The sequence below is a fragment of the Juglans microcarpa x Juglans regia genome, chromosome 8D (assembly GCF_004785595.1).
Source record: "Juglans microcarpa x Juglans regia isolate MS1-56 chromosome 8D, Jm3101_v1.0, whole genome shotgun sequence".
In the NCBI taxonomy this organism is placed as follows: domain Eukaryota; kingdom Viridiplantae; phylum Streptophyta; class Magnoliopsida; order Fagales; family Juglandaceae; genus Juglans; species Juglans microcarpa x Juglans regia.
Window position 1 is genome coordinate 32,037,460 of NC_054608.1, and position 118,810 is coordinate 32,156,269.

Below are 118,810 nucleotides of genomic sequence, written 5' to 3' on the forward strand. Positions count from 1 at the left end.
ATAAACATAAATCGAATAATGATATAAATATAATAATTGTATTCCCTTATAAATTAATGTTAGGATGCCTTCTAAAATCTCGTTTGTTTTTATAGATAAGATAGAATAAATTGAGATTAAAATTAAAATTTAAATAAAATATTGTTAGAATATATTTTTTAATTTTATTTTTGTTTTGAGATTTAAAAAAGTTAAATTGTTTATTTTATTTTATGTAAAAATTTAAGAAAATTATAATAATTAGAGGAGTTGTGAAAACAAATAAAGCGTAAAAGTGTCTAGTGTATTTTGATTTTTTTTATTCAAATTTTCTTAATGTCAAAAAAAATATACACAAATTTACTAGTAATAACTTTGTTATACATTTTAAAAAAATATATTATGGATATTAAGAATATAATACAAATAATCAAATCTACATCTTCTTATTGGTTTAAACTTTTAGAAAAAGTAATGAATTCACATGACATAGAGTAGAGGTCTTAAGTTCAAGCCCTAAATCTACAATTAACACAATTTAATTAGATATTTCATGTATTGGACCTCCGCATTGAAAATGAGTCTGACCCATATGTGAAGGAGAGTGATAAGAATATAATATAAATAATCAAATTTATTTTCTTTTCATCAATTTAAACTTTTGGAACAAGTGGTGATTTCATAAATGATACTTTTAGGAGCACATTTAGAAGACATCCAAGCATTTTCCTTTAAAAAGAATGATAAAAATAATGATAAAGCGCTAAGTATGGGTAGATATATTTCAATTGACAAATAAGAAAATTTTGACCAGAGATAATACAGTTCGGAAGAGAGAGGATGATGTATTGCTGCACGAGTATGAAGTTCAAAAAAAGAAGATAAAATAAGAGGGTAGAGAATATGTCTGGACGAATTTTATTGTGTTTGTATTGAGTTTTATCTATTGTAATAGTTTCTAGTTGGTTCGGATTAAATATAGGAAACATGTAAATAGCTGGTCAATATGGACTCTAGATAAATGGCTCTTTCGAACGGTAATTGTAATGATATATTCTCTATGGTTTTTGTTTGGATTGTTTATGGTTTTTCCTCTACTACATACGTTGATGTCTTCCTATTAAGTAGATGCTTGAATAAGCAGTAAATGGAATTTAGTGGAAACAAAGTAAAAGAAAAAAAAAATTGATTTCCTTTAAATGGAATGGAAGGTATCCGCCCTCGTCTGCTTCTAGTCCATACATTAGCTCTGCTTACTCTTTTGTTTTCTTTTTCCTGCTTATTTATTTGCTCATAACTAGATTTCTCTTCTAATATCTGATACAAATAATCAGATGCAATATGGGAATCATGATGCGATTTTCACATGTTCAATCACCTATGGTATTGAAGAATGTTGGGGCAATGGTAATCATCTAAGGCTTGTTTGGATGGGAGAAGTGTTTAATATTATTTCGGTCTATTTTTTATTATTATTCACTATTATTTAATATTTTATCATTACTTTTCATTACTATTCACAAAATATCTGAGAATACCTCACTATTCAAAAACAACTTTCATCTCATTATTACAAATTTTTGAAATTTTCACATAAAATATAATAAACAATTTAATTTTTTTAAATCTAAAATAATAATAATATTTTAACAATATTTTATTTAACTTTTAATTTTTAATCTCAATTTATCTCATCGTAACTCAACCCAATGTTCAAACGGCATCTATGATGACCGGTTTGACCCAAATGAAACTGCCTGCATATCAAACGAAGTGAGTTCCCTTCTTCCATAAAATTCAATGCACCAAACTTGGTGAAGTAGGATTTTTCTAGAGCAATCGGTTTCATATTGAGAGAGAAATATAATGCGATAGAGGCCATGGGTCCAAACATTTTGAAATAAGCTATAACTTATAACAAGCAAATGCTTATTGGCAACTTTTCCAGATACTAACAAGTAGGCCTATGCCGTGAACACCGACCCGACCCGATCCGAAAATACGGGTTTAACTCTTGATTGGATTTGACCCGTACAATCCACTTATAAAATATGCAGATGAAACCCTAGCCCCCCTCCCAAACTCCGTTTTAACCATTCTCCAAGGATCAAGAATTACTTTAGGATAGTGAAAGCTACTGTCGAAGGTATTATCCACAAGATTTCATGGAGCTAGCTTTAACTTCTTTAAAGCTAGGCTCTCCTTGAGCTTCAACATGCGTATAAAGTCTCAAGGTCTTCCTTGATTTTGTAGCGGCTGTGGAACGCGTGAGTGAAGTTAAGGGAGGAAGACTAGTTACGGAGGACGAGACCAGCAGTGAGGTGGAGGACTTTGTCGATGGAGACCAGGTTGTTGAGCTCAGTGAGTTGGGAGTGTGACTGTGAGAGAACCAAGACTGCTGCACAGACATGGCAGTAGACTTTCCTTCTCTAGTTCCTCTCCTATTCTTTGTTAGAGTCTCAGGGCTTGCAGTAGCTACGATGGTCCTCTTTTAGGCTCTTGTTTTGAAGAGAACGACGTGCTCAACATGGGTCTTGGACGACGGGGAGCGGCTTGAGCAGGAGTATGGCTTAAAGGAAAAGGAGGGTTGAAGACAAGGAAAAAAAAAACACGGGTTGAGCCAATCAAGAATATGCAGGTCGGGTCGGATCGGGTCGATTCTATCCAACCGATCAAGAAGTGCAGGTCGGGTTGGGTCGGACCCAAATGTTGAACAGGTTGCAGCCCTACTAACAAGCAGAGTTGCTAGACTGCTTTGAATTCATGGTAATACCAAATGCTCCATACCAAGCTTTAAGTGAACTTAGATGCTATTATTATACTATAGAGCAAATGACCAAGAAAGACTATCAAAATACAATTACAAAGTTAAACAATAATTACAACTAGAATTATAACAAATATAGTTTTCATGTTATGACACTATCAAAATCTCCACTGTCAAAGTTAAACAAGTACAATAGATGCTACAAAAATAGTTTTCCATTTTGGCTCTTCAACTTACAACGCCAAGAAAGGCATTCATGCTACAAGTAAACTTATAGAGCAGTGTTAATAAAACCTCCTTCCACACACATCCAAACAAAGTATATGCAATTTAAAGCCACTTGTGGTTCAATTTTCAACAACAAAACATCATACACCTGCATTGAATGGAAGTCTTCAAGCCTGCATTGAATTAGGAGTGAGATCCCATTCTTCTAGCAGTTTTTATATGATGTGCCAGAGGCAGTATCTATAAAGAGTATATGGAAATACAATGGCAATTGTACTTTTTATTGCCTAATCTTGATATGTTATTATCGATTTAGGAGCTCAACCATTCATGCACTTCAACCATGTTCGGAACAACCAGACAAACGTACTTATGCCCTCGCTTGAAATCAATCTAGCTCCTAATAGTATAGATTGTCTATGATGATTCATACCCACAAAGAGAGCAAAAGGCATACCGTACCTATTTGTTAGGTACATCGTATCAAATGTGATAACATCTCTAAAGTACTCGTACGACGCTCAACTACATGCATAAGCCCAAAGCACATTTCTGACCCTAAACTTATCATCCATGTCCATAACAGATACAAAATCATAATTCATTTCCATCATTCTATCAAAATAGTCACTAAGTGCACTAAGTGCTTCGGAACCTCTTTTACCAAGCCTTAAGTGTCTGGCTTTAACAATAAAATCTTGATAGTCTTTTTATGCAAATTCAATATTCTCATACCCCTTGCATCAACGAGTATTAAAACTTTTATTCGTTCGAATACCTACTCTGAAATTCAAATCAGGCATCATCTGATTATATTCATCTAAATACTTGTTACATCTAAAAAACCTTGACTTTTGTGGGCTTATAATATGATTGTGTGCAATCTTAACTGTGGTCAAAACTCATAACTCATTCACCAAATAAGCATTTATTTTCGTCTTACAATCTATTTTAATTGCTAGGTGTGGCATTGAGATGTTATTATGGCTAGGTTTATAATTTCCGCCACGCGCACACCCAATTGTAATATACTTAACACTCTCATTTGCCTCTCATTTTGTCCTTTGTGTCGTTACACCAAAACTTGCTTGCTTGAAATATCATTTGTAATAAGCAAAAGCTCTTTCTCAATAGTAAAAATCATACTAGATTCTGGTTCTTCAACTTTTTCACCATCATCATTATTAGTTCCCTCTGCCTCTACTTGTACGTCGGTTGTTGTTTCTTTATCCTCAACAAAATGGTTCATATTAACATATATGTTATAGACACTAATTGTGAAATCATGGAGTTTAAAGTATGATACCAATGTTAATATTTTGCGGTGAATAAAAAAATCCAGCAGTTGGAATCACACCCATAGAGGGAACAATGAAGGACGATGAAGGGCGACTAAGCAGTGGGAGACTAGGCCGATCTTACTACTTACGGATGATGAAGGAGGACAATGGAGATTTGGGAAGAAGATGGGCATTTATTAGGGGAGATGAGTTGTGAGGGGAAGAAGAGGGGCGTTTAGTAGGGTATGAAAGCTATATTTGGATGTTGAGATGGGTTGAGTTATGAATAGTAGTATTTTTGTGAGTCCCATTAAGATAGATTTAACTTTTTTAGGTTGAGATGAGTTCTAAAAAGAATTTTACTCATCATCCTCATACCATGCACCACACATAATTTTTTATTTTTTTAATCTTGTTTCTCTTACCAAATGTGTGATGTATGGATGCTGTATAGAAGAATTCAATTAGTTTAGGAAGAATAAAACTAAAAAAAATTATTTTTTTTAAAAAATAAAAATAAGTGTAGTGTGTTGTGTGTGGGATAATGAGTAGTAAAACTTTTAATTTTTTAGGTTGAAATGTATGAAGTAAGTTGAGATGAGTTTAACTTTTATGACTTTTATCATTTGTAATAAGCCAAAAGCTCTTTCTCAGTAGCAAAAATTATACTAGATTTTGGTTCTTCAACTTTTTCATCATCATCATCATCATCAGTTCCTTCTGCCTCTACTTGTACGTCAGATGTTGTTTCTTTATCCTCAACAAAATGGTTCAGATTAGCATATATGTTATAGACACTAGTTGTGAAATCATGAAGTTTAGAGTATAATACCATTGTTAATATTTTGCGGTGAATAACAAAATGCAGCAGTTGGAATCACACCCAAAGAGGGAACAATGAAGGACGATGAAGGGCAACTGAGCAGTGGGAGACTAGGCTGATCTTTACTACTTATGGATGATGAAGGGCAACAATGGAGATTTGGAAAGAAGATGGGTGTTTATTAGGGGACATGAGTTGTGAGGGGAAGAAGATGGACTTTTAGTAGGGGATGAAGGCTACGTTTAGATGTTGAGATGAATTAAGTTGAGTTGTGATATTTTGTGGGTCTCATTGAGATGGATTTAACTTTTTTAAGTTGAAATGAGTTCTAAGAAAAATTCTACTCATTATCCTCACACCACATGCCGCACATAATTTTTTATTTTTTTCTCTTACCAAATGTGTGATGTATGGATGATGAATAAAAGAACTCAATTTGTTAGGAATAATAAAAATAAAAAAAATAAAAATAAAAAATAAAAATAAGTGTGGTGTGTAGGAATGATGAGTAGTAAAACTCTTAATTTTTTAGGTTGAGATGAATTTAACATTTTTATGGGAAGTTGAAAAAGAAGTGGATCCCATTAGTGATTGATTTGAAATGAGTTGAATTCTGTTCAACAACCAAACACAACCTTAGGGAGAGATTTTTCACTGTCAACCATCGTTTTGAGTTTGTCCTGCTTTGTGGAGGTCTTAAAAAAATAATAATAAAATAAAGTTGGCAACCCTTGTAAGTAGCATGGAGTAGAGGTGCTACCCGCATTGGCGGGGGTAGGAAATTTTTCCCTGTACCCCGCCCCTGCCCATGGAAGGGAGGGGTACCCCATCCGCTTGCCGGGGTGCGGGGTGGACCCCCATCCGTCCGCCCCTTACTGAACTTCGACTCAGCTCAGTTTTTTGGGTCCTAAATAGCCCAAAATCTATTTTTGAGCCCATAATTTAACTAAAAAAAATAAATATATTCAAAATTTGAAAAAATATATATATAGATAGAACTATTAACCATATACTAAATTTCAACTATTAACTAATTAAGTAATAATCATCACTAAGGCACTAAGCTATTACAAATTAAAATTTACAATTATACAAATTAAGACTCTAAGAGAACTAATAAACTATTACAATATTACAAACCCATCTAAAAATATTAAATATTACAAATTGTACTATTAACTATTGTAGCAACATTACACTTAATTGTAAATTAACAATTATAATTCATAACTTTTCAATTGATCAATTTGGGGTTGCGCTATAGCGGTGAGTTCACTGAGTGGTGAGTTGTGTCTACTGCTGTGAGACTGAAAATCAAGATCATAAAAGTTAATAAGTTATAAAACATGAAATATTAATAAGTTAAAAATAAAACAAATTAGAATTATAAAGTTATAAAATGAAACAAAAATTAAAATACAAAATATTAAAAGTACTAACCAATATGAGATTGAGATTGTGCAATTGAAATTTGAGATGAAGATGAGGCAGATGAGTATAGATCGATCATTAGGATTCGGCATATGTATATTGAGAATATAAAAGCTAAAAAACATACAAGCAAAATAATTAGATACTAAAATATGATATAAAATTATAAATGCTAAAAATAAATAAGGGATAAATTGTGTAAACCATGGCATTAGTGGGTCCAATACAAAGTCATACTGCATCGAAGGTAGCCGTAGACACCGTCTCATGTATCACTATAACAATTAAATTTGAAATGAAATTAATGAATACTAGTTAAATGAAAATAAATAAATTAATAAGAAATTAAAAAATAAAATTAAAATAAATACTAGATCCAGACTGATCAGCCAGGTACGAGTTATAAAAGTTGTAAAGAATTTTTACATAAACACATAAGATTGTGAAAGTATATAAAAAAACACTCAATTAAAATGGTTCGATGTCTTTCTAATTTGGAATTTAAATTTAAATAAAACCTCTAAAGGACACTAATATCTCAATTTCATTCGTCTATATAAAGTAATACGATATTTTTCATCATCCTTTAATCATCAAGCACTTATACTATATTCTGATAATAACATTTTTCATTCATAAAATATAAAAAATAGTCATTTAAAAATGTTAGAGCCTCTGAAATGTTTGATGTTTAATTGACACCCTAAATTAATTTAGGGTATTTCGAAAAAAATAAAAAATATATCACGAAGTCACAAACAAATTCACACACGACTACACAGTACACATCGTTCATCAATCATTCACACCACATGCACAATCAAGTCTCCACAGCACACAATTCATAAAATCTCATCTTCCATCTCCGATTAAACCCCCTTCTTCCTTCAATCTCTATTCTATAAAATAAATATCATAAAAAATTAAAGTAGATTTAGGGTTTCTTACCTTTAGTAATGGAGATGAAGACGGAGTCATGGAAGGCTACGATGATGGCGATGGAGCGGCGAGAAACGAAGCGAGAGAGAGAGAGAGAGAGAGAGAGAGAGAGAGATTCAATTTCTAGGTAGGGTAATCTCGTCGCGCGGGAGGGGGGGGGGAGAGATCTAATCAAATAACAAAACGACACTATTTTTCCATTGACAAAAAGACATCATTTCGTTATTTGTATATTTAAAAAAAAATTCAGGCATGAAACAAAGTAGGTTATTTATATATATATATATATGTATATGGGGTGGGGCCACCCGCCTCCCGCATCTGACGGACGGGGGTTCCGCCTATTTAAACGAGGGTAGAGCGGAAGTGGGGTGGGGCAAAGGGGAGGGACGGGGCCTCGCTGCTCACCCTAGCGTGGAGTGTAAAGACCTCGGGATAACATAACTCCCTTTAACAAAAAATATTATTTTCTAGTAGGATTTACCTTTTATAAACAAAAAGCTCAAGACTCACACACATAAACATACGGATTAAATAAAAGAGAACCGATTCACACTGATCGGGCTGGTTTTTCCATAAAACAGCCATCTATTCATCTCAAGCCATGTAGGATAAAACACTCTAAGAGAAATACACCCCACCACAGACAATCACCTCGTATGTGCTAGCCTTCTCTTCCTCAACACCGTCCTCTGCCTTCTCTTCCTCGCTGGTCTCTCTGCCCTCAGTCCGACGCCAACAACGACGCTGACGCCGACACAAGCATCTCAGTCTGACGCTGACTCAACCATCTCAGTCCGACGCATCTCTATCGTCGATCTCCCCCATCTCCGTCGATCATCTCCATCTCCTCTCCATCAAAACTCAATCAAACCAAAATCAACCCACAATCAAACTAAAATCTATTCAAAATCACAGTGAACTGGGGGTTGAGGCTTGGGACGAGCGAGGATCGAGGCTTGGGACGGGCGTAGCTGCTGTATTCAGTCTCGAGGGCGTCGTCACGATAGGCTGAGGACTCGGCATAGGAGGTGTACTGGGGGCGATCATAGTTGAAGTCATCAGAAGGTGTGGAGGAGGAGAGAGGGTAGCAGGTCTCATCGGACGACTGGAGAGGCCGACCGTAGGTGAGCACGATATCGTAACCGCCCTGGTACAGTGTGAGGGATGAAGGGGGGTGCGAGAGACGAAGGCTTGTGCGAGGGACGAGGGACGAAGTGGGTGGTGCGAGGGACCAACGAGGGTGCGAGGATTTCTCTATTTGAAATCAAATGTTTGTTGGTTTAGGAAAGATATGGTGGAAGACATACGTGTAATTGTATAAGTGGCAGATTGTTTTTGTGTGAAAACCAACCGGATCGGTTCTAAGGATTTCTCTAAATAAAAGGCAAACCTAAAAGCTAATGTAGTCTCACATAAGAAATTAAATCTACTTTAAAAGAGAATTGATAGTTATAATCCTAGAGTGTGTAGTCCTGCATACTCTATTTGAAAAATATAAATAAATCTAAGATCCACTATCATGACAAAACACAATTAATAGTAGATAAAAAATAATAATTACACAAAAATATGAGGGAACAAATTCTAGGAGTGGCAATATGCAACACAATCGGTGAATTTAACACGAATACGACGTGAAATTAGCAGGTTTGAGTTTGATGTTAACGGATTCGGGTCAAAACATGTAGACCCGTTAAGACATGGTTTATAAATAGGTCAATAACGGGTCAACTCGTGTAATCCAAAATCAATTTGTTTTGACCCGTTTATATTTTATTTTAAAATTAAAATTTTATTACTGTTGAGCTGTAATATTGATATTTCTCAGTATGCTTATATTTTTATTATTGAAATTTTAATTTTAGACCTATCCTCATATTTGTCATTGTAGGATTTGTGATATTGCTTTTATTATATGTTAAGATTTAAAAAATATTAATATATTTTGTTAGTTGGTAGTCTTATTTTTTTGTAAATATTTTGTGGCTGCTAATAAATATAGATTTTAACTTTTATGTAAAATTATATTAATTAGATCAAATGAGCTATATATGTTAGTTCAACCCATTTACATGAAATAAGTTTAAATGAGTTACCTAACTTTTATACAGTCTTTTTGACTACATTTCCTTCTTTTTGTAAATAAGAAAGTTGTCATGTTGACTTATTTTTAATTTATTATTAAACGAGTTAAAATAAGTGATACGACAATACTTGTTATCTAAATAAGTCGAATTAGTGTTTGAAAATTAACACATTTGACTTAACATATCCAATTCGAATTGACCAATATGATGAGCTATATATGACTTGATACTAGACAAACACGAACCAAAGCCACGATGTCCCATCCGAATCAAATTTCAATAGAATAAAACCGTAGACTCTAGGGCCCGGTTTTGGGCTCCATGGTATACCATTCCGACCCTAAACCCCTCGGTTTGATTTATACCCGTGCCCGTAACCGAAGAGCAGTGAGAGACTGAGGCATCGTTTGTTTTCAGGAAACATCTCATTTCATTTTACTTTATTATTATAATTTTCTCAAATCTTTATACAAAATAAAATAAACAATTCAATTTTTTTAAATTCTAAAATAAAAATAATATTAAAAAATATATTTTAACAATATTTTATTTAATTTTTAACTTTAATCTAATTTTATCTCGTCTCATCTTTAAAAACAAACGAAGCCTGAGAGTAGTAGGACTGGAGCGGGAGGACGGCTGTACGTCGCAGCGAGGTTTAAGATTTCTATTGGGTTAGGGTTTTAGGTGGAGAGGGTTCTACGCCTTGCCATTGGGTGAGAGTGATAGTGAGAGTGAGAGTGAGAGAGCGAGAATCGCCATGAATTCTCTAATCAGATTCAGCCGAGCTTTCTCAAAATCTGCCTCTTCACATTCTACAACGAAAGGCCTCCGTTTTCTTTATCCTCCTACGCTCTTTCTGCAATCTTACGCTGCCGCCGCCGCCACCGATACTACTACAACCAGCCCTAAAAAAAAGTATAAGCTTCAAAAGGACAATTTTCTTGGGTGCAGCACCGCCTCCGGAAAACCCAAACCCAGGGGAAAACCACCGCCACATGAGGTCGTTGCGGACTCGGGCTGGGCTAGGCCAAGCGAGATCCCGTTTCAAGCGAAAGTTGCCAACTTGGTCAACCTGATCGGTTACGTCCATATACCCGTTCAGTTCGAAGCTTCTCGTGATGGAAAGTATTGGGCTGGTACCGTTATCACCCAGGATCAAGCTTCTGACTCCCCTCCTCTTTGGTACCCACTATTTGAAATCTTTCTCAGTTTTCATGCCCTGAATTCTTAAATTATTTTGCATGCTTTTTGGAATGTATTTTGCAGTGCTTTTAAGGAATAGATACTGGCAGGAATTTTCGTTAAGTTACAATGCTTTGTTTATGTTTATAACAAAGTTCACCCTCTTTGCGTTTGTAACAAAGCTAATTATTAGTATAGTTACTTGTTAATAATCCGAAATGCCTCAAAGATTTTTTCTGAAACTATGCTATGTATTCGTGGCGATGTCCTATTCTCATTTTTTAGAGTTGATATTGCTTATTTATTTAATCACTTTATTTTATAGATTGTGTTGTAAGTGTTTTTTATGCTATTATTTTGCTGACTTAGGCAAGAATGTCTCCTTCATTTTTTTTCTTGTAAATCAGGATACCAATAATTTTCGAGGGTGATTTAGCTCATATTGCTGCTTGCCATTTGAAAGAAAAAGATTGTGTTCATGTAGCTGGACAACTGAGTGCAGATCCACCTCATTTGATTGAAAATTCGGGTCAATCCAGCATACAGGTATGATCTAGTTGGACCTTTGCAGAGAACTTGCACACTTTTCAGCTAAGAAATGCGGCCCTCATTGAGATTCGTGTTATTTTGAGTTTTAGCAAACTTTTTTGTTACTGGTTACAGATTTGACTCATAATTCATTTGTCACTGAAACAAATCTTATGTTCCCTCAATATCATCTTAGATTGCACGCAAATCTTATGATTGGATCGAGTTAAACATTCTTGTTGAGTTAAACATGTCAATTCAGAGTTTTAACCTAAGTAACTAAAAGGTAGGTTACATGTATAATTCACAGGTTCTGTTCACTGCCTGACAGCCACCCAAACTTGATTTTTTTCTCTTAACTTCAATCTCAAACCTTCTACCATTTTTGGGCAGTTCAAGTCTGATGGATTGTTGTTAGAGTGATGCTATTAATTTCAGCACATGTAGTAGAGAGAAGTTACTTTTGATCTGGCTTATCCTCTAAGCTTTGTTTTTACTGTTTGCATTATCTGTTTGATTTGGATCTGATATATAATGTTTGACTGTATCAGGTTATGGTACATAGCCTTAACTTTATCCAAGGATATTCTCAAATGAAAAGAAGCTTGGCGCCTCAAGAACAAAAGAGATTCTTACAAGATTCTGGTAAGTTCATATGTGCTAGGGTGGTATCCGCACCATACGGTGCGGGGGCACCCCTCCCCGCCCCCCGCCTCAGTACCGGGGGGGTGGGGTTGAAACCGCACCCCGCCCTACCCCTGCTCAACCCAATGACCCATTGGGTCTATAAATTTTTTTTGGGTCTAAAATTTTTTTTAGACCCAAATTATAATATAATTTAAATTATAAATTAAAATCTATACATTCAAAAAGAATAAAAACTCATTAGAGTTATATTTTGGATTGCCTTGACCTCTTAGGCCAATTTTTATATAGGAGGCCAAGACAATACAATAGTCATACATAAGTAATGTGGGACTTACTGCCCGCTCATGCGGGGAGGGGCGAACGGGGGCGGGGTAGCGGGGGGTGGGCCCCCTCTGCTTACCCCTAATATGTGTGGTTCTTAGCCCCATGATGTATGCTTCTCACCTTAATAATAACTTGGATACTTGCAACGTGTTGAATTGAACTCACTTTGTATTTCTTATTGTCACAAGTCCTTTTGCACGTTAGGTAACTTAGTCACATCTTAGTAAATGGACCTTGAGATACTTGAGGCCACTTCAGCTTAAGCCACACACTGCACAAGTCCCCAAGTGTTGTTCAAACTGGGGAAGGGGCATTCCACAAGAGTGATGTGCGGTGTTGAAGCTTGCGTGCAGTGAGAAGTGGGCAAGGGTTTGTTCAGTGCAGTTGTGACATGTTTCTTAGATAATGGGACCCTGTGACATTTATTTCTTAATTGATCTGTGTGTGTGACCCTTACTTTGGTTGATTTTCCTTCATTTTAATGATGCCAACATCATCAAACATAAAAATTTACTGCTTGCCTTTTACAACCTCAAGTATTTAGTGACATCTCCTTTTCACTGTAGCAAGTGTGAAAGATGAAGACGAAGATGAAGATGAAGATGAAGATGATATTAACCAATCATGGAAGGATCTCCTTGCTAAGCCACATGAATGGTGGGACATCAGGTTGAAAGAGGTTAGAGGAGTTGCTCTTGTCATCTCTATCCCACTCTCTCTCTATCTCTTGCTATTTTTGTTTTTATGTGGCTAATAGTTTTCCCTCTATATAGTTGCTATTGATGATCCCTTGCTTTGTATACTGATTTACTTGTAATTTGTTTATAGGAGAATCCAGAAGGTGCAGCATTTGAACGAAAGAGCAACGGCGAGTTACTCCGGATTGATGACTCAATTCCTGAATGGGTCCAAAAGCAGCTTGAGACGATAACATTTGAATGCAAAGCTCAGTTGAAAAGCTCGAAAAGTACTTGCCATATGAGTTGAAACATCTCATTATAGTACTTGGATGACTTGATTGTGTCTAATTTAGTGTTTTTACTAATTTATTCTAGATTTTAATAAAAAAGTGGGCATAAATGCATTTTCAGCTGGTGTGAAGAAAAGGGTGGATTCTGAATTGAATCCTTGGAGAGAACTTCTTGATAATCCAAAGCAATGGTGGGATTTCCGTTCTAGTAAGCTAACTGGTTCGGTAATAACCCCTCTCTTTGGGTGTCTTCTTTGTCTAACTTATTTTAATGGTGCGTGTATTGCTTACTTTTTTTTTTTTTTTTAACAGGTGAATCCAAAATTTCCAGATTTTAAGTGTAAGGTTGGTGATCGTGCACTCTGGCTTGACGGAGCACCGGGATGGGTTTTGTCAGAACTTGAGGGAGTGGAGTTTGACGTTAAAAATATAAAATTGAGACAGAATAAAGGTGAGCATGGAAAAGGTTTCTTATTCACTATACCTCTATTGTGCATAGAAAACACAATTGGACGTTGTGGTTTTCGCCTCCTCTTCACTACATGCCCAATGCGGCAGGAAATAAAATAGCTTCCATGGTAGACTGTCGTAGTGGTTGACTGAATTGATTCTCTGATACTGTTGTTTCGTGTCTAATCTATGATCTTGTTTGAGTTCTCAAACTTCAAAATTCTACATCCTTCAGTTTATTAAACTCTCATGTTTTGTATGAATTCTAGAACTTCAAGATTCTCAACTTGGGTCTTTGAAGTGTTCATTATTTTTTTACATTTCTTATTTATGGTTATTGTATATGACATCATATCTCCTCCTGCTTGATTTAGGTGATAGTTCATGGAAGGACCTAGTTGAAAACCCAGATAAATGGTGGGACAATAGATCGAATAAGGTAACCCTCTAGATTCAGATTATCCTTTTATTGTTTCAATTGCCCACTATTTTGTCTCATGCCCTGGACTGGTATTCATATTCATAGAGGAATGCAAAATCTCCCGACTTTAAGCACAAAGAAACTGGTGACGTTTTATGGCTCAGTAATTCGCCGGGCTGGGTGCTACCGAAGTTGCCACCTCTCAGAGGTAAAGAAGATAAGACTACTGGCAAGAGGGATACGCTACTATCTTGAGTCCGTAGCTTTGAGATGTGGATATGTCCATTCCCACCAATCATCCGTTTTGCCTTTTAGATGGACGGTTCAAGTATGAGAATGTGCAATGTGACTGACACCAAACAAGGATTGAAAATGTATTCTACTAGTCATCCGATTTTTTCTTTTCCCAAAAAATGTATATTATTTACCATTTAGCTCGTTTGGATACAGAAATTATCTCATTTCATCTCATCATTATAATTTTACCAAATTTTCATATAAAATACAATAAATAATTCAATTTTTTCAAATTCTAAAATAAAATTAATATAAAAAATATATATTTTATTCAACTCATTTAAAATTATTTCATCTCACTATTTAAACATGTCCTTAATGTGTTTTTGAAGAAGTTTCTTTCTTGTGTTTCCCTGAACCAAAATGGATTACCATTTGTTCTGTTCATTTTCCTTTTTTCTAGTACATGCAGGAGCTTAAAAAAAAAAAAAAAAGTCCTAAAATAAAATCTCTTGGAAGTGTTAAAGGAAATAGATATATGGAAGGAATTATATAGATGCAAGATATATAGGTATATAGAAAGTAGAACTAGTGAGAGACATTCATCATGCTATTTAAACGACTGACAAAATGGAAGAGTTTCCACTTTTTCTAAACGATCTTTTAAAATAATGTTGTTTCCGGTAATGTTTTCGAAAATACGATTGTTGTTTTCCAACCGTAATGCCCTTTGTGGAATACATTACGTGTAGGCATTTCTGTTTTTGCTTTTAAGAAAATCAACTAATTTATATAAAGCAAAAAAAAAAAAAAAAAAAAAAATGCATGAGGTGTTCTTTTGTCTTGACGTGTCGTGGAGATAAAAGAGCCAAGAGGTCAATATCATACCTTGACACCGTTACCCATATCAAAGTTCTTGGGCTTAAACGAGGGAGGACTTCTCTACTTTGAGACCGATTTGTCTGTTTTGGCATTGAGATTAAAATTAAAAATTAAATAAAATATTATTATAAAATATTTTTTAATATTATTTTTATTGTAAGATTTGAAAAAATTAAATTTTTTATTTTATTTTATATGAAAATTTAAAAAAATTGTAATGATTAAATAAGATGAGTTGAGAAAAGTTATCAAAACAAACGAGATTTGAAATTTCAAACCCCAATGTAAAGATCTTGAAAAGATTTATTCAAATAAGAGTTCTTGTATGCAGAACTCAAATAAGGAAATATGACAGCAAATATTCAAGGTCAAAGCTAAACAAGATACAACAAAACATAATTTTCTTTACAGAATCAGAAATATCAAGAAATCGAGCAATAATGAAAAACAGTAATCAAAGAATAAGGAATAAAAGAAAGAACAAAGAATCAACACAAATGATTTACGTGGTTCGACCCTAATGGTTTATGTCCATGGCAGGAATGGCCTCAAAGCTTTATTGATGATCAATATCCTTCACAGAGAAGCCTCAGAATCACAAGTATATACAAAGCCCTCACTCTCTCTCAAAAAATCACAGTGATTTTTCCCTCCAAGTGAAAACCCTAAATCCCCTCTTTGTTCTCCCTCTCTGTATCGAAGCCGCCCCAAACAAAAATGAGAAAATTGCTAGGGTTTACAACACAGAAGCTACACATATATAGGATAAAACAGATGTTGACACGTGTAGCGATCCAGAGGCATCAAAACCATAATACGAAAGCTTCAAGCACGGGCTCACGTGAGAACAGCTTCAGCTTTCTTAACTTCAAAGGGTCCTGATTTTGCCCCTTGTCTCTCATCCATTCACTCATGTAAGATAAACATATTAGAACAGAAAATTAAAAGGCAACAGGTAAATCTATTGACACATTATTACAAATCTCCACCTTGGCAAAACATTTAGTTGCCAAGTGTTCATCAACCCTAATCATTGGCTTATTCCTGCATTGTCCCCTAATGGAGATTGACTCTAAACTTCCATACCAACTAAGTTCGTGTTTGAACTTAGAACAAGGGAGAGATTTAGTCATCATATCTGAGGGGTTATCCTCAGTTGAGACCTTTTCCACACATACTATTTTGGATTCTATAACATCCCTTACAAAATGAAGCCTTATATCAATATGTTTGGACCTTTTATGGAAAACTTGATTTTTAGCTAAGTGCAGTGTACTTTGGTTATCACAGTGTACTATGATGTTGTTACTGTAAATGTTTAACTCACTTGCAATAACTTTTAACCATATGGTCTCTTTTACAGTTTCAGTCAATGCTATATATTCAGCCTTTGTGGTAGACAAAGCTACAACAGATTATAAGTGTGATTTCCAGCTAATAGCTCCCCCAAAGGCAGTAAACACATAACCAGTTAAGGACTTCCTTGTGTCTACATTTCCTGCAAAATCAGAGTCTACAAAACCAGTTAGTTCATAACCTTTTTCAACATTATTCCCAAAACTGAAATCTAAATTAGTAGAGCCTACTAGGTACCTAAGTACCCATTTAATGGCCTGCCAATGAGTTTTTCCAAGATTTTCCATAAACCTACTAACAACACTCTCAGCATATGTCAAATTAGGTCTATAACCATTGCATACATTATACTTCCCACCATGCTAGCATAGGGAATTTGTTGCATAAAGCTAATATCAGGTTCTATTTTAGGGGTCTGATCTAACGACGATTTAAAATGCTGACCTAAAGGGGTGTTGACAGGTTTTACATGTTCCATACCAAATCTCTTAAGAATTTTAGAGATGTAATTTTTCTGAGACAAGTGTAGCACTTTTGCATCCCTGTCCCTTTCAATTTCCATTCCTAAAATTCTCTTAGTAGGACCCAACTCCTTCATTTCAAACTCTGACTTTAGCATGCATTTAACTTGTTCAATTAAATCAGTGTCTTTACAAGCAACCAGCATGTCATCAACATACAAAAGGAGATAAACATAAATTCCTTTTACTTTCTTGTAATAGACACAACTATCATAACAACTCCTTTTAAAAATATTATTAATCATGTGTGTATCAAACCTTTTATACCACTGCCTAGGTGATTGTTTAAGGCCATATAAAGATTTTTTAAGAAGACACACTTGGTTATTTTTTATTTCATGTGTAAAACCTTCAGGAGGTTACATGTAAATTTCTTCCTCAAGTTCTCCATGCAAAAAAAGTAGTTTTAATATCCAATTGTTCAAGATGCAAATTTTCAAAAGCTGTGTAAGCTAGCAGTAGTCTAATTGAGATGTGTTTAACAACAAGAGAGAAGATTTCATTAAAGTCAATTCCTTCTCTTTGTGTAAAGCCCTTGGCTACTAGCCTAGCCTTATACCTGGTCCCTTCTATCCCTGGTATACCTTCCTTTTTCTTATAGATCCATTTTGATCCAACTAGTTTCACTCCTTGAGGTTTAGTCACTAGAACCCAAGTTTTATTCTTATTAAGGGATTCCATCTCCTCATGCATGACTAAAATCCATTTAGATGAGTCTTTGCTATTCATAGCCTCTTTATAGGATCTAGGTTCCTGATTAATAACCTCATTAGCTACAGTTAGAGCAAACATGGTAAGTTCAGATTGACCATACCTTATAGATGGTTTAATAACTCTCTTTTGTCTATCTCTAACCAGGTTATAGGAGCTAACTCCACCTGATCCATACTTCCAGAGATTTCTTCCTTAGAGTTACTGCCTTCTACAAATTCAGGTTCAGGTTGGGTGTTAACCTGCTCCACCTCAACCTACAACCCCTTTAAGGAGTTATCAGATTCTAGGTTTGGTATATCTCCCTGTACCCGAGCCATTTGAGACTCATTAAAGATCACATCCCTACTTATAATGCACCTGTACCTACCAGGTCCATCTACCCAAAGTTTGTACCCCTTAACCCCTTCAGGATACCCTATAAAAATGCACTTAAGTGCCCTAGGTTCCAGTTTATCAGCTTTTGAATGTGCATATGCAACACACCAAAAAACTCTTAGATGGTCATAAGAGGGGGGTTTTCCAGACCATAATTCTTGAGGGGTTTTAAACCCTATTGCAGAGGAGGGACACTTATTTATGAGATATACAGCAGTAGTTGCAGCTTCTGCCCAAAAGGTTTTAGGCAGTCCAGAATTGGACAACATGCACCTTACCCTTTCTAAGATGGTCCTATTCATTCTTTCAGCTAACTCATTCTGTTGAGGGGTTTCCTTCACTGTTTTATGCCTAAGGATTCCCTCTTTCCTACAGTACATGTTGAACTCATTAGACAAGAACTCTAAGCCATTGTCAGTTCTTAGAACCTTAAGTTTTCTACCTACTTGGTTCTCCACTAAGGACTTTCACTCTTTGAATTTTTTAAAAGTGTCACTTTTATTCTTTAAGATATAAATTCAGACATTTCTAGAGTAATCATCTATAATGGATAGCAAATAACTCCCTCCATTATGAGAACTTACTCTTGCTGATCCCTAAAGGTCAGAATAGACATAGTCCAAAGTTTGTTTGGTGTTATGAGTGGCTGACTTAAAGCTAACCCTTTTGGCCTTCCCATAAATGCAATCTTCACAGGAGGGTAAATTGCTTAAGTTTTGATCACTCAGCAGCCCCTGTTTATGCAACTCTAAAAGGCCTCTCTGACTTACATGTCCAAGTCTCCTATGCCATAGCACTGCTTGGTTCTCTACTGTGTTCTGTGTAGGGGATGCTTCCCCGACCACAGCTTTTCCAAGTAGTGTGTATAAACCATTTTAATAATCCATTTCATAATAACTAGAGAACCTTTTGTAACCCTAAAAACCCCTGCCTCAGACTTGAAGGTATATCCTGATAAATCAAAAATCCCAAGAGAAATTAAATTTCTCTTTAATTCAAGTATAAATCTGACTTCCATCAAAACTCTTTTAGTACCATCATGCATTTTCAGTCTAACTGATCCTATATCCATGATTTTGCAGGACTTGTTATTTCCTAGAATTACTTGTCCTCCATTTAACTCAGAGAATGTTTCAAACCATTCTCTGATTGGACACATATGAAAGGAACAACCAGAATCCATTATCCATTCTGTTTTTGAGTCTACTTCACTCACAATGAGAACCTCAACACTCTCATATCACTCTAACACCACAAAGGCATCCCCTGCCTCTTTAGGTTTATTCTCAAAATTGTTTTTCCTTTCAGGACAATCTTTCTTAAAATGTCATTCCTTGTGACAATGAAAACATTTAAAGTGTTTTCCCTTTGATTTAGATCTAAATTTCTTAACATCATTTTTGCCCCTCTTCTTTCTTTTTTTCTATTTTGTCCCTAACAATTAAGCCTTCCCCATGATTTTGTTTAGGCTCCCCTCTATTTTGAAGCTCCCTAGTGTGAAGTACAGATTGTACTTCATCTAATGTAAGTGAGTCTCTACCAAACATCATAGTTTCTTTTAGGCTTTGGCAAGGAACTCATCAAGAGGATGGCTTGATCCTCATCCTCCACCTTAATGTCTATGTTTACTAAATCTAAAATGATTTTGTTAAATTCATCAAGGTGTTGTCCTATTGGGGTTCCAGGAATCATTTTAAAGGTGTACAATTTGGTTTTTTTATGAAGTCTATTGACTAAAGATTTAGTCATGTAAAGATTTTCTAGTTTCAGCCATATACTCGCAGCAGTGTCCTCACTAACCACCTTTCTCAAGATTTTGTCTCCAATGGAGAGGATTAAGTCACTGTGAGCTTTCTGAAGAATACCTTCTAAACAGTCTCCTTGTCTTCCTCTTTCGAGGAAGATCCCCTCTTTCTTTCATCAGCATCTTGCAGTCCATGTTGGACTAGCAATGCCCTCATCTTAATCCTCCATAGCCCAAAGTCATTTTCACCCTTGAATTTTTCAATATCAAACCTCATAGTCCCCATCGACCTAGGCTCTAGATACCACTTGTAAAGATCTTGAAAATATTTATTCAAATAAGAGTTCTAGTATGCATAACTCAAATAAGGAAATATGACAACAAATATTCACGGTCAAAACCAAACAAGATACAACAAAACAAAACTTCCTTTACAGAATCAGAAATATCAAGAAATCGAGCAATAACGAAAAACAGTAATCAAAGAATAAGGAATAAAAGAAAGAACAAAGAATCAACACAAATGATTTACGTGGTTCGACCCTAATAGTCTACGTCCACGGCAGAAATGGCCTCGAAGCTTTATTGATGATCAATATCCTTCACAGAGAAGCCTCAGAATCACAAGTATATACAAAGCCCTCACTCTCTCTCAAAAAATCGCAGTGATTTTCCCTCCAAGTGAAAACCCTAAATCCTCTCTCTGTTCTCCCTCTTTGTATCGAAGCCGCCCCAAACAAAAATGAGAAAATTGCTAGGGTTTACAACACGGAAGCTACACATATATAGGATAAAACAGATGTTGACATGTGTAGCGATCCAGAGGCATCAAAACCATAATATGGTAGCTTCAAGCATGGGCAACTCACGTGAGAACAGCTTCAGCTTTCTTAACTTCAAAGGGTCCTGATTTTGCCACTTGTCTCTCATCCATTCACTCATGTAAGATAAACATATTAGAATAGAAAATTAAAAGGCAACAAGTAAATGTATTGACACATTATTACACCCAGTAACCGATTAGAGAGAGAATCATGGAGTAGCTGAGATGGATCCAAAGAGGGTGGACATTGAAGGAAAGACGAGAAAAAGGAATAAAGAAACCGAATTAGAATACTCTAGCAGGAAGAAATTAGCTAGTTCTAGTTGCATGAATACATGCAGAAGTGCTCTAATTTCTTGCCAAAACGAGGAAACTTCTTCATCTTGTGTAACTGCTATAATTTCCCACAAACATAAGCAAAATTCTTCATTTTTGCGGGGTGAAAAGAATGGTCATCTGGGCATGCTTAAAGTGGAGTGGGGCTTTATAAAGGAGCATCTGTAAGAAATGGCAGATATATTCATTCTATAAAGAGAAAAGATATTTCCAACCGTGAATTGTGCAATCGCCGCGTAATCACTTTGAAAAAAGTGAATAAAACATGAGACTCTAATAAAAAAAAAATTAATTAATTTTTTAATAGTGGATCATACTCTTTTTCAAAGCGATTACGTAATATTTACGCACTTCATGGTTATATGTAGAATTACTCAAAATATTTCCAACAACACTGTTCGTTTATTTTCTTTAGTGAATGAAACAAGAGGAGATGCAATACAACAGATTCAATAAAGAAAACGGCATCAGTAAAAATACATTGCAAACTCAACAAAGAACAGATGGAGGAGTGGTTGCTTATCAGATTACACGTGCACAATCTCCTGCATCACAAATCAAAACCCCTTTGTGGGTTTTCTTTGGCAAGCCAACTTTGGTTGGAGCTTGACATACTCCTCCCTGACAAATGAGGCAGCTTCATCTACACGATCAGCATCTACAATTGCAAGACAGCAACCCCTAAATCCAGCCCCACTAAACCGTGCTCCATATACGCCGGGAGCCCTCAACAGGATCTCATACAGTTGAATCAGTGGTTCAGAACCTCAACAATCACAAAAGTTTATAGTCATTGATTATTCTGATAATTCACATCATCATATGTGTGTCTATATATTTTTACTTCTCTCACAACAGTGGCAGAAGAGAAACGGGGGTGTGGCGGGAAAGACAATTACAAACAGCAGCTATGAAGAAAGGACATTAGATTATACCACATTCATAGTTTTTGATAGAACTCAAACCCGATGCTGCAATGAGCTTTCCAAAATCTTCCAGATTGCCCGAAGCCCAAGCTTCAAGTCCTGACATAATGATTCTCTCAATTAACTTACTTGTAAACTCAAAGAAATCACAAAACGATGGAACAAAGGACTGTCACTTAAAAAATATTGGGATCAAATTTAATGGATTATACCTTTAGCTACCCGCATATTCTCTGAGAAATAATGCTCTGCTCTTTTAGCTAGATTGGATTCTAATTGGCACTAGTGAATGAGAGAGAGATTAGAAACAAATGACAAGCTTAGTGTATAAAAACTATGATAAGGTGAAGTAAACCAGACCAGTCAGTTACATTATGATAAAACAAGGAGTCAATATCATGTAAGAGACCATTTTTAAAACAAAACATAATAACCAAACCCCAAAAAAACTAAATGAGGTGAGTTTTTAATGTTAAGTTCAGACTCCTGTTTCCACTTCTCAGAACTTTGCAAAGACTGTGATGATGGAATGAAGTAGAACGGATGGAGCAGGATGAAGAAGTCCCCTACAAATGAACGTCCCTAATGAAATTGTTGACCCTTCAAGATTTTCACATCTTGCAACTGTCAAAATGTAGGAATATTGACCTCACATGCACAACCTTAACTGGACAGCAGAGAACCTCTCTGCATTAACCTGTTGGCAAAGGGTAACATATCTGGGTATTGATCACTATTTGCTGTTGTGAAGTCTTAAATCTTGCTTTAGGTTCAATACACGAACACATCAAATGAGTCTAATCTCTATTCGCCCATTTTAAACTACTTTGAGCTCTCTTAGATGCAAGTAGATCTAACAAAGACAGTGCAAAAGCTCTCTTCTTTTCTAAACAACAATCAACATCTTTGTAACAAACTCCAGCATTGGTTGCCAACGGTCTTTGCGTCAAGAGTGGAGGGATGAGATCATAGGTTCAACCTCATAGCACAGATACATGAGTTATATTTACTTCACAATCCAAATGTGAGGGGCTAATGTTCTTTAGGTTAATTCCCCTAAAGAAAGAAAAATAAAAAAGAATGAAGGTTACTCATAAGCATAGCTGTATTTTGTATATCTGTTGAAAACCAAACTTCTGATATAGATGTGGTTACCTTGTGAGCTTCATAAGCTTCGGGTTTAACTGTTTACATTAAGAAAAAATGAACAAAAGATCATTCCTTCCACAAAGCAGCTAATAAATTAATTTCAAAACTTGAGAAGGATGTGAATCAAATACTTGCCATTTGACAGGAGTGGCTCTAATCCCTGGTTCCCAGAGGCACTGTGGAATGAAGAAAACATTTTTTATGTCATCAAAGATTTAATCAAAAAACAAAAATGCATAGCTACTCAAGAAGTATAATACAAGAACGGGGAATTAGAAATAGAAAAAGAGACAAGAAAATCACGAAAAGTCGACCCTTTGAAATCCATGGAAGCTGCCCAAAGGAATAGAGTATTGAAAAAGAGAGCTTTAAGCTCCTCTGTCGTCTGCTTGGGAATCTGGGATCTTCAAAATTTTTATCATTCATTTCATTCAATATACCACTAGACAGAAGGAACCATCTTCCAAACGATGCAATTTTTGGACTGCCATATAACTTGCTCCAATTGGCAAGGGTCTACTATCCTTTTGTGCATAGGGCACTTCAATCTCAAAGGGGGTAAAAGGTGGCTACAGATTTCCCACTCTTTCTGCACATACAACATCAATCTGTCACAGTAAAACAATCTTCCCTAAGGAGGTTGCCAAGGAAAAAAAGCTGCTCTAGAAAGCTCCTTAATATGCCAAATACCTCCAAGGGAAGGGAGTGATATTATGAGGTTATAAGGACCTTATAGAAACAACATTAAAGTCTGGGACTTGTATACTTAAAACAGATTTTTGTTTTTTCTAGATGTAACGGTTGAATAGCATGGGTATTCTTATCTCCTTTCTATACCAAGCACTAACAGCCCTTATCGTGCTCATTTTACTTTAAACTTGCCTTACTTCTACATTTTCTGCTTCTTAGATAACAGTTAGTTTTTATGTCCTACACCACACATTACCATGGGCAGCTCCCTTTCATGAAAACTCCCTCTAAATGTCTTTTTAAGAATAAAATTTCAATCAAAACTGGCAGTCATGAAATCCAGTTTCAGAACCTAAGCACAAAGGTGTTATAACTGTAAGATGACCACACATCTTAAGCAGATCTAAAACAAATCAAGAATACTCAAAGTAGCCTGTCAAAAAAAAATGAAGAAAGTGGAACTTACTGCAGAAGAATTCTTGCGGCCTCTTGACACTCTGCAACTCGGCAATTATAGCCAGGGTTGTTAGTCAAAGCATGCTTCAAGCCTGAAAATGCCAGCAATAATTTGTACGTTTTCTGCAGCTTCGGTGGGTGTACTAGCTTATATTCTTTGGTCTACAAATTCCAGGAAAGATTCACCAGACAGCATAATGCTAACAAATATATGACTAAGAGAATATCTCTTATATTTCAGAACTGAATCAGAATCCAAGAGCTGAAGGTCAATTTTTAAAAGAAATAGCCCAGATAAATCAGAACCCATGTCAAATTGAGAAGAAAAGTATTTCATCAATATGGAAAAGATATCATGCTTCGAGATGCAGATACAAGGCACAAATAACAAAACACAAATCACTAAACAACCATGTGAGAGTGCGTGTATGTGTGTGTGAAATGAATTATGGGACACACAATGCATTAATGGAAACATTCATCAATGAATCTTAAAGTATAAAGTGGAGATGGTTAGGATATTATAAATGCCCAGAAACACACCCACACACACAATTAGTCCTAACTGAGAATGCCAAGACTTAAATAAAGAATATCTTGTATAATAAAATTAGTTTTTTTTTAACTCAAAATACAGAGCTAGGATAAAGTTAAAATTATAAAAAAGGGATGGAGAAGAATTGATAAGAAATGGCATGTGGCAAAGAAAAATGTCTCCTTTCGGTTGACCACGAGCTTAGTCATAAATCTACGTACTGATTGGGTTATGCAAGCAACAAGGAGATGGTTTTGTTTTAACTTAAATTTCTGTAATTTCAGAGATTTTAGATATGCTCTGTTCTTGTGGTCCGTGGGTCTTGTTATGCATTTCACATGTTGTTAGGCTTTACATTTTCGTTTAAGAACATGGGCTTACTAGCTTGAACCCATGGACTCTTAACCCTTAATAAGAATAGGTGTATTAATCTATGAACAAAATGTTATATAACTCCAATCATGGGATTCCCTATGTACTCCTAAGCACTGTGGCAGGGTCTTTGCTGCAGGCAAGCATAAATAGGGCCCTTCTTGCAACACTAGGATGGCAGCTTCTATCACCTTCCCACTCTCATTGGACAGCTTCCATCAAGTCCAAGTATCTTTCTCACAATAGTTCTTGTTCCTAGTACAACCAAGGTCCCAAGATTTGGGGTTCTAGAAAGGTATTGCAAGAAGATTGCGCTTCCCCAACAAAACCGGTAATTAAAAGCTCAAGCTATGTGGAGAGGCATAATAATGTGATATTTAACTAAGTAGGACAGTAGCACTGGATGTTTCTAGGGTTAATTGATAGTGGGATGCATATGGGAGTAATTAGTAATTACAGATCTATGTTCTAGTTCGGCCTATCCACCAAATAACTTAAGCATCTCGGTCTGATGCTCATACAACATGTCCCCATACCCTCCCCCACAATCCACTTATGTTCTTTCATATGCCTCAATAAAGCAGTAGAATTTCATCAATAGCCCTCCGAGTGAACTAGCCATTACGCTTAGGAGATAACAATATGTAGGCTTCATGGGATCAATACATGAATATGATAATGGTTTCAGAGTTAAGCAAAAAAGATAAAGAATGAATCACATTTAAGAAAGCTTAGCGAAAAAATAAAAATAATTGCATTCAAGAGAAAACAAAACAAACGCATAAGGCAAAGTGCACCCAAAAAGAATTCATAATACACATCATGGCATGTAAGACAAACCAGGAGGAGGAGGTCAAAATCACAGATATAGAATTAAACTCAGCACCTAAAGCACCCATCTGTTGTTTATGAGATAATCAAGGGATTTTTAGAACATATTGTATTATACCTTGCAGTCCATGCATGTTAGACAACCATGGTGCGATAGCAATATGGCTGATTGATCCAATATGCCATTTCTCAGACCCAAATATTCATTTTCGATAAGCCTGCATTTTGTACAAAATCAGACTTCAGAAAGGTCTAGTACGATTAAACAAATGGGATCTTATTCTAATGGTGGCACCTAAATACCAGGAGATGCATGACACCGTTCCTCAACAATTTTCTTTTTCTCAAAGCAATAAGATAACTTCTCATTTCTCAATACCTAAGAGAAAATATGTGCAGCTTCTTCATTCCTATGCTTCCAAGAGAAGTAATGCATTTTTAACTACCCAAATTCATATTTAAAGTACCTTACAGACCCAATTGTAATTTAAAGCAATTTTAAGATCATCGATATTTTATTGGAACAATATTTGATTCTCTTAGTTTAATTTTATTGGAACAATATTTGATTCTCTTAGTTTAATTTATATCTGTTAAAAGGACTTTTGACTGAAAGCATAGGAACTTCACATCATTTAGAGAGTTGTCAAGATATTATGTAAGTGCAGAAAGTGAGGATTGAATTTTGTAGATGAATGAAAAAAATAGATAAAAATACTTTTCATCTCCCATTATCACCCAAAAAAGGTTTAAAATTCGTTTAATTGTTGGACATTTTTCTCTTAAATTAGTTTATTCCCAACAAGAATTCAAGTCATATCTTTCCTGGGGCCTGTTTAATGCATGAGCTCCTAGACAGTAGTGGAGATGGATGAAAGTTATTGATTTATTGGTAAATCCTTTACTCATAAGATTTTTGCATGACCTACCATAACTGCAACCCACTATATAAACCTCAAAGCAAAAGCCCAAGGGCAATAGAATTTATATGTTTATCCTAAATAGGAATTGCCTTCTATTTTTTTAAACTTATGTTTTCCCTGATAAAAAGTTCATTGTCAGCAGTCTTTCCAAAACCCCATTTTAGATGAGCAGTTGGCTTCGGATAAAAGGGGGAACTAATAATCACATAGTCTGCAACAGGTCTCTCCTTCTGCCCCCCGCTCCTCCAAAAACTAACCTCAAAGTACCCAATCAATCGATAGGAATAGCATATGTGATCTTTGGTTGTAATACAAGGACGAGGAAATGTACAATTGAAACCATATTCAGATTTTTAAAGAACCTACCGATCGTATTCAATATTTTCAGTTGGAGAGACCGTTATATTATTTGCACTTTCAAACGCCAACAGGTAAGCTATGCCAACCTGTCAAACACGTAACTATATATATTAACATATTAGAGTAAAAAGAAAAGGTGCTTCTCAAAGACGATAAAGCCTTAAAATAACTATATACAACAGCAAGCTCTTATGCAAACTAGCGAAAAACAGTAAAGCTTTCATTGAACAGTTTCTTTTCTTTTTTAAGTAAAGTTTTCCGTAAAGAAAATCACATAGTAAGTAAATCATACCATGTAGTTTCACCCTTATTATTCCCTTGGACATATGTACCCAGGCTCCCATGAAAAACTTCATCCAGCACATGTAGTGGATACTTTGAAATATCGACTTGTTGATCATACGTTTTTCAAGGGAGCTATGTATTATTGAGAGATCTGTAGCTTTTATTATTCAAGAGTTGATCAAATATAAAGGGGCCTGCAACCTTCTGTGAGAGACAAATTCTATCTTTTCTCATTTTATGATTTCAGAACAAGGCATCAGAGCCTCATTTCCTCTTTAATCTCCAAGGTCTAGTGTTCATTTCCAGAAGAAAAAGGAAAGGAAAAAAAAAAAAAAAAACTCCTACTTCAACTAGGAATGGAAACAGGACACAAAACTAAAGATTATGGCAGCAATGACCAGGTGATTTGCTCATAATTCCTACATAATCACTAGCTGCGCCAGTCACTTGTTCTACATCATCATTGCACGCACAACACCTGCATTTTGTTTAAGGTAATTAGACTAGACCATGTATGAAGAAAGGTGTCCCATATATTGGTTTGACATCTACTGTAGCCACCTTCTATCAGCTTAAGCTCCTGGGTTAAATCAACAATGTTAGAATAGAGACCTCAACAACCCCTTCTGCCTTTAGCTTTTGGCTGCAAGTCATCTTCATCAACTTCCAACGCAAACACACCAAGGCAGAGGTTTTCCTATTCGACTAGGAACTCATACACCACACAAGCACACCAAGGTAAACAAAATTCTAGCATAATCAGCTAGAGTATCCTGATTAACGTGATAAAAATCAAATCTAAACTTGATTTCCTAAATCATAAGCCCTAATTCCCTCCCCCACCACCTAAAAATCCAGAAAAGATAAGGCAGCTAGAACAAAGGAAATTAAAAAGTAATACAAACTTACTGCAGCAGAAGAGCTGACACCTGAACTGTCAAGACCCTCAGTTCCACATAAGTACCCTATGATACCCTGCAACAATAGCAATAAACTATATGAGATATGAACTCCAGAAACAGCACAATCTTAGGAGATGTGAAACAGCATGTTACTTGGACTCAAAAAGTTTTTCAAAGAACCTGACCAACAAATAGTTTAGTCACCTCTGTCTCCCAAAAATCTTCCAAGTTCTGGTGGTGGTTTCATTAGAGGTTCAGATACGAGTTCATACAGCTTTTGGCTAGGGCCTGACAAGATGATATGGGAGAGATTTTTCCAAATCTGTTTGTGTCAGGATAAAATTGGAGCCCATGTATAGTTGCTTTCTCAGTCTTGTCTGCTTGATAATCCTGTTTCTATATGGTTGACCATTCCAAACAGATGAAATAGGGATTTTGTAGACCAAGAGTGGCAATGAAGGGATGGTGAGACTAGGCGGTAGAGATACCAAAGAGTGAGAATTTTGGTGTCATGGGCCGGTTTACATTTTGCTAGAGAGATTGAGGAGAGTATTTCATTAAAAGAGAGGTATATTGGCTTACATTGTGATTGTAGGATGCTTATAAAATTCATAGTTGGATTAATAGAATGCAAAAAGGGCTAGCTAAGCTTACGTTTCAGAATATTGGAAAATCAATGAACATCTCCATAAAATGGGTATAGCAGTATGATGGTTGAGTACAGCAGAGATAAACATATCCATAAAGAACGAATTTATCCATCAAAAGGCCAACCAATTGAAGATTAAAAAAAAAAAAAAAAAAAAGGTGACCAACCAAGGCCTATGCAGGCACCCAGTAAGAAAGGGTGATCATCTTAATGTGAAAGAGCAGGAAGAACAGAGAATGCAAAAAATTACAAAAATAATAATAACACGGCTAAGAACTATAAGAAAAGAGACATGATTATCAGATAAGTACCTAAAGATATGGCCCTAGAAAAGGGTGAGGGCAATAAAAGCGTTTGAATACTGACCCAGATTAGCTGAGGTTAAGACTTATTTGAGCTTAATTGAGTCAATTTCAGTATGTTCCTTAACATTTCTAAGCTTTTTGAAGCCCAAAAATATTTTCTATCTTCCTTTCTGTGCAAGAGTTCCTATGTTATTTGTTCCCTCAGATATCTTTTGGAAGATTGGACCAATATAGGTATCCTCCTAGAGTCAGAGTTTATCCTTTGACAAACTTATCCATTTGGATGGATCCAAACTGGAGAATTATATAGGAGGTGGGGTCACTTTTCTTTAATGCTTAAATTTGCCTTTTAGACATGGTATTTCTTTTGAACTAGTGAATATATTATTACCCTCCATCTCCCGGTTGAAAATAAGTTAATATCATTGCTACTGTTGAAAAAACCAAAATCATTGCTGTACATATATTCCAATTCTCCAATTCTCTATGCGGTTGGACTATATAATCCATAGGCTTCACAGAAGAATCACTACCATAACTTGACTCTAATTACCCAATACTTACTGAGTTTAACATGAAAATTTTTTATACACAAGGAACTAAATGGTAATTTATCTCCGAAGTGCATTTTTGCTCAATTCCATAACAATAAATAACCCTGAACAACAGGCTTACTTGTCAATTAGTTTCTCCATGCCTTCTAGTAGAATAATTACACATATCCCTAAGCAAATGTAAGGGCCGTAATGTGCACTGGTACCCTATTTCATTCCACCTATTCTCATTATCATAAAAGTTTTGAAAGTAAAAGTACTGTAAAGCTCAAGCTTGTGGTAGACCAACGAATAATAAGTTCAAATAAGCCAAATGAAACAATTCTAACCTGGGGAAGCTCATTTCCTCTACTCTTTAGTGAGTATACGGCTCCCCTAGCATAATTTCCCCATCTACATTCTTCTTGTAATGATGAAGAATCATTTGAATGCATCACGCCATTCTGCTGAATGATTTGTCTTGGGTGATGAGTTTCATCAACTCTATAGAGTGCAGAACAAAAAAGAACCAAATTAATTATTAGCCACATTATATAAAATATGAACCAAATTAATTATTAGCCACATTATATAAAATATGTCAAACAAAAAATAAAAAGAATCACAATCTATTGTAGATATGTTAGTGAATATTCAATTAATCTAGTTTTAGCGTTTTGGGTTTTCCTTTCAAAATATGGGAATTCCAGTTTTAGTGGTATCAAGTAATTTTACATATTAGGTTGTTTACTCTTGTATTTCAAGTCCTGTAAAATTAAAGTCTTTTCCATTTCTAATCAGGAGTTCTTAGCCCCTGTTTGGATTGGAAACTCACCTCAATTCATCTCAACTAATCTCATCTCATCATTACAACTTCCTCAAATTCCCACACAAAATATAATAAACAATTCAACTTTTTCAAATCTCAAAACAATAATAATATTAAAAAATAATATTCTAACAATATTTTATTCAACTCATCTAAAACCATCTCAACTCATCTTTGAATCCAAACGGAGCTCCAGATTGTATTGGGATGTAAATTCTAGGACTCTTCCATTTCTATACGAAAGAATTTAAATACAACTACAGGGAGAACTCTGCTTAATTAAAGCATATTATATGTTTGACTCCTGGATTAGACTCCTTGAAGGCCTTCTTGAGATTCCAAAGCTCTTCTCTTCTTTCTCCTGCTATTTCTCTTTAAATTTAGAGCCACAACCAGACCCCTACCAATCCCTTAAAGCTTAAATTCATTGTAGAAGTCCTATTTATACCTTCACATAGCCCACTATCAATTATCACAAGATACTTTAAAAAAACAAATCAAAGTTATTGCAAGATTCTGTATGTGGGTATTGTTAAAAAGCGATCCTACATCACATAAGAAGAAGCAAACATTAATGTGTGTCAACCATTAATTTCGTCCTTGCTGTGGATCTACTTTTCTTGTAGTAGTGAATGTTGCAGTTTACATAGGCTTAATATGTTCAAAACCAAAATTTACAATGGAAACATGCACCGAAAAGATGATATTAATATATTTTATCAGGAAAATTGGACTAATGTATTAGAATACAAAAGAAATAGAAACAAAAACAAGGTGATTATAAGAATAATTCCCACACCTGAACCTAACTTCTCCTTTAAACTGTCCTGAACGTAGTACAACCTACAACAGTCAAAACAGAAAAACGTGAAAGTTTATTGGACTTTTAAATTTCCAAAGATATAACTCAGTCATCTCCCAAGAATTTCATTCAATAAAGAGATTTTGAAAAACAGACTGTAATAAGGTGAACCAATTGGAAAATTTGGATTATACTCAGATACTGAATGAGGCCATTCTATTTCATAAGAAATTCGAATAAGTTTCAGTTTCTCTCTTTCATAGTTGGCAAAAAATGAGGCTAACTGCTTTATCTTTCAAAGGCACCGATTTATAGGCTCTCCATAGGTATAAACTTGTAATCCAAAATGATGAAATTTTGATGTGAAATGGATCAAATCCATACAAAACACCACAAATTATTTATGGACTGTGAGGGTTGTAGATGCACTCTGTTCATCCATGTCCTTCAATAAAGGATTTAAAAAGTCACCAAAAATTACAAAAGAAAATTTCAATCTACAAAAGAAGAGACATGCTCACCACTAAAACCCAACACCCACACATACGAGTATAGAAAGCTCGACAACATTAAAGGTCCGACTTTTTTTGGCTAAAATGAATCCTTCCTACCATCAAGTACCACAGACATCTACCCTATTACTTTTCCAAATACTACAACCATGAAGCCTATCACCAAGTTGTCGACCACTGGCCCAAGAACCCCAAGTCTTATTCCAATATTACCCCTCCAAAGGTGATCTCCTCTCCAGAAAACATCCAACTTGAAATACAGATAGATGCCCATGTTTGGCTGCTCCATTCAATATTTTATCAAGGATCTCCGCAGGTAAGATGAATGTAAAGAAGAAAGCAGATCCCCCTACCTTAATCCTTTAAACGTCCCAGAGAAGCCAAAGGGGCATCTAGTAATCCAAACTGAAAACTTACACAGTAGAAAATGTAAGAGAAAGTCCACTTTTTTTCATTTCTCACCAACCAGATCTATCTAGCATATTAATTAAACAATACCAATTCACAGTATTGTAGGACATCTCAATATCAAATTCTTCAATGGAACTTGCAACATCCAGTCATTCTTTCCAAATATTCATTAGCAATAGTTATTGAGTCAACATCGGTCTCCCCTCCTCAAAGCATTCTGGTAGTCTGAAACCAACTTCACAAACATTGGCCAATGGCCAGTAGTTTATACACACTACCAACCAATATGATTGACCAAAAGTCCTTAAGTGGTGTTTTTTTTTTTTTTTCTCTTTTAATGTCTGGGAAACTCTCCAATGCAGGGCCCTTCGGACCCACCCCTGCAGAGTAAACCCCGGTCCCGTGCACCGCACTCTCGAAAGTTTCCCTACACGGAACTAGTTAAATCGTTGGCTTTTCACCAGGGGGTGTGGCCCTAGAGATTGTTTGCACCCAAGGGGATTTGAACCTTGGACCTGGGGGGAGCATACTCCCAAGCCCAAGGCCTTTACCACTTGAGCCAACCCCTAGGGGTTTCCTTAGTGTTTCTAGCCCCAAATGTTATAGGTACAAGAGTGACAAAAGGTACGTTAAACTAATTTTCAAACCTAAACGTGTCATGGACTTCTTGAAAGAAGCCAATTATGTCTTGCTTTAGCACTTGCCAACAATGGTGAAAGAACACCAAAGTAAAACCATTTGGTCCAGGTATGTTGTCCCCCATTATATCCTTAAAAGCCCCTAATATCTCTTCTTAAAAACTGTCTCCAGCCACCCTCTATACTCTTGATCAATAGTGTAGAGGCACAAGCCATCAACCCTGGCCCTCCAATCAACTAACTCTTTACACAGATTACAATAGAACCCAACACACTCTTGTCTCTTACTTCTGCCTTCAGAGAAAAAATGTCATCAACCTTCGATCCTACAAAACTAACTCTTTTATGCAAGTTTTCCTGTCTAAGGAAGAGTTTAGCACCATCATTCCCTTTTTTTTTTTTTTTGATAAGTAAAAGTAAAATTTTATTGATATAAAAGGCATCGCCTAAGTGCACCGGTAGTATACAACGAACATGCCTAATTCCCTTCTTAAGCCACACTTCCTTTGATTTTTGTCACCAAGAAGTATCTTCCATCTTGGACAGCACTTCTAATTTTGATTTAAGCTCTTCCCTCCTAAATCGCTCCTCTCAAGACGACATTTCTCCCCTTTTCTTTATATCCAGTTATAAAGATGTAATACCCCAAATTTAGTATAAGAATGTGGTAAATGGGACCCCCACATTACCTGGGTGGAGAAGTTACTGGGTTTATAACAGATCTAAAGGGCTCCCATTGTAATATTGACTAGTCTTGTTAAATTATAAGCTCAGATAAGCTTTGAGCTTTTCCTTGGATTGTTACATTGTAATACATAAGTCATGCTACATACAATAAACTGACATAAAGATTATAGGATTTAAGGGGGGAGATTGTAATACATTCAGATTAAGGATAAGATTGTAATAATGAGATACGCTATTACTTGGGATGAAGTTCCTGCGCTTTATAATGATTCTAGTAGGCACCAATTGCAACATTGACTATTCCTTTTGGAGTATAAGCTCAAGGGAAAATACTCTAGCTACAAAGGAATTACACAAAAATAATCTCACAAACTGACGTGGCTTATCAGTTTGTGGGATTACTTTTGTGTAATCCCTTTGTGACTGTAGCACTCCTCTAAGCTCAAATATGGATTGTCCTATTCCTTGACTAATTACAAAAAACAGCCAGAAACTTGCTCTTGCTAATACCTAAAGCACCATAAGCCTCCTTTCTCCAAGTTTTTAGGTTTTTGATCTAAGTGTTCTACTTCTGGCTGACACATAGCTGGAAAGGCCTTGAGCTATTTTTGTACTCTTTTCACACACCTCTCCTCTTTTAGCAACTGTTTCAGATCCTTCAATACTTACAAGGCCCCGGCTTATTACCCTCCCACTCTTACAATCAGTGGCCTAGATTCCAAACATGTGGCTAGTTGAAATTGACATTGGCTATTTTCACTTGTTGCAATAAGGACAACGACCCATTCTACATGGCTAAATTTCATGTAAATACAAATGCACTGCAGAAATTTCCAAACATCCCTCACCTTATTGTTGATGTTAGCCATGAAAAGAGTATATCCTTACCCGAGTGTCACCAGAAGGAACAAACCCCAAAAGTATTCCCTTATCAATTGTCATAGCTGTTACAGTCCCACCCTGTAAATGGAGGCCAAAATAAATATTGGAACTGGAAGAAGCTATAAAAATTGAAGTCGACAAAATGAAAAACAGCTCAAAATATAGTTTGTTAACTGTGATAGAAATTCCTAAAGTCGTTGAGATCAATATTAATTTCACATGCATAAAACATCAAAGCTAACCTGATGATCAATGTGAGCTCCCAATGGACAAATCCGATAAGGAGAGACCGCAACTCGAACTTCCTCAACACTTCTCCCGGCCATTTCTGAAACAATCTTTCTAATTCCATTTAACTGTAGCATGTAAAAACATATCCTTAGCCTATAAAATATTCATGATAAATCCAAACAACATCACAAAATCAATAACCAGTGACCAAATGCAAATGTGTATTTATATGTGCTCGCAGGAATGTGGGTCATACCGGGAGATGCACCCACTGGCAATGAAAGACATACTAATATCATCGAAATAGAACCCACATTTAAAGTTTCAACCGTCTTGTTTGGTTAACAGTTTTATAGTAGTTTTCACACTTCCAAGACCGAATGTCAAATTGTTTTTAAAATGTTAACAAAGCCATCTGCATCGATATTCAAGCTAGTAAATTGTATCAGAGAAAAGTGCAACATCGTCCAAACAGCAATGAAATTGCGATATCAGCACGAAAATGAAGACAGCAGAATAAAACAAAACAAAACCAGCAAATTAGAGGAAATTGTGACAACCCAACAAGGGAGAAACGAAAATGTTGGCGAATATGAAGCTTATAGTCTATAGATCAAGAGTTACCTCTTCTTCAGATGGCCAAGACAACGCGCCCATTTTCCGGAAAATCGTGCAATTGCCAATCAGATCGAATTTTCCGAAACCGAACTTGTTATAATGCAAAAGATAGGTTTTTCTTTATTATGGCTGAGAGAGAGAGAGAGAGAGAGAGAGCGCGAAACAGTGGGGGGAGAGACAGAGATGTATTATAATGCAAGGAAAAAAGAGATCGACAGATGAAGAAAATGTGGTAAAAAGGATTGGGTGGTTGGTGCAGCAGCGCCAAAAGCGGTTAAAACGTCATTTGACCCATCATCCTCTTTATCTTGGAACGATGATGTTTTACGGAGGAATTGTTGACCAAAATACAGGCATTCAACGACTGGAAGGTGAAAAAGACGAAATAAAACGACAAGTCAACCATATTTAATTCAAGGACAATGCGCTGTGGGCTCCCGCTGGGGTGTAGACTTGTAGTATTATTTTACCTGTGTTTTTTAAGTTATTTTTTATATATAATTTTTAATACTTTTAACTATTTTTAAAAAATAAAAATAAATTTAAAATATTATTAAAAAAATACTTCTTTAATCAGAAAGTAAAAAAAAAAAAATCATTACAAAATACTTTTTTTAGTGATTAAGAAAATATTTTTTAATAATATTATGATTTTTTTATTTTTTTAAAATATTTAAAATTGTTAAAAAATTTTGTATAAAAAAATTTTAAAAAAATACATAGAAATACATTTGCTAGACCCAACGAAAGATCTAACGTTTTCCTTAATTCAAAAGGTTAGTTGTTAAAGTCCGTTCATTTTTGGATGATATATAGAATGTAGGATTTATTAAATCTGTTTTAAGACAGAATATTATCTCTCAAACAGTTTATCTATAGAGAGTTATAGTAATAAACTAGATCATATCAGTTAAAAAAAAAAATTATGTATTAGAAGCCTTGAAAATAATAGTTTGCTTGTATTTTATATGTCTCATATCAAAGTTGTAATATTCTATTATAAATAAATAAAATTTATTCAACCTTAAAATATATATACATATATATATATATATATTTGTTGTTCAACCTTAAATTTTCAGGATTCAGATTCTAGACCTTTTATCCAAATTCTACAAAATTCATTTCATAATATTAATTTAATATTTAATGATGTCAGATAAATTCACCTTGAGAATGTAAATTCAGACTCTCATTAAAAAAATATATTTAAATTTATAATAAAGGTCGGATATGCGTCTCTACTAACTATTTCTTAAAAGGTTAGAAAATGATTTGTGTAAGTAATTTGAAAACAAAAATGATTTTTTTCGTAAAAAAAGTTAATTTTTTCATATAAATCAAATTATTTTCTAAATATTTGCACAGAGCTTGCATGTCCTGCACTTGTATCTAAATAATTTTAAAAGACATTTAGTTATTATTCAAAATACTCTAATCCATAGGTCCTCATTTGGAAAATTAAGAGTGCGTTTGAATGTTGAAGTAAGTTAAGTTGAGTTGATAAAATATTATTACAATATTATTTATTATTATTATTATTATTTTAAAATTTGAAAAAGTTGAATTATTTATTATATTTTGTGTTAGAATTTAAAAAAGTTATAATGATGAGTTGAGATGAGTTATGATGAATTATATTTCTAAATGAAGCCTAAAACATAACAATATCAGTTGTTTTGTTAATTATGTATACGGGTGGCTTTATAGCCACCACTTCGAACTCTCGCTGGAGCTTCTGTTAGTTTATTTTATTTATTTTATTTATTTTTATTTCTTTTACATGTATTGTTTTAAAAATTTTCAATATTTTTTTAAAATTCATAATATTATTAAAAAATATTTACTTAATTATTAAATAAATAAATAAATAAAACCTACGGTAGCCTAACGAGAGCTGCAGATGGAAGAATAACTTTTTCCTTATGTGTACATGCCAATCTAGATTATAAGCATATCACGTCAATCTTTTGTCAGTAAGGTATACTTTTAATTTATGTATAATATAAGCAAGAGTGACACTTCCACCTTTTAAAATAGTTTAGAAACAAAATTATACCTTTTTAAATTTTAAGGATGAAAACAGCATATATAATAAATTTAAGATAAAACATAATATTTTTTTTTTGTAAATTAATCTAAAATTATCAGTAAAAAAGCTTATAAAAAACTATATGTGTATTCATTTTTGTATATTTTTTATACACTCTATTAATATGATTGGCTGTATTATTTTTTTTTAATATAAAATAATTGTTTAGATTAATCGTATCTAAATAATATTTAAAAATTATTGAATGTACTTTTCAAAAAAAAAAAGTTATTGAATGTAGAAAAATTCAAAATTTATTATTTTCATAAAAAAAGCATAAAAATACCAATAATAAATTGACTTGACAAGTTTTTAGGACTTAAGAGTACAATCAAATAGATTTAGGGGTGGTGCTAGGACGTCTCCCAATTTTTTCTTTAGTACATTTTTTTGAAAATATTAAAAAAACACACACACAAATTTAATAGTAATAACCTTTTTAAAAATTAAAAAAAAAAACACACACACTATGAATGCTTTAAAGGGCACGTTTGAAAGGCAACCAAACATTTTCTATAGATTTATTAGAAGAATAAAATAGTACACGCACAATTCTTTTTACAATGATATTTTAAAATGATATTAATTTTGTAAATTATTTTATAAAAATATTATTCATTTAAAATATAGTTACATAAATAATTATAAAAGAAGTTGTATATCTTTTATTTTTTTATAATGTTATTCATCATCCCAACTCTCATCATTATTCTATCATCTTATGATGTGATATTAGGTAATTAAAAATTATTTATTACATTTTACTTGTAAACTTATTATCTAATGCACGTTATGAGATGATGGAAAGATTATAGGAGTTGAGATGATGAATAGATTTGTTTTTTATTTTTTTTATTTAGGAATATAGAAACTTGCAGGGTAATTTAGTCTTTTACATACAATAATGAGCTCCTATTCTATACGTGCCCTCCGTTTTAAAATTTGTCTCGCAACTTCTCTTATACAAGTTGGTAGAGACTCTCTCGCTCTTGGTGCGAGTCTCATGGCGACCTCCACGAAACGGGTAGGTAAAATCCGCCAAATCGTGCGGCTCAAACAAGTCATGCTGCGGTGGAAGCACATGAACCTCCGGCGCCGGACGGATTCGTGTCCCTCTTCCTACTCCGATTCCGGTCAGCGCATCCCGCCGGGTTTTATCGCGCTTTATGTAGGTCCGGAACGCAAACGATTCGTGATTCCCACTCGGTTCCTGAACCTACCAGTGTTCGTAGGTCTTCTGAAGAAAGCCGAGGAAGAGTTCGGGTTTCAGAGAACCGGCGGTTTGGTTCTGCCCTGCGAGGTTGGGTTTTTCGGAGAAATGCTGAAACTTTTGGAGACCGATGAGAGTGAATACCGTGGGTTTGGTTTGGATGATTTCTTGAAGCTGGTTTCGGAAATAGGTTCTGAATCTTGCAACGAAGCAGCGTCGTCAAGTTCATTCCACATGGCCACTCCCCTGCTACAGAAAGCGAGGGTCTGACACTGCTTGTTTCCTGATTGCTTTCTTTCGTTCGTTTTTCCTTCTTCTTTTTCTCTTGTTATTGAACTGTATATGATGGTAGAGAATTTGATGCTTTCCTATTACTTGTGGAGGTTGTTGGTTGGAGCCATCCTTGAGCCCATCATTTAGTTTTAATGGCGATTTGGATGGGTTTCAATGAGATGAATGTTGAACTTTTCCTTGGTGTTTTTGATGTTCTTTTCAATGTTTTTTGGGGCATCAAAACAATATTATGCTGATATTATGAAAACTTTTGCTTGGTTATATGATAGCTCTTTGAAAAGTTTCTGCAAGGGAAATTCTTCCGTTCTCCTTCTATGATCTTCCATCTTTGAAAATTCATTTGTAATGGGTGCAAAAAAATGAGATTTATTACAATTATAATTAATTTTTTTATTCTAATTGATGTGAAACTTGTAATTTTTTGTTTTTTGTCATCCAAAGAAGTTAGAACAACATGATTCATTGAATTATGTAACCCAGAAAAAAAAAAACAAAAAAAAAAAAACCTGAAGTTTGTTGTGATGATCAACAAACCGCATATCGAATCGAAAGGAGCGGCTGAATCGATTAAGTTTTAGAATATTGATTAGGAATCAATGTCATCAGTTTTGGGCAAGCAAAAACACAATTTTTCTTTTAATATGTAAGGTTTTGAATAAAGAGATTAAGGTCTTGTTTGCTAATAACATAAATATTTAAGATATTTTTCAATATTTCATTCTCAAACATCGTTCAAACACAAAAAAAAATTCAATTTTCAATTTTCAATTTTTTCGTCTAATCATAATTATTTAATCACTATAATTTTTTCAAACTCCTAAACAAAATATAAAAAACAATACAATTTTTTTAAATTTTAAAGTAAAAAATAATATTTAAACGATTTGTTAACTTTATAATAATTTTATTTAACTTTTTTATTTGTCTTTTCTCGAAATTCAATAAAAATATTTTAACTCAAATAATTTCACTACAATTTATAAACCATTTTCCTACCATATTTTATAGATATTCTGAATTATTTGAAGTGTCTAAACAGTCCAAAGAGTGGTAGACTTAATAGCATGCTCGGTTTGGAATTAAAATTCGAAAATTAGATTTATTGACCTTTTAAGGTGGGGTATGATTTGTACAGTCATAGGTATAGAAGTTTCATGTACATTTTTTTTTTTTTTTTAAAAAAGTGAGTAACGTAGGATGTATATAAAAATTAATTTTTTTAATGGTAGGTTTTAACCTGATTAATAAAAAAGCAATTGTCTAACGTGATTAATAATAAGAAGTATTGTTGAAATATCTTTCACTTCCCACAAATAACATAAAAAAAAAAAAAAAAAAATTACAAGATCTCGAAAAGCAATTGTTTGGCAAAGTGTCAAACTAAAGTGGGATTCCCTAATCATATTGATGACCAGACTGAATTTTTTTTTTCCTTTTAATTATTTTAAGTGTTTAAAGGTTATGAGATTTTCAATTAAAATATATGAATTTAAGAAAATCAACATATTTGATTACACACATCAATTTAATTTTTGAGACAATCACTAATTTTAAGATAATATCAAAGAAATAATCTTGAGATCAAACCCGATGATAGTTTACCTCTTTTTAGATTAAAATATATATATATATATATATATTATTTATTCCACGACGAGTAATGCTATTTTCTGTTTTAAATTTAACATTTTTAATTAGATTAGTCAATAAGTTACATTTTTTCCTTTTAATTTCTTAAATTACTCATAATTTAGATGAAATCTAACTCAATTTAAACTCTATTGCATTCAAACTTTCGATTAGGCATCGTTTATTTTTATAGATGAGATAAGATGAGTTGAGATAAAAATTAAAAGTTGAATAAAATATTGTTACAATATAGATGTTAATATTATTTTTGTTTTAAAATTTTAAAAAAATTGAATTGTTTATTTTATTTTATATAGAAATTTAAAAAAATTATAATTATTATATGAGATAAGATAATATGAAATGAAAATAATTGTGAAATTAAACCAATAGGCGTTTTGCTTCACTTTATTCTCCCATTTTTACTGTCCTTTTGTTAGTTTTATTTATTTATTTATTAATTTTTAAGGTTTTGTTGTTTTGTTATTCATGTGGTCAATTTTTTATTTAAGTATATCCAGATGACATTGTTTCCTACTATGCCGTCCCACCTTTATTACTGGATATTTTTTTTTTTATATTTTTTTAATACATTTAAATATTTTTAAAAAATAAAAGAAAATATACCAATATATTTAAAATTACTTTTTTAATCACTAAATTAAAAAAAAAAAAATTTAACCAACGATCAACTTGAACGGTCAAATGAGAGAGGCAAAGCAGCTTTTCTCTTGTTTCTAGTGGCACGGATAGTAGGACGCCACGCATGGTATGATTCATAAAAGTTTTAAATGAATTTAATCGAGGTTATGTGCTGAATCATGCAACCGATCAAGCAAATCTTACCGCCTGAATCATGCAACCGATCAAGCAAATCTTACCATACAGAGAGCATACAAGTCTTTTATATTATCTTTGGGACAATGTTAGGGTGCACTAAATGTGCATCTCAAATATGCACACTAATGTAAATGGCTTCTTTTTTTCTCTTTCTTTTAAACATTTTTTAAACATCTTTAATCATTAAGAAAAAATAAAAATAAAAATACAATTTCACTGATAGTAACTTTTTTTATCATTAAAAATAAAAAAAAATATTCAAATATATGAGTAGACATACTTGATGGACATATTTGAGAGTCGCACTATCAATTTTCTTTTCTTTATTTATGAGTCGGTAGAAGGCGCACACACTTTATATTAACATAATAATATTCAAATTTTAAAATGTAAATAAAATTAAACTATATTTCATTATATTCCATCCATGTCCTAATCCCAAAAAGGAAAATGTTATCTGTACTTACAATTTTAGTTACATAACCATACATACTGATATGTCAGTTACAAAAAATGGAGAATTTTTAAATTTGAAAATTAAATTAAAAAAATACTGATAAAATAGAACTGTCACTCAATACATAGAATTGTGCATTCGTTCATAGGTATAACACTGCTCTTCATGGCATACAACATAATTGATTGGAGTTTTCTGGAGGCTGTAATGAGGAAGCTTGGTTTTGGAGTTAGACGGATTTCATTAATCATGTAATGTGTTACTTCTGTGACATACTCTGTGATTGTCAATGACCAGCTTGGAAAAATCATCGAACCTTCTAGAGGAATAAGGCAAAGGAATCACATATCTCCATACTTATTTATTTTGTTTGTTGATGATTGAATTCCTTAATTGACTCATCTGAAATATGTGGAGACACAAGGGGGTGGCAGTTTTAAGTGGTGGCACAAGGGTCAATCACTTACTATTTGTAGATGACTATGTCATTTTTGGAAGGGCTAATCTCATTGAATGGCCAAAGATTCACGGGCTCTTGAATAAGTATGAGAAAGCCTCGGGTCAATGTTTGAACAAGTAGAAAGCCACAATTTTTTAAAGTTCCAATACTGATATGTCAGTCAAAAAACAAATCCTGCAAGTAGTTGGTGTGTCAACTTGTGGTAGTTATGAAAGGTACTTGGTTTACCATCTATGATGGGTGGATCCAACTATAATTTTTTTAGGCATCTGAAGGAGAGAATTTGAGTAAAAATTAATAGTTGGAAGAACAATTTTATATCTCAGGTAGGGAAGGAAATCTTAATAAAAGTTGTGATACAATCAATACCAACATTCCCTACATGTGTTTTCAATTTACCAAGATGGTTGTGAAGAGAGATTATCTTCATGATGTCGAGATTCTGGTGGAGCCATAAGCACAATAAGAATAGAGTTCAGTGGAAGAATTGGTCTAAGATGGGGGAATTGAATAAGAGTGGGGGCTTAGGATTTAAAGACATTGAAAGTTTCAACAAATCCATACTTGCAAAGCAGTGTCGAAGGATGTTGAATAATCCTCTCTCCCTAGTTGTAAAAATAATGAAGCAGAAATATTTAAAGCATGTGAAGTTGTTAAATGCCAAGCTGGGCAATGGGCTATCATTGATCTAGAGGAGTTTGTGTTTATCTCTAGACTTGGTTAAAGAATGATTGTTTTGGAGAGTTGAGAATGGTAATAATATTAAATTTTGGAAAGATAAATGGTTGTCTATACCCACTTCCTATTGAGTTCAATCCCCTATTAAAAATCTAGACAAAGATTCAAATCATTGATCTAGAGCTTATTGATTCAGGACTGGTCAATGAAAGGAAACTTTGATTAATGATACTTTTAGTAAAAAAAGAGGCTGAAATCACACACAACATTCATCTGAGTAGACTGGGTGTTGAGGACAAATTGATATGGGGCCCTTCTAATAATGGAAAGTTCTATGTCAAGAGTGCTTATCACCTAGAGCACACAAGAGTGAGACTGTTGAAAGGGGAGTTCTTGAATTTTTCTAAAGCAGAAGGTGGTTGGCAGTTGATCTGGGATTTAAGGGTACAAGGTATGGTAAAACATTTCATATGGAAGACTTAAATCTTTTTAAGAAAAACATCATTGATAATAACATGTGTCTAGTATGTGAAAGAGAAATAGAATCTACTGTCTATGCACTGTGGAGCTGTCCTGCATCAACTAATGTTTGGGCTAAACATGATAGTCGAGTTCAAAAGTGGTCTAGCACAAAGGTATATTTCTTGAATTTGTGAAAGAAATTGATTGTGTTTGAAGGCTAAGGAGGTAGAGTTGGTGGCATATACAATGAGAAGGATATGGATAAGAAGAAATTTTCTAATTTTTGAAAACAAGTTTAAGGATCCAAGAAGGGTATTTCAGGCTGCAAAATAAGGATTGAATGAATTTATCTTAGCTCTAAGTCATTAACAAGAGAACAAACTCTTGAGTAGTATTGAGAGACACTCGATCAACTGGAAAAAGCCAAACGATATGGCAGTAAAAGCAAACTGAGATGTTGTTGAGGATATCTAGTCAAAGAAAGTGGGAATTGGAGTTATAATCAGAGATGCAGCAAGAGACATCTTGGGATCTTTATGCTCAAACATTAATCATCTCATGAAGCCGCTCTTACTTTGAGAATGAAAATAGTTTTATGCTTCAAGTTGGAACATCAAGAGTGGTTTTAGAAGGTGACTCCCATATGGTAGTTAAGGCAACAAATTGTAATGTGGAAATTTGCACAGTATATGGCACTGTGATTGATGATGCAAGAAGTATACTCTCTGGAAGACCAAGTTGGAATGTTACTTTTTATGAAAAATGATAGTTGCAGTCATGAGTGTGCAACGCCGTATAATTACTTTGAAAAAAATAAAAAAAATATGAACTCACATGAAAGGAAATTTATTTTTTAATAATGAATCTCACTATTTTTCAAAATGACTGCATGTTACTTGTATATTTAACGACTGTATGTAGCATTATTATATTTTTATACATAGAGAAGCTAATAGTGTATAATACCTCACAAAATTACAAAGGCTTCTTATTCAGAAGAGAATGTGTGGATTGAGGAAGGTCATTATGCAAATTTTGAATGAAAAATATTGTAATGATGGATTGTTTTGATTCTTCTTAATAAAGGTACCCCATGCGTTGAATTTAAAAAAAACAACTGTTTTTGTATGAATCAAATTTTATCATATTAACCAATATAGAACTATTTCGCACACGTGACATGCAACAAGACCGTGTCTTTATTTGTTTTCATAGATAAAATAAAATGAGATGAGATGAGATGAGATGAGTTGAGATAAAAGTTTAAAGTTAAATAAATTATTATTAGAATATATTTTTTTAATATTATTTTTATTTTTGAATTTAAAAAAATTAAATTATTTATTTTATTTTATATAAGAATTTTAAAAAATTATAATAATTAAATGAGATAAAACGTGAATAGTTGCAAAGTATCTTCTGCGCTGCATCAGCGTACGAATATAAAAGTTTGGGCTGGGTGGAGTTGGGAGTAATAGCCGGTCACAAGCATCCGAAATAGGACAGGGATACGATGAAGAAGTGACCCAGCCCGTCTCTATATAGCGCCAAGGAGGAAACAGATTGCAAAAAATATACAAACACCTCTCTCGATCAGATCAGAGCCACGCCACTGATCCCACCTCTCTCTCGATATTTCTTCATGAATCTCTGAGTGTGTCTTTCTCTCTCGGTGAGCGAGCAAATGGAGTTAGCTTCATGTACTTCACGCTTCCCATGCGCCACTAAGCTTCGTCCTCGAGAGCCTCGACTGTTAACCAATCCCAAGAGAACATTTCCGAAGCGGAAGAAAAGCGCTAATTTGGATACACGCAGCCTTCATTCGAGAAGGAGCAAGTCTTCGATGGTTGTGAGTGCTAGAGACGGTGGCGGGCCCGAGGCCGGGACTGCTACTGCCGTGGTGACCGAGAAGCCCATGCTCGGGCGTTTCCTAGTGTCCCGAGGCTATCCGGCGCCGTTTGGGGCTACGGCTCGTGATGGTGGGGTCAACTTCGCCATCTATTCTGCCAATGCCGTCTCCGCCACTCTCTGCCTGATCAGTCTCTCCGATTTACAGGACGTAAGTTCCATATTTCTTTTTCTTAGTTTTGATTATCTGGCTTCCTCACTCAGTTGGTGATGCTGTTTTGTTGGTGAAAACATTCCACATTGCAATGCACCAGATAAAGAAATCTGGACCTTCAATTTGAGTAATTTATTCTGTGATTGAATCGTATTATAATTGTACTGAATTTATAGTACTCCTACTGCGAAAGTATTTTGATGCTCAACTATAAGGCTCAGATTAGCAATTTTTAATGGTGGACAAGCGGCAGTAGTTCCCAATGTGGTTGTCTGACTATTTTTTTTTCCCAAATGAACATATCTAGCACATACCTTCCAAGCATATAAATTTTTTTCAATGTATAGGCTCTATATTTTTTATACTTATCATGACACTCCCAAGAATATGAAAAATTACTAACCATAATTCTCTCGAGGCAAATATATTATTATGAGGAAAACTAGTACTCGGCTGTCTTTGCTACTTTAGTTACGCCAAATCGGAAAGCGCTGATCAATAAGGACGAAATCCTGATTTTGCATAGTATGTACTGCCGAAAATATGTCATGGTGTTGTAAGTAACGGGCCGAAAATATGTCAGGGCGTTCTTAGTAACGGGACTCTTGTGGCTTTTTTTCTCCCTGATTGGGTGCTTGTATTCCTGTGTGTTAAATAGAACTCTATCGTGATCATTTTTAGAGAAGTGAGTTGCTAATATTGTGACACTCTGCTGAAAGGTACTTCATAGAGTTGGATATGCAACTACGCAAGTCTCCATTATATCGGACTTATAGCCTATAGGTGCACCAGGAAGACATTAAATATCAATTATATTAATGAAACTAATATTTCCCAAACTTTCTAGACTCTTTTTGAAACTCCAAGAATATAAAAAACTATAAGCTACTTTACCCTAAAAAAATAGGTCTTTAAAAATTAATTCCGTTGGTTGAAATTATTTGGAATGACACTTTGAAAATAGTACTTGCTAGTTCTCTAAAACATTTTAGGAATCGCTTATTAAGAAAAAAAAACAGAGAATCACTAGTATTTATGAGGAGAAAAATGGGCTTCATCTGTACTCTTCCAACATATGAATTAGGCCCTGTTTGGATAGTGAAAGTAGTTTATCTTATCTCATCTCATATTATTATTACAACTTTTTCAAATTTTCACACAAAATATAATAAACAATTCAATTTTTTCAAATCTCAAAACAATAATAATATTAAAAAATAATATTCTAATAATATTTTTATTCAACTTTCAATTTTCATCTAAAACTATCTTATCTCATCTCACTATCCAAACGGGGTCTTACAATATTTCCTTGAGACATTATCATTAAGGAACAAAAGTAGTTATGGATGTCAGTGTTACTTATAAAAATTCTGGATGTTTTTCTTGTAAGTATGGGGAAGGATATGGGTACGTTGAATGTTGTTAGTATTGATTTTAAGAACTTTGAGGTAGTAAGGCAGGGAAGATGGGTGCATATTACTGAGAGGGGATGGAAGTGGGTAAAGAATCTTCACTTGGAGTTAGCCACGGCATGGTGGTTCACAAAAGCACTAGAGGATTGTTTGAAGTTAGGGAGAAAGGGATTCTATTCTACACATAGAGAAGGAGACAGGGGCTACATAGCACAGAGAAGTTGTAATGCACAAGGGCTCTTCATGGCTCTAGTAGAATACAAACGGGGGGGCCGACGCAATTGTATTATCATACCTGAAGGTAGAGAGGGGAAGGGGTGGAGGAAAATGGTAGAGGTTTTGAAGGAGGAGGGCAGAGAAGGCTGTCACGTTGGGCCGGCATCAATGAAGATGGCAGCGACGTCGGCAGCTCAACCTTCGTCGCAGTCGTATAAGGAGGCTCTGCAGAAACCAAGACCGAGGTCTGCTGCTAACAGTAGCATGCGCGATGTCCCTATCTTTGGAGAGGTACATCGTAGAGGGGGCGATGGCAGGGGAATTGTTTGCCCAAATAAGGAAGAAGTACTTCGGGCGCTGGCAGAGATGCAGGCCCAAGTGGGAGAGTTGCAAAGGCAGATGTCTGGTTTAATTCGGTATATAGAGGAGGATAAAGAGGAGGGGATGAAACGGTGCGGAGTAGAGGGCAGGGGGCAGGGATCAAAACAGTGCGGAGCATTAATTCAAAATGGATTGGGCTGGGATGGGCTTGGGTCAAGTGCAAGGCCCGTTGGAGGAGTGTTTAAGGGGAAGGAAGTGTTGGAAGGCCTGGGCGTGGCAGGAGGCCCGCATCGGGTTTGGAAACCTAAAAACCGAATTGGTTTCGGCGTATCGGGAGGTTGTCGCAAGACTGCGCCAACGCACACAGCGGAGCCACCACCTACACAGAAAGTTTCGCCGACACTGGGGGAGTCGTTTGGTGGCACATCAGAGCTAATGCTGTTGCCGTCGCTAGAGAAAGAAGAAGGAGACAATCGGAACCCGATAGAGTCTGTGGTGGTTTCGCAGGCGTTGGAAATGGAAGAGGGGGATTTTTTGGGGAGTAAGGTTGGAGGTGTAGTAAGGGAGAATGCTGGTGAAATAACACATGAGCTGCAGATTTTTGGAGAGCCAGAGAATGTCGAGCCAACACTGAACATGCTGAGGGAGAGTGAGAAATGGGCTGATTCTGAAGATATGGGAGCACTGGTGAATGAGTTTGCAAGTGAAAAAGGTGAAGGTGAAGGCTCCTTAGTTTTGTTCAATATTGAACCTGAGGTTAAAGAGCCTGCAGGGGAGGATCCCTCCCCGATAAGAATTATGCATCCTTTACCTGCAGATTGGGTTATGAAAAAGGTGGAAGAACTGCAGAGTTGTGTGGGGATTTCGTGTGCGGGATATGCAGATCAGTTTAGGGCATTGCTAATAGCCATTGAGGCAGGTCATTATCAACAGGAAGCAAGACCAAAAAGAAACAGAGAACTGCAGCGGCTGGATTGGACTATTAATTATGTAAGTAAAGAGGGGAGTGCAAGTCATGGTAGGAATAAAGGGAGGGCTGGTAAGGTTGTTAAATGAAGCCAAAAATTCTGATATGGAATGTAAAGGGGTTGAATGAGATTAACAAACGCCTCTGAATAAGATCCTTGTTGAGACAATGGAAGATGAACATTATTTGTTTGCAAGAAACGAAGTTGAAGCTTATTACAAGAAGAACAATAAGGATTATTTGGAGTTGTCAGTATGTAGGATGGTCATACTTACCTTCGCAGGGGGCTTCGGGTTATGTGGGACCAAAGGGTGGTGGAGAATATTGAAGAATTTGTAGGAATATTCGGTGGGGTGTTCCTTTAAAAATTCTGTTGATGGCTTTGTATGGGCCTTTGCTGGGGTGTATGGATCTAACTTAGATTGTGAAAAGCGTTTGCTTTGGGATGAGCTGGCTGGCTTATGTTCTTGTTGGGAGGTTCGTTGGTGAATTGGTGGAGACTTTAATGTGACAAGATTTCCCAGCGAGAGATCCGGGGAGGGGAGACATAATCATGCAATGGTGGAATTTTCTGATTTAATATCTGAGCTAGAACTTATGGACCTTCCTCTTATGGGAGGTGATAATACGTGGTCTAATAACCAAGCTTGGTCAAGGCTGGACAGATTCCTCATTTCGCCCTCATGGGAAACGCAATTTCCAGATGTATGTCAAAAGAGACTTCCACGGGTATGTTCTGATCATTTTCCTATAATGTTAGACTGTGGAGGAATTCTAAGGGGGATAAGATCTTTTAAATTTGAGAATATGTGGTTAAAGACTGAAGGGTTTGTGGAATTGGTTAGGCAATGATGGAATTCATATCAACTAGATGGCACTCCAAGCAAGATATTGGCCGGAAAACTGAAAGCTTTGAAAGTGAATTTAAAGACATGGAATGAACAAACTTTTGGAAATGTAATATTACAAAAAAAAAATCTCATACAAGAACTACAAAGTTTGGAGGGTGTTGAAGATGAGAATGAATGCAAAGGCCAAGTATTATCCGAGTTAGAAATGTTGATATTAATGGAGGAGATATCGTGGAGGCAAAAGTCAAGAGCTTTGTGGCTCAAGGAGGGGGATAGATGTACAAAGTTCTTTCATCGAGTTGCAAACTCACATAGGAGGTTTAATGCCATAGAGTCCATGACTATAGATGAAGGTATATCCTCAGATCAAGCCGTAATTAAAGATCACGTTGCTGTACATTTTGAACGAGTGTTGACAAAACCCTATGAATGGAGGCCAAAAGTGGATGGTCTAGTTTTTGGGGCCATTGATCAAAACAACATGACTTGGTTGGAGAGACCATTTGAAGAGGAAGAGGTACGACTAGTCGTCAGAAAAATGAACAAGGACAAAGCCCCGGGTCCAGACGGCTTTACTATGGCATTTTTTCAAACTTGTTGGGAGGTGGTGGGAGGAGATGTTATGCAGGTGTTTCAGGAATTTTTCTCGTTTGGAAAATTCGAGAAAAGTTTAAACGCTACTTTTATTGCTCGTCCCTAAAAAGGTGGGTGCCATAGAGGTGCAAAATTTCAGACCAATTAGTCTTGTGGGCAGCATATACAAGATAATAGCAAAGGTACTTGCCGACAGGATGAGCACAGTGATGGACAAGATCATTTCTAAGTTTCAAAATGCCTTTGTGAGAGGTAGACGAATCTTGGATTCAGTTCTTATAGCCAATGAATGCCTAGACAGCAGGCTTAAGTCGGGGGTGCCAGGTATTTTATGTAAGCTGGACATGGAGAAAGCCTATGACCATGTCAACTGGGATTTTCTGTTTTATTTGTTAGGTCGATCTGGATTCGGGGAAAGATGGAGGGGGTGGATGATGCATTGTGTGTTGACGGCTTGTTTCTCGGTTTTGGTAAATGGTGATCCGGTGGGCTTCTTTAATAGTTCGCTGGGACTACGACAAGGTGACCCACTTTCACCACTCTTATTTGTCCTCGTGTTGGAGGCACTTAGTAGAATGGTGTCGGTGGCTGTAGAGGGGGGGTTTTTCTCAAGTTTTTCAGCGGCGGCTTCTAACCATGGCTTTATCACTATTTCTCATCTTTTGTTTGCTAATGATACGTTGCTGTTTTGCGAGGATAATGCAGGACATATTCAATCTCTAAAAGCTATCTTACTTTGTTTTGAAGCAATATCCGGGTTAAAGATCAATCTTGCTAAAACGGAGATGGTTGCGGTGGGTGCGGTGAGAAATCTTAGTGGGTTGGCCAGCTTATTGGGATGTGTGGTCTCCTCGCTGCCGTTAAAGTATCTTGGTCTTCCGTTGAGGGCAAATTTTAAAGCCAAGACAATTTGGGAGGAGGTGTTAGAGAAATTAGAGCGTAGGCTGGCTGGGTGGAAAAGGTTATACTTATCGAAAGGGGGGAAGCTCACACTTATCAAGAGCACGCTATCTAACCTTCCCACATATTTCTTGTCTTTATTTCCCCTCCCGATAAGCATTGCATCTAGAATTGAGAAACTCCAACGTGACTTTTTGTGGAGTGGACTAGGGGATGAGTTTAAATTTCACTTAGTTGGATGGGATAAGTGTGTACTCCCTTGAGTGCTGGTGGGTTGGGGGTTCACAACGTTAGATCCTTTAATAAGGCCCTATTAGGCAAATGGTTGTGGCGTTATAATCATGAGAGGGAAGCTTTATGGAAAGGGGTAATTGATGCGAAGTATGGGTCTGCAAGGGGGGGTTGGTGTTCTAATGAGGGGAGGGGGGCTCATGGTGTTGGGTTGTGGAAGCACATAAGGCAAAGGTGGGGGACTTTCTCGAATAATATTAGGTTGTGTTTGGGGGAGGGTAGTAGAATCAGCTTTTGGAATGATGTATGGGTGGTAGATATGGCCTTTAAAAATGCTTATCCTAACATCTTCAGAATAGCAAGAGAAAAGGAAGCTATGGTGGCCGATGTGAGGGTGATTAGACAAGGTTCTCAGGAGTGGCACATTAATCTCACTAGGGAGGCACAAGATTGGGAAGTGAGTGATTTGGTGGATTTTTTCAGCTTACTATATAATATCACTGTTGAGGTTCCAGCGGATGACAGGATGGAATGGAGGCATTCAAAGAACGGAAAATTTTCAGTATACTCTTTCTATGACATTCTTACAGCTCAAGATAGGCCCTATTTTCCTTGGAAGAACATATGGAGGAGTAAAGCACCTCCCAAGGCTGCGTTCTTTGTTTGGACAGCAGCTTTAGGGAGGATACTAACCATGGACAACGTAAGAAGGCGTCGACTCATAATTACAGATTGGTGCTGTATGTGCAGAAATAGTGGAGAAACAGTAGATCATTTACTATTACATTGTGATTTTGTAAGTGATGTATGGACTTACTTCTTCAGCAGATTGGGAGTTGCATGGGTAATGCCAGGAACAGTGGTGGAATTATTAGCTAGCTGGAGAGGGATCACAGGGACACCACATATTGCAGCGTTATGGAAGATGGCGCCTATTTGTATTTTCTGGTGTATTTGGAGTGAAAAGAATGATAGATTCTTTGAGGATTATGAACGCTCCTCAGAGGAGTTTAGGAGTTTTTTTTGGAAGACTTTATTTATGTGGGCCATTGCGTTAGAGTTAAATGGTCTCAGCTTCCATGATTTCCTTGTAACAATTTCTAGGTCTTAATTTGGTATACTCATATGTATACTTCCGGTGTACTTGGGCTATGCCTATCTTTATCAATACAATTGCTTCTTACTTATCAAAAAAAAAAAAAATTCTGGATTGTTGTGTATCTTGAAAAACTAACAGCCATAAAGGAGAGTTGCATGTTGTGGTTAGCAGATTTATATCTTGAGTTTTGAGGTTTGCTTGAGCAGTTTTCTTATAAAAGGATGTACTATACTTTTAAAAACTTGATTGATATTATTTTTAAGTCTTGTAGTTTGCGGAACATGTATAACTAATTATTGTTGTTTACCTGATGCAGAATAAATTGACTGAGCAGATCTCTCTTGATCCATTGACTAATAAGACTGGCGATGTTTGGCATGTATTTTTAAAAGGAGATTTTATCGATATGCTTTATGGCTACAAATTTGATGGAGAGTTCTCCCCAAAAGATGGGAATTACTATGATTCATCTCGGATACTGTTGGACCCTTATGCAAAAGTAATGGCCTACACTAGTTACTTAGATTGTTAGGCTTTGTGTGTGTTTTTTTTTTTCTCTCTCCTTAGTTCATTTAATAATATTTTTTTTTTCTGTTTTTGGCCATGGATAGAATATTAAAATCCTTTGACTCCAAGTTAAGCTTGTTCTTTGCTTCCTATGACTAACTAATTTAATTTATTCAGGTCTTCTGTAAAAAAGTAAATCAAATCCAGGTTTTGCCTCTAAAATGCAATAGACTCTGATTTCTTTGTTATTTGTTTAGGCAATTCTAAGCAGAGGGGAGTTTGGTGCTTTGGGAACTGATGGTAATTGCTGGCCCCAAATGGCGTGCATGATACCTTCTTTTGATGATGAGGTACTACAGCTACATTTACTTCATAACTGTGGGGGTCTTTTATTATTATTTTCAATTTTTTTGGTCTATTTTACTCTCTATGCAACCAACTCTAATTAGATGGGATTGATGCAAGTGAAGTTAGAGTTTATGCATGGGAAAGGTCCAAATCTTTGATTGATGAGCATGGGAGAAGACTTAATTTGATTCTCTCTCTCTCTCTCTCTCTCTCTCTCTCACACACACACACACACACACACACACACACCTTTCATCTTCACCAATCTAATGTTTGAATCCTATAAATCAATTTGGCACAGGGTGGGTCCCTGCAAAACGTCTTATATTAAAGTCTTGGGGAATTTTTTTTTTTGGTAAATTCTCTTGAAGTTCCACGTGTTGGAAACAGCTTGTTCGAGTTCGCAGGGACTATATCTGAATCTGGCTCTAGTCTAGGGTAGATATACATACACTGTTTGATTGTTTGCTAACTGCTTAAAGTTTTTGGAGAACTTGTCTCACCATTTTTTATGTTACATCGGGGAGGTTTTTGTGGTGTTGGAGTTGGGGAAGGGGGTTGGGGGGTGGGGTGTAGGGGTCAGAGACTACAAACTAGACACTAGTGTGTGCTAAGTATATTCAATTTTTTCTCTGGATTTATGGACAACGATTTTCAGCACTTTTAGGATTGAGTGGGTCATGCCCTAGAAGGTGGGAGGGGGGGGGGGGGGGGGTGTTGCCTTGTTTGTGGAGTCCTTGTGGAAGTCACAAATTCAGATGCTTGAAGGATGGTCCCAATGTGCTTAATTTGGTGTATCTGACAAGAAGGCAATGCCCAATTTTCTAAAGACCGTGAGAGCACAGTATCAGGGTTAAAGGCCATAGTCTTCAGCAATCTCTATGTTTGGGTGGCTGCTCATAATAGCTCGCGATTCTTCAACCTATTAGAATTCTAGGGTTTTTGCTGTGTGTGTGTGTGTGTGTCTCTCTCTCTCTCTCTCTATCTCTCTTTCCATTCTTGTTGGGTGTATTCTTTTGTATACTTCCTTATATTTTGGTTGTGCCCTTCTGCACTTTTAATATAATATGAGTTATTAATCGAAAAATAAAATAAATATTTTGCGTTCTTACCTTATTTACTTATGGGAAGAAACCTTAAACCTGGATTTTTCTTCCTTCGACTAAAGCCATAGTTTTTTTGTTCTTCTTACTGTAAAGAACTTTCTTAGGGAAAGTAGCATTCCTGTAAAAAACTTACTGGAATAATGCAATATTCACCCGATATAGAATTCCTTCATTTGTTTCCTTTTTAAATTTGTCTTTGATTTCTTCGCACTGAAGTTAATTATTTTTCTTCCATTTCTTGTTTTCAGTTTGACTGGGAAGGGGATTTGCCTCTGAAATACCCACAGAGGGATCTTATCATATATGAATTGCATGTGCGAGGATTTTCAAGGCATGAATCCAGTGGGACTGAATTCCCTGGTACATATCTTGGTGTTGTGGAGAAGCTTGACCACTTAAAGGTATAATTGAGAAAACTAAAAGTGTGAATGGAAGGCAGATCAGGGAACTTTATTAAATGAGGTGAATAGTATATGTACTTAAAAAGTCCAAAATATATTACAATCTTATTTTGCAACCTTGTTACATGTTCTTTCTACAAAGACCAAACTAAAAAGGGAAATTATATTCATCAATTACCAGCTATTGGAAAATGAAGTATTTTTGAGGATTTTGGCCCAATAAGTTTTCATCAAGATCCAAATCCTGTGGTGAATAGAGAATAAGATGCCAAACCAGACAATGCACCACAAGAAACTTAGGTACATGATTGTAACCAATGTAATAATCTTTGTTTTTGAGAGATTTCTTTCCCTTTTCTGTTGGGATGGAGGAGCTCTTTTGTCTTGTAAGGCTTAAAATGTGGCACTTGTTGATGGTGAGACCTTATCTGGTGCTTCAGACCCTGCTTTGAGCAGGAGGAAAATGTAGCATGTTGTTACAATATAAATTAAATGATAATTACACCTCTTTCTATTAGTTTAAGCTTTTGGGGCAAGTGGTGATTTAACATAGTATCAAAGCAGAGGTTATGAGTTCAAACCTTGACTCCACACTTCATCTCCCATTTCAATTAAATATTCCACATGGTGAGCCTTTATTAAAGGGGAGACAGGCCCATACATTAAGGAGGGCATTAGAATATAAATTAAATAATTGAAGTCACTTCTTTCCATCAGTTTAATCTTTTCAGACAAGTTGTGATTTAACACATCCCATCAATTAGAAAATGGTGGTCTTATGACATGAAGCATAAAATGAGGGAAAACAATGAATGGATGCACTAACACCAAAATCCTTAAGAGGTTAGGTTACTAAGAGGATGGGAATCAGACAACTAAAAGGTAAATAAATATGTAATCTTATGTACTAAATGTATGAGAAGTGCTACATCTACAAAGAGGTTTTTATTTTTATTTTATTTTTTTTTATGTGAATAATCTACAAAGAGGTTTTACACAAACAAACTAATAAACTGATGTGGCTCGATGTGAGACGTTAGATCTACTTTACAAGAAGTTACTATTTGACATACCACATCACGTCACACCAGTTTGTAAGTTTACTTGCGTATGATTTCTTTGTAGACCAAGCATTTCTCTAATTTGTATATGTCAGATATCAACTATTGTATGTAACCACTGCAATGATTCTGCTGAAGTCATTATAAGAAGTGTATAATCATACGATTAATTACTGATGTCCTCAAGAGGTACTGTTTATCTTGCAGGAACTTGGTGTCAATTGTCTAGAGTTAATGCCATGTCATGAGTTTAATGAATTGGAGTATTTCAGCTACAATTCTGTCTTGGGAGACTACAAGTATGATGTTTCTACCCTTTTCTTTTTTAATTTATGAAAATGATGTTTCTATCTGTTATTAAAACCTCTTTCTTGGGGAGGGTATGAAATATTTCATTTGTTAGTGTTTGTAGCCAGCTGGCTGAATAACGTGCTACTGTCTGCAGTTCAGACCAGAATTCTAGAACAGGTCGCATGAGGCCTTTGGTTTTTTTTTTGTTTTTTTTTTTTTTTTGGGGGGGGGGGGGGGGGGGGGGGGGGGGGGGGGGGGGGGGGGGGGGGGTGTTGAGACTTGCCCCTCCTGTCCCCCAATCCTGCAGGTTGTGTGACCCTGTTCTTATGCCTGGGGTTGTCGACCCTTGTAACTTCTGTTACATACTTTGGGTTGGATCTGAAATCCACCATGATATTGTAATGCCTGACTGAGGGTGGAAACAAGTCCTAGGATGCTCTGTTGACCATTGTTCAGACTTGTGGCTAAACCACAGGACCCTAACGTTGGATTTCTTGGAAATCTAGGCTTTTGCTTTTACCTGAAACTGTTGACCTAGAAAAAAGTGTCAATGTGGCAGTGGAAAGAATTACTGATTTGCAGTATCTTAATTTCCTTCCATCAAAATGAGGTCTAAAGAAAAGATTTTTTTTGTCTCTTGGAAATTATGAACTTCAATGATTTGGGAAACAACATATTGGCACATTTTAGTTGTATCATGCATAATGCAATATTATTTACTGTCCAGGGTGAACTTTTGGGGGTATTCAACTGTCAATTACTTTTCACCAATGATAAGATATTCATCTGCTGGTATGCATAACTGTGGGCGGGATGCAATAAATGAATTCAAGCTTCTTGTTAGAGAAGCACATAAACGAGGAATCGAGGTGGCATCTTTTTGCAATACATTTTAGCATTTAGCCTTTAAAAAAAGCAAAAAATTTAAATTCTAATGCTACTTAAGCAGGTCCTCATGGACGTTGTTTTCAATCACACAGCTGAAGGGAATGAAAATGGCCCCATTTTGTCTTTTAGAGGCATTGATAACAGTGTCTATTACATGCTTGCACCGAAGGTATTTCTCTTGAAATTGTTATTATTTGTTTCTTCTATTCTTAAAAATGACAACTCGTGGAGAAAGACAATAGTACACACTGCTCTATATTATCCTCTTTTTTTTTTTTTTTTTTTTTTTTTTTTTTTTTTTTTTTTTTCTTTTTGAGAGAAGCATGAAATTCTAATATTTGAAAGTTGTTTCATATATGGAGTTTTTTATAATTGTATGGGCATTAATTTTTTATTATTAAGTAGAATGAGAAAATAGGTCTAAGAAATCCCGAAAGCTAAAACTGGAGATACGTAAATGTGTTGCCATCCAATGATAGAGGGACCTAAAAAGAAATCCTCAAGCTCCATATTCTCCTCACAATCCTAAAAAACTCTATCGTTCCATTTCCTCCAAGTGCACATAAGCAGATAGGGATTGTTTTCCATAAATTTTCACTATGTTGGCAGCCAAACCGACATTTCCAACACCTAAACGATCAACCACCCGTCAAGGCACGACCCAATCCAACCCAAAAAGGCTGAAACCAGCTTGCCATAAGGCACTAGCTACATCACAATTTAATAAACAAGTGGTTCACTGTTTCCTCATTCTTCTTACACATACAACACCATTTATCATAATTTGATGACAGACTACAAATCCCTGCAATTCTGATGATTTAATGTGTAAAAATCACCATCATTATTTATGACTAGGAGTGGAGAACCATGCCAATTTATCTCTTGTATTTATCGCCATTGATTGGAGAAAAAAACTGACTTATGCTTGTGAAATTCAGATAGTAAAGCAGGGCTTATCTTACGCTTGTGTGTCTATTTATGATACGTGTGGTAGAAAGTGGTTGAACAATAAAAACTTGTTTCTGTTGTTGTGTTCTACTCTTTTGATCAATAAAAATTTGTATACCGATAAAAACAAGTGGTTGAACAAAGAAAAAGAAAAGAAAGAAAGATGATATGTTTCCTATTGAATGGAATTTACACTTTGGTTTTCTTAAATAAGTTGAAAGTCTTTTTTTCCCCTTAAGAAAATTAGTATATTCACGTATGATCCATTTTGATGTGAACCTAGAAGATGAAGGCTCCCATTTTGTACCTTCTATTGTCTAATTTGACCTGGAGTTTTTTTTTTCATCAAATATTGTCCATATTGGTTTGATTCTGTCTATTCTAGCCATTCTGTTTTGATCAATATCCCAACTCTTACTTTATTCTTCTTTGTTCTTCCTTCTTTAATACTTTGTTCCTTTGGGCAATTGCCAAAGATTTTAATGGAACAAGCTTCTGTGATTTCCTTACGTCCTCGTATATTTCTTAATTAAGTACTTTTTCTTGTATACGTCCCGTGTAGTTGGGCCATGCCTATCGTTCTTATTGCTAAATTTTTTTTTATTAGTTATAAAATATGTTCCTCACCCCCCCCCCCCTTTAATTTTCTATGCATTAAGCACTTAAATTTTTCTTTTGTTTTGTTTTTTTTTTGTTTTTTTTATTGCCATGCATATGAAATTGTACATGAATCTCTTAGCTACTTGGCAGTTAATCTGAAGCAAACAACCAGTTAATCACTTCTGTTCCATTTTTTTCCAATAATTTAACCACCCACCAACATGAGTTATGTTGTTTGGTATTTGGAGATCTAATGCTCAATGCAGTATTGATGTAAAAAGGGTGCCAGTAGGCCTTGAAAGCCCATTAAGTTTTAACTTAGTTTGGGCTTAAAACTATTTGAAAGCTCTATTACATCTCTCTTTTATATCCCTTCAAATTACTCACTGTGAACTATATTTTCTTCAATGGTTTTACAGGGTGAGTTCTATAATTATTCTGGATGTGGTAACACATTCAATTGCAACAATCCTGTTGTTCGTCAATTTATAGTGGACTGCTTAAGGTACATTCATAATGGTTTGCAACAGACCTTATCATAGGTTATGTCCTCAAGTTTCCTGTTTTAGCCAGAAAATATCTCACCAAATTATTATTTGAAAATGTTGTAGATGGTAGTTTTTATGATACCATGGCAACTTCTATTGGTTATATATCCATATGTACGTACTTATTTTTTGTTCACAAATGCATGTGAGCAAAACTATATTGGTTGTAATAAAAGATAAACATCTCAGCTTGTGATACATTGAGAAGTTTGGGTGAGATCTCTTTGAAGAGATGGGATTTCTTAAGAAAATGTTCATGAAGATGCTTTGTGATTTTGTCCTAACCTGGTGGCAATCTCACCATAACGAAGTATTCCGGCAAACCAGACACATTGAGTTCGACTGTCATATTGAGCGAGATATGGTAATAGGGATATACATTTCTACGTCCTTTGTTAAGTCATGTGATCAGTTGGGACTTGGGAGATATTTTTACCATAGTTAAGAAAGATAATTTTTTTGATAATTTTTCTAATAATCTAGGCATGATAAACACTTTCTTTCAGGTGAGGGGTAGTATCAAGAGAGATTAGTGAGTAATATTGGACTTTTACTATATAATTATCATTAGAAAAAGAGGACTCGGTCACACTTTCTGTGGCAAACTCTCTAATTCTATCTTTCCTTTCTAAACGACTCCACAAGAGAGGATTTTTAAATCGCTACAAAGAAGAGCCTTTACAACCACTCAGCCACATTCTCATATTGATTCTTTAGCTATTTATATATTCAAATCCTGTGCTATGTCTTCTTAATTTTATTGGTTTGATTCCCTGTCTTCTATCTCCTCAGGCAATAAAGGTGTGTGTGACATACACACTTCACTTTTTAACTTCCATCAGTAGTTTTCTTGTAGTCAAAAGTTTTGAAAGTTCTTGCCTTTATTTATTTTGGAATTTTGATCCATCATCTTTACTGTACATGGAATTGAAATTCCTCATATCTGTTTTCTGTGACAGATATTGGGTTACAGAAATGCATGTTGATGGATTTCGCTTTGATCTCGCATCTATTATGACCAGGGGTAGCAGGTTATCTATTAAAACTAGCGTCCCAATTCTGTTTGGTCTAGTTGAGTTCATAGTGGAGATTAATTCTTTTCTCACCTTTTATTTCCTTTCCTTTCTTGTTGACAGTCTCTGGGATGCACTTAATGTGTATGGTAAACCAATAGAAGGTGACTTGCTGACAACTGGCTCTCCTCTCAGCAGCCCTCCATTGATTGACATGATAAGTAACGATCCAATACTTCGTGGCGTAAAGGTTTTTACTGTAGATTCCTTCTTATTCTCCCATGCAAATCTTAATCTCTTTTCTTCAAGGCTTTCTCTGATAAAAGTCAACATACATCTTTGTTTATATAAACTTTTTCGCTACTCTCTGTAGCACGTAGTTTTGTAATTAGGCTCTTTCTTGTATATTTCGTGTGTACTCGGGCTTTGCCTATTTACGTGGATCAATAAAACCTCTTTTACCTATAAAAAAAAAAAAAAGAAAAAATTATATAAAAGAAAAGGTCTGCAGATATCCAAGGCCATGTGAAAATGATTTAACCTGTTTAAACTCAATTAAAAAGACAAATACTGCTTCAGCCTCCATATGCCCAATGAAGAGGAATGAATTCACTTATATCTTTTGGGTCTTTAAGGTCGTAGAGAAGTTCTAAATAATCTGCCTATATGGCTTGGCTTAGATTCCTTTGTAGGTGCAAGCACTGATTATTTAACGAATTAACCAATATTAGTCAAGGTCTACTGTGGGGGAGGAAAAATAAGGTTAGAAGCTCTGATTGCATATATTTTTCTGTTTATTAAGTTGGGTTTGCAATCATTACAATATCTGTTATGTTTAAAAATGTCCAAGAATTTACTTATTACTTATAAAAAAACACGTCAAGGAATGTTTTGTTTGCTTGAAAAGCTTTCGTACTAATTAGAATTATCTTGAATCGGGAAAATTGTCCAGAAACTGTGATCTATTCATTTCCTTGCACATGCTCGAATTTGCACATTAATGCACTCACACAAACACACAGAGCATTGGTCATTGCTACCACCACCATTCCCTGGTCATTTAAGATGATCAGATGAACCAATTTCTTCTGGAATTTCATTGCTTCCATGCATCATCTTAAAATGATCTATGTTCTTTTTCTTGTTATAATTACTAAACCTAGTTACCTATCAAAAAACAAATTACTATACCTAGTTCTCAGTATCTAGCATTAATTGTTTCTCTGACTTCTGGACTTTTGCTTGGACATAATGTATGTAGTACCAGCATCTAACTTTCTTTCAAGTATTGATTGGCAGTTATTCTTGTCTGTAATTTTTCTTGTTACATCCTTTGTACCTGGGCTTTGCCTTCTCTTATGAATAAAACTTCTTGATTACCTATAAAAAAAAGTTATTCTTGCCTGTAATTTTGCCAATATTTTTTCAAAAAACGATTACATCTAAACTTTTTCTTTTCCTATTTCAAATAGCTTATTGCTGAAGCATGGGATACTGGTGGCCTGTACCAAGTTGGCACATTTCCTCACTGGGGCATTTGGTCAGAATGGAATGGGAAGGTCAGAGCACATTATTGAACTGCTATATTCATCATCCCAGTAGCTTTGTTAGGAAGATAAAGAATAGCACAGTACACCATGACACATAAGATATTTAAGCATCCCATTTGCTCCATCTGGTTTTCCTCTCATTGTAAATAACTACCTGGTCCATAATCCCATGCTTGTGAATACCTAGTAGAAAGGAAACTTGTGAACACCTAGATGGAAGGTAACTTGCATCTCATAGTTTTTATTTTTTTCAGTTTTATTCACTCCACATAAATAAACGAAGATTTCTAACTTGTTCTCTGGTTGTCAATCAGTACAAAAATAATCTCTAGCTTCCATTAGCTACAACAAAATAAATAACTTTTCTTGGATTGAGCATGTGAACAAGAACCTGGGAATTTCATCCTACATCTATTTGAATTTATTTGAAGAACCATACAAATTTATTTCTTCTCACAAATCCTTCTCCTCTGTAGGCGTATCTTTAGGTGTAGGGCTTGTGAAATCTCCACATTTAGTGCTCATATTTGGAATCGTGACCAGAATAATCCTTAGATTTGACATAGCTGCCTTCAACACCACCTAAACACTTCATCTTCTCAAAGGCTTTATAATCTGTGCCAGATTTTCAATTGTCCTGGCTTTGGCTTCTCAATCTTTTTTAAGATTAATCTAAGTCGCCAAAATTAATAGATCTGAGTTCAGTCCATTGATAGCTTAAAGATGGACAATTTGGCTATCGTTCTTGAAGCCTGTCTGGGTATTGACTGTATAATCTCAATTCTACTTTTTATCTTCCAGCTTTTTAACCTACTGCTGCTCCTTTCCTGCCTGGCCATTGACAATTATACATGGTGCAGTTAATAATTGCATATTAGTCATGCTTGACTGTTTGCATCCATTTACCTTTATTCTCCAATGTTGTGTGAGAGTGGGAGTTTTTGATAAATTATTGTCCATTTCAGTATCGTGACACAGTGCGACAGTTTATCAAGGGTACCAATGCCTTTTCTGGGGCTTTTGCTGAATGCCTATGTGGGAGTCCTAATTTATACCAGGTAATGCTGTTGTTATCTTTTCTTTCATTCTATTGCTGCAAAAATCATGGTGTCGGCTATAATAATACTCTCTCTGTTCTTAAAACTACAATTTTACAATGTCCTGTCTCGATGTTATTGTTGAATTTTGACTTAATAAACCATTGTTTTGGAGTGATTTCCAGTTTTTTTCCTATTACTGAAATGTAGTAAAACCATATGCTGGAATATGTGATGTTTTTCTGCTCTATATTTTTCTTGAGCAACCTCCTTTACTATTTCCTTGAACCAGGAAGGAGGAAGAAAGCCATGGAACAGTGTCAACTTTGTATGTGCACATGATGGTTTTACTTTGGCTGATCTAGTGACATATAACAACAAACATAACTTGTCAAATGGGGAAGATAACAACGATGGAGAGAATCATAATAACAGCTGGAATTGTGGACAGGTAGATGTTACTAAACATGAAGGCTCTGATTCTTGCATTTGGGTTTGCTTGATGCTTGGTGTTACTCAGTGATATATTCTGCTACATGAATGCCATCTATCTGATATTTGTGTACGACATACAAGGTTTCCAACTTTCCATTATGGTATTTATTGAAGGCCCAAAGCGTGAGGCAACTGAATATATATGCTAACGTATAATCAACCTTTGTGCATCTTCTTGTATCAACATCTTCTGAATGATTTTGGAGACGGTTCACAATAAGTTCTCATTCTATTACTGGCAACAATCATTTAGGAGGGGGAGTTTGCGAGCATTTCTGTGAAGAAATTGAGGAAAAGACAAATGCATAATTTCTTCCTCTGCCTCATGGTTTCTCAAGTAAGGTTTAATTTATTAATTTATTTTGTGCTCTTAAAATATCTATTTCTAAGCAGAATGTGTTAGTTGATTGTATTTTCTTGAAAAGTTTCTCTGAGAGACCTACTTTTTGTTGCATGCTAGTCTGCTACAGTTTCTTAAAGTTTAGTCCTTACAACAATACTCTCTCTATACATTTTTTTCCATCTTATTATTTGTACAGATTCTCATGTGTATCCTAAGTGAATAATGTTCAACTGTCAGTAAATGATTACTTTTATGGGGGAGGAAAACTGTAGTTACAGACCAAACCATGGTTAATAAAATATGACTTATTTTATCTAGGTCTCTATGGAGCAAATCTACATGTATAAGAGAAAAGTTGGTGCTTGGAAGGTTTTTAATGTAGAATTCAAATCTACATATAAGAGAAAAGGGTTTACTAATATATGTATATGTATAGTATGGTATCCTATGGTATGGTATGGTATGATTCCATTGCATTTCAACTAGATTTTCAAGTGGATCCATTTGTTTCTCATAACCTTGTTATTGACCCTGAATTTCTCTTAAACATTCACTATGATAGTTTCTAGTATGTGTATGCCCCTTGTTGGGGGCAAATGTGCTCAAATAGTTGCAAGATCAAGAAGGGACCTTTGGGCCCATCTTCTAGGCCCGCCAGATTGGCCCGGAGGACTCCTACAACAGTTAGGATCGGCCCAGCAAGGATTGACCCAAGGACGTGGCCATTCGGCCACATCCCAGCAAGGTACATTCTGTGGTAGCTAACCCAGTCGAGATGGGCACACACCCTGCAGACTTGGTTGGTAGTCAAGTCAGACCCGAGCTGTCACCAAATGCCCAGGAAGAGGGTTACCGCATTAAATGCGCCGAAGTACCCTCTCGAGGGACATGCCCATGTCAGGCCGCAAGGGTCAGAGGCCCAGGACGGGGTTACCGCATTAATGTGCCCCCAGTACCCCCTCGGGACACGAGCCCACACATGTCACCACGGTTAAAGGCCCAGGAAGAGGGAAAGCCATGCCATCATCCCTTGCTATATATATATATATATATATATATATATATATGAAAAAGGAGGTAAACTGCAACACGGCTTTTACTTAATAGAACACACCCACACACACACGCTACGGGGAAGAACTGACTTAGGCATCGGAGGCATCCCCCTCAGGGATCTGAGGCTGATTCTGTCTGCAGGGAGCTAGGTGGTAGCAGGCATACGGAAATTTGCATCAACACCCCTCAAGAACCCTAATGCGTACATGCACAAGTGTGTGTGTGTGTATTTGAAATCTGCACAGTGCTTAATACATCCTGCAAAACTCTCTGGAGAACATGGTTGAATATTTCAATTATTGAATCAGGTAGCTTGTGGATACAAACACAAATTGCTCTTTCTTCTAGTGGTGCAAATCTGGTGACCTCTGTGTGTTGCATCAGACTCATTATATAGTGTTTGAATAAAATATCAAATAATAATTACAAATAAATATAATAAAAAATTGAAAAAAAAGAAGTCTGTAAAAAGGTGCTTAAAATTTCCCCAGGTAAGAGTATGATGGAATAAGAATGCAACAATGCTTTAAACCTTTATAAGAGTTTGTTTGATATAAAATTCAAGGTTCACATGACATGGAAAGCTCTAACATATCGCCCAATTAGCTTTTTTACTGTATTAGAAATAAATGTGCCTTCTGCATTAGCTAGTTGTAACTTTTGGGCTGAAACTCCCCACAAATGGTGCTGAAAATGATGTCTATTTCTAATACATTAGCTTTTAAGCCGTTTTCTGACCATAACTTTTTATCTATTTAGGGAGTTCCAATGATATCTATGGGTGATGAATATGGTCACACTAAGGGTGGAAACAACAACACATACTGCCACGATAGCTATGTGATCCTCTACAGCTTGCATTTCTCTGCTTTTTTATCAAATCCTTTTGAAGCCATTCACTGATTTTCACCCATGTTGCAGGTCAATTACATGCGATGGGATAAGAAGGAAGGGTCTTTGCCAGACTTTTTTAGATTTTGCTGCCTTATGACCAAATTCCGCCGGTAACTGCTGCTTTAGATCTTTGAATTACTTATTTTGTTGTCATTGATTAACTTTTTCTTATCTTGCTAAATCCATGTGAGAAATGATCTTGCAGTGAATGTGAGTCACTTGGCTTGGATGACTTTCCAACAGCAGAGAGGCTGCAGTGGCATGGTCATGCTCCTGGTGTTCCAGACTGGTCTGAAACCAGCCGTTTTGTGGCCTTTACACTGGTATGCTTTCTAGTCAGCATCCATGTCATATTGGTCATCAGAGTGCATTCTCCTGTGGGGTATTGGGTCTACTAACTGGATCATAATTTGAATCCAATTACCATGTATAATTACCTCCATTGAATTAAAACTAAAGTCATATTTTCCACAACCAGGCTTAGTATACCAAAGTGGATATAAATCAGAAGATGGCTTCATTTTTGCTATAAGCAAAGATATTTCATTTTATTAAAGTAGTGGTTGGGTCACAACCCCAGTGCACTAGAGGTATGCAAAGGAGGCACCTAGTGTAAGGGTAGGGTAGGGTAGCATGAATTAGTAAAATTTCCAAAAGATGCAAAGGCGAGAGAAGGTTAGTGGTGGAATTTAAGTATGGGAAAATGTGGAGCGGATGGTGCTATAATGCAGTCAATGTGCCTTTCGGAGTAGGGGTGTGGAAAAGCATTCACTAAGGATGGATAGAATTTTCAAGGACTATCAGATGTGAGGTGGGAGATTAGTCCGAAATTAGGGTTTGGCATGATGTGTGGGGTGAAGATCAGGACCTGAAGAAAACTACCCAGAACCGTATGGTATTACTTCTTACAACGATGCTTCTGTGGCTGAATTTCTCCAGTTTACAAATGGTTAGGGGTGTTCAAAATGACCACGTTGTTACTTGTTCTGAATTAAAATGGCTAGGTTTGTTCGAATGGCTGAATTCAACCGACCGAAACTGATCATTTCAGGCCAGTTTTTACTTGTTCTGTCAGGTCCTCGGTGTAAATTTTCTCAAACTCAACAAGTTCAAGTCGGTCCTCAATTTAAGGGGGCCGGTTCACCAAGACTGAACCAAACCAGTCCCTTCACATATACTTTTAAGTAAATTCTAATAAAGAATAGGTTTTAGATTTACATTTTTACCCCTGAGAACACTTTTTTTTTTTTTTTATAAAATCTTTATTGACTTCTTTTTTCTCTCCGTACAAGTGTGAACAAGTCAATGTTTTTTGTTGTCGGGGATGGTGGTTAGTTAGCTTCTTTGCTACGTTGACGGTGGTGTAAGATGGGCTACATAAGGGAGCTTGTGATTGAATCAAAGCTCTTTTCTGTTGTGAGAGAAGGTGGTTTGGTCCGTATCACTGAGAGAGGTAGGAGGTTCAAGCAGGAGTTATTGTTGGGGCTGGGCACTGCACATTGGCTTGAGAGAGCTTTGGAGGATAGTGTGATAGGTGATAGTAAGGATTTTTACACGTCAATAAGGGAGGGTTACCGGAGTTATATTGCTCAGCGCTACTCGAACAACCGTGGTAGATTCTTGGAGGTGGCAATGTACGGGGAAGGGGGCCATCGAAGCTTCATTCTTATTCCTGAAGAAGAGCGGGGAAGGGGATGGAGAAGAATGAGGGAGGTTACTCAGGTGGAAAGATACAGAGTTGGGCCTGATGGTGATGCTCAGAGGAGGCAGTGGGAGCAAGAGGTTTATAGGAAATCGTATAAAGAAGCTCTCTCTCTGGCAGGGTCCTTTGGTGTCCCAAGAATTGGGACAGGCGGCTCTGTCATTGGTGCTGGGCATCGAGTGCCTAGTGGCTCTTTTCGGGAGAGAGATGCTGTCAGAGAGGTGTGGGAGGTACTTTGCATGGTGAGGGAAGTGCATATTCAATTGGGGAATTTGCAGGGGAGGTGGCCAAAGTGTTGAGGTGTGTCGGGGCTAATAAGGAAAGGGAGGAAACAGGGCGTTTTGGGGGAGGAAAAGTGGTTTCTCAGGGGCCTTTAAAGGCCTCAAGCAATGGGATGGGCCACAAAGATGGGCCGAGATTGGCCCAAGCCCGTGTTACTTCACAAAGGCCTCAACCAAAGGGCCGGGCTGATAGGCCTGGGGCCAAGTCCAACTTCCAGAAGACGAACTGGCAAGAATGGAGGGCTCGGGTAGGACATGCGGGAGTAGGTTGGAGGCTCTCTCTGCAGGAGTTGTCGTCGCCCCGCCACCAGAGGGTGGTGGACTTGTCGGAGTTGTTGTCGTGAAGTCGTCAGAAGACGCCGATGAAGGTGGTGGTGCAAGCGGAGGGTGGGCTGATTCTGCAAGAGAAGCAGAAAATGCCGAATGTGATGGAGGTGGACCTTCCACCACCACCGAGTGACTTTCCTCCTCCGAGTGCACAGAAACTGCCGATGGGGTGTGGGGGAAGAGATGATGGTCCAGCGAGTAACCCTGAGGTGCATAGTGACGTGGTTTTAATGGGAGATAGCAAAAAAGGGGGATTAGAGGACTCGGCCAGTGATGATCTTTTTCTTTCAAACGAGGAGAACTCTCAGAGGCTTATTCAAGTTTCAAATGACTCTGTTGGGAACCTTGGTTTTGTGCTTGGGGAAGAGAACATGGAGGAACAACCGGTTTTTAGAATGCAGAACCCTATCCCTTTGAATTGTTTGTTTCCAGACCAATCTAATGTTTCTGACTGGGTGTTTAACACGGTGAAGGATATCCAGGAAATAGTGGGTTTGAAGTGTGAAGGTTATGAGGAACAGTTCATGGCATTACTCACTGCTATTGAAGTGGGACACCAAGAACAAAGGAAAGTTGGTTCTAAGAAATAGCGTGAACTCAGAAGGCTAACATGGTCCATGAAGTCTGAAGATAGCTCTAGTAGGGATAGGACTAAAGGGAAGGGGCTGGCCTATCCCAAATGAAACCAAAAATGGTATCGTGGAATGTTTGCGGACTAAATGAGACTAGTAAGCGTCTTCAAGTAAGAAATTTGCTGCAAGGGTGGAAGGCGGATATCGTATGTTTACAAGAGACGAAGTTGAAAGTAATTACTACAAAAATTGTATAAAGTATATGGAGTTGCGTACACGTGGATTGGGTATATTTGGCAGCTATTGGAGCTTCAGGAGGTGTGTTGGTGATTTGGGACCAACGGGTGGTGGAGAAAAGGAAGGAGTTTATAGGATTATTTTCGGTAGCATGCTCTTTTAGGAGTGTATCAGGTGGTTATTTGTGGGCCTTTGTAGGTGTTTATGGTCCCAATTTAGACAATGATTGTAGATTATTGTGGGATGAACTAGCTGGAGTACACAGTTGGTGGGATCTTTCATGGTGCATTGGTGGAGGTTTTAATGTAACAAGATTTCCCAGTGAGTGCTTTGGCAATAGAAGAATGCGTCCAGCAATGTCAGACTTTTCGGAATGCATCTTTGAGTTGAATTTAGTAGATTTACCAATGGCGGGGGGTTCATGTACGTGGGCCAACAATCAAACATGGTCTCGATTAGATAGATTCTTAATTTCCCCGGAGTGGGAAAGTCATTATCCGGAGGTTTTGCAAAAGAGATTGCCTCGGCTGTGTTTGGACCATTGGCCTATCATGTTGGATTGTGGTGGGATTCAAGGAAGACGTCGGTATTTTAAGTTCGAAAACATGTGGCTGAAATCGGAAGGTTTTGTGGATAGGGTCAGACAATGGTGGTCTTCTTATCAGATACAGGGTACCCCTAGTTTCACGTTTGATGGTAAATTGAAAGCTCTAAAACAAGACTTAAAGCTTTGGAATAGACAGTGTTTTGGCGGACATTGGGGAACACAAAAAAGCAAGATAAGGGAGATCCATGAGCTAGAAATGTTACAAGAGTCTAGGACCTTAACTCCGGAGGAATTAGTCCAAAAGCTAGTGTTGGTTGCAGATCTTGAGAGAATTGTTCTATTAGAATAGATTTCGTGGCGGCAAAAGTCAAGAGCGTTATGGTTGAAGGAAGGTGACCGAAGTACTAAGTTTTTCCACAGGGTAGCCAATTCTCATAGGAGATCTAACAACATTGAGATACTGAATATTGATGGGATAGATTGTAAGGATGAGCAGAGGATTAATAATCATGTAGTTGGTTTTTCTGAACAACTACTTACCGAGCAGGAGGGTTGGAGGCCTAAGCTTGATGGGCTAGTTTTTGACTCTATTGGGCTATGGATGGTAACCGTTTGGAGAGGTCTTTTGAGGAGGTTGAGGTTTTCGAAGTGGTGAGGAAAATGGCTAAAGACAAAGCCTTGGGTCCTGATGGGTTTTCTATGGGTTTCTAACTTGCTGGGATGTATTAAAGGATGATCTCATGAAGGTGTTTCAGGAGTTTCATTTGGCTAGAAAATTTGAGAAAAGCCTAAACGCCACTTTTCTTGCTTTAATACCAAAGAAGGTTGGGGCTGTGGAGATTAAAGAGTTCCGACCCATTAGTCTAGTAAATGGGGGGGTATACAAGATTCTTTCCAAGGTACGTGCAAATTGCCTTAGCAAGCTAGTGGGGAAGATAATCTCAAAGCTTCAAAATGCTTTTGTAAAGGATAGACAGATTTTAGACGCAGTTCTTATTGCAAATGAGTGTTTGGACAGTAGACTGAAAGCTGGAAATGCAGGGATTATATGACATGGAGAAGGTGTATGATCATGTTAATTAGGACTTTCTACTCGACCTTATTGGGAGGTGTGGTTTTGGAGAGAGATGGAGATCATGGATTCGTTGGTGTATATCTACGGTGAAATTTTTAGTTATGATAAATGGAAGCCCAATATGTTTTTTTAATAGTTTACGAGGTCTAAGACAAGGAGATCTGCTGTCCCTTTTGCTTTTTTTTGTTGTGATAAAGGTTTTGAGCAGAATGACCTCAGCCCTGGTCGCCAATGGGCGTGTGACTGGTTTCTTGATTGGTTCCAGGGTGGGGGACTTATTAATATTTCACATTTATTGTTTGCAGACGACACTCTTATCTTCTATGAGGCAGATCATAATCAAGTTCGAGTATTAAGGCCCTCCTACTTTGTTTTGAAGCAGTTTCTGGGTTGAAAGTGAACCTGGACAAATCAGAGATGGTGCCTATTGGAAGTGTTCAATGTATAAGACAATTGGCTAATATCCTGGGGTGTAAGATTGCCTCACTCCCTTTGACATATCTTGGTCTTCCGTTGGGGGCCGACTCGAGAGCGGCTTCTTAATAGGATACAGTGATTGAGAAAGTAGAGCGTCGATTAGCAGGCTGGAAGAGAATGTACCTGAAATTCCATGTAGTCAGGTGCATGTAGTCAGGTGGGAGAAGATATGTAGCTCTCTCTCTAATGGTGGTTTGGGCATTAGAAATTTGAGAATTTTTAATCGGGCGCTACTTGGAAAATGGTTGTAGGGATACCATAAATAATCAGAAGCTCTTTATGGTGGCTTATTTTGTTTTGGGGGGGGGGGGGGGGGGGGGGGGGGGGGGGGGGGGGGTGTTGATGGTGTACCAACGAACTGAGAGGGGCAAATGGAGTGGGGTCATGGAAACATATAAGAAGAGGATGAGGGGTCTTTTCTCGCCACACAAGTTATCATCTAGGAGATGGGGCCAGGATCAAATTCTGGTATGATACTTGGTGTGGTAATTGTGCTCTAAAGGATTTATTTCCTGCTCTTTTCAGGCTCGCAAGTGCCAATGATGTTTCAGTGGTAGAAGTCATGTGAGAGTGGGGGAACAAATCTAGTGGAACATCAATTTTAGCCGGGCAGCACATGATTGGGAAATGGACAGTTTTGCAACTTTTTTCAGCCTCTTGTAGTCAATCAAACCAAGTAACCAGCATGCTGATTTATTGTGGTGGATACCTATAGATAAAGGCCTATTTTCGGTTCGCTCGTTTTATACGTCTCTTTCTCAAGAGCTTCCAACTCAATTTCCATGGAAAAGGATTTGGAGACAGAAGGCACATCTCAAAGCATCATTTTTCGTGTGGACGGCTTCCTTGGGTAAGATCCTCACAACGGATAATTTGAGGAAACGAAGGGTGATCATCGCAGATTGGTTTTGCATGTGTAGGAATGGGGATGAATCTATGGACCATCTTCTATTACATTGTGAGGTAGTTCGATGGTTATGGAACGAGATTCGAGGACAAAGAGAGATCGATGGAGGAACTAAAAGCTTTCTTTTTTAGAACCCTTTGTACTTGGCTATAGCAGTTAATTTTAATGGCCAAGATTTTCATGATTTCCTTGTATCTTTTGCTGCTACGTAGTTAGGGCTTTCTTTGTACTGAACATGGCTTTGCTTATTCTTTTGTTAATATACTTATAAAAAAAAAAAAATCTTTATTGAATTAAATGAAACTAGGCAATGCCCAAGTACACAGGAAGTATACAAAGTGAGACACCTAATTACATTCTAGTGAGCTGAAAAGAAGATGGAAACTTATGGACATTCCCACCCTTTTGTACAATAGCAAAAAACCACTGTAAAAGTGAAAATACAAATAAATTCTAGATTTCCCCCATTGCACGCTCCTTCTTGTTGAAACACCTATCATTCTTTTCTGATCATAAACACCACATTAAGCACAAGGGTATCATTCGCCACACTACTGCCAGTTGAGTGCTATTATGCCTCTTGTTCCAGCACGCTAGTAGTTCCACCACACTCTTAGGCATTATTCAACTCAGCCTGGCTCTATTAAGAATACTAGCCCATAACTCCCCAACCACCTTACAATGTAAATGCAAGTGATCTATCGATTTCTCATTCCTTTTAACACATGTAGCACCACTCTGTGACCACCATACCCTGCTTCCTTAGATTATTAACCGTCAAGGACTCAAGATATACCCAAGTGCAGCTGTCCAAATAAAAAACGCAACTTTAGACGGCACTAAAACCTTCCAAATGCTCTTCCACGAAAAGAATGTGGGCTATTGGACTATCAAAGCCTTATAAAAAGATTTAACAGTAAACTCTTTTCTCCCCATGTGGACCCACAACGTACGATCACCCCCATTGCCTCCTAACTTTGCTGAATACAAGTAGTTATAAAAATCCGTCATCTCTTCAAGTTCCCAATCCTGAGCATTTATAGTAAAAATGACATTCAAAGTTACCGTCCCATTTGCACAGCACAACAATCTTGAAACTGCAGCTTACTGATTTTCTACCAAGTTATAAATCAGCCAAGTTACATACAACTAAAAAAACAGTGTAAAGAGGGCTCTTCCCACTCCAAGTATCGAACCATAAGCGGGTTCTTGCTCCATCATCCACCTCAAAATTAATATGTTTTTCAAAAGTGTTCCACCCTATTCTAATAAATTTCCATAAGCTTACTCCATAAGACCCCCTGTCCTCCTTAGAACACATCCCTCCCCCCCCCCCCCCCCCCCCTCCCTCCCCACTACCATACTTGTGATCAATAACCTCTCTCCACAACGAGTTCTCTTCCATTTGATACCTCCACAACCACTTCCCTAGGAGTGCCTTGTTAAAATTACTCAAATTTCGCACCCCTAACCCACCATTCGCAATTGGACAGCTCACCGTTTGCCAACTTATAAGGCGAAATTTAATTTCCTCCCCCATGCCACCCCACAAGAAGGCTCTAAACAACTTTTCGATCCGGTTTGCCACACCCACCAGTAATGGGAATAAAAAAAGATAGCAAATAGGGAGGTTGGAGAGGGTACTTTTAGTAAGTGTTAATCTCCCCTTTTGATAGATATAGCTGCTTCCACCCCGATAATATTTTCTCAATCTTCTCTACCTCCCCATTCACAATGCTCTTTGCTTTGAATGATGCCCCCAAGGGGAGTCCAAGGTATTTCATAGGAAGAGAGGTAGTTTTACAACCCAACAACTTTGCTAGAGAAGCAATATTACTCACGTCCCCCACCGGTACCAACTCCGACTTCTCCAAGTTCACCTTGAGTCCCGAAACAGCTTTAAAGCACAACAAAACCGCTCTTAGAGCTTGAATTTGGCCACTAACAGCATCACAAAAAATGAGCGTATCATTCATGAATAGTAAGTGAGAAATGGAACTGGCACCATTACCATTGTTACCCATCGAAAAACTAGCAAGAAATCCCCCCTTACAGCAGCCTTCACCATGCGACTCAAAACCTCCATGACTATAACAAAAAGGAAAGGTGATAGCGGATCCCCTTGTCGCAAACCCCTCGAAGTCTGAAAAAAACCACAAGCTTTTCCATTGACTAAGACTGAAAACCGAGCAGTCGAAACACAATATTTAACCCATTCACACCACCTATCCCCAAAGCCACATCTTCTAAGCATATAAAATAGGAAGTCCCAACACACATGGTCATAAGTCTTTTCCATGTCTAGCTTGCAAAGGATCCCCAAAAGGCCTTCTCTTAACTGGCTGTCCAAACACTCATTTGCAAAGGACCCCCAAGAACACATTGTTAGCCTTAGTCTTTTACTTTGCCTCATCATCTTTTTCTTTGCTCAGTTTTTGCAGCCACCCCTCCTTCCCTATCTCACTTTTAGTTTCACTCTTCCCATCTCTCTCTCTCTCTCTCTCTCTCTCTCTCTCTCTCTCCCCCTAATTGTTAAAGCTATGCTGCGGATTGCCTATGGCTACTGTTGAGCTCTCTGTGGCCCTCTATATGGTGTTCTATATTTTGCACCTCAAACTATCAAATTGACATGTCGCACTTACCAAAACTGATAAATAATACACCTTTCCAATTTTGGCCATTGAGATGGTTGAAAAAGTAGGTGTTCGATTCATTTTGAGGACTGAATCTTAATAGAGGGTGCACATTACAAATTTTAAGAGTTTGAGAATGTAGTGTGTCAATTTTGGTAGTTTTGAGTGCAAAGTATAAAACGCCTTGGAGTTTGAGGGTGGAAATTATATTTTCCCCAATTATATGCTATTGGGAATTTTGTATGTCTAAGTGCTGGTTTATTTCACTTTTCATTGCTAGATGATGTTTTGCCTTTCCACTTCCACACGATATATACCTCAGTAGATAAGCTAAATGTAGATACAGAGTGTTTTGTTTCTTATTTTTATTTGTTACTTTTTCGGTTTGCTGGAGATATATGAAGCATATTGTCCTCCATTGACGAACTTCTCACCCCAAGAAATCCTAATTTTTACCAACATGGGAATAGCACTGAGAAACGACTTTGGTGGTCATATGTTATCAATTTAACTGAAATTTGATCCCGATTTGCCATGTCATTGTGTTTTGCCTATTGACTTCCTATAACAACACTTTATTAAACTAGAATGTATCCTGATAAGGCATGAACTTGAACCCAGATTGACTCAGTGAAGGGAGAAATCTACATTGCTTTCAATGCCAGTCATCTACCTGTTACGATTACATTGCCCGAGCGACCTGGATTCAGATGGGAGCCCTTGGTAGATACTAGCAAGCCTGCACCATATGACTTCCTTTCCAGTGACGTTCCCGAAAGAGAGGTTGCAGTTAAACAGTACGCTCACTTCCTTGACGCAAACCTTTACCCCATGCTTAGCTATTCTTCCATCATTCTCTTGCTCTTTCCCGAAGAAAATGCTTAGCTCAAAGGTAATGTGTGGCTCAAAACCCAACTTCCTTGAAAATAAATTGCCTCAAAATCAGTTTATTACATATTCAATTCCTTGTATCATAGTCTTGGATATGTTAGCAGATCATAGAACCTGTAAACAGATATGGTATTGTCAGATAAATTGCATATAAACGAAGAAAAAGGAGGAAACAACTGTTAAAAAAAGAATAATCGAAATAATATCGAAGGGAATTTGAATTATAGCAGTTGAGGCAGGATTGTACGTTGCCCTCGTATAAAAAGGTGTAGATTCAATCGAATGATTGAAGCATCATCTAGTTAGATTTGGATGCTAGACAGAAACATCATCCACGTAATGAAACTAAATCAGTTGTGAATGCTTGGACAGTCAAGTTGATTGTCGTCTTAAAAAACATGGAAACAATGAATAGTGAAAGAAGTAGATAATATTTAATGTTGGGTTTATATTATATATTAGCAACATGTAATAATAAAAGTTCACAAGCTATATTTAATTTATTTGTGACAAGAAATTATAAGAATCCTTTTCCATATGATAGATAACATGGAATGAAATGATACAAAACCATCAACTTCCATTGCAGGAGACTCACCCTTTCCCCTTCTTCCCATAACTTATTCTTTCCTATCATCTCCTTGTTTAAGTTTATGGTTTTTTTTAGTACTGTTATTCTAAGGACTCTACACCACACATTGTTTACGTGACATAATTTGATTTGAAAGATAAATTTTAAAATTTGAATCTTGCAAATCAAATCTTGCTATTTAAATAATGTGGATGGTGTATTATATACACCGGCTTGAGAATAGAATAGTTTTTTTATTATTTACTTTTTATTCCCTCTAGATAGGAAATGGCTGAAATTTATTGCCTCTAACCAAGCTAAAGTCCTCGAGCTACTCCATTGAAATCTCCAACTGTTGATTTTGGAAAAGACATTAGAAGTGCCACCATTGGACCAACACTTGGAGTTCACATGCCATCACAAAGATGCATCCCCCATGCCTACACAAATTACACCAGCAGATTCTATGATCTCAGATCTTCTAGGTCGTCTCCACTCCACCCCTATCCTATCTTTGTGTAGGGCCCACACATCAGCACAAACCAAACCTTAATGCTATTAGAGCATTCACATCCACTTCCCCCCTAAATTTTAGCTGAAAAACACAATTCCTAAAATTTTATCTTAAATTTTACTCATATTTCAAAAACCTCATACATCTCATTCTTTATACTTTCTCTATTCTATTAAAATATATTTCTCTATTCTTTTTTTATTATTTTTTTCTCACTTCCATTTACAATCTTAACTACTCACTCTTTTGTCTTTTTCCTTATGTTGAGCAATATTACCTTATACGTAAATTTTAAACAGGAAGCTGATTTTTTTTTTATCCTAGTATGAGAATAGTTTTGAAATTATTACGATTTGACAAATAATAAATATTCGAATTTTCCAATTGTATTTTATTTGTAACGGATAAATAAAAAACAAGATTATCGTTTTGCTGTCAGATCTAACGGTGATCGAAATGATCTAAGTTTTAGGCACACCCGAAGGAAAGAAATAGATAAATATGCTTTTTTCACACGTTAAGATAAATTACACACTTCATAAACTGCGAATTCATTCTCAATAACGTAAATAGTTAATGAAAAGAGCTAAAATACACCCATAATATTTTCTCAATTTTACGAACAAGTACTACTATTGTCCATTCAAACCAGCCTCAAAACACAAATTTAATGTGCGAACAATAAAACTATATTATAATTACAACTACTGTAAATTCCCATACATCGAGCCCAAAAGTTTAGTACAAAGAGAGCCATAGGATTGCTAAGAATTTCTCTAAATAAATTGCAAAACAAATAACCACGACATCTAAATTGCTATAATGAAATTAGTTTTCTCCAGTTTTCTCTTACGTCTCTCGGAATTAATTTCTATTCGATGTCAACTGGTTTGGATGTCCATTGATGCTTGTATCTTATGAAGTTCAATTTTTAATCGGTTAATTGTCTTTTGGCCATATGCTGGTATTTCTGGATCATACCAACAGAAAACCCGCAAGCTTGCCTAGCCTGCACAATTGATCAGTACTGAAATCTGTAAGCATAACAATACCGACACAAATCAGCAAATAAGATCACCAACAAATAAAAAATACCTCAGTTTTGGCAACCGAAAAAGCGACACCTTTCATTATCCTTAGTATGAGCAATTCATCAACATGCTTTAATACCACAATAATATACTTGGTATTCATTTTGATGATAGTTTGCTGAACATGAGATATTGCTAGTACTACTATTTGACCCAAACATTAGGTAGTGTTGTCTTTTGGTTTGCTTCAACTTTGTACACAAGCAGTGAGCCCAATTCTTATCTTTAGTACAAACTAAATTCGAAATATTTTTACTACAATTCACAAAATCTTGATTGGGCGGCAATGTCCTCAATGGCTGCAACAATTAGTTGTCAATATTCATTTGTCATCCGAGTTACCCTTGTAACACCCCCTTCCCAAGGGTTAAGAGTGTCATGTAATTTTCATAAAATATAACCTGACAAGATATCTCATATTTAATAATATGAAATTAGCATTTATTTCATAGAAAGAATTGTCTAATAAAATGTCTTCCAAAACATTAAATGAGTAAATTGAATAAAATTTGTGTCATAAAAGTAATTTTATTCTATGAAATCTAAAATTAAATCAACTGTTTCTTCTAATCCTAGTCTGACTACTTGTGTTCATCATCCTCACCTGTGTGGTTAAAAATATGAAATAGAGTAAAATGAGTCGAAGATTCAGTAAAAAATTCATCACAACATAAACATAATAAATATATGATTATTCATAAGAATTTTCATGCTGAGAGCTTAAATCATGACTGTTCATGCTGATGTTTATGCTATGCATGATTTATTTATCTAAATTAATTGACTAATCTGATTTATCTGAATGATCTGACTTAACTAACTGATTTGACTGGCCAACACACTTAACCCTGTGTGCAAAGTTGTGCACCAGCCTCACGTCCCGCTGCAGCAAGGGGAGCCGTTGATAGTATTCTGACATACTATGGTGGGCCACGCTTGAGTCTGTGGCTTGCACATCCACCTTGAAATTGCATTAGTTTCATCCATCTGAATGACTATCTGATTAAATTAATATGATCTTATCTTGCACTTGAACTTAAGATAGCTTACGTGTCTTATGCGATGTAAAATGCATGATATACATACTGATATAAATAATTGTAAATTTTTGAATCTAAACATGATGCTGAATGGTATGATCATATGCTGTACTTGGTGACATGTTTGCATACGACATGAGTGGTACATAAAAATATGGCTATCAAAGAATTGACTCTAATAATAATTTATATAAGCCAAACTGTGACGATCTTAATTTGTAATCAAATTATTTACCTCGTTTCGCAAATTTCAAAATCTCACTTTGTAGATTGTTACCTATACGAAATATCATGTCACTAATTTCTTAAAAAATATCGTGACATTCTATTTAATTAAATTGATATCATAGAGAATAATTTAATAGAAATAATTTAATAAATATTCTGACATATGCTAAAATTAAGAAATAATAATATAATTCAAAAGTCCTAACATCTTCATTTATTTTCCAATTAATAATATAGCATAATAATTTTATCAAAATCCAATAAAATAAACATTGGAAATTCATTCTACTAATTAAACTTAATTATACTTAAAACTCAAATCTGTGTAATTTATTATCGTAATCAAATAATAAATGAGTATTTAATATAATTTAAATTGTATACAAGGTTTAAGTGTCACCTATATGCAACAATGACAAAATTAAAATCAAGTCAACATATTACTTCTGTAAGTAAAAATAGGCCGACGTAAAGAGATCTATTTTAAACACATTTTGTCATGCCTACATAAAAGGCAAAAGTTAAAAACGTAACACTCCAAGATTTGAAGAAACATTTTACAAAAGTTAAAAAGTGGAGTAAAAAAAGTTGGAGGGCATTATTTTGAAATAATCAAAAAGCTTGTAGGCTTATGGGAAAGCTGATACATGACAAAAGCTCAAATAGTAGTTTTATAGTTAATTAAGAAGCATGAAAGATTTTATGGAAAAACTGAACTAAAATATAAATGGTGATAAACGACAAAACCAAAAGGGCAAAATTGGGATTACACAAACAATGAGGGTTCAGCTTCTAGAGACTTTTTACGGAAGTTAAAATATATCATGTGAAGGGTAATTTGGTGATCTGCAAAGAGATGTACGGCTTTATTGGACAGCTAAAATAAAAGTGAAGGAGATTTGACACAAATGCATGAAAAGATAAAGAGAAGAACATTGGAGAAGAAAGACATCGTGCGAATTAGTGAGATGCTCGGGCTTATCGTGAGAGAAAGTAGAAGCTGTGCGACAAATGATCTGGGTGGCTATGACAGAGATTAGCGACGGCAAAGTTTCAAAAGCAGAAAAATATTGTTAGACCAAAGAAAATGATGGTGAATGAAAATAGAGATATCAACATGGACTTACCAAGAGGATGCCGGAGTGCAACGGTGGTGGCTAGTGGCTTGAGATCAACGGCGATGAAAACTCTAAGAGATAAGTGGGATTTGTGCCATTAGCTCGACAAGGAGAGGATCAAAACGGAAGAGTGTGTGCAACAGTTCAACTCATCGAGGGGCAACGTGCGATGGTGGGTTTGGTGTAGATCGACGGCAGTGGAAAACACTGTGAGAGGCCTCTGTTTGTGGTGAAATACCAAGAGAGGAAAAGAACAAAAAAACATGTAGTCTTGATGGTGGTTACAGAGAAGAAATTAGGTAGAGGAAGTGTGTAAATCGACGAGAACTTACCACGAAAGAGATGAGAAGCGACGAAGTTGGATCGCGATCTAAACCAGTCACGGCTGGGGTCTCCTTCGAATGGGGTGGTGGAGAAGCACGAACTGGCTGGGCTCTATTTGTTTATGTGAAACGGAGGCTAATTTCTCAATTGAGTTTGTGTTGTTTGATGTGTCAGTGTGTTAAGGAGTCGATAGAGGGAAAAATATATAGATGGAGATCGGGGTTTGACGTGTTTAAGCCAGAGTGGTTCTAAGAATTCCAGGTGGGAAGAGGACTTGGTATGGTTACGAGATTAGGAAGATAAGTGTGGAGGAAATGGTCTTAGCAGTTTGAGCCGCGGGGGAAGTACATTTTGAATTACACACGTTTAAAAACACAAAGAAGTAAAAATTTTGATAGACTCTTAATTAGTAATTAATAATTGATTTAAAAATGTTTATGAAATAATTGAAATAAATAAATAGATAACTACTTTAAAAATAATGAAAATAATAATAATAATGAGTAAATTTACTTTATTGTCCAAATTTTGAACCTGCATGTTACAACCCTGCCATGGAGTTTTTGCCAATTTCCGTTGTCGACACTCAACTTTATCTTGCAAAGCCCCCAAACATACCCAAACCATTAACCCATAGAAAGTGGTTCAGGAAAGGAATCGTAACACATAGGAAAAAGCAGCATGCTCGAATGACTGCAACAATCGGTTGCTTTTGTGATTGGTCGTCTGGGTTACCCTGCTATGGAGTATATTACAAATTTCTCGTGTTCCCACTCAACTTTGTTATCATCATAGCTGAGGGGGATACACAACCAAAATCATATCAAACCAGAAAAGTATCCAAGAAAAATATACATTTCCTATCATCATAGCTGAGGGGGATACACAACCAAAATCATATCAAACCAGAAAAGCATCCAAGGAAAATATACATTTCCTATCACAAACGATAATGGTATCACAACACAACAAGTTTCTCTAAAAAGTAGTAAATAATCCAACCAAGCATAAAAAGATAGTATCACAGCCAACTATAAGAAGCATAAAAGGACGTTCAGCATAAATATCTCACATCCAAGTTTCACAAAACATGTAGAGCAATGACAATATATCACATCATGTATATATCACATCTCCAAGTTTAACATCTCTAAATTGTTAAAAGCTTTTCCAAAATATTACAGTATGGATATATTATAGTGGTGACATTTCACAGAAGTAAATAATCCAACCAAGCAAATACTTGAATAAAAGAACAAAGAAAATGGCAATGTAATCCAACCAATTTATCTTAATAACAAACCAAAAAGTAATAGCAAAGTAATCCAACCAACATAATTGAATAACAAAACAACCAAAATAGCAAAGTAATCCAACTAACATTCCTGAATAGCAAAATAAGAAATAAGATATCACAGCACAACTGTAAGAACTGATGTAGCTTTGAAGAAGATGAAATGATGTTTAGCATATGTATCTCACATCAAAACTAGTGAAATAAGAAATTGATCATTCCTAAAAAACTGGTCATCCGGGGCCAATCACAACTGAACAGCAAACTTATCAAAGTAATCTCTATTTTAGAAAACTGAACAACATGCATGTAGTGTAGTAGAGTGCCTAAATTACAAAACTCATGCCTCAAGGCCAGTTAATGAGAAATAAAAAAGATACTGCCTATATTAGTTAGACACACTATTGTATGAAATGACAGTAAGAACAACATGCATGTGTATATCTCATAGCCAAGTTTCACAAAACTAAACAACTTTAACAATGAACAACAACTTGTAGCACAACCAACCAAGCACTGCCAAGAAATCACAAGACCAACTCTCAAATAGGGCATAAGGCACAAGTCAAAGAAGAAAACACGTTCTACATGAACCAACAAGGGTCAACCTTCATGCATACCCAACCAAATAAGCCAAGAAAGCACAATATAGCACAAAACGAAATAACAAAATTGCATAATATTTATAGATCAAGGAGGTTCAGATCTTTCATTTTCAAGCATAACAAAGGGCACAAGATATTATGGCTGCAAATCCCAGTTGCCTCTGTGAAAATTTCACAATTTAGATGGTCATCCGGGTTACCCTGCCATACCAATTGATGAGCATTCATTAGAGCTGAGCATTCATTAGAGCTGTGGATATTACACTCGAGTACACCCAACAATCTGACCATCATCATGGCCCCTGCACTTACATATATAGTTCAAACGACAGCCCCAATCGAATGCCAACTACAGAATCTAAAAATTATACAAAACCCCAATCACAACCATGGTAATAGTAAATCATAGCTCCAATGTTGTAGAAAAGACTTTGGCGAAATTCACAACTATAGTAACATGTAAATCAAAGACTTAAACGTAAATAACAGGGAATAATCGAATCATCTACCTAAATAGAAATATGTATAAATCCCCAATGTTGGAGAAATGAAAACTTGCTATTCACAGCTATAATAACATGTAAATCAAAGACCAAAACATAATAAATCACAAAGAATAATTGAATCATAGAACCAAATGAAAACATGTACATTATCCAATGCAGCAGAAATGACAAGTTCATGCATGAAAGCTATCGTAACATGTAATCAGAGACCTAAATGTAAGAAAATGTAAATCACAGCCTACAAAATTACAGACCCAAATGTAAAACCCTAAACAGATCGAATCAGAGACCAAAAATCTGAGTGAACTGTAAATTAGAGCCCCAATTTTGCTTAACATTGGTTCGAAACTCACAGCTACATCTCCATAATCAAAGACCCAAATGTAAATCACAAGGAATAATCACAAAAAGATTCGAGTCAATCACATGGCGCGACAAGCTGTAAATTAGAAATACCCATTGGAGTAAATCACAAATACCCATTGGAGTAAATCACAGAGTAATAAAGGTGAACACAGATGGATGTAAATCACAAGGAATCTGAAAACAATGAAGCAATATGGGTGAACACATGAAGATGAATCGGCACAGAGCATTCCGATGAGAGAGAGAGAGAGAGAGACTGTGCGTGTGCGTGTGCGTGTGCGTGTCAAAGGTGTAGAGCCTTATTTATTGGAGACAACGACTGGAGGGGCTGCCGGATGGGGACGCAAATGACGATTGATAGCAAGTAGGACACGAAGAAGAAAGAAGTTGTGCTAGATGAAGAACCGAAATGAAGGATTTGGGATATACAGTGGCTCCTGATATATGGGGAGCCACTATAGCATCCCCAAACCCAAGTCCTAAAATGGGGAGGCGGATAGAGCATGCATTTGCGGTTTTCACCAAATGTAAATCTTAAATTTTAGAGTAAATGAAGGTTTAGGCATATGGATGCAAGTGCTTTTAGAGATAAATTATTTTGTTATATTCTTGCTTTCTCTTATAGAAAACATGAATGTAGAGCAAATGAGAATTTTTATTATATTGCTATATACAATCATGGATTGTATAAGCGTCATACACTTTTTTGAAAATGAGTAGGGTCTGCCATTAAAAAAGTGGGCTCCATATTTATTTATTTTTTCAAAAATACGATGATTGTGCATTCTATAATTGCAAATATCATTTCTCACAAAAATGACAAAATAAACTATAACCTTTCAATTTATTGGTTCTATTATAACAAAACCATTTATTTCCAAATTTTCTTTTTGACTTTGTTAAAGAATACAGATTCAAAATATCGACCACTTGTCGTTCTTTATGTGTGTGTATAGATATATATATTATATCCTTGTTATTTTGGATCATAGTGAAACATTTTAAATTAATATTATTTAGATGGTTGATATAAAAAAAAAAACTATTTGAAATATCACACATCATGATATAAGATTAAAATAGTAAGAGAAATTATATTTACAATTTTAGAGTATGCAAGTTATGTATACTTATATTGAAAAAAATAGATAAATCTAAAATTCATCTAATTTTTTTTAATAATAGACTTTTTTTTTTAAGAAGTATATCGAATTTGCAACCCAAAAATTTCAGCCATCATTTACCAAAATAACAATACTTAAAATGAAGGTTAAGGGCTTGTTAGAAAATCTTAGTATATCTGTGAATAATAGTAAAATTATTTGAGTTAAAATATTTTATTGAATTTTGAAAAGTAAGAGGAAAAAAATTAAGTAAAAATATTATAAAGTTAAAAAATTATTTGAATATAATTTTTGTTTTGAAATTTGAAAAAGTAGTATTGATTTTTTTTTAATCGAGAGTTTGGAAAAAATTGTAATAATTAGTTAAAAATCTTAAAAATTAAAAATTAAAAAATATTTTATTTTTAAATGATATTTAAAAAAAATATCTAAAAATATAAATAGTTAAAATTGCCAAATATTATTTATTTTTGTCGCGTCCATAGCAATCGATGTGGACTTGATCAGTGTACGTCGGTTCCCCCCACTTGTTTGACTTTTTAAGGACACCAAGAGAGAGTAAAAAACTAAAGTAAAAGCTTCTGGAGGGGTCTAGACTATGGAGTCTGGTGTCTTGACAAACCCACGCACAGCATTCTCATCTCTCTCTCTCCGCGTCCTCTCGTTTTATAGCCTTCTGTTGCTTCGCAAGAAAATGGCTGCATACATGAACTTGAAAACATCGAAGATGAAGATGAACCTGAAGAGGAAGGACCTTGAGCTCGACGATTTCAACGACGACTTCTCCGACTTTTCTCTCTCTTCCCCCGCTCGAAAGATTCGCCGCCTGGTACCTTTTCTTCGTTTTTCCCCGCTTCCCTTTTACTTATTCGTTTCTTTCTCTCTCTCTCTCTCTCTCTCTTTCGCTTGCTAATTACCAAGTTCGATTCACGTTTAGGATGCGGAGTTGCCGCCGATTATGGAGGAAGAGGAGGCGGAGATTCCTCAGGCCCAGGATGTAGTCGGACGACTTCGTGAGGTTTTGGAGTTGGAATCTCCGTCCAATGATGAGAAGGCTATTGTTCTCTTCCAACCTGTGAATACTCCTCTTTTACATTCATCGTCTTCGAATCTTTCTTTCTCTGTTGATTCTCAGATCATGTCTGGCTTTAAGAGTAAGCACCCATCATTCGTTTACCTTCTATTTATTTTATCTACCGAGTTTTTACACTGATTCTTTACAAAATAATGAAAAGTCACTGATCCTGCAAAAAATTAATGAAGGATATTGGAGATTGGTTACAAATTCTAAGTGCGCGTTTCTTTCAATTGGGTTTTGATTATTTAGTACAGGATATTAATTGTGGGTTTGTTTCAGTAGTCGAAACACTTAGCTTATTGTTAAAAATAGGTGGTAAATACTGATATATCAAAATGTCCCCTTTTCCAGACTAGGACAAGAGTTTCTTTTAGTTGTTATGCTCGTGAACATGTCTCTTAAGAGTTTTTGCACGTTTGGCAGATCAATTATTTGGGTCGAGCCTGTACGGTAACGTAAAGTCGGTTGAGGAACAGTCTACGAAAGAAAAGAATAATGGGTGTTTGGCTGTTGTTCCTTGGGTTCCCTCTCAACTTCCTCTTGCACCGGCCACCTACGTTCCCCCATTGACGGCGGAGGCTGAAGGAATGGCAGTAGCGATGGATATCGAAGAAGACAACAATAACAACAGCCAAAATGCAAACATAGGGCAAGGCCACCCAAGTGTACATGATGTTTATGGTGGAATAGCTGGGAGCGAGGGCTTAAATCAGTGGCAGCAACAGCACTGCTTGATACCACAGCTTCCTCAAAACACGTCCACGCCCATTACATGGTTCCGGTAATGAAGTATATAGTTAGAGATGGACCTCCATATTGGTATTTTATTTCATGGTTGTAATGGAGGATAGAGCTGAATTATAGAGATGTGTGGTAGATGGGATTGGGGGACCGAAAATGGAGCCCCCTTCTTAGATAGTTTTGCTTGGTGGAAACGCTCTTAGTTGGCTTTTGCACTTCAACTGAAGGCATTTTGGATTTGGGGGAACTCGCTGTAAGAAATTAGTGTGTAGAAAAATAGTGCTGTAATGTGCATTGTGCAACCTATATGTAAATTCTTAGTGTTTTTCCTCATACTCGGGTTGCACTTTGCATTCTCTTTGAATTAAACCTTGAAATTAATGTGGCGCTGAGCAGATTAATTTGTTAACCCGACAGACATAGAACATCTTTACTTATTAGATACTAGTAAAGGATTTCCTGGTTGCTCGTGGCTATAACATATAGTTAGTACGATTGATAAATCTGTTTAAAATGACATCAGGATCTCTGATTCATGCGGGCTCAAACGGTTCATGCTCAGATCAGTTCAGGGTTTATATGCTCTGCCTATCTTGATTAGGACAGAAAATTGTAGGAAATCAGCATCAAAATGAGGTCATTGAGTGAAGTCTGCCAGGTAAAACCCTGAGTTTAGGTGTACTGGTAAGCATTGATTGGTCAACAAGTTTTGGTCATCGGTCAACTATCTACTTGCTTGGCTGTTCGAAGGAAGTAATGAATTTTTATTATGTGTTTATTTTAAGCATTTTTAAATCAATTTTAACATTAAAAAAATTATAAATTTATTTAAAAATACTTTCTTAACAGATAAGTAAAAAGAAAAGGAAGAAGCCGGTAGCTTTTATTTGCATCCACAACTTTCTTGAAAAATATCACAGCCTCCTCAAATGGGAATGGGAGTGTCAGTGAGATTCTCTTGGATGCTACTACCGACGTATAGAAATCTTACATTTTTTTAATATATATATATATATATATATATATATATATTTTTATTCTCTGTCGAAAAGGAAAACATGCCTCATGGAACCGACGATTGGCCAGGGCCTACTTACAATCAATGAGACACGGGAAATTATCATATAGCTTGAACTAGAAACCTTCTCAGTTCTCAATAAATTTCTAGACGGCATGCTCCCGAGGATTCCAATGCAACTCCTGATCCTACCCTTGATTCAACAGCATTTCTTACAAATAAAAGTGCCTGCAACATTTCTTCCATCTTATTAGTCAAAGTAGCGTTCATCATTTTGGTTGTGTAGAAGAATTAAAGAGTGTGTGAGGGGGATAAAGGGCCCAAAGACCGGGCCTAGCCCACTAAGTTAGTAGGTAGGGGAGTGAGTAAGGTGGGGGTGTCAGGGAGCTAAGGGGAGTAGGGAGGTTTAAGGACAGCAAGGGTGTCAGGGAGTAAAGTGGGCTGTCGGGGAAAGGGAGGGCATGAGGCATGGGCTGTAAGGGGAAATGGGAAAAAGGAGAGTCTGTCTGGCATGTAAAGCAGGTTCTATCCCACCACTACAGAGGGCACACAGGAAAAACAATTAGATAAATAGGGGGTTCGGACGACTTCTAGGAGATATTCTTCTTCTTCTTCTTGAGTTTTTCTTCTACTTCTCATTCAACCTCAAAACAGGGAGCTCCAACGAAGGGTTTTTCTCCAGTAAATGTATCTGAAGCCACTATTGTATAGTGAGGAATGAGAGACTATGAGAGGCTGTAAACAAATATATTATAGTGAAAACTCCCATCTCCAAACCCCCGTAGACGTAGGCCTGGTGTCGAACCACGTAAATCTTGGTATCCATCTCTCTTTACTTTCTCTACACTTATTTTTCATTTCCTGCCAGGGACGTATGCATCGTCACCATATAGCCGCATTGGAACGCTACCGAGGGCTCTAAACAACATTGATCGAGGCCCAAGTAGTTCTAGTGGGCCGGGAATGACTCTTTCTCTCATTCCGACCTATTGTGTGAATTTTAGAACATCAATAGTGGTGTCGTCTGTGGGATATGATCACTTTCTAAGCCAGAAGTGGGAGAAGGACGATTTTCCGGTGCGCTGAATAATCTCTGAATAAACAAGCGAAGCTTACTTCAAATAAGTATACCCAGCTGCTCTGCTCTTATTTTTACTAACAACGCTAGAGTAAAACTGGGCTCGCACATGGCACTTGCAGTTTAAATGCCCGGGCCGCTCGGCTTCCCAACCCAGGGGAGCGTAGTCGATGCTCGGGGCACATGTACTGGTAGGCAATTACTCTATACTTAAGTGCACAGTGGTCTGCAGGCACAAGTGTAGCACAAGTGCACAGTGCCGTGCACATAGAGGCCATGCATGGAAACCCGACGAGTGCAGGTAGCCTAGTGCCCACGTCATGGCACCGCCGCATTCTCTACCGTGGCCGTGAAGGTCACCGGAGGTACAGGTCGTGCATGACGAGCAACATCCAAATGTTTCCCAATGCCTCAAGGAGCTCACAGTTGGCCGCCGTGAGCCCTTCTGACTCTCTGGCGACCACCACTTGGGCTGACGGGAGTTTTTGTCCCCGCTTGAGCAACTCCTGTGAAGGAGGAGCACGCCAAGCACGGCGTGACTCCTTGCTTGCAACAGTTGACAACATGGGGCTCCTAGCCCCTCAGCCCAAGTCTGTTGATGCTGTCAGCTGCCACCACGTGGCCCACTGCCAGTTATTGTCCAAGTACGAGCGTCCCCCATAGACAGGGGATGTGAGTGTCGTGCACTGCAGGAGGTAGTGGGCTCTCGACATCGTGCGCCTGGGGCTCCCCCTCTCACGACACCCACGTGCTGGCCAGGTCATTGCTAGGCACCGATCAACCTATTGGCAACCTCTGTCGCTAGTGGCGTGCTCCACCAGCCAAGAACCCCAGCCAATAGGCTGCGGGCTGCCACTCGGTGGCACATGCAACGTGTGGCCAGAGTGTTTCCAAGGCACATTGCAAGGCACATGCAACGCGCCGCGTTGACCTCCCGCTCAGCCCAGGAACCACCGCCTGGAAACCAACGTGCCTAGGAACCACTACCCGGAAACCAACGTGCCATGGGAACAATCTCTCGGATAAGCAACCTGCTCAACTTGGATAGGCAACCTGCTCAACTCGAGAACCAAAATTCCACGAGAACCACCGCATAGATAGGCAACTTTCTCAGCCTGGGAACTACCGCTCAGATAGACAACCTACTTAGCCCGAGAACCACCGCACTGGAAGCTCAGAATTGACCTACTTGGGAAACTTCGCTTAGGAGAGCTGCTGCTCAGGACTCCTCTGCTCAAGAAGTTCAGCTCGGGAATTGGCCTTCGCTAGCTCGGGAGTTCGGAAACCTCGCCTGGGATGCACACGACTTGCCCAGCTTAGGAACGTCTGTTATGCTCAACCAAGAAGGTTTTCTCTGGTTGGAACCTGCCTTGGAAAGTCATCGGAACGGGAAGCTCTTCTCGAATAACTAGGACTCCTCAGCTCGGAAAACACAACACGGGACTCTCCTCCTCTACCCGGGGCTCACCTCCAGTGCACTAGAAAGTCTTTGCTTGCTCAGAAGCAACCTCACTAGCTCGGGAAATTGCTACTCGAAAGCAACCTCACCAGCTCGGGAATCTACTGCTTGGAAGGCACTAGCTCGGGGACAACCTGTTCAACTGTCACCAACTCGAAAGCCACTCCCCAGCTCGGGAACTTGCTGCTTGGATGTCACCAACTCAGAAGCAACCTCACCAGCTCGGCACCTCTTCTGCCCATGACTTGCTAAGCTTGAAAAGCACGACTCAGGAAACAATGCTAAAAAAGGCTATGACGCAAGACTCATAGCTCGGGGAAGTCTCTGTCCTACTCGTGAAAGAAGTTGCTCCGCTCTGGATTTATCTACTGGCACAGGACTCATTGCTCGGGATTCGTCTGCTCTGACCCACCTGCTCGGAGCTCACTTGCACGGGAATCACAACCAACAACAGACAATTTTCCTAGTCAAGTGAAAAGATCGACGACAGCTACTAAAACTCTCTGGTTGTCGCTCTAAAAGTTTATGTGAGTTCATTTCTACTAACAAAACCACTTCATGTAGTGCGGAACGCTCGCCACATGATAATGCGCTTCGACAGAGCAATCCAGCAAAGACAAGCGCCTTTGTCAACAAAGCTGAGTCCCTTGACTCGCCGACCTCCAGTTCAACAAAGCCGAGTCACTAAGACTCTCCCATGAAGTCAGGTCTCGAGACTCACTACGGGGTAAGGCCAAGTCTCTAGACTTGCCAATCCCCCGTTCAATAAAGTCGAGTCCCCAGACTTGCCAATGAAGTTGGGTCCCTAGACTCGCTGCTGGGTAAGGCCAAGTCTCTAGACTTGTCGACCCCCCGCTCAACAAAGCCGAGTCCCTAGACTCGCCCACGAAGTTGGGTCCCTAGACCCGCTATGGGGTAAGGCCAAGTCTCTAGACTTGCCGAACCCTCGTTCAACAAAGCTGAGTCTCTAGACTCATCACGAAGTTGGGTCCCTAGACCCACTGCGGGGTAAGGCCAAGTCTCTAGACTCGCCGAACCCCCGTTCAACAAAGCCAAGTCTTTAGACTCGCCACGAAGTCGGGTCCAGGTACAGCCAAGCCTCTAGACTCGCCAACCCTCCATTCAACAAAGCTGAGTCCCTAGACTCACCACGAAGTTGGGTCCCTAGACTCGCTGCAGGGTAAGGTCAAGTCTCTAGACTCGCCGACCCCCCATTCAACAAAGTTGAATCCCTAGACTTGCCATGAAGTCGAGTTCCTAGACTCGCTACGGGGTAAGGCTAAGTCTCTAGACTCGCCAACCCTCCACTCAACAAAACCTAGTCCTTAAACTTGCACGAGCCCCGTGCACGCGCTCTAAGCAGCCAAGCCTGCCACCCGCTGGCCTCACCGAGACAAGCTGTCCTCCCCCACTTTACGTAATCAAGCTCATCTCTCAATCCTGAGTTAAAAAATGTTTACTGTTTGTGCCAGATAAACAAATGAACTGGGACCGGCCTCCGGAATTTGTTTCCCTACGTACTTGGGCGGACTAATTCAATTGCATTTTTTACATTTGAAAATTCTCAAAGTCTTCTTTTTTGAGCAAATTGTCCTTAAGAATTGTGGGGTACTGTGAAGAGGGTAAAAATATCAAGGCTTAGCCCACCAAGTTAGTAGCTAGGGGGAGTCAGGGAGTTAGAAAGTAAGGCGGGGGTGTCAGGGAGCTAAGGAGAGCAGGGAGGTTCAAGGGGCAATAGGGGTGTCAGGGAATAAGGTGGGCTATTAGGGGAAAAGGACGGTAGGAGGCATGGGGCTGTCGGGGGAAATGGGGAAAAGGGGAGTCTGTTAGGCATGTAAAGTAGGTCCTGTCCTACCACTGCAGAGGACATGCGGGGAAAGCAATCAGATAAATAGGGGGTCCGGACGACTTCCGGGGGATCTTCTTCTTCTTGAGTTTTTCTTCTCCGACTTCTCCTTCAACCTTAGAACATGGAGCTCCAACAAATGATTTTTCTCCAATAAATGTATTTGAAGTCACCATTGTATTGTGAGGAATGAAAAACCATGAGAAACTGTAAACAAATATATTATAATGGAAACTTCCCTCCCCAAACCCCCGTAGACGTAGGCCTGGTGCCGAACCACATAAATCTTAGTGTCTGTCACTTTTTACTTTCTCTGTATTTATTTTTCATTCACCGTCATGGATGTACACATTCCCACAGTATAGCCGCACCGGAACGCTACCGGGAGCTCCAACCAACACCGATTGAGGTCCAAGTCGCTCCAGTGGGTCAAGAATGACTCTTCCTCCCCTTCCAGCCTGTTGTACGATTTTTAAAATATCAACAAAGTGTTAAAATATAATACAATTCACAAGTTAGTCTGCTCAATTTAGTCTGCTCAATTCCTGGTTTATTCTGTCACAGAAAACAAGAACTTGGCCATGGTTAATCCCTCCAATCATTGTCACTGTACCGCAGGCATCTTGCCTTATTGGTGATACATAATCAGCAAAGCTTGGAGCCCACCTAACAGGTTTTTTTTAGCTTTTTGGCAAATTTTTTACATATCTGGATGCAAGAACTTTCCACCACATTATTTTTGCACAAATAAAGCAATACCACCCACCAAAAACGAAATGCCATAGACAAAAAATCATATAAATAAAGGGAAGGGCTATGTGTAAGCAATGTTTACAAAAGGAGCTAGATCAGTTTGTCATACAATTTAGAATTTGAATCCCTATTTCAATTAAGAGTAAAATAATATGTTCGGGAAAAAAAAAAAATTCAAGAGTAACACAAAAAATGTGAAGAAAGGAAAGAAAAATAATTCTTCCAAGTCTCTCGTGCATGTATTCATTCTCCTGTCGTTCCTTCTCCGGTCCCTCAAGCAAATGTATGGGACTTCTCTATGTATCGAACAGCAGAAGGTAACTCTATGAGGGGGATAAATGTGGATGATGAACTGTATCGAACTAGGCTGCGGGGGATCAAATCTGTCCTGCAGCTAATCTCCTGATACATACTTTTTCTCTACATAGTATTTCTTCTCACTTGCAGCCTTCTTTGCATTGCGTTTCTGCATTGAAGATAAGATAACAAAACCATAAAAAAGCATTTCTTTTAATAAGTGAAACTTGAAAACACAAAACAACACGAGAAAGTAAGCCAAAAACTTGAGTAAGCCAAAAACTTGTGTGCACCTTGCATTGAACAAAAAGGGCCCATGCAAAATGCACATTATGAAGACTAACAGACTAGTTACAAAATAAAAAATGAGAAAAAATGGCGTTACGAAAAAAGGCCAAAATATATATCAACACAATAGGACAGATAAAAATGCCAAGACTGCCCCACTCCCCCCATACTTTTCTGCATGTGAATGAACAAAGGTCTCATTTATGTCCCATGTTAGATGAAAGATTAGTCAAATCAGTTCATTAACATGTTCCCTGACTGCATGCATAACTTACTGATTTGTAGTTTCAAATGGGAAACAAAAATCTACGAAAATTTTCGTGCATACATGCAACAAAGCAAGAGAATAAGCATATACCGTGTACGCATCATGATTGGCAACTATCCTTTGGGCTACTGAAGTCGTGGTTATATCTTTGGGGCTTTCAAGCAACCGGAAAATTCCCATGCTCTTGGGAACCTTATAAGGATCACTTTCAACCTGAAAAATACAAGATAATCATCAACCTCACTAAACATATAAAATGGGCAATAATAATTGAACATATTTAACTTCACAAAAAAGAAAAAAAAAAAGCATCCACCAACTTACAGTCAACAAGGAGTTCTCAGCAACTGTCCCATGCACAACCAGAGAGATGTTGAAAGTTGTAATCTGCTCATCCCAAGAAAACGCATCTTAGATGATAATGATGATAAAGAGTGATGTATCAGAAAGATAACACAGTTCAAAAAGTGCAATGAGCCCATAACTCCTGAGAGGAAAAGAAACAGTATTCAATGCTGCAATAATCATTTAATAATAGAAATCAGCAGCATATGAATTTTGATTCTCCAGTATGGCCAAGAACTAAATTTACTCCTAGTCCATACAAGAAGGAAATCTTTCTTGCCAATGATAAATTCACAATTCAGGCACCAAAATCCACATTACTCTTCAACGTTCCTTCAAGGAGCCATGTCCAGCATTTTATCTCATCTTGCACTGAACTTAACATTCAATGACTAGATACAATAAAATGCATATCCACTGTTTTCTGTGAAGCATGGATACAGATACCGTAGATAAGCACATATTTCTGTGATTATAGACAATATGGTCCAGTTTAGATGTTGTGAAGTTCTACAGTTGTGTGAGGGCTTGTTTAATAGTATGTGTGTCACCAGTAACCTCAATTCAGCACGCAAAGGATGCACTCAGAGAAGTTCATTATAATATGCAAAGGAAAGATGAACTGATACCCACTTAGAAAAATCAATCAGACAGGAATCACACACCATATCATTTGTAACTTCCCAAGGTGCACCAATGATAACCTCATCAACATAACGGCAAGCTAGCACGCTAAGACTACGTTCATGTAAATGCATAATTGGATACTGATTCCCCCTGTGTTCACTGCATGAAACAACTTAACATAGTTATTAATACTTTTCCAGTAACATAAGGTGGTGTAGATAGTAATCTAATTTACAGCTTTCAAACTTCAAAAGCATGGGAAGATGGGGAAGTAATTGTGAACTTAAGTCCAATCATGCATTAAGAACAAATAGATCTACCTCACAGTCTGATCTGTGTGAATACCGACAAGCAGAAAATCTCCAAGTTGCCTAGCACTCTTGAGGATCTGACAAATATGATTAGAAGCTTGTCATAACAAATTAATTATATTTTCAAAAAGAACAGGGAGAAAATGTCACAATATTCAATCTTGCAACATTTAAATGCACCGCAACAATCTCAAACTAATTTATAGCCATATCAAGTTTGATGGTGCCAAAGGCAGGCAGAAACTCGATGACATTATATAGCATGCTTAAAGGTGCAAACCAGGGCTATGCCAAAACAGCTCTCAGCTATGTGACATGCTAGGGTCTGAAGACAATTCCCAATAATGAGGTAGAAAGGCCATCATAGGATATACCAAAGTGAGAGTTATCCACAACTCTTGAGTATGGCCAAAGAAATACCAAATTGTCACCTCTTAATAATAATATCTCTGCTCAGATTTTATAGACTAATTGCAAAGACACCACAACCAAGTAAAAAATGGCAGAAGCAGAAGACTGAAACAAAGAGATACCAGAAGAGTACATGAGCATTTTACCTCAACATGGCCAGCATGAAAGAGATCAAATGCCCCATCAATGTACACAACATGAGCATTTGGTGCAGGTCCCTGAGAAAAGAAAAAAACATGTTTATATGATTGGAGAAAAGATCCACCTCTCAGCCCTCAGTTCACACACACAAACACAAACACATCAATGTGTAATTGATGCCTCTAATTGCCCCCCCCCCCACGGGCGAGTGTAAAAATAGCCACTGGTCACTGATTTTAATATAAAGAACTCATTCCCATCTCGTCTTCGATGAACTCTCTATTCTATAATTAACTTAGATAGCTCCTTAGAAGTGTTAGAAGGTATTTATGTTAGAACACATAGCAAGTAGATGATATCTCAATGTATTAGACTATTAATCCCAAGAACATCTTAGTCTAAGAAATTAGACATATGGTTCACTGTCGTTCGAGTCAGAAAGAGGCTACAAAAGATGGATAGTTACTGTTGCATTCCAAAAGCATTCCTGCTTATGTTTTCTCTTCTTTGTATTTTTGGTTGAGCAAGAGGCAGTCATACTAGACAGAACTATCTAGCCAAAAGATGGATAGTTACTAGACAAAAGATGGATAGTTACTGTTGAAAGCCCAACCCCACTAACAAATACCTTGCCATTTGAGAATTGTACAATCCTTCGGGATGTCGGCAGAAATTGTGATATGTGGGCAACCTTAGATTCACTTCCCTTTTGAGGCTCACCATGTAAAGAAGTACCGTTACAATCTGGATAAACTTTTGTATCACTCACAGAAGAGAGTATTCTACCTACATTCAGATAATATATGCAGACTTAGAACAAAATAATATAACTAGTTTAATATGAAAAATCTAGAAAAGTGAAGTAATGATCATACAGGCACAAAGCTAGTGAACCTGGTGCTGAAGTAACTTTTTAGATCAGTTAGTAGTGTGGATAGAGAAAAAAGAGTCTCTTTAACGAAACTTCCTCCAGACATGTCCTCATACTTGCATAAGTTCAAACTCATTTGACCAACCGCTTACAATAGTCATGTTGAACTAAAAGTAAAAAATGCTTCATTTTTTGTCCAATAAAATTAACTTCTTGAAATAATTCAAAGATCAATCGAAAGAATCATAGTACCTACAATGTCTGTGCTGGAGACCCCTTCAGTGCGTTTGATCTGCTTGTAGCGGCCAGCTTTCTTTGCCAAGGCATAAGCATCAGTTCCATCCGGAAGCAGGCAAGGATCATCACCATGAATAATGTAGTCAATCTTGTGCTCATTAAAGAGACTATTCATGAATTGCTCTGTAATTTCATATGGAGCATTTGATATGACTTCATCCACCCATTTCAACCCGCTAACAAGGGCCAGCCTGGAAAACAGTCCAAATAGTTTCAAAATAAGCCCTTAGTTAACTTACAACCAGTCGGCCTATTGAATCTAAATAGTCCCTCAACTCATAAAATCTCCAGAAACTGTCTTATAGGATACCAAAGAACATGGAAAACATTCGTAAAAATCCAAGAATGTTGAGCCCAATGCTTACTTATTATAAGCCAGATTAAAAGGCATTATAGAGCTAGACATCATTAACACCTATACTCACAGAAAATCCTTTTGAGTGCCCAGACCAGTCGGAAGTCGTTCCCAGAAGACACATATATCACAGATCAAGGAGGCTTGTAGGGGTGTAATAGAGACAACAAAGTTCTAGACAGAACAAAACACAGAGACACACTCCTATATCACAGATCACCATGGGGTTGAGATTTCTGTAGGGGAGTTCTAACTGTATTCTGAAAATCATTGACTCATCAAATTATCAATAGAGCCATTAAAAAAATGTTTGCCAAAATGATCATCGCTTACGTAGCTGTCGGTCAATAAATTTAATGCTAAACTACAATGGAAGAAAAAAATAAACGCATACGCATGTATACCTTTCTACCATGGATAAAACAGGCGGGCCTTTATTGGCGATTATCTCCTCATCGCTCACAACACCCACCACCAATTCATCACCCAAAGCCTTGGCTTGCCGCAACGCATTCGCGTGGCCATAATGCATGAGATCAAAGCACCCGTCCATGTAAACCCGAATGCGTTTCTTTCCACATTTCTTCTTGTGGAAAATCCCGAAATCAGACCAGAAAAAGGGCAACGAAGGCACGCCGACCCCAGCAAAATAGCTGGTGGACAAGCCGAGCAAGGCCGCCGTGAGCATCAGACCGCCAAAGAGGTGTGGGTAGTAGTATACCCCTTCCCATATCCAACTGTTGCTTTCATAGTCCATTGCTCCTACCACCCTTTCTTCTATTCCTCTGATTCAAAATCACACTGAGCACTGTTTTGCTCGGCTAAAGGAGACCCAAAACCTGCAAACAAATATCCACAAAGCGAATTAAATCCAACACAAAAACAGACTTCGAAATTCATGTAAAACAGGGTAGGAAAATATAGATCCAAGGAGAATAAGGGTTTCGAATTCTAATGCAGAACGAGCAAGACGAAAACTTGAATCCTAAATCTACCCTGGAAAATTGACATGAATTTCAATAAAAGGAGTCAATTTTGGAAGCTTGAAGAGAATTTAGACACCAAAAAATGTAAAGTCTAATCAAAAGGAGAACTACCAGAAATTCATAACCACGATTCAGGAAACAACGAGATTTAAGCAGGGCAGGGATATGGGAACAGTGAAATCGAAAATGAACGGAAAGTAGAGGGTCATGCAGATGACAAGACCTTTATGGGGGCACCGAAAATATCGAAAAATGAGAAATTGGGATTCGTGTGAGATCGAATCTCTACCTTACTTTCTCGCCTGTGGCTGCGTGTTCTCGGCTTTTCCTTCTCAAGTTTCTCTCTCTCTCTCTCTCTTTCTCGCGTGTGGATGCAAGGAAAGAAAAAGAGAGACGGAGAGACTTGTCAGAGACACCGCTGTCCTGAAATATTTCTCCATTTTTACTTATAAAAACTTCAAGAAAGAATTATTTAATTGTTTGTGGCCAAGTGTTGCTGAAGTGTGCACCCCGTAACCTCGTTTCCCCGTTTTCCGTTCCGTTTTTTTTTTTTTAACAACATAATTGAAAATTAATTATCAATTACAAAATTATTATCAATAAATTATAATTCGAATTTTGAGAAGCATTTCACATTATATAAGTTAAAGAGTAATACTAAATATAATTTTAACGGATAGAAAATTATACAAGCTTTTTAAAGAAAAATAAGATTTATTATTAAAAAAATATATTTTTTATACAAGTCTTACATTTATTTATTTTTTAAAAAAGTACATGATAATTATACATTTTAAAACTATACATATCATTTCTCATAGATTAAAAATTCAAACTTTATTTATACAATATAGAAATGATATTTCTAAATCTTAAAATATGTAATATCGTTAAAATCTTTTCTAATATTTAATTCAATAATTATCTCGCATGTGTTATATTTTTATCTCATTTTCATTTATAAAATATGACATTTTTAATCACCTTTATATAATCTTTTATTCTTTTGAAGAAAAAAATCAAACCTTGATGGATAATACCGCATTAAGACAAGAGTTTAGGGTAGTTTTGTAAAATGCTGCAATAAGATAATCGAGTATTGTCTCTCTCTTTTCAAAAATTACGTGTTACATGCTACTATTTCTTAAATAAAATTATACAAATTTTCACATGAAATTCTTAAACTTTAATGGTTACTTTCAATTGACATTTTATCAAGTTAATATTTATTCTGGAAAAAGTTATTCCTACCGAGTGTTTTTATTTTATTTAATAATTAAGGAATTATTTTTTAATGACTTTGTGAATTTTTTTAAATGTTCAAGGAATTTAAAAAAAATATATAAAAAAAAGAAAAAAAAATTACATGATCGGTGAGAACTCTCAGTGATCCTCGATAAACGTAGCAAGACCCATTTATTTTTACAAAACTCAACACCCATTATCTCAATATTTGTTGAGAAATGTTTGGTTCGTGAAGAGATTTCACAAAATAAAATTTCTGATATGTTGTATTGTGGTATATCAGATTGTAAATATATTTTTATTATAAAATAGATCTAATATATTATATATATCCTCGTCAATCTTTTGTAAACTAACATTTCTTGAATTGATTAGACTTTTAACATTTGCAAAATGATGAATGGCAAAATCCTAATCATCTAATTTGATATGTGTTGGCTAAAATTGTTTTTCAACTTATTAGCTGATAATAGATACAACCCAAATCTAAGGTTCTATTCTTAAACCATGTTAATTAAAGTTCACACTTTCTTTTGTTTCTGATTGACTGCGAAATTGGAATTGTTTGAGATAGTAAGACAATTTTAAGCATATACGATTAAATCCACACCTCATAAAATAGGGAAAGATAACAAACTCAATCATCCCCTATTCTATGTATTTAATATCCCCTTTCCAAATGCATGAACGATATCTTGACACAAGGAAAAGATGAATGGACAAAAATCCTTTGAAATTTATACAATTTTAGAGTGGAGTAATGCTATTCGTCATCCTGAATCTTATCATCTTCTTATCATTCTATGATGTATTATTAAATAATTAGAAATTATTTATTATATTTCACTTGCGAACTTATCATCTAATACCACATCATGAAATAATGTGAGGATGTCGAGAAAATAAATAATGAATATTTTTTTTTTTTTTAGTGTACAAGTTCTACACCATCCTTTCCAAAAAGATGAAAAAAATCTGAGACCCACGCACTAAGACTGGATTTAGCCTTACTTTTTTGAATTCTCACTGCACCAATAGTTAGAAGTTAGAACTTTGAAATTCATGTTGAATGTGCTAAGCACAGTAAAATGATAATAAAAATTTTGAACTTCTAAGCTACAAGTGCTAAGATGGGAAAGATGAAACCAATGTGATAGACTCGTTTGGTTACTTTATCATTGTTGGGAATAATTATTCCTAAAATGAGGAATATATATTCCTATTTTTTATGAAAAACATATTGAATAATATTAAAAAATATAAAATAGTATTTATAATTTGTTAAAGTTTAATTTTTTCTTTTAAAATACAACCTGACAATGATAAGAATGAAAGAGACGCTCAACTCTCTTACTATGATGACATGGTCTAGTTTGGTTTCGAAACTCATCTCATCTCATTATTATATTTTTTTTAAAAATTTTTATACAAAATATAATAAACAATTCAACTGTTTCAAATTTCAAAATAATAATAATATTAAAAATAATATTCTAACAATATTTTATTCCACTTATCTAAAACAATCTTAATTCATCACTGAATCCAAACGGGACAAAGCGATGTCCTGTTTGGATGGCAAAATGGACTCATCTCATTTTATCTTATCTAAACATTTAAACATCATTAATACAAACATTTTTCAATTTCAAAATTTCAACATTTTTATTTAATCATTATAACTTTTGCAAACTTTCAAACAAAATACAAAAAATAATTTAACATTTTCAAATCTAAAAACAAAAATTATATTATGATAATATTTTAATTTTATAATATTTTTATTTAATTTTTTCTCTATTTTTTTCTAAAATCTCATTAAAGATCTTAACTCAAACAATTTCATTATTATTCACAAATTTCTCATCGAGAAATGATTTGTACAAATCTCAAATAGACAGGTCTCATACAAGCCTTTGTAAAAAAGTAGACCCTACTTTAAAAAAGTGTAAAAAAAAAAACGATTATTTATTAGTGGTACCCATTATTTTATAAAAGACTTGTATGTGACTTGTCTATTTAGAACTTGTATATAGCATTACTCTTTCTCATCACATTTCATCTCAACATCCAAATGATCTCTCAATCTCCACTCCTCCTAAATGTGAGTTCCATCGTGTAGAAAGTCCGGGAGGAATTCCCTCCTCCAAACAAAAGCCACCCCAGCAAGGGTTGGCGCAAGTAGAGAGCTACCCCTCTTGCCGCCGTGTTGGAAAGAAAGCACAAAAGATCGCCTCCACCTTCATGAGATGGGAGCTCTCGCATGAAAGAGGCTCTTGGCCTACAACTTCTACTTTAAGGTTGCTGTTAGTTTTTACAAATTATATCATGTAATTACTATAATTTTTTTAAATTCTCAAATAAAATATAAAAAATAATTTAATTTTTTAAAATTTTAAAATAAAAATAATATTAAAAAATTATTTTTAAATTATATTTTATTTAACTTTTATCTTATCTTATTTCATCTACCAAATCAAATCAAATGAGATGATATGACCTCATAAAATCATTAACACTTTTTCAAATTTTAAAACAAAAAATATATTAAAAAAATATTTTAATAATATTTTATTTAATTTTCAACTTTTATCTCATTTCATTTCATCTTATTGTGTAAATAAATCATAATAAATCATACAAACTATGACAATCATGATTTGTAGGATTTATTTTGATTATTTTTGCTTGTTTAGCTGTTTATTTTTATTTTTTATTTTTATATATTTGGGAGAGGGAGATTTCGAATTTCAGACCTCTATATGTTTTATATCATCGAATTGGCAAATACTAGATTGTTTTATCTAATCTTTACTTACATATTTCTTAACATATGAAATATGAAATATGAGGATAAAAAAATAAAATTATATATTTTTAGGTGATATGTAAGAGTATGAAGTTTATGCGTAGAATTTTTCTTTTTTTTAAAAAAAAAAAAAGGTTGGAAAAGTCACTAGTAATGCTTCTATGACGTGGAATGCATGATTCGTGCTTTATTATAGCGTTACAACCAAATTGACGTGGAATGCATGATACGTGCTTTATTATAGTGTTACAACCAAATTAACCAATAAAATAATAATAATAACAATAGCCGTTTCTTTTCAACTTAATATTCATACCACGCATAACACGTGCCCTTAGAATTATTTAAATCTAGAGAAACTTCATATGTTCAAGAAAGTAGATCGAATGCATTTCTTTGTAATAATCCCTTTCATAACTCGAAGCCATCTCTTGATTTCTATTTTCGTAGTATTTTTTTTTTTTTTTAAAAGCAGGTTATAGAATAATATGATAGAGTCAGTATGTGAAAGTGCTTTCTGCAATATATAAAACATATACAAATGCTTGTTTATATATACATCACTTGTTAACGGAGAGCCGCTTCTAAAGCTACCGTTAGGCTCTTAACAAGTATTCAAAAATCAAAAGTTTGTTTACACAAGATAACTACAATATTTAAAATTCAAACACTTGGTCGCAGCAGGATCTCATGCCCTACTCCTTCGTGATAGGAACAGTTTCAGCAAGTGAGTCAACATTCTTTGAGTCTGGTAAGTCTGGTAAGAGTTGGTCTTCAATGCGCCCCCTCAATCGCAAGGGAAGATCTTGAACACTGAGATTGGAACTTAACAGCTTGAACCGAGAGGATGCTAGTGGTTTGGTGAGAAGGTCAGCGACCTGATCTCGACTGGAAATGAACCGAACTAGAATTTTTTTGTGTGCGACAAGCTCACGCACGAAATGAAAATCTATTTGCACCAATGTTGACACTTAGATACGTTGCACCAATGTTGTCACACCACAAGACAGGCGGACTGTCCATGCACAAACTAAGTTCTCGTGTGAGAGATTGCAACCATTGGAGTTCAGCAGCAGCATCTGCAAGTGCTTTGTACTCTGCCTCAGTACTACTTCGGGAGACTGTATTCTACTGCTTGCATCGCCAAGAAACTAAGTTTTTTTCAAGGAATATGCAGTATGCTCCCATAGATCGTCGGTCATCACGATCACCTGCCCAGTCAGCATCTGAGAACGCCTGAAATTGAAGTGAAGAGGAACGAGATATAAAGAGACCATGTGAAACAGTGTGTTTTAAAAAACGTAGAATTCTTTTCACCGTCTGCCAATGCGAAACTTTCGGATGATGCATAAACTTGTTGACCCGATGAACCGAGTAAGCAATATCAGGCCGCGTGAATGATAAATACTGTAATCCCCCGACGATGCTTCTATACAGAACTGGATCTTCAAAGTCACTGTCATCACTTTGTGAGAGATGCGAGCTTGTGGATATAGGAGTAACACACGGTTTGGATTTATCCATCTTGGACCATTTTAGTAGCTCGACTATATATTTGCGTTGAGTTAAGTATAGACCATCATTAGAGTGTAAGCCCTCAACGCCCAAGAAAAAGGACAAATTACCGAGATCTTTGACGGCAAATTGCTTGTGTAACGCATGAATGATCTTACTTACTTGCTGATTATCGGATCCCGTGATTATGATGTCATCTACGTAGATGAGGAAAAATATAATCTGAGAATGAGACCGATAAATAAATAAAGAGGAATCTGCCTTACTCGCAGTAAAACCAAGCTGTAGTAGAGCATCTGCTAGGCGAGAGAACCACTGCCTAGGGGCTTGACGTAATCCATATAAGGATCGTTTCAGGCGACACAAATAATGAGGATACTGTGGATGTTGGAAATCGGGAGGTTGAATCATGAAAACTTCTTCTTGAAGTGAGCCATGTAAAAATGCATTTTGGACGTCGATCTGAAGAAGGCTCCAACCTTTGGATACTGCAACGGAAAGAACAATACGGACAGTTGCAGGTTTAACTACGGGACTGTAAGTTTCATGAAAATCAATACCATATTGTTGATGGTAGCCTTTAGCCACTAGTCGCGCTTTATAGCGTTCAACAGCTCCATCAGCAGGCCGTTTGATTTTAAAAACCCATCGGCAACCCACGACATTAGCATGTGACTTGGGAGGAACTAATTCCCACGTTTGATTCTTAAGTAAGGCATCAAACTCTAGATTCACAGCAGCACGCCAATGACTAGATTTTGCAGCTTCAGTGTAGCATGATGGTTCAGTATTGTCATGTGTGACTGCAGCTAGAAGTGCTCTTGGAAGTGGATGTACAATGCAACCATCAGACAACTGCTTAGGCTTTCGGATTTAATTTTTGGATCTGGTTGTCATAGCATGCGTATTTGTGGGGCGAGCTGGTACTGCACTGAGAGTCGGATGGTTGGGTACCTGATTGGATTGACACGAAACAGGAGGTGATATGGACGGTAGTGACTCATCATGGAGAGGATCCGACGTTGATGGTGCTGTACAAATTCTGAGACTCGGTGATTCAGATTGCAAATTCCCTGTAGGCGGTGACAAAGGAGAAAACAGAGGAATGGGAGTGTTGATGGAAGTTGACAAAGCAACTGAATTAGAAGGGAAATGAGTATCAACTTTGGACGGTGGATTATATGGAAAGGAGTGTTCATCAAATATAACATGACGAGAGACATATATTTTTCCACTTGCAAGATCTAGACATTTGTAACCATGATGGTTAAGACTGTAGCCTATGAAAATACAAGTTTTTGAGCGGAAGTCGATTTTGTGTTTATTAAAGGGATGTAAGTAAGGCCAACATGCACATCCGAATACTTTAAGAAATTGATAGTTGGGTTTATGGCGATGGACAAGCTGATAAGGTGATTTATTTTGTAAGATAGGCGTAAGTAGCCTATTTATCAAATACGCAGCTGTAAGGAAGGCATCTTCTCAGAATTGTTGGGGAAGATTGGAATGAGATAGAAGGGATAAACCAACCTCAACAATTTTTCTATGGCACCGTTCAATAGCACCCATTTGTTGATGAGTATGTGGACAGGCGATACGATGTTGAATACCAGTGTGTTTGAAGTGAGTCGTTAATTTGCGGAACTCACCACCCCAATCAGATTGAAACATTTTTATTTTGCGCTCAAACATGCATTCAACATAAGACTGAAATTGAAGAAAAATAGTCTCTACATCAGATTTTAATTTGAGTGGAAAGAGCTATAAAAATTTTGTGCAATCATCTAAAAAGGAAACATAATAACAACAACCAGAGTTGGAAAGAACTGATGCTGGCCCCCATACATCACTATAAATTAAATCAAGAGGAAACTTGGATGGATGATGACTCGAACGAAACGGTAGAGAACAACTTTTCGCATGTTGGCAATCCGAACATACTGAAATGCTTTTATTGGAATGAGGAAGAGTGAAAGTAGACACAGCTTTGTTGACAACAGGTGGAGACGCATGACCAAGTCGTTGATGCCACAACTGGTATGAAGCACGAACGACAGAAAAACAACGAGGATGAATAGTTTGGGCAGAGGCAGAGAAGGAATATAATCCATCTCTAGATATGCCGCGATGAAAGAGGCTCCCCAAGTAATCCTTGACATCAAAAAAATCATGGTGAAACTCAAAATACACATTATTGTCTTTACAAAACTGTTGGACGGAAACGAGATTTTTTTGAATTTCAGGAACAAGTAGAATGTGATTTAAGATGAACGGTTTGACAGAATTATAAATGGAAGAAGAACCAATTTTGGAGATTTGCAAACCTGCACCATTGCCAACATGAATTTGATCAGTACCATCATAGTCTTCACTCCTCAGATTGAGATTGGCGATGTCGTTGGTTAAGTGATGGGTGGCACCAGTGTCAGGGTGCCAATCAGGTGCAGATTGTGAGTTGCTAGAGGCAACGAGGGCCATGGGATTGCGCTGGTCAGAATCAGCAGAGTAGGTAGGGCTGAGCACCGCCTGTTTCGGAGTCGGAGGGCCCAACCTCCGACTCCAACTCCGACTTTGTCGAAGGTCGAATCCGACCTCCGACTCTGACTCCGAGATGTGCAAAATCCGCTCCGACTCCGACTCCAACTTGTCGGAGCGGAGTCAGATTTTTTGATTTTTTTTTAATCTTTTTTAACTTCATATTTGACCTACTTTTAAAAAAAAAAAAATTGTGGGCTTTCAAATTTCAATTTTCTCAACATTACAATCTAAACTAATTAAACTTTTGATTATAACAAAAAATACAACTAAATAAAATAAGTAATATACTAACATGCATTCAAAAAGTAAAAAAAAAAATCCTATTTTTACATATACTCCCATCATCCATATCTTGATATCCACATCCAACTAAATACTAATTACTACAATAAACATTCACATACCACACCTACCATCCATCATCCATAAAAATTAAAACGAAAGTTCTATTTTGACATGTCCTTCCATCATGATATCATCCATATCCTGATATCCACATCATTCTAACAACAAAAGAAATCCAAAATGTTCTAAGAGCCAACCAAAATAAATGTTCCCAAAAACATTTAAATATTTAATTACAAACTTTCAAATGCACCAAAATAGAATAAATTACAAACTTCCAAATTACAATATTCTAAATGCCCAACAAATGAACCAAAATATATTAAATGTTAGAAACTTCCATATGTTTCAACTTCCAACTTTCAAGTTGTGCCTGAAAAAAAAAAAAAAAAAAGAATATTAGTAAGGAAAACAACCCAACTTTAATATCATATGAAAAATAAATTTAAACAAATATAAAAAACATGTATATTACATCTTATTAGGAAGATGCAAAATCTTATATAGTTGTAATATTCTCAAAAAGCCTATTAGGAGGAATGGATCCATTTAGCTTTTTTGAACTAAGGTCTCGGAAACTTAAATAAATATGAACTTATGGTATAAACAAAGTAGAAGTAAATAGCAGAGTTGTCTTTGAAAAGTAAACAGAATTCAGCATGAAGCATTTAGTATTTTGGATAGTAACTCAAACCTCAAAGGCTCAATATGTCAAATTGTCAATCATCTTCACGAAGTAAGTTGGCCATACCAGTGATTAATTCTACATTAAGATATTAAAGTATAGGAGGTTAGTATCAGAAAATGTCAAAATCAACATATATAACAACTTAAAAAAATCTCTAAATACATTACCTGAGTCTAACTTATAACTCTCCACATCATCAATGGCATCCGTATAATTTTGACTCAAGCATATAGGAGTTGACTTCAACCAGTTTTGTGTGCACACAAGAGCTTCGACAGTTCTAGAAGCCAAAGAACTCCTAAATGGATCCAGGACACGGCCTCCTGTGCTAAATGCCGACTCAGATGCAACGGTGGTGATCGGAATGACCAAGATATCTCTTGCTATTAGAGCAAGAATTGGATATTTGCTTGAGTTGACTTTCCACCATACCAAAATTTCAAAATTTCCCATAGGAACCTTAACATCCTCCAACAAATACCGCTCTAGTTCAGACTTACAATCCATCAAGGATGCTGATTTTCGATCTTTATGGAATCCCAACAAAAAGTCCATGGGATCATCATCATTACAGGCACTACTACTACTACTCCCCATTGATGCACTAGCCTCACCACTCCGACTCCGAGTTGACTTAGACCCAGTTACGCAACCACCACAAAATCCTACATATTATTCATACAAATATTCCAAATCCCTCTTGAGGAGTCCAACAAATTCCTCACCCCTCTCATCGCCCAATGTTTTGTTGAACCAATATGCTTGAGCAACCAATTTATACCGTGGATCAAGAATGGCAGCAACAAACAACAATCGATTTATTTTTTCTAGATCACCCCAATATTTATTATACTTTGTCTTCATTCTCAAAGCCATTGAACTCAAGCGTCGATTACTATTGTTACAAAAAGTATTCAAGTTTTTATGAATATTAATGAGCTCTTAGACATACAAATTTGATGTGACATATAGTGTACCAGAAATACGCAGGGTGACATTATAAAATACATGAAGAAACTTTGAAAAGTTTCTTATGGTCTCCCAATCATCAGCCCCAGGAGCTCCTAGACCCTTTTTCCCATGCCCATCCTCAGACAAATAAACTCGTGAGTAAGGATCCTCATCAAGCAAAAGTTGGAAGGCTTTTTGATACTTCTCAGCCACGTCCAACATAAGAAAAGTCGAGTTCCATCTAGTAGGCACGTCAAGACACAAGAAACTAGAATATGACACTTTTGACCTATCAACACAAGACTTGAAAGTGACAAGTCTTTGGGGAGAAGACTTCACATACTTAATCAAATTTCTGACTCTTATGATCGAGTCATCAACATCTTTCAAACCTTCACTCACAACAAGTTTTAAGATGTGTGTTGTACACCTCATGTGAATAAACTCATGAGCTGCAACACAATCCTCACTTCCTATTTCCCTTGTTCTCAATCAATCAATAGCAGAGTTGTTAGAGGTAGCATTGTCCACGGTAATTGTGAGGATTTTGTCAATGCCCCAATCAAGCATACACTCCTCCAACTCCCTCCCAATCGTTGCCCCCTTGTGGTCGCTAATCCGAACAAATGAAATGATTCGCTTCTGCAAGTTCCAATCACTATCAATAAAGTGAGCGGTCACACACATGTAATTAATATTTTGGATAGAAGTCCAAGTGTCGGTGGTCAAGCACACTCTTTGTTTGGTGGTCATAAACATTTTCTTCAAGCTATCATTCTCTTTCAAGAATAGCCTCATACAATAACGCATTACGATAAATCGAGAAGGAATTGAAAACCTAGGATCATGGGATTTAGTGTATTCCCGAAACCCTTGGCCCTCAACAATCCTAAAGGGTAACTCATCCACTATCACCATCCTAGCAAGAGCTGCCCGGATTTTTTTCTCATTGTATTTGGTCATTCCTAAGCTCTTCTCCCCTTGGCCTTCAATTCTTGCTTCTGGGACCAAGAATGTTTGAGTCTTGTCCAACTTACTCTTACGGTTTTTGGGGCAAAGTTGGATGTGTGTTTTCATGGCCGAAGTGCCTTGCCGTTTGGGATGGCATTTCCATTGCCTCCCACAATGGTTACAAGTAGCTATAGGCTCTTCGGGATCACAATCGGGCACTCTTGTGAAGTGGACCCATACCAAAGACCGGTTCTTAGGAACTCTAGTACCAGGTGGAGGGCGAGGATTAGAACAGAAGGCACTAGGAGTGCCTACCGAAGATTCTATTGGTCCGCTGGACTTTTCAACTATGGGACATGGAGCATCAATAGGCTGTTCTGGGATGCCAGGGGAAGATGCAGCTATGGATGTAGGAGTATTTGTGCCTTCTATATTCATGATTTAAGAACTAAAACACAACAAACAAAAAAAATCATACGATTAAGATAATCACTAAAACAGCCCTAAAAGCATAATACAAACTCATTAACTCAACTTGTGGATGTTTTACAATCACTAAAACATAAATATATTTGAGAAAATATATACTCATCTTAAACAGAAAAATAGAAAAAAAAAAATCAGACCCAACATTCAACAACATAAACGAAAACACCACTAAAACAACATCAAAAATTACATATTTTTGGCCCTTTTGGATAACAGATTCCCCAATCAACAATCAACAACATAAACCCAAACTTGATGACTGATGAGTGATGAGCTTTCTGTTTAACATCAAAGATTCAAAATTTGTTTGTTCACTTGGCTCATTTAATTAATTAAAGTGCCAGAATGTCAGTGTTGTGTTTGCATGAATGCCAAAAATTATGGAGATCATTTTGTTATGAATTAAACTATAATGCCAAATTTGGAAATAAACATAGAAAAAATCAATATTACTACCGAGAGGAGCTGAGCGAGAGGGGGGCTGCGCAAGAGAGGGGCTCCGCAAGAGGGCTGCGCTGCCGCGAGGGAAGGGCTCCGCGAGAGGGCTGCGCCTGCGCGAGGGAGGGGCTCTGCGAGAGGGCTGCGCGGCAGGGGGAGACTCGAGAGATTGTTGTGCGAGAGAGTGCTGCGTGAGAGAGCTGTGTGAGTCTACGACTACGAGAGAGGGTTGCGGCTGCGCGAGAGGGAAGGGAGGGCTGCTGGCCTGTGCTGCGGCGCTGCGCGAGAGAGGGATAGGCTTTGTATTTCAGAGTCTCAGACTTTCATTTCAGCCGAATTAGCCCTAATTCACCTATTCTTGAAGATGAAATTGAAAAGGGGGGAAGTATAAATCTAAATGGCGCCGTATTGTATATATTAGTAGTATAAATCTATTTTATATATTATATATATATATATTAAGATTCATAAAAAAATATATGATATATATATTATTATATATGAATATTAAAAAAAAGGTACCGTATAAGAAATATTAGTAATACACTAATATACTTGATATATATATGTATATAGATTAAATCTCTAACCTCTTAATTCTTATACTTGATATATATATATATATATATATTAATATATATAAATATTAGTAATACACTAATAGTATTAGTATTAGTATTAATATTAGTTATACTAGTAGTGATATTAGTTATACTAATAGTTATATTAGTATTAGTTATTATTAATACTATATATTATACTAATAGTGATATTAATACTATATATAGTTATAGTGATTAGTATGATTATATTAGTATTAGTTATAGTCATTTAGTATAACTAAATCAGTATAAGTTATAGTGATTTAAATTTTAGTATAGTTATAATACTACAAGTTATAACTATTTAACTATAGTCTATATTGGTATTAGTATTAGTTATAGTGATTAGCATTACTATATTATATATTAGTATTTACTATAATGATTTTAATTTAGTATAACTATATAATAGTATTAGTATTAATATTATACTAACTATGTCCTAATAGTAATTAGTATTAGTATACTAATACTAGTATATTGCTATAGTTAATAGTACCCTATAGTAATATAACTATATTAGTATTACTTATAGTGATTTAAATTTTAGTATAACTATATTAGTATAAGTTATAGTAATTTAGTATAGTTATAATACTATAAGTTATAACTATAGTCTATATTAGTATTAGTATTAGTTATGGTGATTAGCATAATTATATATTAGTGTTTGCTATAGTGATTTTAATTTAGTATAACTATATAATAGTATTAGTATAAATGTTATATTGACTATATCACTGATTGTATTAGTACACTAATATCTAATACTAGTATATCACTATAGTTAATAGTATCATATAGTAATACTGTAATATAATATTAGTAATTAATACTATAGTGATTTATATAGTAATTTATATATAGGCTTAAAGTGGTTTACTAATTTATATATAGTAATTAATACTATTAGTAATTTATATGAATAATACTTTAGTTATTATACATTAATATTATATGTTATTATAAATTTATAGATTAGTGTTTATACATTAGTATTACAATATTACATGTCGATGTTATTATGCATCTTAGATTCTTAGTGTTTATGGTATATTATATATACATTAGTATTATATGCTATTATATTTATACATTAGTAATTTAGTGTTACATGGTAGTATTTAGTAATATTGTAAATTTGTAATAGTATGATGTTTACATGTAGTTATATACTAAACTATTATTAGTCAATTTAGTCCATATATTATAGTATAAATATATTATTTAACTAGAATATTATTGAGTTTAATTAACTATATAAGATATAGTTGTATAAAATTTAAATAATTAATATATAGAAAAACATATCTTCTTATAAAATATATATAAAATCGGAGGTGGAGGCGGAGTCAGAGGGACAATCGGAGGCAGAGGCGGAGGGTCGGAGTCAGATCAGAGCGGAGCCGGAGTCGGTTCATCAATGACTCCGATTCCAACTCCGACTCCGACTCTGACTTCTAAGAGGAAAAAACCTCCGACTCCGACTTGTCGGAGTCGGAGCGGAGCTGGTGTGGAGCTGAGTCGGAGTCGGATTTTCAGATTTTTGCTCAGCCCTAAGAGTAGGTAATATTAAACCTGTGAAAGCATTTCTTCGCTGTGTGGCCTTGTTTACCACATACTTGACAAATGACAGTATCTCAAGTGGAAGAACCACGACCAGAAGATGAATACTGTTGAGAACTTCCACGGAAACCGCGCCCCCTGCCGCGATATCCACCACGACCACGGGAAAATGTTGTGGACTTTGTTGCATAGCAACATTGACAGATGCTTGTGGCATTGGTGAATTGTGGTGGGACAGGCGAGACTCTGTAGTGAGAAGAAGAGAGTAAACTTCCTCCAAAGTGACAGGGTCTTTGCGCACAGAAATGGTAGTAACAAAGGGGTCATAATCATGACTGAGACCAGCAAGAATGTAGGTGACAATTTCGTCACAGCTGAGGGAGTGCCCAGCAATGGCCAGTTCATCAGTGTAGCGCTTAATTTGCATGAAATAATCAGTAGCAGACAGGGCACCTTTGCGGGCATTAGCAACGTCAGTATGCAACTGAATGATACGTGCACGTGACTAAGAAGAGAAAGATGTTCCAAGCGCTTGCCAAACCTTAGCAGAGGTGGTATGGGAAACAACTTGGACTAAGATTGTTTCGGTAATTGCAGAGAAAAGGACAGCAAGAACAATGGCGTCTTGCCTTAGCCAGTGATCATAGAGAGGGTTAGGAATAAATGAAGTGGTATGGGATTCGGGATTGGTAACGGCAATTTCTTTAGGAGGTATTGTGGCTATCAAGATAACCAAAAAGACCTTGGCCACGGAAGAAATGAATGAGTTGAGCTTTCCAGACATGGTAATTATCACGAGAAAGTTTGGTGATATTAATGGTTGGAGGGGTTATAAGAGAGGAAGAAAGAGGGGAAGAGTGGTTTGACATAATTGAGGAAGGAGAGGACATGGAAGGTCGTAGGTCAAATGGCTATATTTGATACCATATAGAATAATATGATAGAGTCAGTATCTGAAAGTGCTTTCTGCAATATATAAAACATATACAAAGGCTTGTTTCTATATACATCACTTGTTATCAGAGAGCCGCTTCTAAAGCTACCGTTCGGCTCTTAACAAGTATTCAAAAATCAAAAGTTTGTTTACATAAGATAACTACAATATTTAAAATTCAAACACTTGGTCGCAGCAGGATCTCATGTCCTACTCCTTCGTGATAGGAACGGTTTCAGCGAGTGAGTCAACATTCTTTGAGTCTGGTAAGTCTGGTAAGAGTTGGTCTTCAATACAGGTAAGCTTTGCATGCTACTTTTTAAAAATATGATGAAATCTCATAGTCAGATGAAAAAAATAATTTATTTTTATTTTTAAAAAAAATATACAAAACTTGTACACTTTAAAATTGTATATATAATTAGGCCTCGTTTGTTTTCAGGAAACATCTCATCTCATCTCATCTCACCTCATCATTACAACTTTTCTAAATCTCTACATAAAATAAAATAAACAATTTAACTTTTTCAAATCTCAAAATAAAAATAATATTAAAAAATTTATTCTAATAATATTTTAAGAATATATTTTATTCAATTTTTTAACTTTAATCCCAATTCATCTCATCTTATTTCTGAAAACGAACGAGCCGTAATCTAAAAATATTACTACACTCAAAATTTCCTGTTCCAATCTTTCAGAAACTTCCAAATATGTTGTCTCGAATTCGGTTACAATGTTTAGGTCTATTGAATTATTCGTAGATCAAATTCTATTTATTTATTTATATATTTTGTTTTTCCAGAAAAGAGTCAAAGGTCATCATAGAAAAAAGGGGAAGAAAAGTACTAAAATTGATTTGATCTCAAAGATATTGCGTGCACGTTTATCCGAGAGCTGGTTAGACTTTAGAGCTCCACCTTCATGCTTAAGCAATCTCCTTCATCCTCCATTCACATTCAAAATGAAACCACCTTTTAGAGGCATATGATCCCTCCAGTGATTTTTGTGTTCTTACAACGAGATGAGCCTCCACATGTTCATTTTATATCTTCAGTCTTTTTTATTAGTTATGTTTTGACCTTTTTCCATATAAAAAAATTTTAAAAATTTTCCGATATCAATAAGTTAATTATTTCACTTTCGTATCTTCTAAATAGAAAAATTCCTAGAAGCCATTTATTGGATATGAAAAAACCAAATATCAATCGGTTCATTTAAAAAGTCGAACCAATTTGATGGTATTAGAACTTAACAATAGATTAGATTAGATAAAACGATCTAGTATTTGCTAATTTTAACCCTACTAGTATTGACCAAAATTCAAAGAGATGATTGGTTTTGCCATCAACACAAATATTTGAGCAAGCTTGAGGATCATGATGATGGTATTCATGCATTTTTTTTTTTTTTTTATCATGTCATAATTTGAAATAAGAAAAATACTACTTTTTAATATATACATAAAGAGAAATTATAGTTATAATCGTGAGTGTGTAAATGTCGCGTAATTATTTAAAAAAAAAAGAATAAATATGATACTCATATAAAAAAAATTAATTTTTTCATAATAAATCTTATTCTTTTTCAAAATGACTGCACAATATTTATACATCAGTAGATTCTCAAACATGTTATGATGTATATATATATCATTAACAAATAGAACTTGAAACACGAGAGAGGATTGTTACTTGTATAATAATGAGTTTATTATTATAATAAAAATAATTAAATATTTTTTTTATCATTTAAAATTTTAAAATAAGTAATGATTTCATTGTAATATGATATCCTGATTTCGATTTCCCATTTTACGTACATCACTCTTTTTAATGTGACGAGTCATCGATGTTGACGAAACTAGATGCCACAATAATTTAAAATAATAATAATATTAAAAAATAATATTTTATTTAACTTTTATTTTTATCTAAAATATCTTTTCCAAACGGCGTTAATCATGCAAGAACTTTAAGGAAAGAGGAAAAATAAAAAGCAAAGTACACATAAAGAAGCACTTTTTTTCTTCATGAAATTGAAACAAACAAAGAACAAATCAACAAACGAAAGGAAGAAGAAGAAGGAACAGATCGGAACAAAAATTCCAAACCTTGTATGGATCGAAGCAATCAAACATAAAACATACATATAATCACACCCATAAACAACAAAGATCTGTACAAAAAACCAACTATTTATGAGGGTGTTGGTGCATGGTGGAGGGAGTGGGAGAGCTGGTCCGTGAGGGAGAGGATGCGAGCGTGGTAGGCGCGCGCCTCCAACACGGCCTCGGCCTCGAGCTCGCCGAGCTGAGAGGAGAGCCTCTCCTCCCCTTCCTCCGCCACTCTCAGCCTCTCCCACGCCTTCTGCAACTCCTTCCTCATCTCCTTCTCTCTCTCCATGCTCTTCCGGAGCTCCCTCTCCAGCTCCGCGTTCCTCTTCCTCAACGTTCCCGCTTCTTCTTCCTGATGATCTCGCTCTGCCATATAGCCGGAACTTCCCGTAGTTCTGTTTAGTACTTTGGGGCAAAGAGGTACGTTTGTTGCTATATATATAGACATGAGACGCGCGCATATACCGACGTTGAACCAGGGTACATGTCCACATTCAATGAATGAATTCGTTTTGCTGAAATTTCCTCTCCATTTGCGTGAGCAATGAGCATTTTACTCTGCTATCTGTTCTTTGACGTTTCATTTTTATTGACATTTTTCGGAAGTAATTAGTTTCGAATCTTTCGTGCGTGTTTGGCAAATGTTCTAGTCGCTGACATAACATACCACTGCGAACACCATCACTGTTCAAAGGTTGAATTGCATCAGAATTCGAAAGATATCGTAGATTTTCTTTCCACCCACCGACTAATTAATCCATTCATTCAAATTTCAAACCCCAATCCCCTGTTCTCCATGATAGATGTTCCGGCCGTTCACACTTTGATATATACAATTCAGGACTTTCACGTCCTTGCCAAGAACGAGTCAATGTCCTCAAAAGATTCTGAAAGGTAAAAGCGTCGATCAGAAAAGTCTTCAACTTGGGCCCTCCGAATGCAACATGTCAAGCTTCTCAAACCTCGAGCTAGGGGGCCTCCCAGCAGCTTCTCGAAACTGGTCCAAAGCTCTTCAAACATTCATCCAAATTCTACCTTTCTTTGTCATGGAAATTTTCTGAAAAACTTTGTGGCCTAGGTCTAAAAACATTTCCTTTCGGATTTAAAGTCATTAGATAAGATAAGGGACAGGTATGATGCGTGTGGTAACGGTATTGAAGTGACTGAGGGTGAATATGCGGGGACGGGTCGTCCCACACCGTAATTTTGTGAACAAGAATAATAAATCGTAATATATATATAAATATAATAAATATATAAGTGGGGGCGGGGCAGCAGAGTGCGAGATCCTGTTGCCATCCCTACAAGTGACTTGCATTTTTTAATCTCTGGATCATTTGTGTAATCATCACTTATCTCTAAAATTTAAATTGATTATAAAAATTATATTTTTATTATTTATTTTATATCTTAACATTTTTTCTTATGTGTAGGCTAGACTCTCTCTTAATCCTTAGTTAGAGACCCAACACGTGGAATATTTTGATTCCAACTCATAATTTCTGCTCTATATTATATATAAATACCATTTATCTCAAAAATTTTAACTGATAAAAATATGTAGATTTTTATTATTTATTTTATATATTAACAGTATCAAAGTTGTGTCCCTCTCAATAGTCAAGACTACCCCTTCCTTTTATTTTTTTTCCCATGAAAATGTAAAAAGAAAACGAGAGAATAACTTCTACGGGTATTTACTGTTGTCCGATAAATTCATTCGTATACTTATAATGCCGTGAGAAATTCCACATATCATTTTCCTTCGTACATTAACTTAGGTCGTTTTGATCCTCTCATCAGATAATTCCACAGAGAGCAAAAAAAAAGTTGTACGAAGTTTGTGATTTGTTCATCAGATATTGTTAAAGAGTAATGATAAATATAAATTTTAAATAAACAAATTTTGTACAATTTTTTTTTTAATTTTTTTGTAAAAAAATAATTCCCTTTGAAGTCATTTGACTAACGGATTCCTTGCCACGAGACTTATAAAATTACGTCACGTGTGGCATCATATAAAACTAAAAAGGTCAAAAAATATAGGGTAACTAGACACACAACACACTTCATAATATTTCACAATATATATTTTAAAGTGAGAGTATTTTTATAAAATAATGTTACTTTTATAAGATATTTTACAAAAATATCATTAATTTTAAAATATGATTGTGTAATGTTTTGTAAAAAGTGTAAAAAGTGATATGTGTTTATCATTTTTCAAAAATATAATCATACAAAATCTATTAACTATTTCAATACTTTTTTTTGTCTTTCCGTTTCAAAATTGGACCCATTGCTCAAAGAATGAGCAACGAGTTCAAACCTTGACAGGACTCGTTTGTTTTTATAGATGAGATGAGTTGAAATTCAAATTAAAAATTAAATAAAATATTGTTAGAATATATTTTTTTAATATTATTTTTATTTTAAAATTTAAAAAAGTTAAATTATTTATTTTATTTTATTTAAGAATTTCAAAAAGTGATAATAATTTGACGAAATGAGATGAGTTAAAAAATTTTCTGAAAACAAAACTAGGCCTAAACCCTCAAGCAACAGAAACAAGAGACATACTGTTTGAACCAACATTTTTCAAAAGAGACTATAGAAACTTACTGTTAGCAACAACTTTCTTCGATCAAAAGATGGCCTAAAACACTATAGGAATATCTATCTATTTGTCTATATTGTATCAACTTTGGTAGCATATATCTAGAAAGATACGGGATCAAAGGCAACTAAGCATCAACTTAGAATAGTTACCTCATTTGTTTACATAAATAAGATAAGATGAGATAAGAAAAAAGTTAAAATAAAATATTGTTAGAATATAATTTTCGTTTTAAAATTTGAAAAAGTTAAATTGTTTATTGTATTTTATATAGAAATATGAAAAAATTATAATGATTAAATGAAATAAAATGAGATAGTGGTAAGCCTACCTTCTAGTCACTTTCACAATAAGGCCTACCACATAAAGGTCTGCCTTGTATTCTATTTCATATATGTGGATGCTCCAGTTGGTACTGGATTCTTTTAGAACTCATTTGTTTTTATAGATGAAATGAGTTGAGATTAAAATTAAAAATTAAATAAAATATTGTTAGAATATATTTTTTTAATATTATTTTTGTTTTGAGATTTAAAAATATTGAATTGTTTATTTTATTTTGTGTGCAAATTTAGAAAAGTTATAATAATTAGATAAAATGAATTAAGAGGAGTTATGAAAACAAATGAGACATTAGTCACAAAGCTCATATGGCTACATTATGGACGATTGTAAGCATATGCAACAATCCTATGAATTCATTCAAAGGGTATGTCTTTTTTAGCTCGATCTTCGAATATCAAGATAGGATAGCAAATATAGATATTATATTCAGAAAAAATATTTTATAAAAGTAAATTTATAAATTGACGTAACTTGTATTTTTACTTGGTTTGCAAACTACAAACTTTATACAACGGTTGAATTTACATCCTCAATTTTCGAAAAATCGGCTCTATGTTAGAGGTTGTTAACAATATCAAGTTAGCAGTGTCCACCACCTCTGAGAATTCACCTCAAGCACTGCTTGCACTGACCTTGCATCAAATATTCGAGAATGGTCATAGCAATCCACGTGTCACTCTCTCCCATCATTTCTTGTAAATTCTATTATGAAGAATATTCTCTTTTCTGTTTATAAATACTATCACATGTACTGAAATTTATCAATGAGAAATTATCAGATTGCTTTTTATTCTTGCAATTCCTGCACAATATTGTTTGGTCTTTTATGGTATCCAGAGTGACAGGTTAAGACTCACATCTAAATGACAAACTCAGTCAACCCGCAACCTCCTCCTCCACCCCAACCTTCAATTATTCCTCTTCCGTCCTTTTCATATTTAGTTACTGTAAAACTAAATCATGAAAATTACCTCTTGTGGAAGGCTCATATCATGCTTTACCTCAGAGAGCAAAATCTATTTGGTTTTGTAGATGAAGCCATTGATGCCCCCCACCCATTTGTTGAAAGTTCTACAAAACCCAATCTTTATTTTCTGACTTGGTTGCAACAAGACCAAGCCATTATGAGTGTCCTCATTTCATCGTTATCTAAAAATCTGATTGCACATGATTTAGATGCAACTACATCTCGTTAGATTTGGGCCATTCTTGAAGGCCTCTTTGTTGCCAAATCTCAAGCTCAGAGCATGCATGTTCAATATCAGCTGGCTATGCTCAAGAAAGGGTTTGATTCCGTTGCTACTTACTACCAAAAAGCCAAGCTACTTCGTGATACACTTTCTGCTGCTGGTAAACCTTTGTCGTCCTCTAATTTTATCACATTTCTCTTGGCTGGTTTGGGATTAAATTATGAGTCCATGGTTACTTCTATTACTACTCGAGTGGATGCTCTTTGTCCCCCTCAGGTTTACAACCACTTACACATGAAGCACAATTATCTCATCAACATGCTGGTTTGACTGCTACTACAGAATTTTCTGCCAATACCACCTACAAAATCAACATAATCCTTCTAATCGTGGCCATGGGATTTCTCGAGGCAGAGGTAACTATCGA

The 118,810-nt window shown here is 36.2% G+C and overlaps 7 protein-coding genes and 1 non-coding gene across 12 annotated transcripts; 4 read left to right on the plus strand and 4 right to left on the minus strand.

The window, feature by feature from the left end:
- The first annotated feature begins 10,151 nt into the window (after positions 1-10,151).
- On the plus strand, positions 10,152-14,534 carry LOC121241954 (protein OSB3, chloroplastic/mitochondrial-like). Of its 2 annotated transcripts, none has more exons than XM_041139814.1 (9): positions 10,152-10,722; positions 11,130-11,268; positions 11,802-11,895; positions 12,789-12,901; positions 13,051-13,189; positions 13,278-13,417; positions 13,505-13,643; positions 14,017-14,081; positions 14,169-14,534. In XM_041139814.1, exons 1-9 carry the CDS (start codon positions 10,298-10,300, stop codon positions 14,316-14,318), a joined length of 1,404 nt encoding a protein of 467 aa, XP_040995748.1. In that variant the 5' UTR covers positions 10,152-10,297; the 3' UTR covers positions 14,319-14,534. The 2 variants fall into 2 exon arrangements, with proteins under 2 accessions (XP_040995748.1, XP_040995749.1); XM_041139815.1 differs by having other exon boundaries at positions 13,314-13,417.
- A 6,899-nt stretch (positions 14,535-21,433) lies between these two features.
- Positions 21,434-35,879, minus strand: LOC121241955 (galacturonokinase). Its single transcript, XM_041139816.1, is given in 15 exon segments — positions 21,434-21,632; positions 21,635-21,817; positions 21,987-22,076; positions 22,190-22,259; positions 23,133-23,161; positions 23,262-23,302; positions 24,283-24,434; positions 26,129-26,228; positions 27,300-27,379; positions 28,488-28,553; positions 30,318-30,471; positions 31,596-31,639; positions 34,735-34,806; positions 34,971-35,084; positions 35,584-35,879. Coding segments are annotated over 15 exon segments (1,287 nt in total). The 5' UTR covers positions 35,617-35,879; the 3' UTR covers positions 21,434-21,573.
- Positions 35,880-38,672: 2,793 nt separating this feature from the next.
- Positions 38,673-39,149, plus strand: LOC121242431 (indole-3-acetic acid-induced protein ARG7-like). Its single transcript, XM_041140289.1, has one exon. It carries the CDS (start codon positions 38,673-38,675, stop codon positions 39,147-39,149), a length of 477 nt encoding a protein of 158 aa, XP_040996223.1.
- Positions 39,150-45,265: 6,116 nt separating this feature from the next.
- Positions 45,266-75,411, plus strand: LOC121242480 (isoamylase 1, chloroplastic). Its single transcript, XM_041140322.1, has 18 exons — positions 45,266-45,758; positions 52,672-52,854; positions 53,120-53,212; positions 54,565-54,717; positions 55,986-56,077; positions 56,797-56,938; positions 57,019-57,126; positions 58,928-59,013; positions 60,016-60,087; positions 60,193-60,319; positions 61,542-61,628; positions 62,585-62,677; positions 62,949-63,107; positions 63,405-63,488; positions 65,310-65,390; positions 65,472-65,554; positions 65,650-65,767; positions 74,824-75,411. The coding sequence occupies exons 1-18, from the start codon at positions 45,384-45,386 to the stop codon at positions 75,085-75,087; spliced, it is 2,400 nt and encodes a 799-aa protein (XP_040996256.1). The 5' UTR covers positions 45,266-45,383; the 3' UTR covers positions 75,088-75,411.
- Positions 74,064-86,102, plus strand: LOC121242481. Of its 2 annotated transcripts, XM_041140325.1 has the most exons (4): positions 74,064-74,082; positions 84,528-84,703; positions 84,812-85,028; positions 85,376-86,102. In XM_041140325.1, the coding sequence occupies exons 2-4, from the start codon at positions 84,569-84,571 to the stop codon at positions 85,735-85,737; spliced, it is 714 nt and encodes a 237-aa protein (XP_040996259.1). In that variant the 5' UTR covers positions 74,064-74,082; positions 84,528-84,568; the 3' UTR covers positions 85,738-86,102. The 2 variants fall into 2 exon arrangements, with proteins under 2 accessions (XP_040996259.1, XP_040996258.1); XM_041140324.1 differs by lacking the exon at positions 74,064-74,082 and having other exon boundaries at positions 84,458-84,703.
- Positions 86,103-91,892: 5,790 nt separating this feature from the next.
- LOC121242941 (ethanolamine-phosphate cytidylyltransferase-like) lies at positions 91,893-97,471 on the minus strand. Of its 3 annotated transcripts, none has more exons than XM_041140961.1 (10): positions 97,334-97,471; positions 96,463-96,897; positions 95,659-95,894; positions 95,164-95,321; positions 94,541-94,612; positions 93,993-94,060; positions 93,711-93,831; positions 93,025-93,087; positions 92,791-92,913; positions 91,893-92,313 (listed from the first exon to the last, which is right to left on the minus strand). In XM_041140961.1, exons 2-10 carry the CDS (start codon positions 96,813-96,815, stop codon positions 92,242-92,244), a joined length of 1,266 nt encoding a protein of 421 aa, XP_040996895.1. In that variant the 5' UTR covers positions 96,816-96,897; positions 97,334-97,471; the 3' UTR covers positions 91,893-92,241. The 3 variants fall into 3 exon arrangements, with proteins under 3 accessions (XP_040996895.1, XP_040996896.1, XP_040996897.1); XM_041140962.1 differs by having other exon boundaries at positions 97,268-97,450; XM_041140963.1 differs by lacking the exon at positions 97,334-97,471 and adding an exon at positions 97,156-97,297.
- Positions 97,472-111,424: 13,953 nt separating this feature from the next.
- Positions 111,425-111,563, minus strand: LOC121243808. Its single transcript, XR_005936293.1, has one exon. It is a non-coding gene; the product is annotated as a small nucleolar RNA Z247 (small nucleolar RNA).
- A 2,559-nt stretch (positions 111,564-114,122) lies between these two features.
- LOC121241898 (protein RESPONSE TO LOW SULFUR 3-like) lies at positions 114,123-115,015 on the minus strand. Its single transcript, XM_041139757.1, has one exon. It carries the CDS (start codon positions 114,677-114,679, stop codon positions 114,314-114,316), a length of 366 nt encoding a protein of 121 aa, XP_040995691.1. The 5' UTR covers positions 114,680-115,015; the 3' UTR covers positions 114,123-114,313.
- Positions 115,016-118,810: the final 3,795 nt, after the last annotated feature.

Bases quoted from the DNA above. Each gene is read 5' to 3' on its own strand.
- LOC121241954 (XM_041139814.1), top strand. From the start codon at position 10,298: ATGAATTCTCTAATCAGATTCAGCCGAGCTTTCTCAAAATCTGCCTCT. The intron at 13,190-13,277 runs GTACTTGCCATA...AATTTATTCTAG, and splicing joins TCAGTTGAAAAGCTCGAAAA to ATTTTAATAAAAAAGTGGGC. The intron at 13,418-13,504 runs GTAATAACCCCT...TTTTTTTAACAG, and splicing joins CTAGTAAGCTAACTGGTTCG to GTGAATCCAAAATTTCCAGA.
- LOC121242431 (XM_041140289.1), top strand. From the start codon at position 38,673: ATGGCGACCTCCACGAAACGGGTAGGTAAAATCCGCCAAATCGTGCGG.
- LOC121242480 (XM_041140322.1), top strand. From the start codon at position 45,384: ATGGAGTTAGCTTCATGTACTTCACGCTTCCCATGCGCCACTAAGCTT. The intron at 65,391-65,471 runs GTGATCCTCTAC...CCCATGTTGCAG, and splicing joins CATACTGCCACGATAGCTAT to GTCAATTACATGCGATGGGA. The intron at 65,768-74,823 runs GTATGCTTTCTA...ACTTGAACCCAG, and splicing joins GTTTTGTGGCCTTTACACTG to ATTGACTCAGTGAAGGGAGA.
- LOC121242481 (XM_041140324.1), top strand. From the start codon at position 84,473: ATGGAGTCTGGTGTCTTGACAAACCCACGCACAGCATTCTCATCTCTC. The intron at 84,704-84,811 runs GTACCTTTTCTT...ATTCACGTTTAG, and splicing joins CTCGAAAGATTCGCCGCCTG to GATGCGGAGTTGCCGCCGAT. The intron at 85,029-85,375 runs GTAAGCACCCAT...CACGTTTGGCAG, and splicing joins GATCATGTCTGGCTTTAAGA to ATCAATTATTTGGGTCGAGC.
- LOC121242941 (XM_041140961.1), bottom strand. From the start codon at position 96,815: ATGGACTATGAAAGCAACAGTTGGATATGGGAAGGGGTATACTACTAC. The intron at 94,613-95,163 runs GTATTTGTTAGT...TTCTTTTCTCAG, and splicing joins TACAATTCTCAAATGGCAAG to GGACCTGCACCAAATGCTCA. The intron at 93,088-93,710 runs GTGTGTGATTCC...TGGGATGAGCAG, and splicing joins GGGAAGTTACAAATGATATG to ATTACAACTTTCAACATCTC.
- LOC121241898 (XM_041139757.1), bottom strand. From the start codon at position 114,679: ATGTCTATATATATAGCAACAAACGTACCTCTTTGCCCCAAAGTACTA.